At 45.9% G+C, this 144179-nt stretch overlaps 1 protein-coding gene across 4 annotated transcripts; it reads right to left on the reverse strand.

The window, feature by feature from the left end:
* Positions 1-17827: 17827 nt before the first annotated feature.
* SUSD6 (sushi domain containing 6) lies at positions 17828-119504 on the reverse strand. Of its 4 annotated transcripts, XM_087448322.1 has the most exons (6): positions 114697-114920; positions 72519-72723; positions 29559-29756; positions 28390-28528; positions 24250-24677; positions 17828-21990 (listed from the first exon to the last, which is right to left on the reverse strand). In XM_087448322.1, the coding sequence occupies exons 2-6, from the start codon at positions 72637-72639 to the stop codon at positions 21965-21967; spliced, it is 912 nt and encodes a 303-aa protein (XP_087304448.1). In that variant the 5' UTR covers positions 72640-72723; positions 114697-114920; the 3' UTR covers positions 17828-21964. The 4 variants fall into 4 exon arrangements, with proteins under 4 accessions (XP_087304448.1, XP_087304446.1, XP_087304447.1 ...); XM_087448320.1 differs by lacking the exons at positions 17828-21990; positions 114697-114920 and adding an exon at positions 119426-119504 and having other exon boundaries at positions 22019-24677; XM_087448321.1 differs by lacking the exons at positions 17828-21990; positions 114697-114920 and adding an exon at positions 114299-114374 and having other exon boundaries at positions 22019-24677.
* Between the last annotated feature and the right edge of the window lie 24675 nt (positions 119505-144179).

Here is a 144179-nt window from a genome sequence, read left to right on the forward strand (position 1 = left end):
ACCATCCTCCTCTAGACCACAAAATTATTTTCATCAAGAACCATGGAATGAAACAAATACTAAAAATGGCCAGAAAAGAAACACAGACAGTGAAGTTTTTCTTGTACTAAACTTTGTATGTCAAAATATATATATATTTTGGCTTCATTTTTTATTCCTTATCAAAATTATTATAGCAACAATGTATGGCTTATAATAGAGAAAAAAACCATACACAATTCCAGTCCTCTAAGAAAACCACATGTTTATTTCTCCATCATCCACTCCAACCTACAACCATATGTGCACAGATCTTTACAAGCCTGTAAAGACATCAAATCTTCTATTTTGTGCCTTCTTTTTGTTGCCTGCTGTAATATGAGCATTTTCAACATGGCAATAAAACCTTTATAATTATGGTGCAAAGTGGCTGCATGGAACAAATTGGAAATGTCCTAAATGAACAACAATGGGGGGACTGATAGGACAAACATGACTTGGTGTTTTTTTGTTTCAACAACTAAAGTAACACACCACATTTCTCGGCAGCAGAAAGAAAAAATCACCCCTGTTAAATTTAAAATAAAATATAAATAATACATTTCAGAAAGAAGTAACGGATTGAACACTTTTTAGTGACATTAATGTCTGGCATTTTTGGAGTGTTTTTTTTTTTTTAACAAAAGGGGGAAAAAAACACATGAAGAAATGTTTCTAAAGGAGTGGAACCCACAAGGTTCCATATGTGATGGGCAAAGAGAGAGACAGAATTAAAGCACCCAAGTTCTGTTTCTTCGTCTTTCCAACCACATGGCCATCACCATTGCTTTGGAATCTACTGTTTAAATGCGGGAACATGAACCTCAGGGGAACTGGAGACACAGGCTGCACCAACGCCAGTCCACACCATGCTGAAGCCGTACGAACTTATTCTTGATCCAAACTTGAGTGGCTGAGTCCACTCGTGTGGGGCCGGCTGCGGGACTTCCGGATTGCATACAGTGTGCATTAGAAGATAAGCAATAAAAGAGAGCAAATTTGAAGCTGACAGCTATTTTACTAAAACTCAACGGTAACTGCAGCAATGGATTAGAACTCAGACCCATGAGTCCTTACAGGCAAGAGTAGTTCATCACTGAGGCTCAGAATGGCTGGCACATGGCGATACTCAAAAGCAGAGTGGCTTTAAGTCGGTTTTGTTATTGTTTTTGAATTCCCTACAGATGGTGCACTCTCTTCCTGCTGCCCTGGCCTGTCTAGTGCTCTGTAAGTCACTGGTTGGGACACTGTTGGGACGAGGGCCGGTCTTGCAGCTTCAGGCTGGTGCGGGCTTTGCCATACACCAGCCACGGGGTTCAGGCCTAAGCAGGTCGTCCCAGATCACAACCCCACGCCCAGCAAATTGCTCTAGTTGCTTTGGCCCGGGCATCCTCGCATCCTCCGCTCCTCCCTCTTCCGCCTCCAGGCGGTGTTTGGCAGCCCTCTGCCCCTCTTCCTGCTCCTCAGGTCCTTCTGCCATTGAGGGCTGGTCCCACTCTCTCCCGACATCCCTGCCCTTCCCCTGCGCCCTTGCCCTCCCTCTCTGTTTCTTTCCCTTTCTGCACAGCTCCATGAAGAATTTCCATGTTATCCTTGGATACTTTTCTCCTCGCTTTTGTCTGTAAAACCAGAATAGTGAGTCCTAGTCTCTAGGGTTGTTGTGAGGACGGAAAGGGCTATAAAGTATTCACATAGTGCCTGCACACAGTGGGTGCTCAGGAAACGGTTGGTTACCACCCAGCAGATATTTATAGAGTGCCTACTGTATATCAAGCACTTCTCCATCCTTAGTGCTCCCTCACCCACTTCCCTGGCCCCCCTAATCTCAGGGATGGGATTCTGGGGCTTTTTCTAGGGAGCTAAGGGGGAGAGGGGTTGCCAAGGCAGTGTTGGCAGGTGGCCACAGCTCCTTCCCCAGGGGGCTGTCAGACCAGGGCTGTCCTCAAAGGAGCCCACCAGTGTAGTAGAGGGGACCAATAATTAAAGAGGCCATCATAGTTCCAGTTTTATGATCTGATGGGCAGTGAAACCCATAAGCATTTATTGAGCCAATTGATACATACCAGTTTACTGAGCATCTGCTATGGGCAAGTCACAGAGACTCCAAGATGGCTTTTTGGGACTGGCCTCTTCAGCTCCTTTCTGAAGGACCTGTCACCCCCCCACTTATCTACTCAGGACCCAAAGGGCACCATGGGAAGACCCAGACTCCAGGAAGGTGCTCTGCCTGTCAGACCTGCGCACAGGACAGGGATTGAGGCGCCATCTCTCTCTCTAACCTGCAGGCAGTGACACCCTCTGTAAAGACCCAGCACGTGGTTCTCAATCGGAGCTGTGTATTCGAATCTCTCGAAGAGCTACGCACCCCCATCCAACTCTTAGCTATAAAAAATTTCAAGTACACTGTAGAGTTGAAAGGACAGTACAAAGAACATCTGTGTTCCTTCCGCTTAGAGTCAACAATTGTTAACAATTTGCCATGTTAGCTTGATTGATTGATTGATTGATTGTGTGTGTGTGTGCATGTGTGTTTTGGCAGAACCATTTGAAAGTAAGTTGCATAATCATGACATTCACCCCTAAACACTTAAGCATGTATCTCCCAAATATAAAGACATTCTCCTACATAACCATAACGTCATTATCACACCCAAGAAAATGAACATTTTCTTGAATATTAATGCCATTATATCATCTCATATCCAGGTCATATTCAAATTTCAAATTTCCCCAGTTGTCTGAAAAATGCCTTCTAGAATTGTTTCTCCCCCCCAATCCAGGAGCCAGTGAAGGCTCACGTGGCACATTTGATGGTTTTTTTTTTTTTTTTTAAAGATTTTATTTATTCATTTTTTTTCCCCCCAAAGCCCCAGTAGATAGTTGTATGTCATAGGTTCACATCCTTCTAGTTGCTGTACGTGGGACTCAGCCTCGCGTTGGACGGAGAAGTGGTGCCTTGGGGCGTGCCTGGGATCCAAACCCGGGCCGCCAGCATCAGAGCACATGCCCTTAACCGCTAAGCCACGGAGCCGGCCCCTCATTTGATGGTTTTTATCTCTTAGGCTCCACCTGTCAGCTCTTCCTTGAAGAAGGAGCAGGGTCCAGGGGCTTCCAGCACCCCGCCCCACCACATACCGCAGTGTGCCTTCCTTATTTGTTTTAGCTGCTGTGGATTTATAAAATATTAGATATACTGATATTTAAATGAATGCCCAAGTCACTTTCCAAAAGTACACAAAGAATCTGAGAGTGTTCTCAGTTTTTCATTATCTCTCGAGAGGATCAGTTCTCAACCAAGTTCTGCTACTCACGAGCAATGTGACCTTGGCAAGTCCTTGGTGACACCCAGGAAATACTAGATGAATGAACAAATGGTTTGTTTCATTCTCTGGATTGATAATTTCCCTAAAAAAAGGAGATTCAGAGGGTCCAGGCCAGATCTCACATTCTGTTATTATAAGTTCCTAGTCCTGGTACATACATACACACACATACACACACAAATTATTGGATCTAGATCTCTTATCTTTTATTGAAAAATCCTCCATTCTTTTTACTTCTCACTGAGATCTTTTCTTCCAGGCTGAATGGGGGGGGGGTAGAAATGAGCTCCGAACTGTATGCTTAGTGCGCCACCTGGTGGACAAGATGCACTGCGCGCAGTTTCTCTCACTGGAGCTGACGTCAAGTCACAGGTGTCTGAAAGCTGTTCAAATGCTGTGAAACGGGTGATGTCCCTCATTACCAAATCCATTTTCAGCGCCTGACCACCACTTTATGAACCTAAACCTATTTCTAACCTTCATCAACGTTTTCATTTTAATTTGAAAGAGGACCGTGTGTCTGAGCAAAAAACTATCTGAGCGGAGCAAAAAACAGAGCTTGGCGTTAAAACTCAATAAACACGCTGAAAAATCACTGTGGCACATGTCTATAACATTGCAGGAGAGCATCCCGGCATAGGGCAAGCAACAACTGACAAAACTTCAGGGAGAAATGGGTAAGTCAACAATCGTAGTTCCTCTGTGGTCAAGCAATATAATTAATAAGACTGAGCTATTAGCTATATACAGCACTCGGCACCTGGGAAAAAAGGTATACACATTCTTTTTGAGATATGCAACATTTGAAACAATCTAGTAAACCATAAATGAAGCCTGTACAAATTCCCAAGGATCCTTACCATTCAGACTATATTCTTTGACAACAAAACAATAAAATTAGAAATCTATAACAAACATAGTTTTTAAAAATCTCAGGAGAGGCAGAGGACTGTGAAATATTTGGGAGGATGGAAATAATAGCTTCAAAATTTTTTTTAGGAAAAGTGTGGTGACCTCTTACAGAATGGAAATGCAATCTTATGGCTTCCCAACTAGTCAAGGGAAAAATAGAGATTATAGAAAATTGATAACATTCTCAATCCAAAAAAAGGTAGGAAAAAGTAAAAAGGAAGAATAATAAAGAGATAACACAAAATAAGACAGTATAAAGAAGTTCAAATGTATTAATAATTATAAAAAAGATAAACATAATAAACTCAGATATTAAAAGAATTTATCAGATCAGATCAAAGTCTTACAAATTCAATAAAATGCTACTTATGAGAGAGACCGACAGCAGAACCACAGAGAAAGTTTGAAAATAAAAGGATCAAAAGCTGGCTTAGCAACATAATATAGTCAAATAGAATAAAACATGGTATAAAAAAACATTAATAGGGGATGAAGAGGGAAATTACATAATAAAGGAATACTCCAACAAGAAAAGAGGACAACCATGAATCTGGGTAGATTGAATAACATAGCTGGGTCATTTTTAAATATGTTCACAAAGTCTTTAACCCTCTTCCTTTCGAAAGGTGGAGCCTAACTCCCCGCCTTGAATATGGACTGAGCTTAGCGACTCACTTCTAATGAACAGACTGTGGTGAAGTGATATGTGGCTCCCAAAGCTACATTATAAAAGACATCGCAGCTTCTGCCTTGCACACCCTTGAATCACTTGCTTTGGGAAAAGCCAGCTGCCATGTCACGTGGACACTCCAGCAGGCCAGGAGAGGTCCACATGGGGAGAAACTGATGCACCCACCTGACCGCCACGTGCCTGAGCCTGGAAGCATGTCCTGCAGCCCTGGCATGCCTTCAGAGGACAGTGGTCCCAGGTCACAACTGCAACCTCAGGAGACCCCCAACCAGAACCACTAAGCTAAGCCAATTCTGAATCCCAGACTCCTAGAAACTGTGAGACTACAAATGTTCATTGTGTTTTAAGCCATTAGTTGGGGAGGTAAACTGTTATAAAGCAATAGATAAGTAATAAAATGGCCTCAAGTTTCATGTATAAAGCAAAAACTGACATAATTATAAGAAGAAATTGACAAATCCCCAGGCCTAATGGGAGATTCTAACAGCCTCTATCATAAATGGATAGATCATGCAGAAAAAATACAAAATAGAAGATAATAATACTATTAGCTAAATGTTATTAAGAACTTATGTGCCAGGCACCATTCTAAGTATTTTGCATGAATACAGAATCTTGCACAAAAAAATAGAGAGCATACATAATTTCGAAAGTGAAAGGAACATCATGAATATTGACCCGTTATAAGATCACAAAGAAAATCTCAATGTATTTCAAATAATCTGTTATTCTAATCACTGTCTCTTCTAAACACAACGAAATGAAATAGATTTTTAATCTATATTTGAAAACTTAAGTATTTACTTCCAAATAACTCATGGTTAAAGAGGAAATTACACTTATTTAGAACTGAAAAATGGAAGTACTACTAATAAAATCTTGCAAAACGTAGCTAAAGTGGTATTTAGAGAGAAATTTGTAGCCTTAAATGCATTTATTGAAAAACAAATGAAAATAAATAAGTTGTAGTCAACTCATGGAGCCAAAGAAATATAGAATAAACCTAAAGTAAGAACAAAGAAGGAAATTTTTTAATGAGGCAATAAAAAGGGAGAGATTGACAAACCCCAAAACTAGTTATTTGAAAAAGCTAATTTAAAAAACTAATGAACTGGCCGGCCCTGTGGCTTGGTGGTTAAGTGCGTGCGCTGCAATGCTGGTGGCCCGGGTTCGGATCCCGGGTGCGCATCGAGGCACCACTTCTCCGTCCATCCTGAGGCCGAGTCCCACATACAGCAACTAGAAGGATGTGCAGCTATGACATACAACTATCTACTGGGGCTTTGGGGGGAAAAAATTAAATAAATAAAATCTTTAAAAAAAAAAAAAAACTAATGAACTTCATCTAAATTGGAAACCTCTGCTCTTTGAAAGACATTGTTGAGAAAGTAAAAACAAAAAAAACAAAACACAGGGAGCAAATATTTGCAAAATACATATCTGACAAATGACTTGTATCCAGAATAGAAAAGAACTCTCAAAACTTAATAAGAAAACAAACAATCAAAGTTTTTTTGTTGTTTTTGGTTTTCTTTTTTTGGTGCAGAAGATTGGCCCTGACTAACATCCATTGCCAATCCTCCTCTTTTTGCTGAGGAAGACTGTTGCTGAGTTAACAACTGTGCCAATCTTCCTCTATTTTGTATGTGGGATGCCGCCACAGTATGACTTGATGAGTGGTAAGTAGGTCCGCACCTGGAATTCAAACCTGCAAACCCCAGGCCACTGAAGCGGAGTGTGTGAACTTAACCACCACTCCACTGGGCTGGCCCCTAACAACCAACTTTTTCAAATGGGCAAAAGATTTGAACAGACGTTTAACCAAAGAAGACAAATGGATGGCAAATAAGCACATGAAAATATGCTCAACATCAGTAGTCAAAAATGGAAATAACCCACGTGTCCTTCAACTGGTGAATGAATAAACAAATGATACATCCATGAGATGGGATACTATTTGGTAATAAAAAGGAAAGACTTACTGATACATGTAATAACATGGATAAAATCAAATGCATTAGGCCAAGTAAAAGAAGCCAGAGTCAAAAAGCTACATAATGTATTATTCTATTTATGTGACATTCTGTAAAAAGCAAAACTATAAAGACAAAAAACAGGTCAGTGGTTGCCAGGCGCTGGGGTGGAGGAGGAGTTAGCCACAAAGGAATACGAAGGAACTTTGAGGGGTGATAGAAGTCTATATCCTGACAGTGGTGGTGGTTACATAATTGTACGTGTCAAAACTAAAAACTAAAAAGGGTGAATTTTACTGTATACAAATTATATGTTAATAAACCTGACTAAAACAAACAAAACTAACAAACTTCTGGTGAGACTGATCAAGAAAAAAGAGAAAGTCACACAAGTAAACAGTTTTGGAAATTGAGAAACATAAAAGAAGACATGATTACAAATAATATTTTAAAAATCAATACAGAATAACTTGAACCACTTTATACCAATGAATTTGGAAGATATATATTAAAATAGATAATCTTACACAAAAAAATCACCAAAATTATCTCAATAAAATGGAAAACCTAACTAAATCAGTAATCCTTCAGGAAATTGCACTGGTAATGGAAAGTGTCCCCCATCAAAAGACACCAGGCACATATGGTTTTATAGGTCAGTTTTATCCAATTGTTAAGAAACCAATAAACTCTATATCCCACACACTGTTTCAGAAAATTAAAGAGAGGGACACTACCTATGTCGTTTTCTGGGGTTAGTATAGCTATGATATATAGCAAACAAGGCCAAGAAAAGAAAATTATAGACCATTTTCACTTATGAACACAGATGCAAAAATAAGAAACAGCAGTGTATTTTAAAACACACATGCACTCACGCCTACGTGCTCTTATCATAACCAAGTAGGGTTTAGCAAAGATATAAGCATGGTTTAGAAGCAATAAAATCTATCAATATTCAATATAATACATTACATTAACAGATTAAGGGAAAACACGTTATCGTAATTAGATGCAGAAAAGGCATTTGAGAAAATTAAACACCGGTTCATTATTAACAACACCCAGCAAACTAGGAATCAAAGGGCACTTCTTTAACTACACTGATGCCCACAGCCAAACTATGAGGGACACATCCATAGTCACACAGATCGGGTTTCTTGGTACTTGTTGCCATGCAGGGGATTGCACACCTCAGCAAGAAGATGCTACCAGGGGCTTGGTTTAGAAGTCGGGCTTGTGTTAAGTATTTTGCAGGAAGTTTCAAGGCAGCAGGTTTTATTCTGGACTGGGTGCTGTCAGAAAGGGGGGGCAGTTCTACGACTGGATATTTTCCTTTCTATCTAGGAGGCCCTCTGGACTCCTTTTCATGGTCTCTGCCTGCTGCGCAGTCTCTACCCCTGGTAACCACGACACCTAGAGCATGCTTTAAAACCTCGTGGGTGCCCCTCCACCTACGGGATAATATTTAAACCCATGAGAATGGCCCTCAAAGCCTTTTATCATAGAGCCGTAGTCTCCAGGTCTGTCACATTTGGCAGCACGCCCACACCCACACACCCTCTTTTCCAACCACACCAAACTCCCCCATGCTCCCCGACATCACAGCCTCTCTCATGCATCTAGCCCACTGCTCACACTTTTAGCTCTGCCTAGGAGCCCCCTCCCCCTTGCTCGTCTCTTCTCTGCCTGGCAAACTCCCACTGCTTCGAGACCCAGCTCAAATGTCGCTTGCTTGGCAAAGCTCTGGCCAACTGTTCTGCACCCCTTTCCCCCGCGTCATCCCCCTCCTCGCCATTCCTGCAGCCCTTCTTTCCTCTCTCCTGCCCTTCCTCCGTCCTTCTTTCCTACCTCAATGAAAGACTGAGTCTCTGGACCTGCCCTGCCGGGTGCTGAGGAATCGAGGGTGAACCAGCAGGCCACACATCAGTGACCGGATACGTACAGAGCCCCACGTGAGAACCTCAAGGACAGAGCAGCGTCTACGTATTCAGCTCCACAAGCCCCGCACAGGCCTCGCACTTTGCAGATGCTCAGGGACCATCATCTGTTGGGTGAAAGGAATCTGTTGTGGGTTGAATTGTGTCCCCCCAAAAGACATGTTCAAGTCCTAACCCCTAGTACCTGTGAATGTGACCTTATTTGGAAATAGGGTCTTTGCAGATGTAATCAAGTTAAGATGAGGTCATGCTGGATTGGGCAGTGTCCTCATAAGTAGAGGGAAATTTGGACACAGACACACAGGGAAGAACGCCAGGTGACGATGCAGGCAGAGACTGAAGTGATGCATTTACAAGCCGACTAATGACAAGGCTTGCTGGCAGCCACCAGAAGCTAGAAGAGGCAAGGAAAGACTCTCCCCTAGAGCCTCCAGAGGAAGAATGGCCCTGCTGACACCTTGGTTTTGGACTTCTAGTCTCCAGAACGGTGAGACAATAAATTTCTGTTGCTTTATGCCACCCAATTAGAGGTAATTTGTTGTGGCAGTCCTAAGAAACTAACACAGAGTCCAAGATTCATTGCTCATAAACTTCTGGGTCACATCCCCTCCCCACCGCCCCAGGAGGCCGCAGCTGCCCAAAATTCGGCTGCAGGCTGGATCCCACTTTCCCGTCAATCCCCGCGGCCTGGCCCCAGCCTCAGCCTCCCCTCTCTGCAGACGGGAGAAGCAGAGGAAGCCCACCGCCTCGTCCGCCACTAGATGGCGCCAGCGGGCCGAGCCATCCTGGCTCCGTGGGCTCCACGGGCAGCTAAGGGGGCTCGGGGCAGCAGTCACCCGTGGGCTGAGATTGCAAATCCAAGACGAGGATCGGACATCCAGCTTCTTTAAGTTCTTCCCAGATAAGTGGCTTTTGTTCTGTCAGAGAGGAAATCGGATCCTCTCTTCTGCAAGCTGTCAAGTTGCTATGGGGAGAAATAGTCACATTACTGCCTCCTGGATTCTGCCGTCACAGGTGGACTGTGTTCTGGGTCCTTCAAGTTCCCCTACATCTTCCTGTGGGAGGCCAACCACTTCTGTTCTCACGCCAGGAGCAATTCTCTAAAACAGGTTTGGTCCAGCGAACTCCCCTGATGCAGTGTGATGGACCATTCCCTGGGTCCGGGTCCCTTAGTCCCATACTCCTAGACCCTCTGCAGGGCTCCCCACAAGCTCTTTCCCATCAAAGCCCTTCCTTCATTTCTCTGCCCTTCCCTTTGTCTCCTCACCATAGAGATGTGCTGTCTTCTTGACCCTTTTGTCTGTTTCTCTTACTCTTCTCCATACAGAGACCACAGAGCTCAGCTTAACCTGAAGGATCTTCCCAAACACGTGAGCAATTCTCTCATTTCTTCCGAGCTAACTCAAGCCTACCTTCTGCTCTAATCATCCGAAGGCAGCTCTTCCTCCTCTCTCACCAGGATGCTCACAGTGGTCTCCTAGTTGGGTCTCCACTCCAAACCGTTGTCCACCGAGTTCCTTTCTAATATATTAGGTTCAAGGCACATCATTTTGCTCTTCAAAATCCTTCAGTGGCTCCCACTTGCCTATGGAATCACATCCACATCCTCAGTACAGTGTTCAAAGTCCCGCTCCAGCTGGCTGCCTTTCTAGCTGCTTCCCTCACTAGCTCCCTCCACACAGGACTCCTGTCCAGCCCCTGGACATGTCATTGTTGTGGGAGAGAGCCTTGGTCATAACCCATTTTGAGACTGACTGTATTAGTTTGCTAGGGCTGCGGTAAAAACCGAGTGCCACAGACCGGGCAGCTTAAACAACAGAGATTTATATTCTCAGTTCTGGGGGCTAGAAGTCTAAGATCAATGTGTCAGCAGAGTTGGTTCCGTCTGAGGGCCCTGAGGGAAGGATCTGTTCCAGGTCTTTCTCCTTGGCTTGTGGATGACTGTCTTCTTCCTGTGTCTTCAGTCGTCTTCCCTCTGAATGTTTGTGTGCCCAAATTCCCTTTTTTTTATAAGGACACCAGTCATTTTGGATTGGGGCCCCCCAATGATCTCATTTCAATTTAATTACCTCTTTAAAGACCTAGCTCCAAATTGTCACATTCTGAGGTACTGGGGTCAGGACTTCACCATATACATTTTTGGGGGGACACAATTCAGTTCGTAACACCGAAGATTCCAAGAAATAATTATTTTCTCAGGGAAGGCAGATGGAAATAACAGGCAATGAGTACTGTTACTGCTCTTGACCAAGGCTCTGCGGGGAGCTGCGTGTCCCTTCCTAGGAGGCAGATTACTAATTTGTAACAAGAGAAAAGATCAGATAAATTTGCAGAATTCCTTGTGAATATTCCCTCTGTGTGTAGGTAGCATGCATTTTGCTTTTTTAGAAATAATTTAATTTATTGAGCAAGTAATATATTCACTTGTTTCAAAATTCAAAAATTCAAAAGGTGTAGAAGATGATTCTTCCTCCCATGTCATTCTCCCTCCCCAGAGGCACCCAGCGCTGCCTATCTGGAGTGATCCTCTGTGCATAGAAAACATGCACATTGACACATTTCTTTTTATCTCTTTTTGGTATGCAAATAATAGCATTCCAGCACCCTGTTCTGCACCTGGTTTTTTCCATACAACAATGTATTCTGCAGCTTAGTCCAGAGCTATTTTATTCTTTCTTTTTTTTCTGTATCAATTTTATGTTTCGATGTATCATATGTATTTAACCAGCCCGTTGATGATTATTTGGCTTATTTTCAAATTTTGGCTTTATTAGACAATTGCAATGAGTAGTTTGTACACATAGGATATTTTGCATACGAGCAAGGATATCTGTAGGAACAATTCCTGAAAGTAGAATTTCCAAGTCAAAGGGTCCATTGTAATATGTTTAAATTTAAGTAAATAATTTTATTTAGAAGCAATTACAAACTTACAGAAAGTTTCTTGAACCATTTGGGAGTATGTTACCCAATCCTCTCCAAATACTTTAACATGTTTTTCCTACAAACAAGGACATTCTCCTACGTAACCAACAAATCAAGAAATTAACATTGGTACATTACTACCTTCTAATCCTCACACTCCATTAAAATTTTGCCAATTGTTCCACTAACATCTTTTATAGCAAAAGAATCAGAATCATACCTTGCATTTCTCTTTGTGTGTCTTTAGTCTCCTTCAGTCTGGAGAAACTCCTGTCTTTCCTTGACTTTCATGACCTTGACATTTTTAAGATTACAGGCCAATTCTGTTGTAAAATATCATTCAATTTGGATTCGTCTTATTTTTCTCATGTTTAGATTTATTGCATTTCGGTGGGAATATTATGGAAGTGATGCTGGGTTCAGGTGATGCATGATTTTAATTTCTCCCCCTTGATTAAAGTAATGTCTACCAGGCTTCCGTTTATCTATATGGTCTCAACATCTCCTATTTCGTTGAATGGATTTTAATCCATTATCATCACTATTTATTTTGATGCTCAAATTGTTCCTGATTTGGTCAGTAGAAGCCCCTTCAAGTGGGAGTCCTTTGGGCACATATCCATCATTCTTTGAACCTTTTCTTGCTTTCTGATACAATAAAATGTTCCAGGCTCATCTTATAATCTTCCTGCCTCAGCTCTGGAAGCTGCCATTTCTCCAAGGAGCCCTGGTTCTTTTTAGAGGAAAATAGTATTTAAAAGCCAAGATCTGAACTCTAGGTGTGCTCACTGCTTCTGAGGTGTCACTGCTCCCAAACCCTCTGGGAAGAGCTAGGGAATCTCTGGGTGTGTGTGCATGCATACACAAATTACATTTATATTTATTCCTATATCTATCTGTGTAGATTGAAAACCATGAGTTCACACCAATACCTACAATTCCAATCTGCCATTGTAGACTTCATTCTGTTTGTTTTGTTTCCCTTTCTGGTTTTGTAACTCTGTCCCCACTTACTGGCTTCAGAACGGAATTGTTCAGTAAGAGAAGGGAAGAGGAAGTGCATTGTAATTTGATGGTTTTTGCCAAATTGCCCCCCATAGAGAATGTACCAGTTGACACTCCCACTAAATATTTTTAAGGTTTTTCTTTTGCCAATCTGATAGGTGAAAATATTATTTCTGATGTTTTAACATGTATTACTCTTATTATAAGATAGCTTGATTATTTTTTAAAGTTTCTAATGAAAAATAGAGAAAGTTAACAAGGAAAGAGTGTTGTTGTTGGATGTAATCACTGTCCCTTAATTTCTGCCCTAAGGAAAACAATGAAAAGGGTAAAAACTCCTCTTAACATTGGAATGGCTGCCTGGCTGTTGCTGGCGGAAACTTGGTGGCAAGCGGTGGGCATCCTTCTGTTGTCCATCCCAAAGAGCAAGTGAATTGGCCCCATACTGAAGACTGGAACTCTTCACGTGATTTCTGACGATGCCCCCTGCAGGCAGGGGACAGCAGCTGGCAGGTTGTGACCAGCAAGTCAGCTATGCTCAGTGCTCTATTTTTGTAGGGAATAGACTCTGGAACAGGAAGTCTCTGGACACTTGTCTATGGGTATCTTGAAATTTGTTTCTTTCTTGTGATTAAAATAATTAAAGTTTAGTCCACCCAGAGAAGAAAGACATTTCTAATTTCGGCAGATCTTAAAACAATTATGTATCAGGTTGAAATTGCGTATATCTGATCTTTTTCATTAACCTGCAAAAATGACAGTTTCAGATAGTTCTTAGTTTTATGTGCTGGCGCTTTTGCTCCTATAGGTCTCTATAGCCTGAAAGTCGTCTTTGCACTTTCCGCTACACAGCTCCTTGTTCACTTACTTCTCCACCTATAGTATTAAAACACAATTCATCCTTAATGATGCAAAGCAAATGGCACTTTCCCTGAGGAATCTTTGCTCAATTAGCTCCTCCCTCTTCACTCCCCAGGCACTTTGCTGGTGCGCCACTGATTTTTTCCTTCAAGTTCTGCCTTAAGCTTTAGGGAGCTGTTCAATCACTTTCTCTCCGATTAGCCTGCAGACTCTTTGAGGGCAAAGACTGAGTCTTATTCACTGTTGTGCGCCTGGAACCTAGTACCAGGCTTTGTGTAAAGTAAATCCTAGAAGAAAAAGTTTGCTGGATGAGTGAGGAAATGAATGAATGAACAAAAGATTGGAGCAGGAGTGGGAATGGCCATCGCCTGGAAAGGCTATAGCACCAAAAGTCCCTAAGTCTTTGGAGCCCAGATGCTCAAGGGCTTCAAGAGACCACCCCAGAAGCCACAGCAGCCCTCATGCTTGGTGTGTTTGTGTTGTCTTAGTCCTTCCTTCATGCACCCCAAATCACCCCAGATGTTCAGCCCCAGCCAGCAGGCTTAACCTGCCATCAGGCTGCCTTTGCTGGAGGCTGGGCTACTTGCTCCCCCAGTGAAGCTCCACTGTGGGGAAGTCCACACTTGCCAAACCCTCTGCAGTGCCCCGCCAAGTTGAGAATCATCTGCTACCCCAGGCTCAGGAACAGCTCAAGCTGCCCCAGACAGGCTGCTCAGGACATTCCTATGTTGTGAAAGTTCCTTTTCTGGGGGCACTGGGGCATCATGGGAAATCTGAAATGCCAAACAGCTGTTCACCTCTCAGCGTGGGATGGGATGTCCCCAAGCCCTGTGGTGCTCCTCCACCACCAGGGAGCTTAGAAGGGTGACCCAGGCCTGTCTTGGGAACGTGTTATGTCTTGCCCTGGGTTCAGATTAATTCCTTGCCCCAGGAATTTCAGATGAAATCCCGCCCCAGGAATTTCAGATGAAATTCCCTGTTTATCTATCTATTTATATATATTATGCACTATTTAATTAAGAGGGGGAACCACAGTTTTGACTTTTCATCTCAAACGTGGATGCCTTGGCCATCACATGTGGACAATTTTCAGTATGTCTTTGTTATGAAGAGTAAACAAACTATATTTTAAAATTTTAACTTCAGGAATAATGAAACAAATGTGAATCAAAATAATACCACTTCCTCTCAACTGGCGTATTTTTTTTAAATGATAGTTCCCAATGCTGGAGAGGTTGTGGGAAAATGAACACTGCCAATGAGAGCAGAATTTGGATAATTCTCTTGGTGGGCAGTTTGAGATATATCAAAAGCCACTAAAATGTGCATTTCTTTTGATCTAGTCGTTCCATTTCCAGTCATTTATCCCAAGGAAATAATTTTAAATGCAATCAAACCATTGGTCATAAGAATTTAAAAATTTTGGGGGGGCTGGCCTAGAGGCACAAGCAGTTAAGTGTGCACGCTCTGCTGCGGCGGCCCGGGGTTCGCAGGTTTGGATCCCGGGTGTGCACCAACGCACCACTTGTCAAGCCATGCTGTGGCAGCGTCCTATATAAAGTAGAGGAAGATGGGCACGGATGCCAGCCCAGGGCCAATCTTCCTCAGCAAAAAAGAGGAGGATTGGCATCAGACATTAGCTCAGGGCTGATCTTCCTCACAAAAAAAAAAAAATTTTTTTTGGGCAGCCTAAAAGTTCAAATTACCAATATGATAGAAACTATACAACCGTTAAAAATGAGGTAGATGAATGTTTTATGAGATTGTAAAGTTAAAAAAAAACAAAATACTATTAAAAAGTGATCTTTAAGAGGAAACTATATATAGGCATAGAAAAAAGAACATTATCAGTAGGAGGTAGTATTATGAGTGATTTTAATCTTCTTTCTAAATTTTCCGAAATGAGTATGCATTACTTTGGCATATTTAAAGAAAATTTTCAGTAGTCTGAGGAAGACCCACTGAGAGATTGTTACTACTTTTGTCGTCTAGGAGTCTCAGCTTTCCAAGCTGGGAGGTGGGGGTTCAGCAGCAGGGCAGGAAATTCCTTTTCTCTCCTCCCATTCACCTCTCCTAACCTGAGGCAACCACTTCAAAGACAGCCCTCCCAGCAGCTGTGCAGGTTTTGTGGGCTCTGTCACCTTTGTCCTCCCTCATCTGTCATGAAGAGAAAGGCAACAACCCCATGGCTGACCCCATGTTGACACATCTCCCCGCCCCAGCATTCCTTATCTGATGTGACATGTTTCTGCCCGTTTTCCAGCCACAAGGGCTTACCTATCACTGAAAGAAGCAGTCTCGCCTCTTTGTATTTTTTTCCTCTGGAGGAACAGTTCCTGTTTCTTTGTGAACTTATTTCTTGCCATATTCTGCTTAGCTTAAACACCTCTGCCCCCACACCACGCTGGGCACTTCTCATTCTTTGAGAGGAGGGTAGTTTATTATCCTGGTGAACAGCGTGCTGTTTCTCTGCCCTGCAATTAGTTGTTCTGCTACCTGAAGCTCATTGGTTAGAACAGAGACTCTGGAAGGCAGAAGATGGCGGTGTCTGATGGGGTAGGAACCGGGCAGGGCAGGGGATCACTCCAGCAGCAGATCTGGGTCTGAATTCAATCCTGGCTCCGCCTTGGGCAAGTTAACTCACCTCTTCAGGTTCATCCTATGTGCCCTGGTGCCCTGCGCAACGACGGCACCAGCCTTGTGGAGTTGCCCTGTGGATTCCATGAGGTTATACACACACACAGTGTTAGACGGCTGCCTGGGACATAGTAAGTGCTTCCTAAGTATCAGCTATCATCACCGTTACTTTTAAGAGTTGGCAAAGTGCTCTTCCCTTCACCTCCTTGCAACTAATGGCAGAGATATTTGTGTCAACTCTACTGAGGACTGGTGCTACTGAGGTCGAGACTGGGTGGTTGGGTGGTTGACACGGGTGCCCCTAAAATGTTTTCCCACCCATCACTGTGTATTAGAGAAACACATCCTGACCGTTACCCACCCCGGGGCAAGTTTAAGGGTGGCCTGATTCTTTTATCCCTCTACTCGCACCGTTCCACCTGTTGTAACTGCTCGCCTACTGTGGACCTCTCCTACCTGGCAATGACCTCTCGCCTCCATGTACCCTGGCTTTCATCTTTAGATCTCCATCATTTCCCCATCTCAGAGAATACTGGTGCTGTTCACTTAGCTGCTCAAACTGCCTTCTTTCCCCCAACACCAACAACTTCTCACATGGTCTCCAGGTACAGTATGTTCTATCCCCCTCAAGTCATTCTTCTTAAGAGATGGAAAGCGCTTCCAAAAAAATAAATAAAATAAGCAGAGTTTGGGCAAGCCCTGTGGCATAGTGGTTAAGTTTGGCGCCCTTCGCTTCGGCGGCCTGGGTTCGTGGGTTCGGATCCCGGGTGAGGACCTATACTACTCGTCAGCTATGCTGTGGTGCACCCCATATATAAAATAGAGGAAGAATGGCACAGATGTTTGCTTAGGGCGAATCTTCCTCACACACACAAAAAGCAGAGCTTACAAAGTTACTCTGTTTCGTAAAACTGTTAACGTACTTCCTGTTCCCCTTAGGATGAAGTGAAACCTCCCAGCGTGGTTCCTGCGGCCCTTCACAATCTAGCCTCTGCCCACCTCCCTCGGCTCATCCTGACTCTAGACTAGACAGCGCTAGCCTCCTTTGAGTTTCTCAAACTGCACGCGATCTCTGCTGCCTCGGCGCTCACACAGATGTAGTGTCCTGACTCTCAGCCTCGCTGTGCTGGCCTCACATCTCAGCTTACATGCCGTTCCATCCAAAAGGTGTTTGCTGCCCGTCCCCCATTGTAACTTTCTGGTCATAACCACCACTACATACTATTCTAAGTGTCCGCCTTCCCAGCACCTTAGAATTTCCACGCAGGCCCCAAACACACGGTCTTGCTCAATGCTGAATCCCCGCTTGAACAGTGGTTGGCACACTGAGAGCACTTGAGAGAGAGAAGTGACATATGCCCACTGTTTGTGGTCTCTCTTCCCTGTATCACAGTCCACCTCCCTGTCCCATCTCCTCTCACCAGGCACCCTTCTCCCCAAAGCTAGTGCTTCATCCGTTCACGAGCTCCTACCCACACAGTACACTCTTTTTTGTCTAGGGTTTTTGTAAAAACTTTCTGGAAGAATCACGTCTCCCACAACTGCCTTCATAAGAAAATTTTTATTATTATTTAGAAATGCAGTTATATACATAGAACAATTAAAATTAAATTAAACTTTGTACAAATATTAAAATACTATCTTCACACCCACTGCAATGTACAGGATACCAAAAAATATATATATAAAATAAAATAAAGCAAATCCAAACTGATTGAGTGACATCCTGCACAGAGTCAATGACGCATGTGTCGTTTTAAACCATTATATATGAGTACCATTCTGCAGAGGATTCCATAGTGGTGCAAGCAGCAGCAGCCAGGGCAGGGTATGTGGGCTGCCACACAACTCGCGTCCATCTCTCCTCCCTGCTTGGCAACCCCAGTGCTCAGCCCCTGCATCCCCTCCAGCTAGCCATGCTGCTTGGCAGAGGGCTCAACCTCGGGGTTTTCATTCAAAATTCGACTAGGTTTTCAACCGGAGATTAAGAGGAGTTGCTTCCCAGCAAAGATGAGCCTGCTGCCTTTCTGGGTAACCAGCTTCTCTACAACTCAGTCCACACATCTGCCAAGCAAAATCCTCTCTGAGCCCCTCACTGCACATCAGTAATGACTGTCCCTATGCTGAGAGCCAGGAGCCCCAGAAGGCCCCACAAGACAAGCTCCCAGCCTCACTGTCCTCAGCAAGCACATCTGGAATTAAGCTGTAAAGCCTATGTCCACGTCCCTTCTGGGCCCTTATTCTCTTTAAGGAGGGAAAAAAAGGGCAAGGATGTAGAAATGTTTGCAGCATATTCCACTCTCTATGTAAGGGTGTTCCCTGGTAATGGAAGCGACACAGTTATGTGGGAAGCAAGTGGTCTGAGAGCTCAGCTGGGTCTGGGAGGGGAAAGGCCGAGTGCTGTGAATCCCTGTGCCACTACTCATGAAGCAGGAAAAGTCTACCTTTGTCTGTCTTGCCATACAGCTTCTCCACAGGACTTTGAAGCTGGGGGGGGGGGGGGGGGCGGCGCCAAGATGCATGGGGAAGACAGTCTTAGATTAAGTTCTGTTTGTAAATGGAGTGTTAGTAGAAGGTACATTAAAATGCCTTATAAAACCAAAAGAACTCACAAAATGGCCAGGACTCAGCCCATTTCACAGGTCACACTCAATGAAATGGGAACACAGCACACAAAATTCAGAAATGGCAAAAGACAGAGTCTACTTGCTAAACTAAGGCATTGAAAGGGATGGCAATTTTAAGTGATCTTCACCATATGCTGGCCCTTGAAAGTCGCTGGAATGTGACTGCAAGTTGCCAGGACACAACACCTGCACTGAGTGAGCTCATGTGTGCAAAAAAACACTTTTAAAAGTCCTTTGGTGCTGACCATTCTCCTAGACAAGCCCTCTGCTGGACTCCCCTAGAGGTGAGCCCATGAAAGCCAGACTGGGGGCAGTTTTTCCTGCTCCAGGCTCCTCTCGCAGCCTCCTTCATGACAGCCTGCCACCTGCCCCGGCCCTTCTCTCTCAGCCAAGCCCCACCTCAAGGCGGCTGTGGAGTCCCTAATCCCTCACAAGGGACAAAGCCCAGAAGCCCTAGAAACAGCAGCACATGGCTGATGGCTAAGCAACTGCTTCAGGGAAAAGAGAACCAACCACAGGAAGCAGCCGGCAGGGATGTTAACAGCAACACGAGGCCTGGTTCCTGCACCCACCGGCCCAGGGGCCACCCGGAGGTGGGCCTCATCAAAGCCTGTGACAAGGGGGGTGGGGGAGGGGAGGTTCCCATTTATCCTGGCTTCTTTCCTACCAGGTAAGCAAGTCCGGGCTTGTGATCCTCAGGACGGTGCTAATGGTGGGCTTCAGGAGGAAGGCTTTTCATTTTTTCAAGGGCCAAGCCATCACCTATGTGGCTGAATAAACACAAACAAAAAGTGCAATCTCAGGGGAAAAAAAGACAGACTAATGACATAAGCAAGGATAAGATCTTCCATTTTTAAAACTATTCTTGAGTTCAGGTTTTAGAAGATAGGGAAATGAAAGCTACAGACTCAGCAGCGAGACTTTGGATCCCCCTCCACTCGCCCCTGCTCTCTTCCTCAGAGGAAGACCAGGGCCCCTGTGGGTGGAGAGCCTGCGCATGGTGAGGAGCTGGAGGCAGTGCAGACCCCACGCTCCAGATGCGCCCAGTGCCAGCAACTGCTGGCAGGCACGTCTCTGGAAATGGCCTCTTCTGAGGCCAAGGACAAGCCCCTGGTCAGTTTCATCTTCCTCTGCATTCTAGTTCTAAGCACCTTGGCCAACCTATTCCATATCTAACCACACTGGCCTGGGCTTCAGGCACAGCACGTGAGGGCGCCAGTGGGGCAGGGGAGAGACATGGGAGTGGCCAACAGACACAGCAGGCACTGCCCCAACCCTGAGCGGAAGGAAGACTACAAGTGGCGGCAGGAGGCCCGGGAATGAGTGGGTAGTAAAGTGCGTGTGTGAGAGCCGAGGCAGGAGGCTGAGAGAAGGCCACTCCCCTCATCTTCCAGGCCACCCACAGCTGGAGCTACCCTGTGAGGTCAGGGACTCAAAACATACTAGGCTCTTTATTATTTTTACCACCCCAAACAGAAAGGCTCGGGGGAGGAGCAGAGGCGCAACACTGGGTCAGCTTTGAAGCTTCCCAGCCTGTGCTTCAAAAACAAAACAAAAACAAGCAGTCCTTAATGCCACACCTTTTGAAGATGGCAGCAGCCTGGCTGAGCTCTGCCACCCACCCTTGTCAGCATTCAACGCATGGCGAGGGGTGAGGCCCCAGCAGAATCATCTGGAGTGCAGAGCCCACTCCTTCAACACCAGGGCCCTGGAGCCAGGCTGCTTCACAATCATTCACGCACCGCAGGCCAGCAAGGTGGGGGCGTTTGGGGACGGTCTCTCAGCCCCTCCCCCAGAGTGCAGGGTGCCAGGGAAGACCAGGGAGTCGTCGTGAGCTGAGACACGTGGAGGGGCGGCAGGGGCGGGCAGAAGTAGGAACAGCAGCAGCGCAGCAAGCAGCAGGACACTTCCTGGGCAGTTACTAAGGCACATGACTGTGGTGAGGAGGACCCTCCCGACCAGGGCTGGAGCTGCCTGCAGCTGCCTGGGAACTCGGTCTGCGCCTCTCAGGCTCCCTTCCGTCACCATGAACCCAGAATGGGGCAACTTGCCCCAACTGCCAGTGACCAGACAGGCATTCTGTGGCATCTCATCAACTCTTCCGTCCCAGGGAGGATTCGCCTCAGGCCTCTGTGGGCAGCAAGGAAGCCGGAGCTGCCCAGGATCAAACCCGAGAGGCAGCATGCAACTTCCCCTTATACTCTAGGGAAACAGAAAAAACCGAGGCCAGGAAAGCTGATGCTGGAAGTAGGAAGTGAGAACTTGCACACGAGGAAGACAATGATTAACTACCACCTTCCTTCCCTTCCTCAGGATCTTCTGGATGCCTCCTGGAAACTCAACTCAGCAGGCCCAGGAGCAGGCACCTCTGAGCTAGGGATGGGTGCTGGGATGGCTTTGGCATGATTTTCCACATCTTCTATTCTCAGCCAAGGAAGTGTGCCACCGGTGTCAACCAAGGGCAGGTGCAGGGACCCCCACTCTTACCCCACTTAGAGCCACTCTTGGATCTGCTCCTGCTAAGTAAGACAGCGGTGCCAGCCCTCAAAGGAAACAGGCCAGACCCAGGCCCAGCCCTCTGTGTGGCAGGGGCAGCAGTGCAGCCACTAAGGCTTGTAGGACAGCAACAAGCCTGTGTGGCAGGGAAAGTGGACAGGGTTGGGGAAGGCACAAGTAAACACAGCGGCTCTCAGGCCCATGAGGGCTGGTGGGGGCTGCTGCCAAAGAGCTGGCTGGAGGGGACCCAGTGGCCTCAGGGAAAGGAAGGGTTCAATCCAGCACATTCAAATATGTCCCCGACACAGATGGGAAGGCTGGGCCAGGCAAAAAGCCAGCTCCTCCAGCTGTCCAGCAGGCAGATGGCGAGAATCTTCCTTGAGTTTCCAGCGAGGTGGGCCTGCAGGCCCTCAGAGATACAGAAATACACAGATACACAGGTGGCAGCTCAGGTATCCAGGTAGGGTGGCTGGAGTACAGGGTGCTCAAACCCACAGGGACAGGGAGGAAGGGCAGAGAGGACCATCGCAGAGAGGAGAGAGGCCAGTGGCAGCCCTCATGCTTCCTTCAACAGTGGGATGTCTGCAGGAAGAGAAGGAAGGAAAGCACAGTGGTTACCCCACATGGGTCTCTCTGCGGCACACCTGATTCCATTGCAGGGGTCCCCATGCAGCCCCTGGTTTAAAGAAATAAAATGCCCTATTCATACACCTCTCAGTAGTCTAAATCCCTCGTCTCTTTTAGGCCTTCCTTGCTCATTTCTTCCTCTGCCTGTGTGATAAAATCTGAATGTTCAGTCAAGTATTCAAACCCCTTCTGGTCCCACCAACTTGAACACTCCTTTCTGCCTTAACTCTGCTGGTCTAGTTGCTTCTCTTTCTAACTTTAATCTCATCCTATGAGGCTACTGAGCTCTGCTTAAGTCCCATCTCCTCCTTTAAGACATCTGTGTGATACTGAATAAATCACTTCCCCTCTCTGGGTCTCAAGTCTCCTCCTATGTCAACAGGGTTATTAGACTGATGCCTCGAGGCCCTGACTTCCTACGGTACTGTCACCCCTGATGGCTCAGACATAGCCTGCAACAAACTTGATAACCTATGTGGTTTGTTTTCTGAACCACTCATTCTGACGTGGACCCTACAATTCTTGGTTCTGTTATTTCTCGAGTATAGGCCCCATCTTCCCAACTGACTGACAATCCATGTAGGCAGAGAGCATGCTTCATGTTTCTTTCTATCCCCCTGAAAACTAATCCAGCACCAGGCACAAGATGGGCTCTCAAAAATGCTTGTTCAATACATGGAACAAAGCCAGGTAGCAAGGAGGAAAGGGAGAGAGCAGGCACCGTCTTGACTCCTCAGGAAGGATAAGGGCTGAGATTTGTACTCAGACATGTATCAATATGTATAGACACACGATATGTACAGCTGGCTGCCCATGGGGTCACTGGCTTCCACCTTTAAACCTAGGTCAACTATTTAATGGCCCCTTCCGGCCGGCCCCGTGGCTTAGCGGTTAAGTGCGCGGGCTCCGCTACTGGCGGCCCGGGTTCGGATCCTGGGTGCACACCGACGCACCGCTTCTCTGGCCATGCTGAGGCCGCGTCCCACATACAGCAACTAGAAGGATGTGCAACTACGACATACAACTATCTACTGGGGCTTTGGGGGGAAAAAAAGGAGGACTGGCAATAGATGTTAACTCAGAGCTGGGCTTCCTCAGCAAAAAGAGGAGGATTAGCATGGATGTTAGCTCAGGGCTGATGTTCCTCACAAAAAAAAATAAAATAATGGCCCCTTCCCAGCTCTATATCCCAAGAAAAAAGAAAATATATTGTTGACAATCAGGAAACTCCTAAACATGACCTGCATTCAAGAATTTCCAGCTTCTCTGCTTTCAGATATTCTAAACCTTAGACATTAACTGTGCCCAGGACTCCCAGGAAGCATCAAGTTTTCTCAAAGGCTCGTTTAGGGGGGCTTGGTAAATGCGGAACTCCTCATTGTCAAAAGGGAAACATCTAGATTTAGTCTGCATCCTGAACCACACTGGGATTTCATGTAAAGATATTATTTAAAGTGACAGTGTCAATCCCAACGTTCAACACTCCAGGCTCTGGCAAAGGCAGAGGTGTCAGGAGGCGGCAATTTCATTGTATGGCTGGTTTGCCACAAAGGAACTGGAGCCATCTGAGATGCAGCATGGCAACGTGGGGTCATAAACACAGGCTTTGGGGCCAGATCCATCTGGCTTGAAATCCCAGCTCAGCCACTTACCAATGGGCAAGTGACTTACCCTCTTTGAGCCCCAGTTTCCTCATCTATAAAATAGGGATGGTAATAATACCTACTTCTCAGGATCACTGTTAACTGAGATAGTGCAAGAAAACCAGCCAGCACAGGACCTGGCATACTCCCATTTAAAATGAAGTAGCTGAATGCTCTGGAAGAGAGACAGGCTCCAGTTTTCTCTGTAATACGACCCCACAGCTCCTTGTCATTCCCGTCCCTTCAGGAACATAAAAATTATAAGACAGACCCCACTCCCACCTCCAACCAGCTGTCTCTTCTTTAACTCAGCACAGCCCTGTGGCGATGGAGAGTTTCAGAGACTCCAAACTAAAAAAATTCACAAACAACAGTGAAAGGTCTCCCTATACAGAGCCCAAAGCCCTACCTGGAGCTCTGAGGGTGAAATCCTATTTTGCAGGCTAATTCCCTAGGTATTATCTTTCCTTGCCCCCAAATACACCAATTATTAGAGAGGCTCACATTCCCTCCTCACTCTCAGCAAGGACCCTGAGTAGCTAATAATTCAGGATCAGTGCAGACCACCTACCATCTGTGTAGTCCTCCGACGTTAAGGATAAAAGGCTTTGTATGTCACTGTTCTCTGAATCTGGGGCTTCTTTGTGTGCCACTCGGCTGTTCCCTGAGCCGGCCACCCAGGAGGAGGTGGTTGCCTGATGCACCATCACAGTCTCTGAGCCCCGAGAGCCCCAGGCTTCACATAGTCCAGACTGGCCCGGGGCCTCCTCCTCTCCACCTGCAGAGGAGCAGGCCCCTTGGTCCTGCAGCTGCTGCTCCCTTGGCCCATTCCTCCCACTGGGCCCAGAGCCTTCTGACAGCACAATCTGCACTCTGGGGTCGGCGGGCGGCACACAGTGACCAGAACTGCCATACACAGCCTCTTCATACGATGGTAGCGCAACCTGAACTCCATCCACCACGATAGAGACCTGGTCTCCAGATACTCCCTGGTCACGCCTGCATCCAAAGGAGGAAAAGACAAAGAAGAATTAAAATACACAAATAAATACCATAATACCAACACCACCAACCATTTTTGGGCACTTACTAGAGCCAGATACAGCACTAAGTGCTTTATACATTACACCCCATTGAATCCTCCCCTGAACCCTTGCAGGTAGAGATTCACCAAGAAAGCAGATGAGGCTCAGAGAAGTTAAGTAATTTGTCCAGTCCCACAGCTGGTAAGGGAGGAAGCTGGGATGTGAATCAAGTTCCACCTGCTTCCAGAGACTGTGTTCTTAACCTCTGGGTACAAAGGCACCTAGCCCTCAGTCCTTTGCAAAAAGCTAGGAACCTAGAGACCTGAAATAAAGCCATCCATTCAGCACAGCTTGGATAAGAAAATGAGAGAATGATGGTTGCTCATATCTGTGAACACACCATTGCCTGTACACTGTAAAGGGGTACAATGTATGGTATGTGAATTAAATCTCCATAAAGCTGTTCTAAAAAAAGGAGAGGAAAAAGCAGCACTGTGGTCTTGAAATGGGACACTGGACTTGAAATCTAAAAAATTTTGTTCTTTTGACTCAGCCACTTTGCTTGCCTTTTATTTTTTTTAACTTTGTAAGAATTATATGTGAATTATAACAGAAATATTAGAAAAAACACACAGAAAAATGTACAGCTCACTGATTTATCCCAAAGGTAACACAGGTGTATAACTCTACTTAGGTCAAGAAACAGAACACTGCCGGCAGACAGCTCTTGTACCTGTCCCTATCACTTCTTATTTCCTCACCACCAAAAGTAACCACTACCCTAACTTTCATGAAAATCATTCCTTTGCTTTTTATTTTAATAGTTTTAGTGCCTAAACATGAATCCTCTAACACCACAGTTTAGTTTTGCATATTTTTTATCTTTATATAAATGGAATGTACAAGAAACGTGTGACTGTATATGTGTTTGAGTGTCTGTCTTTTTACTCAACCTTATGTTTGTGAGATTTATTCATGCAAATACCCTTTTTTTGTGTGTGAGGAAGATCAGCCCTGAACTAACATCTATGCCAATCCTCCTCTTTTTGCTGAGGAAGACTGGCCCTGGGCTAACATCCGTGCCCATCTTCCTCTACTTTATATGGGACGCCGCCACAGCATGGCCTGACAAGCGGTGCGTCGGTGCGCGCCCGGGATCCGAACCCAGGCCGCCAGCAGCAGAGCGTGCACTTAACCGCTACGCCACGGGGCCGGCCCCCTGCAAATACCTTTTTTGGGATCACTTTTGTAATACACACACACTTTTTTTTCTGAACCATTTTGAAAGTAAGTTGATCTCTTCCTAAATAAGATATTATTTAGCACACACCTCCCAGGAACTTCCTTCTCCTATATAACTACAACATTGTGACATCCTGGAAATTTAACATTGGTATAATACTGTAATACAAATTTTCCCAACTACCCAAAAATATATCCATTTCAGCTGTTGTCGTTGTTTTCGTCCAGGATCCAATTATGTATCAGACACTGCATTTAGTTGTCCTTTCTCCTTCATCTCCTTTAATCTAGAACAATCCACTATAGTTTTCCTTCATGACATTTTTTTGTAGAGTCCAGGCCAGCTGTCTCCTAGAATGTCCCACCATAATCTGGATTTGTCTAATTGTTTCCTTGGTATTAGATTCAGGTCATTTTTTGCCTAGAACACTACATTTGGCCTAGAATACCACAACCTCATATGTGATGTTGTGTCCTCCTCAGTGCATCACAACAGGAGACATGTAGGATCTATAGCTGGACCATATTATTATTGCTAGACTGTTGTGACTAGTTCCCAATTTCCTTATCTGTACTTGCAGATAAAATCTGTGCTACGCAATTCAAATGGCATACACACTGTGAGGCTGACAGAGGTGGCACTCATAAAAGCGCTCTGAGGTTTTTGGAAAGAAGCAAAACTTTGATGGCAAGGTGGCATCAAAGCTAGTGTGTATTCTGGCACGTGTTTAACTTATATTATTCAAAAATTTTTCTGTTTAAAAAGTAATACAGGGGCCGGCCTGGTGGTGCAAGCGGTTAAGTACACGTGCTCTGCTGCGGCCCGGGGTTCACCGGTTCGGATCCCAGGCGCGCACCAATGCACTGCTTGGCAAGCCATGCTGTGGCGGCGTCCCGTATAAAGTGGAGGAAGATGGCACGGATGTTAGCCCAGGGCCAGTCTTCCTCGGCAAAAAAAGAGGAGGATTGGCAGATGTTAGCACAGGGCTGATCTCCTCACAAAAAATTAAAAATTAAAAAAAAATAAAGGTACAAGCAGCATTACAGCAATCACAAAAATTAAAAAATATATATATAAAAAGTAATACACGTACATAGTACAAAATTTAAACAGGGTCTATAATGAAAACCAAATCTCCCTCCCACTCAAGTCAGGCAAAATCAGCCAGTTACTTTTAATACACTTACTAGTTAACTACAAAGTGAAAAAACTCCTTAATTTGGATGAAATGACTAACAGATTAGCTTGACTTTATGTGGAAATAGCCAATTCTTTCAAGTAAACAGTCCTCTCCAAATCCTCTTTATTTTACTAATTAATAACTTTTAAAAATAGCTGCTACCCCCTCCCCCAAACAAAACAAAATAAAAAGAAGAGCAATCACACATAGTACACAGAGGGTAAACTTAGCCTGGTAAATTCCAAACCAGGAGCATTGTATTTAATGCACTTTAGTGTGTTCCCTCATGCCTGTGAGCAAGGAGAGTGACAGATGAAGGGCTGTGAATGAATATAAACTCTCCTCCTCAGAGGGAAGGAGGAAATGCCAGGACAATCCGAGCAACTGCGGAGGCCATGACACCCGGGAGAGAAGTCCATCCTAAGGGGTCCACTCAGGGCCAGCGCCTCACTCTTCGCCACCCGCCTCCTTGGCCTCACTCACCCAGTCTGGGATGATTTGTGGCTACTGCACTCAACTGGAAAAATGAAGTGACAAAAGTGGGCAGGAAAACCACTTCCTCTGCTTCTAGTATGGTACACAGCGCACTTGCCGCCAATCCTCGCTGCACATTAGAACCACCTGGGGAGCTTTTTAAAAACTCTAATGCCAGGCTCCCACCCCAAACCAAATACATGTCTGGGAATGGAGGCCCAGGTGTTGGTATTTGTTTTCAACCCTCCACAGGTGCCTCTATGTGCAGCCAGGAGTGGGAACCAGGGGGACAGGGTAGTGACTCACAAACATGAACCTGCATCAGGATCACCTGGAAAGCTTGTGAAACTATGTTGCCGGCTTCAGCCCCAGAGTGTCTCATTCTTTTGGTCTGGGGTGGGACCTGAAAACCTGTATTCCTACTAAGTTCCCAGGTGATGTTGATGCTGCTGGAACCTCACTTTGAGAACCACTGATGCAGGGGAAATGACATGGCTCTGGAATTGGACAGATGTGGGTTTAAATCTCAGCTCTGTCATCATCTAGAGGGACGACCTTGAGTGAATGATTTAACCTCTCTGAGCCTTGGTTTCCTTATCACAATGTTCCTGTGAGGATTAAGAGAATGTACGCAAAGCAACAAGCAGAGTGCCAGGCACGTCCAGAAGTTTAACTACATGGCAGGCCCTCTCCTTTCCCTGAGCACACCCGCAGAGGCACCACCAGCACCCCTCTGGTGGGGTGCTGGCCCCCACAGTGATGCCTGCTGCCCACTGCCCCCGGGCTTACCTGCTGTGATGGAAAGACTTCAGCTTTGGCTGGAGCAGCACAAACAGCACCACGAGGAGGAGAATGAGGGCCACAGAGCTGGCAGTGGAAGCCACTATGGAGAGCGTGGGGACGCCAAGTGACGTGTGGGCATCTTTGTCTACGGAAACAAGCCATCATCAGAAGCGTTTTGTACCCAGACATATAAAACGCTAGCCCCACAGCTGATCTTATCAAAGGGCCCCCTGCAGGGTGCCAGGCAGAGACATGCTATGGCCAGGGCCATTCTAGGACGTAACAGTGCAGAGCAGCTTTCATACACAAGCAAAGGGACCATTTCCCTATCCTATTCCTGAATCTAAAACTCCATTCACTTTGGACCTTTGAGGACCATCTAACATAAATCCACTTACCTCTAGAGATCAGGTTACCTTTATAAACCACTTCTGATCCTGTCCTCAATAGCAGGTTGGTAGACATCAACCATTTAAATGGACACAGCATGCCACCATCTTAAGTCTCACCCCTGTCTGTCCCCATGTGGCAGAAAAATTTATAAGAACTGGGCTGTAATAACCCTCTGTTCCAAGCCTGTAGCTTTAGTTGTAAATCTCAGGCTGGTCCCCACCCTTCTCTGAGGTGTCACGGTCTTGAAGCCCGAGTGTGAAGCACAAAGATGAGTGTATGACACACGCTTTCCTGCAGGCAGCTGGATTTTCCTGTCATGCACCACAGGAGGAGGCAGGAGGGGGAGAGGTCTTCTGTCCAGCTGGACTGTGGCTCCATAACAAAACAGTCCATTTCCACCCAAGGAAAAATAATATGAAAGAGACACTACAGAAGGTGTTATCATTGTGCTCATGCGCTAGCAAACACGGTCAAAGATCACCAGCACTTGGCTAGGCAAACAAGAGATTCTGAGCATCAAAGGGAGTTTACATGGCAGAACAGATGCCTCAGTAAAGCGACCGAGCCCCTCGGTGATAGCTGAAATGCAGTGGGACACACACCGGCAACTCCAAACGTCTTTCACAAAGACACAAAATCTCAAAGGAAGGGAAGCTGCAGGGCATCACAGGGGCTACACTGCCCCACAGCACAGGGTGCCCCAGAGGAAACAGGCACCACTTCCTGTGAGTTCAAAGAAAGCAGAATCCCAGCAGCACCCCTTTCTCATCTGCCAAACTGACCCTCGTTGAGACGGCAGCTAATCTCCATGGCTGGTTTCCATTCGCCATTCTTACACGTCAGGTATTTGTAATCGCCCTTCAACACGTAGCCTTCAGCACAGAGGTACTCGATGACGCTGCCCGCGTTCAGGGGGTCTCTGCAGGGCCGGGGATGGCAGATATAGCCACCATTCTCTGGCTCCGGGGGCAGGGAACACACTGCAAAGACAGAGAGAGAGTAAAATAGGAGGGGCACTAAGGGAGCCCTGCTTGGAAGGGTGGGCTGGGGGAGAAGACACTGGCAGGATGGCCAGGCACTCATGAACTGCAACTTTCCAAAAGCCCTACCAATGCAAGAAAGATAAAAGTTTCCAAAGGACATTTGACTTTGCTGACAAATACCCTGCCCCATCCTGACTATCACAAGGGCATCAGTAGGAGAATAAGAACTGTTTCTTTTTCTCACTTCCTCTAACAGACCTGCAGTCTCTGACTGTCCAAGATAAGGGGCTCTCCCATTCACAGGACCGCCCACTGCTCTCTCACGCAGAGGTGCCCTTACAGCCTCTCACCAAATACCACTTCCCTTCAACCTACAAACTGCTATTCAGCAAGCTGACTGCCTGCCAGACTGGGGAGTGGACACCAAGTCAAAAGAGAGAGGACGGCTCCCTGCTCTCAAGCTGCTTATCACTGAGAAGGGGAGAAAAGACTCCATTTTTAAAGAGCTGTTAATAAAACAAAGCTGGGGTAGGTGCCACAGGGATCCAGAGGAGAGGTCTAGGCAGCTTCTCTGAAACTAGCAGACGAGCCCAAATAAGCCCCCTCAGTCCCTTCTAAGGACACGCCTTCTCCAGACTCTTCCCACACCACCCACTTCACCCAAAGTCTTGAACAGGAGGGACAGAGATGCACCACACTCTTTCTGGTGCCTTTTTAAACTTTGGCCAAGCAGTTCAAAGAGCTAACCACCTGGGGCCGGCCCTGTGGCTTGGTGGTTAAGTGCGCACGCTGCAATGCTGGTGGCCCGGGTTCGGATCCCGGGTGCGCATCGAGGCACCACTTCTCCGTCCATCCTGAGGCCGAGTCCCACATACAGCAACTAGAAGGATGTGCAGCTATGACATACAACTATCTACTGGGGTTTTGGGGGGAAAAAATAAAATAAATAAAATCTTTAAAAACAAACAAAAAAAACAACAAAAAAAAAAACAAAGAGCTAACCACCTGGATTTCCAAAGAAACCTCAGCGAACTACTTTACCCTTCACACTTCTCCTCTTTTGTTCAGGGCAACAAGCCTGCAACAGATCCCCTGGCTCTCCTTGTACTGTGTCTAATCGGTTCACTTCCTCGGCTTAATTAATGCTGAGCACCCCAGGGCAGCTCCTGAAAGCAAGCAGGAACCACTCACAGATCCAATGGGCTGGGAACAATGGTCTCAGGGGAAGAGCTGCTGATTCTAAAGCCACTCCTGCTTTGCTGGGTATTTCTGCACATAAAGCCCACATCTTCATAGAATCTTTGAACGGGACCCTGGAGGTCACCTAGTGCTCATTCCATAAGCGAAAAAAGTGAGGTCTATGGGGCCGGCCCGGCGGCGTAGCAGTTAAGTGCGCGCACTCCACTTCGGCAGCCCGGGATTCGCAGGTTCAGATCCCGGATGCACACCAATGCACCACTTGTCAAACCATGCTGTGGCAGTGTCCCATATAAAATATAGGAAGACGGGCATGGATATTAGCCCAGGGCCACTTTTCCTCAACAAAAAGAGGAGGATGGGCATCAGATGTTAGCTCAGGCCTAAGCTTCCTCACCAAAAAAAAAAAAAAAAAGTGAGGTCTACAAAGAAGTGACTTTCATTTCAATTCAACTAATATCTATTGATTACGGTGTAGGGATCACTGTGCTATGCTCTGAAAAAGGATAAAAAGATAAGCACTTCAGGAACTTATAGCCAAATAGGGATATGACAAATAAGTACACACATATGTTTTAAAAGTCATTTTCTTTATGGCTTCTGGGTTTTGTGTCTTGTTTAACAGCACTTTCTCTACTCTGAGGTTATAAACATCTCTCCACTATTTTCTTCTGCTTTATTGATTGGGTTTTTGTGATGTAAATAACACTTTTACAGAAAAAAAAATCACAGGAAATATATATACATGGTATAAAACTCCAAAAGTAAGAAGAGTGTACAGTGAAAAGTAAGCCCTTCTCCTGTCCCCTAGTCACTCAGTTCCTCTCTCCAAAGGCACTGCACCGGTTTCTTCTGTATTCTTCCAAAGATATTCTATACACAGACTTATTCTAATACAAGTCAAAGACTGTGATCAGTGCCACGAAAGAGGGAGCTCAAAACAAGGGGAGATCACATCTTGTGTGGGGGAGATCACATCTTGTGTGGGGGAGACCAGGAAAGCCTCCTGAAGGAATCAGCATTTCAAATAGGACTTCATTTCATCAGGAAAGGAGTTGGTAGTTTGGAGCAAATGCACTGAAGTAGAAAAGTGCAGGTTAAGCCCAGAGAACATCAAGTAGCTCAGGTTAGCTGGGTTGTATAATAAAGAAAATTTGCCTCCCCCTCCAAAATAATAATGTGAAGAGCAATGAAACCATCTTGTAGCTGGCCTTGACTGAAACAGGAGGTGTTTATACTACATTGAAAGGAAAAGGGGAGACTTGAAGGGTCTTGAGAAGGGCAGCATTAGAAGAGGAGCAGAATTTGATATAAGATGGACAGAGGTAGGGACAGCCTTTAGAGTATGGCAACAGTATAGCACAGTATGGTAAAATGAACTGTACAAAAGTTCTTTTATGTTTATCTATGAAGGTCACGCAATGGAAACTAGTTAGAGTACATCAAAGTTCAGCATGGCAAAGAGGCTGTCCCAGGTCCAAGGAAGGAAATAAGGAGCACTTAGAAGGAAAAGGAAAAAAAAAGGCAAAGTCATTTTAAGACACCAAGACTACAAGAAAAAAACATGGCCCTCTTGCCCAGTCAAAGAGCAGAGTGGGAGAGTCTCGGCAAAGGGCAGGTGTTCGAGTGGACCCTCTCAGTGATGCCTGGGGTTAACAAAAAAGGGAAGAACATCAGGAAGAGCAAATAAATCATCCAACAGCTTCCAGAAGCCACCGTTCTGGGCAAGAGGCTGACTTAATCTGTGCATCAGGCTCGCTCTCTGACAACCCCATGTCCACAAAGGGAATTTCAAGCTCTGTTCTTAACCCCAAGAAAACAATGAACTCATCTGACTTGGCAAAGCTGCATGATTTTAAAAAGAGAAGGAGAAAGCTAGAAGACAGAAATTTTACAGAAAAGAAAAAATCAATTAATTCTCCTTAGCTTCCTTCTCTGCTTTCCATTATCTCTCACAGCCACTTAGGCCTCCAGTGAGCACAGAAAGCAGCAAGGTAATTTTTCAGGGGACCCAGCAGAGTGCCTGGCGCACAGCAGTCACTCAGTGAAAGACCATCCAACCAGCTGGTGAGGGTGCAGACGGAAGAGAAGCAGAATGATCTGACTGAGCTGAGACTTCCTCCTCAGAGTCACCGCACCCTAAAACCCTCAGCAGAAACCAATAAGAACCCTCAATCGGCCCTTTGCTGTTTTGCTTTTGTAGTTTTGGGGACCAGTCTTTTAGGAGGAAGAAGCAAATAAAAACAAAACAGGCTTTTCTAAGATTCCATAATAAGCAAATCAAAACAGCTCCAGGAAAGGCCCAGGGCCCAAGTGTTCAGTTTAACAAGCTGAACGATACTTGAGCCCCTTCAAAACAAGGTGTCGGGAACAGGGAGTGTGATGATCAGCTTGAGAAGGGGTAAACATATTTAAATAACTTGTGCATTTTAAAAAGACTCAACAAAAGAGGTTTCTGGCTGAGGTCAGTTATCAAGAAAACACTACACTCCCGAACGCAGCAACTGAGGGCTTACAAAACTGTGTCAGTGTTCACTCACAGGTTTGAAATAATGTAAATTCAGACTAAAATCAGAGCATTAACATTGAGAACACAACTGGGCACAGAGAAACAGGTGTTTAATAAAGGTGCTGAAAGAAAAGATGGCCAGAGAAAAGCTTTCCTGGGAATTACGGGGAGAAGAAAGAGGTTCCCCCAAACCCAGCACACCAACACGGCAGCTGTATTTATCAGAGACACAGTTGAGGTAGTATCGTAAATGTCCCTATTTGGTGGTAATTCCATCAAACGATTAGAGCGCGCCTCTCCACACAAGATGCTCTAGGAGGGCCATAAAAGTAAACGTGACAGGACTACGCCCTCAAAAAGCTTAGAATCTAGAGGACACAGACATGCATACAGCCAACTCGAATGTCAATGAAAGAAGGAAGTGTTCAAAGGTGAGCTTTTCTATTTGCCTGAGGTGTCCTGGGCAGAGACATTTTATTCATGTAAGCATTGCAGGAAACCAGAGAAAGGTGAGAGCCTGGGGCAAAGAAGTGAAATGGGAGCAAAAAAATAAGGAGGGAAGGAAGGAATGGATGGAAATCACATATTTAGCACAGCACTGTCCAACAGAAATATAACACAGCCACATAGGTAATTTTAAATTGTCTAGTAGCCACATTAAAAAAGTAAAAGGAATAGGTGAAATTAATTTTAATAATATATTTTATTTAACCTAATATACGCAAAATACATTATTAACTACATCTCAACACGTAATCAATATAAAAATTTATTAATGAGATATTTTATATTCTTTTTTCATAGTAAGTCTTTACACTTACAGCACATCTCAAGTCAGACTGACCACATTTCAAGTTCTCAACAGCCACACGGGGCTAGTGGCAACTGTACTGGACAGCACAGATGCTCAGTGGAGAACTGTCATGTCTGAGAGTCAGAGGATGAGTCTGGGGATCTGAAAGAGTGGAAAGGGTTCAGAACCACACCACAGGGCACAAGAGGGAGGTTAAACAGCAGGTATGGAAGGAAGATAGCACTGAGAGTCTCTTCAGGTTGTTTACAAAAGCACTGTTTATGTGCTTGTTCTCAACAACCTTTCTTGATATATGAAGGTGTAATTTCTACTTCTAGCCCTCAATGGTTTCTTAGGAGCAGAGAGGGCCAGAGAAAAAGCTGGGTGAAAACAGAGAAAAAAGGTGTTCAAACGCACACATTTTTTTTTTGGACATAAGACAAGGAAAATAATAATTCCTGCAAACAGATAGGGTATTACATGTGCCAGGCACTCTTCTGAGTGCTCTCTTTACATGAAGCAGGTACTATATTTTCTCATTTTAAAGACAGGAACAATGAGGCTTAGCTGAGTAATTTGCCCCAAATCACACAGTTGTAAATGATGAAGTCGGATTCAACAGGCACTTACTCTGGCTCCTAAGCAGCAGGCTTGACCACTAAGCTAACCTGGGCCTGCTGAGGAGGGCAGGGCACCAGTTTCCATTCCGTGGCTCATCCCCGGATATGCTAGGCGTGGAGCTTTTGGAACATCTAGCTACTCTGTGCGAAAGGAAAAGTCGTACTAGAGTGTGAACAGGCTGGTTCAAAGGGGAGGTGATTCTCCTCAAGAAAACCTCCCAAGAAAGTTGAGACTGGGCATTCCAGACAAATGCAAAAGGATAGGGGGATGATTACATCTGACTATAGTCAAAAGGTTTCTTCTGAGGCCTACTTTAAAAATCTCAGCAATAACAGCTCATACTTACTGACCATCTACTATATGCCAAGCACTGGTCTAAGTACTTTACACGTGTAACTCATTTAAGCTTCACAAAAACCATGTAAGAAACATATTATTGTAACATTACACAGAGCAGCAAATTGAGTGAGAGAGGTTAGGAAACTTGCTCACGGTCACCCAGCAGGTAAGGGGCAGAGTCAGGATTTGAACGCAGGAAGGCTGGCTTCCCACTCCACGGCACTGGGCAGTAACAGAGGGTCTCCGAGTTTAAATTCTCCTCCTGTACCCACATCCTGGAAAGGAGCCAGCGAGAGGGGAGCCCAGCAACAAAGACAGTCTGGGCACTGTGTGTGGACAGTGGTCCCTCTAGGCCTCAGTTTCAGTATAAGAAGGCACTGAACCAAATGTTCTCTGAGGTCTCTTCCGACTGGCAAATTTGTCTAAAGTTGGGTGGGTGACTGGTGTCACCACCTACTTGAGGTTCTTTCATAAAAGTCCTACAGCCACTGTGGTTTTGAATTGAGCACAAGGTGTGGGGGGCTTGAGGAGAAGCATCCTCTCTGTGCAGAAGCTCCTGCATCGGTGGGGACAGATTCCTGGCTCAAGCACGTGGTGGGAGCAGGGAAACAGGCAGGAAGAGTTCAACTACTCAAGAGATACCCAAGGGCTGCTTCTGTCCATGGCTTTCCGCCTTCCCGACCCCCCACTCAAATAGTCACAAGTCTAAAACGGGCTGCAGCGGGAGGGAAGAGACGATTTCTCATGCCATTTGCAACCTTCCTCTCCTCTCAGACAAGCCTTCCCAGCAGTCAGACAGGAAGCCCATTGTCCAGCCAGGATCCCTTTTCTCATGAGAACTTCCCACACGGTGGGGGAGGGCCAGCCTGTGGTAGTTCAGGCCTTTCCCAGGGTGTGGCCCTGGAGCTGGGGGACGAAGAGGTGAACAGAGGGAGAAACCACTCACGGCTTAGGCTGCCCCTACCGCTCCTCTCAGGCCCCCACCGCCATGTTCCTAAGAGAGGCCCAGCCCAAGCCCTGCTCCAGGAGATTGGCAACTCACAAGTGGATCTGGCTTCAGAGCCTGTCCATCTTGTTTTAGTTCTGGGTCCCTCACTCCCTCCACCTCACAGAAGAGGAGAAATGCCAGCCAGCAGCTTCAGAACCAACAAGAAGGAGGAACATTTTCTTTATTGCACCCTGCCACAAACATGAAAACTCTTGTCACCTGGAAGCAGACACCAAAGTCCTTAGTCATTCCTAAACAAGTGCTGTTTCTCTCCTCTGCCTGGAAACTCTGACCTGAAAACACGGGAGGTCAGCTGGAACCCCACCCATCTTTCAAGATTCAGTTCCAAGGTTGCCTGTTCCAGGAAACCATCCCAAAGAGAATTGCCAGGGAGAATGAAGCAGCAGAGAGGAGAGCTTACCAGCATGGGCCTAGAATGAGAATCCCCAGGTGTGGACTGCTCTGACAGCTACCCAGTATGTGGGGTTGGGCAGATCTTCCTATTCCTCAGTTCCCTCACTGTAAAATGAGGATACTAAAGGTGTCATCCTCACAGGTTGCTGTGCAGATTAATCACAACTATACAGGTAAAGTACCTGGTATTGGGTCTGTCACACACTAAGTGATAAATCAGCAGTAGCTTTATTATTCCTCCTCTGTTCCCACAACACCGTCACTCCTCTCTACGAAGTATCACCGTATTGTTGTCTCTGCAATTACTTTCTCACAGGTCAGTCCTTCTCCTACCTTTCCACTAACTCCACCCACCCACCCAAGCTGTGGGGCAAGCATTTGTTTTGCTCATTTTTTTTTTTTTGGCTTGAGCAAGATGGTCCCTGAGCTAACATCTGTGCCAGTCTTCCTCTACTTTGTATGTGGGATGCCGCCACAGCATGGCTTGATGAGTGGTGTGTCGGTCTGCACCCGGGATCCAAACTTGCAAACCCCGGGGCCACCAAAGCAGAGAGCACGAACCTAACCACTACGCCACCAGGCCGGCCCCTGTTCTGCTCATTTTTATATCCACAGTTCTTGGCATAGAATCTGGCAGAAAGTAGACGCTTAGTATAAAACTGACTTTTGACTTGCAAAATTTTGCCCACATTTCAAGACACTGTCTTGTTCTTAAAAGGGCCACATGGTTTCTGATCTGAGTCAAGAACAGACAACAGCAAAGAGAATCCCTCCACATGGTACATCTCATGTTCTTTAAATCGGTCTCTAACTGTGAAAATATACTCCCTACCTAACAGGAACAGAGCCAGAAGGGGTCATAGCATGGTCTTGAGATCAGACAGATGAATCTGGGTTTGACTCAGGGGACCACTCTGCAACCTTGTTAACTGCCTGAACTCTTCTGAGCCTTACTCCTTAACAGCCATACCCGCCTCCATGAAGTGTTGAGAGGACTGATAAAACCGTGTACCTGCAAGTGTCTTGCATCATGCCTGGCACGTATCAGGCACTGATAAGTATTTTACATTTTCACATAGCAAACTAAACCCTGACCTCTAGTTTTCAGAATGGGGTAGGGCAAAGGCTTTGGCAAAGAAAACAGAAAGGACTGTTTCAGAAATTTCTAGATAGCTGGAGAGGACAGGCAGAGAAGAGAGCAGGATGAGTGCTTTGGGGCATCTTTCTTTGCTCTCCCCTTGCTCCAGCTTGGTAATACACCAGCCCCTTTCTCCACTTCCTTCTCAACCTTCAGCAACCTTCCTGGGCTGCTCTTGACTGACAAATGGCCTCCACATGGCCCATTACCCTTTCACCCCCTCTTGTTCTCACAGCTCAGGGACCCGGAGGGAACAGGATGCCAGCTGGGGCTGCGCCCCCCACTTTCCCACCCACCGTTATGACTGCTAAAAGAAGGGCAGGCAAGAGGACCACTCTCCTTCATCCTACTGCTCTAGGCCTGGGCCACTCAGTGTCTATAGCCCCCCACCCAGTGCAGTGACCTACAGAGTAGAGCCCACAGTTGTCCCCCGCCCAAGCCCCCCCACGGTGGTGGGATGACAGCAGAGCTAGGGAGCTAGGCCATTCCATGTGCATTAATAAATGTTACTGTATTTCCTTTGAGAGTGGTAGTTAAAGGGTTAAAGAGTTAAGAGAAAGCAGATGATGTTTATTTTTTCCTCACCAGCAATTGCTACTTCCTTGTCTCATCTCCTTCACCCTATCAACTAACTAAGCTGCACATGTGTTTGCTCTTCCCTCAGAATTCTCCAGGAGGATGCAGTCTGGTCCTCCAGAGGAAGGCCCCAGGCCGCTGCTTAAGGCACTGTCCAACCTCAAAAGGGTAATTGATGAGCGGGTGATAATTAACTTACGAGTCTGGTTTAGAGTTTAAAGCAGGGTTGGACTCTTGAGTACACAGGTCAGAGTTGTGGTTTCATTTCCAACTCTATGATGTAATGGTAACTCCTAACGCCAAGTCCAGTGCCAAGCACACACAGTAGGCCTTCAAGAAACACAAATTTAAATATAAAACAAATTTAATGATCTCTGGTGCCAAACAGGGTAGAAGAGAGGAAGACAATTAAGATTTATCACCAGGCACCGGGCACTTTTAAAGTTGTCATCCTGTTTAATTCTCCCGCCCTATGAGGAAGATGGTATAATACTCAATTTGGTCAGATGAAGAAACTGAGGCTTTGAAAAATTTAGTAATGGCCTGAGGTTACAAGGCTACTAAGTATTAAGAGTTTGGATTCAAACTCTGGTTTGCCCTTCTCCCTGTTATAGGGAAGCTCCTTGAGTACAGATGCCACTGGAAAAATTTACCCCAAGACCTACAGAAGTATAACATGGGGGTGCGGTACATCTGACAACAGTTGCAGTAATTCCTATTTGGAGAAGAATGTGGACTGGTGAGTTTACTTGTACCCAGAGGACTCAGCTCATATCTCAAGTGGGCCCACATTTTTCCAGAGAAGTAGGGGAAAAAGGCAAGACAGCTTCCTGCACTAATCTCTGAGCACTACTAACAATGGAGCTATTTAAGGATCACAGATACCAAAGCTGCAAGTGGGAGAAGGTATGGAGGCATATTCAGCTAAGAATTCGAGTCTTCCAAGAGGCATATATGAAAGGAAGGTTGTCACTAGATGCAAAATAGGGATGTGACCTAGAATTAGATAGAGGGCTGCTTTTCTGCCAGCTGCCCAGAACATACATGGTCACTGGAGCATCTCTGACAAAGCCCAAAATAAACAGCCTCTGCCAGTAACACCAGTGAGTCAGGCAGCATTTTGCTTCTCCCAGGTGCTCAACAGGCCACAGCTCCTCACCGAGGCCTACACAACTGCAAAGAATGAAAGGAAATCATCGGTAAACTCAGACAGTGGCAGAAATCAGCTGACATGATGGCCTAAAACCAGCAAAACACCATAGTTCTTTGAAAAACATTCACCAGTAATTGAGGGGTAAAGGTCTGAATGGTCTTTTCTGAAGAAAGATGTGATTGGGTCTCCTTGTGACATGCAAGGTGTAACTACCAGACCATGAGTCTAAGGCATGCCACAAAGTGAGCCCTGTACATTCTGGTGGGGGCTTGTGTCGGGCCTAACCTACCACAAGATGGGGACTAGGGAAAACAAAAGGTTTTGGGGGTTTATTTGGGGGGTGGGGGGTAAGAAGCTGCCAGGGCTACAGGTCTGCCTTTATCACCTCTGAACCATGTATAGGGAACACTGTGACAAATGAGCACGGATGAAGTCAAAAGTTACAAAGTCCACTGATCTGGATATTCTTCCTCCTCCATCTTGTGGGGGATGGGATTCTCTTCTTGAAACTTTTCATCTTAAACCACCCTGTCTCCCACAGCCACCACAGGAAAAGCAGCTTGTCACGCCTTCCTGGTTTCCTTTGCACCTCCTAGAAAGGGAACTTATCACCCTGTGCGATCATCAGCTGATCAAGGACAGTGAGGACTCAAACTCACCCAGGGTTTATTTTCATTCTTCCCTACTTTCAACATTTGGGCCTTTCTAAAGTTCTGGACCAGACGGGACCATGGAGGTCGATCAAGGGGTTATGTGCCACAGAGTACTCCTAGCAGATCCCCCTCCTCCTCCCAAGCAGCAGGGAAGACAGGGAGAGAGCCTCTCACCTCCTATGAATCCTTCCCACATGCTTTCCTCTGAGGAAGTCATATTTAAGCCTCTGTAAAGAACTTTAAAAACAATAGGAATCCACTCAAACCCACTGCAAGGTCCAAAGCAGAGCACCTGGCCCTCAAGGTGCTTTCCTACATGTCTGAGACTTGCCTGCCCTTTGATGTCAGCCTGCGCATTTATCAGCTGGCTCCACATGTTGTTGGGACTCCTTGATCATTAAACAGAGCAACCTCAAACCAGATTAGTGAAGCTTATGCCTAGACCGGGTCCGAGTCAGGGGTAGTCTCAACCATTTTTTCTTTTTTTGAGGATGATTGGCCCTGAGCTAACATCTGTTGCCAATCCTCTTCTTTTTGCTGAGGAAGACTGGCCCTGGGCTAACATCTGTGCCCATCTTCCTCTACTTTACATGGGATGCCGCCACAGCATGGCTTGATAAGCAGTGTGTAGGTCCACGCCTGGAATATGAACTTGTGAACCCCGGGCCTCAGAAGCGGAGAGCATGAACTTAACTGCTATGCCCCCGGGCCAGCCCCTCAACCATGCTTTTATCTGCCATGCTGAGGCCCACGCTCCTGTGGCCTGCCCTGGCCTCTCTTGGTCTTTGGACCTTTGACTTTGGCAAGCCACTTCGACTGACGAGCATAAGATTCCTGGTCAGAAGAAGCTGCCCACTGCAGCCTCACCCATTCTGTGTACTACTAGATAACTACACCCAAATGTCACAATGGTGAACAAAAGATATCCTTTAATCTTTTGTCTTCCAAAGAATGGGTTTGATAACTTTCACCCAGAAGAGAGCAAAAAAAATTTACCAGTGTTGAGTCTTATTCTCTCTGGGTTTCACTTTCCTAATAGGAATTCCTTCATTAATTTAACCAAAATCTATTGAGCCCCTACCAATGTGCCAGGTTGGTGCTAGAAATTCAAGAGCAAATAATACATGGTTCTGTTCCTGAGGAGACCTCAGATTCGCTGGGGATATAGATAAGGAGCCCCAACCAGGTTATAATAAGAGTAATATCTACTCTATGTATCTCCCAGAGTTCACGTAAGGATTACATTTATCCACTCATTCTTTCAACAAGTTTTTACTAAGTACCAAAGCACTGTGGCAGGCAATGGTGGAAGGAGGGTGTGATGATGAAAAAGATACAGGTCCTACTCTCTGGGGGCTTACTGTTCAATAAGTAACCATAATAGACACACGTTAGAAAATCAATATGGGGTACAATACGAGGTTATGAAGAAGGATTAATCCAATGAGGAAGATATCAGAAAGGATGGAAGAAATGGTATTAGAACTCCGACTTGAGGGGAAAGTGGGATTGTGACCATGAGATAAAAGACTGTGACCATGAGATTGTGGTTGGAATAAAGGAGAGTGGGAAGAGCATGCGAGGGGGAGATGGGGCCAAGGCAAAGGCAGAGAAGCAAGAAGTGATGGTACGTGTATGGAAAGCAGCAAATGATTCCAGGTCTAACAGCAGATAGCTGGAAAGTTAGAAAATCAGGCTGGTGCCAGAACAGGAGAGCCCTGAATACAAAGATAAGGAATGAAAAATCTTGGGTCCCTCTTCCATAAAATGAGATTTTAAAGACCCTCCCAGTCCTAAAATGCAAAATCGCGTTACTAATAATAAAAAGAAAGTCTGCTCTATAGTAATAAGCCAGCTGAAGGAGCCAGCCATATAAATCTGCCTGCCTACTCTGGAAACTGTTCTTCAATGGAGCTGGGTGTGCTGGTGTGGTGGAGTGGGGACAAGGGAAGGACAGAGGGGAAAACCATAAGAGTTTTCCAGTGCAGATTCATCATGCTTCCTAAGTCTGCCTAAGTGAGGGGGTCAGGAAAGAGCTGGAGCAGAAAAAAGGAATACAAAGATATCTTGTGGTCAATTTCTTTCCCAGGGTTCTCTCACACGACAGCAGATGGCCTATCCCTGGAGGACTGGATCTCAGAAAGCAGATGCTCCCAGGTCCTGGTTCTAACAGCTGGGGTCACAGGACCTCTTTGCACAAGCTGAATGCCAGAAATCAATGGGTTCCATTGTGCCCTCAGCATGAGCTCTCATCTCCAGACTCATGCCCTCTGCCTGCCCAGAACAGAGGACTGGGAAAAATAACACTACACACTTTGAAAGACTGCACTTGCAAATTAATGGAAAGATGAAGTATTATAAGGTCCAATTTTATTTAAATTACCTTGACTTGGCTAGGAGACTAATGAGATGTTAATTATTTGAGAGATAAAGGACTTGCCCATAAGAGGGTCAAAGAGGAGAGGGGACAGAGTGGCAGATTATAATCAGAGGAAAATCACAAACTGCCTCTGGTCCTCCTCTTCCTTCTGCCCAGTGCACGGAGTCGTCTGGCTCCACGGTACCAACCACAAAGCAGGCTAGATGTTTCATGTACTAGAAAAAGGGATAAAAATCCATAAAACGATGTGTGTGCACACAGAGGAGTATAAGTGTATGATTACATAATTAGGCACATTAAAGTATTTATACTGCTGAGACTAAAAGCCCCTACTCAAAGGCATTCCACCAAAGTTGAAAGGGGAAAAAGAAAATAGAAAATAAAGCATCTAATTGCAATCTTCCACAAAGCCAGACATCCCCAGCTGGTGCCACAGCTGAATTCTCTTAATTAACATGTTGTAATGGGAAGTATGAAAGACACTGTATGCTTGTCAACTCAATGCCGTGGCCAGCCAGGCATGGGACAAGCCTGCAATACTGCTATAATTAAAAAGACTTTTCTCTTTCTATTATAACAGTACCCTGATGTGGGATGTTGGTTATTTTTTCCTTAAAAACTTAGCTCCTTAAAGCACACACATACAATAACTCTATACACACAAAGTTAGGGAATGAGACTGAAGAATATGAAAAAGTTCACAGTCTAGAAGCTGGTTTATATTTTGGTGGTCTTCTCTTACCTCCCCAAACTTGGGGCTTTTACCAGTTAGAGAAGGCTAGCAATGTTTGAGCATTCTAGCCTTTTAAAGATTTTATTTATTTTATTTTTTCCCCCCAAAGCCCCAGCAGACAGTTGTATGTCATAGCTGCACATCCTTCTAGCTGCTGTATGTGGGACTCGGCCTCAGGATGGACGGAGAAGTGGTACCTCGATGCGCACCCGGGATCCGAACCCGGGCCACCAGCATCGCAGCGCGTGCACTTAACCACCAAGCCACAGGGCCGGCCCTTTCTAGCCTTTTAAATAGAAGCCTGACAGCTTAAAATCATAGGTTGAACGTATGTAAATGGAAAAAAGATGACAGAAATTAGCATACAAATGAGTACAATGCAGGGGCAAAGGCGTTAACACATCAAGAGAGTAGGTCAATATGGAATGTATTCCAAAGGACAGACTCACAGCTCTGGAAGGGCCTTGCACACTTAGAAAGAGGGTTTTGTTTTTATATAAGTCTTAGTCACAACAGAACCTGATTACAGGTAGTCCCCCTACTTCTCTGAAAAGGCCCCCCAAGATCAAACAATAGGTTTACATATTATAAGAAGTTGTGATCTCAGAAAGCCAAACAAGATCGTAAAATGCCTAATTATACTCTACCTTTTAGATATAATCTTGGACAATATAATTTGGGTATTTTACACATTATTCTTTAACTGTTTTTTCTGTCTTCACAACTGAGCAGGGCTGTTGACTTATAGTCAGCAAGTATTCAACCGACACTAATGATTTCTCAGTTCTCGCATGCTCGTTGAATTTCAAAATCGTTTCCTCAATTATATCAACTTTAGAAGACCTACCCCTTTTATAACTACCATCAGCAATGTCATTTTTCAATTTTCAACTCACCCTTACAAAATAAAGGCAAAAAAATTCAAGTTACTGCTCCAGCATACGTGGCCGCACAGACGGAGCCGCGACGCTGCCCAGAGTGTGCTATAGGCTGGCAGGCAGCCACACCTCACAACCGCTCAAGAGGTTCTTTCTCAGCTGCTGCAAAAAAGTCCAAATTCATTACAGAAAGGTGATTGGGGCGTCTATTTACAACATACCAGAGTACAGGTTGTTCCTGAGACAAAAGTTTAAAAGCTGACTGCTCGGCATTGCTTCAGAACCACCTCCTAGAGGCCGGCCCCGTGGCCTAGCGGTTAAGTGCGCGCGCTCCGCTGCTGGTGGCCCGGGTTCGCATCCCGGGCGCGCACCGACGCACCGCTTCTCCGGCCACGCTGAGGCCACGTCCCACATACAGCAACTAGAAGGATGTGCAGCTATGACATACAACTACCTACTGGGGCTTTAAGGGGAAAAAAATAAATAAATAAAATCTTTAAAAAAAAAAAAAAAAGAACCACCTCCTAAGTATCAGATTTGAATTCCTTGCCTCTCACTCCTCAAGCCCCAAAGGCCCAGAATCATTTTGGTGAACCCAAAGAAAACATATTCATATGTAGGCCCTGATACAAATAAGGAAGGTGTCCAGGATGAAGGATCTCTGGCACTCAGCAACAGACACACACCTGCTTTTTATAAGGAAGCCAGTACTGCACCCAGGGCTCACAGGTTTGCACTGCACCAACTCAAGCTAGTCAGCACCTGCCACAGGCCTGTTACTCAGGATGACAGCTCATCCTGGGTTTCCCCGGCCTCTGTGCCTTGTTGATGGAAAAAGGCTTGTAATACGTGCAATCAGGGATCCTTCGAGTTGCTGCAGCTGCCTCCAGCCGGACCTTGCAGTGGAATAACATTAGAACAATAGTTCCTGGGCCGGCCCTGTGGCTTGGTGGTTAAGTGCGCGCGCTGCAATGCTGGCGGCCCGGGTTCGGATCCCGGGTGCGCATCAAGGCACCACTTCTCCGTCCATCCTGAGGCCGAGTCCCACGTACAGCAACTAGAAGGATGTGCAGCTATGACATACAACTATCTACTGGGGCTTTGGGGGGAAAAAATAAAATAAATAAAATCTTTAAAAAAAAAAAAAAGAACAATAGTTCCTTCCCCAACCGGGATTAGCTTGGCCTATGGGAAACTGAATCAACGCGCCCTGCATACTCTGTGCAAGTGGGGAATGTCCTCTGGGGCTACTTCATTTGTACTCACAGGCCTTCTGCAAAACCAAAGGAAACCATGCACCCCAAAACGGCACAGAAGCTGCAGAGCAACTGATTCTGAACTCTGGGCCTGCACTTTCTTCCCCAATCCATCCCCTCCATCTTCCTAGCTAGCCTCACCTCTCAAGAGAAAAACAAACACAAAGACCCCTGGGCCTTCTGCAAATGTGGGCAGAGCCAATGAGAGTCAAGCTCTGTTTTAGAGACCCTCCTGTTACTTAACTGTAACAAAGTGATCATTCAGAATGGTTTTAGCAGTTTATCTAACAGCAATCCAGAACAGAGTGTTTGGGCGCTCACAACTTTCAAGAAAAGAGGAAGGAAGCACTGGTCTTTAAACACAGTAACATGAGGTGAAAGCTGAAGACACAAGGCTCCAAGCTAAGTGTTCCTCCCCAGCACCTCTCCTGCACAAGGGCCCCAAACCCCTCAGGGGAGAGACCCAAGGCTGGCGGCCGAGCCTCCACCTCGCCTACACCCTGGTCTGATCCCCAAAGAGGAACTGCTCGCTTCCCAGGGCTGCAAACACGACGCATACACCAGCCATTCCCTGGGTCTATGCCAGGCAGCTGGGAGTGGGTCAGCTGGGAGTGGCAGGCCGGTCCAGGCACAGCAGCTGGTATCAAAACTGTCATTTTCTGACTTAAAGGAACTGGGTAGAACCTCCCTTAGCAATCATTTACTTTTCCCTCCTTCTACTGGAATTAATAGACCTTAGATAAGCATAACATGTTTATGCTTGTTCATCCCCACTGATACAATCTCTCTCAACAAAAATTTATTTTTCCAATTTCCATTTTTCACTAAAAGCAACTATGAGATAGCACTCTATTAAGAAGAGTACTTTTTTGGGGGGGCTGGTCCTAGGGTGTAGTGGTTAGGTTCGACACACTCCACTTCAGTGGCCCAGGTTCACAGGTTCGGATCCCAGGCACGGACCTACACTACTCATCAGCCATGCTGAGACAGCCACTCACGTACAAAAAAAAAAAAAAGAAGATTGGCGCAGATGTTAGGTCAGGGCTAATCTTCCTCAAGCAAAAAAAAGAGGAAGATTAGCAACAGATGTTAGCTTGCAGCAAATCTTCCTCACCAAAAAAAAAGGGGGGGGCACCTTTTGACTGGTTCTCTTTGATTTTATTTAGAATCCAAAGTTACCCAAATTCCTTATTTAAAATTGTTAAGTCAGGGCTGGCCCGGTGGCGCAAGTGGTTAGGTGCTCGCGCTCCGCTGCAGCGGCTCGGGGTTCACTGGCTCGGCGAACTGCTTGTTGAGACATGCTGAGGCAGCATCCCATACAAAAAGAGGAGGATTGACATGGATATTAGCTCAGGGCTGATCTTCCTCAAAAAAAATAAATAAATAATAAGAGGGTGCAGGGCACAGGGGAAGGTAATAGCACTCAGCATTGGCAAGGGTTTTGGAAACAGCACTCTTGTACTACTGATTAGGCATGAGGTAACTGATGTCACCTGCCCCTGAGCAAGAATCCCTGGCCAATCACATTCTAAAATGACCAGCGGGAGGCTTGCTTGGAACCTGCTGTACATTATGCCTGGCCCCACTGGACCAACTAGGGGACATCACCTCCACTCTGAGCAGGGCCTGGTCAAAGCTTACTCAGGGTGGCACCCAACAGCTGGTCCTACTCAGCCAGCAATAACTTTATGGCCTGAGTTGCTATGCCCTGCCAGGAGATGCTGCAGAGCGCCACAGGCACTGTGGGACCATGCTCATGCAAGACAGAAGTAGTTTTCTAGCAGGCCATTCCTCCCTCCCAGTACCCAACAGCATGACTTCCTTCCAAGAACTATGGATGAAGTTGGGGCTCCCTCCTACTGCCCACCTGGAGGCATACTCCAATTTACCCTGGTAGGCTAATCTTCCCCTAAAACACATTTTTCCTAATGATGCCCTCTTCTCAGAATCTTCGAAAGGCTGCCAGTTTCTTTCTATAAGTCTAAATGCTTCCGCTGTGGGGCCGACCCCATGGCTTAGCGGTTAAGTGCATGCGCTCCGCTATTGGCGGCCGGGGTTCAGATCTGGGGCGCACACCGACGCACCGCTTCTCTGGCCATGTTGAGGCTGTGTCCCACATACAGCAACTAGAAGGATGTGCAACTATGACATACAACTATCTACTGGGGCTTTTGGGGAAAAAAAAAAAGGAGGAGGATTGGCAATAGATGTTAGCTCAGAGCCAGTCTTCCTCACCAAAAAGAGGAGGATTACCACGGATGTTAGCTCAGGGCTGATCTTCCTCACACAAAATAAATAAATAAATGCTTCCACTGGATATACAAGGCTCTCCACAATTTGGCTTGTCCCATTTCTCCAACATCAAGTCCACTAGGCTACCCCTACTGGCCACACTCATCCATGATCATGGCCTCAGATCAGCCTTCCTGCTCTTCTCAACTCTTTCTTCTTCCCCTCCCCTCAATATCCTCCACTTTTCCCTCCATCAACCCAAATCCAACCCATAGTGAAGGGCCTGATCTTAGTGCTCTCTTCTATAAGAATTTCCTTCCTCTGAACTAAAGCACCCGTGGCTACACAATCTAGCAGATAGTTACATACCATTTTGTTCACCGCTGCTACATGTGAATTGGTCCTGCCTCTCCAGGGTACCACGAGCACCTCAAACGAGCAGAGAACCCACCTTCACCAGCCTGGGCACGTTTAAGACACTGGACAAATACCTGATGGAGCCTGTGTCCACAACGGCTAATACCTCTTACAACACAGACTGATTAAATGCTTAAAAAGATCTCAGCTCTTGCTTCCCAGAGAGTCTCTCCTCCCTACACCCCACTCCTGGACCCAGTCCTGGCTAACTCGGAGACTTCTGCCTGCAGACAGACAGCATTCCAGTTCACATCAAAGCGTTGAACAAAGGATTTCACAACACCCTCACCCCCTCTTCAGACTCCAAAGCTCTTCAAGGGCACCCTGTTTAAACAAGAGGTGTGGTATATTTTTGGGAAATGATGAAGCAACTTCCCATAAGAGGAAAGAAAAAATTTCCCTAGTGCAAAAACGCTTCTTGGAAAACAAAACGGCTTCTCTGCCAGGGCAGAGAGCAAGGATTTGACATCCAGACTCTTCATCCTTGGCAAAGGAGCCTGTTGTACAGGAACAGGAGAGACGAGAGCTGTAGGGGGAAAAAAGGAAGCAAATTCTTATGGCCAGGTATAGAACTCAGCACAGTTTTCAGAGTTGGAGGCCCAACCTAATCCTTCATTTGATACGGCCCGAGGTGCCACTGGGAGCTCCCCTACTTTCTCTTTCTCTTACGTGCCTTAAACAATAGATGTGAGGGCTGGCCCCATGGCTTAGCGGTTAAGTGCGTTTGCTCTGCTGTTGGCGGTCCGGGTTCGGATCCCGAGCGCGCACCGACGCACCGCTTCTCCAGCCATGCTGAGGCCGCGGCCCACATGCAGCAACTAGAAGGATGTGCAGCTATGACATACAACTATCTACTGGGGTTTTGGGGGGGAAAAAATAAATAAATCTTTAAAAAAAAAAAAAAAACAGATGTGAGCCTAAAATGGTAGGTGCGAATGCAATCGTATTTTACATATACCAGGAACACTCGCTATTTAGAAACAATTGCATAGTGACTCCTTTGGTGGATGGTAAAATCCTTTTGCAATACACGCTCTTTTTATAAAAAAGATTTTGGGTGGTAATTTTGTATTTTTCATACATTTGGTTTGATTATAAAGATTGCTTTCTCACATAGTCCAGAGTGTTGGGGTCGGGGTTGGGGGATGGGTAAACTAGGGTAGAAGGAGAAAACAAATATCATTTTGCTTGATCTGCAAGGCTTATCTAACTACTCCTCATATTTCACTTTTAAAACTACTACTAATCAAACATTACAGCGACATTAGCAGTATTCTCCAAGCAAGAAGAAAGAAAAGCATCACCCACAAAGGAAACCTCTCAGGTCCACATCTGTATGAAGACCTAATGTTTCCACAGCTGGTAACACAGCATTTGTGAGTGTGCAGACCTCACTTCCTTGGCATAAACCCCTTCCCCTGAACTTGAGAATTCATATTCACCTAGCCTATTTGCAGGGACTAGAAGGCAATGTGCAACAGATCAAATCCTACCTTTGCCCTCACCAGCAACATGAGCAAGGACTAACTCTTCCCCTTTTGCTGTCTTACTTTCCCCACTTACCTAGTGACCATTCTCAAGAACTAATGAAAGGGCCATAAACAAGCTGCCAAAGAAAGTCAACTTGTACAGACCCAATAATAACGTGAAGAAGGTTCCTACAATCTTACAGTCTCTGACTTGAGTCCCCCCCTGCAGGGCCTTCCCCTTCTCAGGTCTCCATCCCCACCCTCCTACAGCAGGCCACTTGGGCCTGCAGGCTTTCAAGCAGAAGGAGCTCCTTTTGTCCATACCCATGTGGATTCCTGCTCTAAAGCCCTTTCAGAAAATAAAAGTTAACCTTCCTAATTTGCATGTCTAACAGATTTCCAGGATTCATGAAATTTTACTTTTTTAGGCTGCTGAAGGAGAGGCAGGAGACTGGGTATGGCTAAATGGGAAAAACAGCACCTCCAGAATTCTTTCCCCAAGCAGGGCCTTAATGCCAGCAGCATTAACGCATACATGCAATTCATGTACCACTTTTTAAATATGCCCTCAATTTAAAATAAATGTCAATTTATTATTTTTCAAAATGAGCAATAACTGATTTGGTGATGGGGAAAGTGAGGCACTAAGTGTTTCCATCCGTCTACTCAGTGCATTCACTCTCTACAGGCAAGAAATGCTAGAAGACAATTTATTAGGATGTCTACATCAGCACCTTAACCACAAAAAACAAATCCCCTTCTCTTGTAGCTACCAAAGAACTGGGCTGCAAAATGACAGGGGCCAGTCCTGTAAATAGAATTTATGAGGAAGGAACTTGTGGGGAAGGGATGGAGATGTAGCAGCTATCCCCTAACAAAGCAACAAGTGAAATTAACTCTGAGTCTTCATTTTAATTAGAAAGGCTGAGTCAGTGGGGAAACTCAGATGAAAAAGGAATCATCCTTTCAGAATTCATACTTGTTGAGTTTTGCGGGGTCTGAGAGTTAAATGGGCTCTCCCCCCAGGGACAAATGGGGAACAACATTTGAGATGGAGGGAACAGCATAAGCGAGGCACTGGGGGCACATTCCATGGTGAATTATGGAAATGATAAAATGCCTGATGAGGTTCCAGGACACAGCACAGGATAACGAAGTGACTGGAGAGAAAGCCGAAAGCAGAGATGACCGTTATGTTGCTAAGGAGTATGGACCTTAATATAAGCCTTATAGTGAGCTCTGGGTTTGTTTTCTTTTGTTTTAGGAGAGGAGTATGGTGCTATGTCTGAGATTTTGAGAGTCACTCTGGCAGCAGAGTGGAAGACAGATTTGAGAGAAGGGAGGTGGGGAAGACACTGGAGACAGAGAAGCCAACAAGAGTCTAGTGAAAGATGACGAGGCCTTGGATGTCAGCAGTGGTATTTTTTTCTCGGAGGGGGCCATCATTTATACCCCTGACTGCAGTTAACCCGCTGGCTGCGTGCCCACCCACTGCCCCCACCCACTCATCCCAGCACAGACACACCAGGGAAGAAGAGCTCTGCTGTTCTATGCTAAGAGAAACTCAAGTGTCTAGTGGAAACTGGGGGCTCTGGAGAGGGGACGTGCTTCCAGAATCCCTGTCACTGGTCCTCTGGACAGCAAGCTGTAATGAACTAATGAACCCAAGGATCCAAAATGAGAGTGTACAGCATCTCAAGGAGAGACTGCTGTATTCTGCAAAACGCTAGGAGACTCTGGAACAAAGGGGGTCTTGAGAAGGTGACTAAATCCCTATCCTTCTGCCCTCCCCTCCCCCCCAAAAGAACTCAAAAAAATTCTATTATAAGGATAGATGTGGAAAACGTTCTTTTCAGGCTATATAATTTTTTTTTTTTTTGAGGAAGACTGGCCCTGAGCTAACATCTGTTGCCAATCTTCCTCCTTTTTTTCCTTTTTTCTCCCCAAAGCCCCAGTAGATAGTGGTATGTCATAGTTGTACAACCTTCTAGTTGCTCTATGTGGGATGCCACCTCAGCATGGCTTGATGAGTGGTGCGTAGGTCCGCGCCCAGCATCCAAACTGGTGAACCCCGGGCTGCCAAAGCAGAGCATGCAAACTTAACCACTACGCTACCAGGCCGGCCCCAAAATGTTTTTGAGAAGACGTAAAATTATAAAAACCATTCCTAGTGGCTGAAGGGCCTGGAAAATGGCAGATTTCACCCACAAAAATACATTCTAAAACTTCTAGAAGAAAACGTAAGAGCCTATCTTTTTGAAATTTGGAAAGAATTTCTTAAATAAGTCAAAGAAAACACATTTCAGAAAGGAAAAAATATGAATAAAGTTGACATCATAAAGCAACAGTGGTTCCCAAACTCTTTGTTCACAGGTCCCTTTACGCTATTAAAAATTACTGAGGGCCGGCCCTGTGGCTTGGTGGTTAAGTGCGCGCGCTGCGATGCTGGTGGCCCGGGTTTGGATCCCGGGTGCGCATCGAGGCACCACTTCTCCGTTCATCCTGAGGCCGAGTCCCACATACAGCAACTAGAAGGATGTGCAGCTACGACATACAACTATCCACTGGGGCTTTGGGGGGAAAAATAAAATAAATAAAATCTTTAAAAAAAAAAAAAAAAATTACTGAGGATCCCCAAAGAGTTGTCTCTGTGTTACATCTATCAATATATACCATAGTTGAAAATAAAACTAAAAAATTTTATCATTTATAAATTCATTAAAAAAATAACAACATGGGGCCGGCTCCGTGGCTTGGCGGTTAAGTGCGCGCGCTCTGATGCTGGCGGCCCGGGTTCGGATCCCGGGCACGCCCCAAGGCACCACTTCTCCGTCCAACGCGAGGCCGAGTCCCACATACAGCAACTAGAAGGATGTGAACCTATGACATACAACTATCTACTGGGGCTTTGAGGGAAAAAAAATGAATAAATAAAATCTTAAAAAAATAAAATAAAATAACAACAATACACATCAGAGCAATCGTGTCAACATGTGTCATGTAGGCCCTGGAAAATCCACTATAAATCTATGAAAGAATGAGTGCAAAAAAGGAAAATAGCATCTTAGTATTAATACGAAAACAGTTTCAACCTTGTTAATCTGAAAGGATCTCAAGGACCCTTGAGAACCACTGCCATAGAGAAAGTTAAAATAATCTACAAATTGGGAGAAGATAATCAAGAAAATACAAAATTAAAGCCACATGGAATCCGGATTCCATTTTATATCCATCTGATTAGCAAAAATCACTATCTAACAATAACAGCTATTGCACAGCATGTGGAGAACTAAGAATTTTCTTACACATCACTAGTGGCGTAAACTGATACAACTACTTTGAAGAGATATCTGGCAATATGTAGAAAGTTGAAGTGCACTTCTAATAACCCAGCAACTCCACTGCTAGGTGTATATGCCAGAGAAATCTTGTACTCGCGCTTAGGACACATGTACAAGGATGTTCCTTGCAGTATTGTTCCTAACAGTGAAAAACTGAAGTCAGGGGCCGGCCCCATGGCTTAGCGGTTAAGTGCGCGCGCTCCGCTACTGGCGGCCCGGGTTCGGATCCTGGGCGCGCACCAATGCACCGCTTGTCCGGCCATGCTGAGGCCGTGTCCCACATACAGCAACTAGAAGGATGTGCAACTATGACATACAACTATCTACTGGGGCTTTGGGGAAGAAAAAGGAAGAGGATTGGCAATAGACGTTAGCTCAGAGCCGGCCTTCCTCAGCAAAAAGAGGAGGATTAGCACGGATGTTAGCTCAGGGCTGATCTTCCTCACAAAAAAAAAAAAGAAAGAAAAAGAAAAAGAAAAACTGAAGTCACTTAACATATGCATCAATGAGAGAATGGTTACAAATATTTTGGTATATTACCACAATGGAATGTTACACAGTAAGTAAAACAAACATGGCTAAATCAACATGGCTAAATCTCAAAAACAATGTTGAGTAAAAAAAGGCAGCTATGGAAGATCATATACATTTTGAAACATATTAAACAATATTCTATATTGCTTAGGAATCCATGTATCAGTACACAAAACGGGTACATGTAATGTATAAAATACATATGTAAGTATGTAAAAACGTAGAAACATAGTTGCAAGGATACACATTAATTTAGAATACTGGTTACCTCAGAACGAAAAGATCTGAAGAAAATACGGCAAAATAGTAAATCTGGATGGCTAGTACCCAGGGATGATATCAGTGTCTGTATTTTTTTAATGTTTGAAAATTTTCATTGAAAAACTGAAAACGGAGTACTAGATTTAAAGTGGCTATTGCCTGGAACATATTGCGCATTAAGTGTTAATTCTTTTCACTATACTATAGGTAATTTATAACACCCCAAAACTAAGGCATGTCATTTCTTAACAGGGTGTTTGGTAACTTGGTAACTTTTCTAATCTTCACAACCTCTCTAGGTCCCATTTGGTCCCAAAATACAGACAGAAATCGTTAAGATTCACCAACACTGCCAGATCCTATGGACGACATGGGATTACCTCTTCCAGGGCTCTCACAGTGTCCAACCCTGAATCGCAGACCTGTTTCTACCCACCCAGTGACTGGCCCCTCACATCCTCCCCGTAAAACACACTCATCTGAAAGCTAAGCTACCAAACAGCATCGGTAAAAATGCTTTTCGTAACCGTCAGAGGAACATGCAGTAACTCTGAGCATGGACTTTGTTTTAAGGGTACTCAGCCTCAATGGCCCCACAACCTGCCTTCAAGTCAAGGTAGCAGCCAGACTGACCCAGCTGCTATCAGAGTCAATTTACCTTACATCATTTAAAATCCACTCCTCCCACTCCTCCTTAGTTTATCCTAAACACTTAGTCCTTAGGAGTGAGACCTCTATGCTGTCAAAACCCAGGTCCCTGATCCCTAATGCTTCCTGCAAGATGGGGGGCACCAACACTCCCTTAGAGTACAGCGTTTCTCAAAGTGTGGGCCACCCTCACCACCTGCAACAGAACTACGGGGCAGCTGGTTAAACAGCTTCCACCTCTGGAAGGGAACAATTGAAACCTGTACCCTTGGTTTCTTCGCTTCAGGAAGGAGAATTGAAGGGCTGGGAGACTGTTTCATATTATTAAAAAACTTTTAGGGCCGGCCCCGTGGCTTAGCGGTTAAGTGCGTGCGCTCCAATGCAGCCGGCCCGGGTTCCGATCCCGGGCGCGCACAGACGCACTGCTTCTCCGGCCATGCTGAGGCCGTGTCCCACATACAGCAACTAGAAGAATGTGCAACTATGACATACAACTACCTACTGGGGCTTTGGGGGAAAATTAAATAAATAAAATTATAAAAAAAAAAAACTTTTAAAGAATACAGATTGCTGGGCTGCACCCACTGAATGAATGGTTCTTAGTGGGCATGAGGTGTGGGAATCTGATTTTAAAAGCACGGTCAAGTTAGAGAAGCATCACCCCAGAGGGTGTTGGTTTTCTAAGTCTGATGAAGGAGCCAAACCTCACCACCTTCTCTGTATCCCAGAGTCTCAGGCAGCAAAATACCAACCAAACTCCCCTTCCCAGATCTCCTATGGTTTGCATCCTGCCTTCCCACCAGGCCCAGCGTATGTCTCAGCTCTTCTGGAAGCCTTCCTGGATGATGTCAGGGTTAATTCTCTTCTTTCTAATAGCACTCAGTACCTGAACCACTCAAGGGGAACAAAGATGTACTCTCTTATGTTTTCCCCCCGATTAGACTGTGAGGCCCTCGGTTCCTGGCAGAGGGCCCAGTGCATACATAATCGCTTCTTAACACTTAAGTGGTTGAAATAATGCCAAAGACAATGGCATGGGTAAGTCAGTGTTAAACACACACACACACACACACACACACACATTGTAGTGCAAAAAGTATTTGATTTGCAATGGGAGGCCTTGGATTCAAATCCCAGCTTTATCCTTTACCGGCTGTGGTAAGTTTATTGTGAGGACATCAATATGACAAGACATAGAAGAAAGTGCCTTATATCTTGTCAATTGCCAGTAGTGGTAAGCCATTAAAGCTATTGCTACCCATTATTTCTCTGATCTCAAGAGGTGGTTCATATTCTTTATTCTTCTTTAGAGCCAAGAAAGGGAAAGCACTGAAATAGGCATTGCAACTATAAAAACACAGAAAAAGCAAGCCTCAGAGACTACAGTTCCCAGCGTCTGTGGGTGGCCACCACCCTGCTGGAACCTCACCCACCTAGGCCTCTGCACTTCCACCAGGGCAGGGAGGAGGTGCCAGGGAAACACTCAATAACTAGAACAGTGCCTGGCACACCCCAGGAAGTCCATAAATGTTGAGTGATGAAAAGCTTGCATAGACTGCCTGGGACAAGCGAGCCTTCTCCTGGGGACTCCTTCCCACCCACACACCAAGAACTAAGTAGAGTTTTACAGGAGCAAGGTGAGCAAGACTGAGGTCCCCGAGTGGGTATGAACCTAAGCACAACAGCCGTCTCAGCTTCTGGAAGCACTGTCAAAGCCAGTCATTAAAATCAGCTTCAAACTGCTCTTCCAGTAAATGAAAAAGCAGAGTGCGGTATCCAGCTGCCACAGATTAAAGCAGGGTAGCAGGGGGAAACAAGAAACAGAGTCAGACTTCCAATTACTGCTAACAGGAGGGTGTTCCAAAGGGAGGAAATTAATGGAATCATCAAAAGGCTGGTGATTTCACTTAAAATGAATTAAATCAACCTCAATTTTTCCATTTCAACGAATACCTCGGGCTAGTCAGTGCTTGAGTTGCCTAAAAGCTGCCCAGGCAGGATCAGAGGGGATAAGTGACAATTAAGCAAGGCTGGGAAATCTTCCTTTTGCCCCTTCAGACAGAGGCTGGAAAGACAGGGCCAGACAATAGTTTTGAGGCAGGACGTGCAAATTCTCTCCAAGCCAGGAGTCCTTTAGCCTGCCAATACAAACAGCAGCACATAAAGGCTGAAAACAGGGTCAAATTCAATCTGCAGAACAGCAAACTCCCCTAGGAGAGTGAAAACATTCTGTAACTCACAGCTAGACAACGTGGGCAGAAGAGAAAAGGCAAAAGGAAAAGACTGGGCAGCTCTGGGTGTGCCCCTCACACAGACGGCTTAAGTAGGGTCTTTTGTGATCTCTTCGGGCACACCCCAACCCCTAACACACTCAATGTACAAACATTGATGGCCAGCTCTGCCAGAGTGCAGAGGAGTTAAAATGACTACAAAGGAAGGAGAGGGAGGAAGAATGGGAAGGAGGGGAGAAGGAAGGAAGGAGGGCAAAGGAGGACAATTATACAAACTTAAGAAGAAGGAAGACAGAAACTGAAGGAAAGGAAAAGATGTACATGGATACAACCCTCTATTCCATCCACCCAGGAAATATTTACACAGACCTACCATGAGCACTGTGGCAGGCAGTGGAGAAAGTGGAAGTTAACAATCCTGAGCACCCTGGAAACTAGAACTCAGCAGACAACCCCTGAAACCTTGCAGTCAAGTGTGATGACCTAGTGTAACGGATCAGGACCCAATAAGGATGCTAAGTCATTCCTCTCTGGACACCGGTTTTATGGAAGCAGCATAACTGCAGAGGCCAGAGACTCTCTAAAAAGAAAAGTTATTCCAACTCCCAAACTTTTCTCTAGTTTCACTTTCTCTAAGCCAGTCTCTGGATGGGATTCTGATTCAGTACTGCTTATCAACTGAAGTTCTCACACACACACAAAATAAAAAACAAGTAGAAGTTCCTGACCCTGGGGGAGGAAGCTATCAGAGGAGGCATTAAAGAATCCAAGACATCAGAGCTCAAAGGGCCCTGGGGAGCTAGTCCAACCCTCACTTCACCTTTGAGCAAAGTGAGGGGCCTTCAGTTACTGCTCATTAGAGGTGGTGCTGGGGCTGATGCTCGGGAACCCTAACTCAGGGCCCTGCTCTTTATACCACAGACGTCAAGCTGTGAAAAGACTTCCCAAAATACAGACTTTCAGAGCTCACTGCTGCCTAACAAGGCAGAATAAGAAAGTGGAGGCAGGAGACGCCAGGGGCTTACCAGGTCTGGCTCCTCTCTCCGCAGGATAGTTGGCAAAGAGCAGAGCCAGTTGGGAGAAGGTAAGAGAAAGACCTGCCAGTATTCTCCCTTAACCATTTAACCTTTTCCCAGTTTTCAAATTAGACTGGTCCACCTGCAACATCAATTTCTGAACTACCTCTCCCCCAGCAGGTTCAAGACCTCTCCATCCCTCTGTTCCCACCTCACCAAAATTTGCTCCAAAAAGGGTCAGATGAGCCTGTTCACCCCAATTGTAAATCAGTGGTTCTCAAAGTGTGGTCCCCAGATCAGCAGCAGCAGCATGTAAGAAGTTAGTAGAAATGCAAATTCTCAGGCCTCGTCCTAGACCTGCTAAATCAGAAACTCCGAAGGTGGGGCCCAGTAATCTGGACCCTCCAGTGGACTGTGATGCACGCTCAGATTTGAGACCCAATAGTGCACATAACCTATAAGGTTCAGCATGTTGGTTCTCTCACAAGCATGTGACTCTGAACTAGCACATCTGAATGACCCGTAGAATTTCAAGCCTAGGAGGCCACATAGCTGCCAGTGGAGGAAGGAGGAGCTTCCTAACTCAGCATATCCTTCTCCTGTTCCAGGGTTCAAGACCTTGTGCAAGAAAGTACTCAAACTGTCCCTTAAGCCATGACCAGAAGCAGGAAAGCAAAGGCTTGGGGAGAAAGGGCCTAATGACCCTGAAGGGCTTTACCTAGTAATGTGGACAAAACAGAATCTCTCTTTACCACCGTTCAGAAGGGTCAAAGGTGGGCCAAGAGGCCTAGGCCTCTCCCCCACTGGAGGCTGACATGAGGTTGATCTGCCCAGAAGCCATCCCACCAAATGTAGGCTGCAGTACTTGCTCTGCAGGAAAACTGGCCTGGGCCAGACACTCAGGGAGGTTCCTGAACCCACCTCCATGGGGTTTCCCCATGGGACCTGCAGAATACAACAAGCTCCTGCTGTGGGTCCCCTGAGACTTTCTGGGACACATCAGGGGGGCAAGCGTTTCCACTGGTGTGTGCCAGGAAGTTGGCAGTGTGGTGCAGAATCTGGCACCTTAGATACCACCAACCATAGTCTGAACAGCACAGAATTAAGAAATCCGCCAGATCCCTCTCTGCTTCCCTGTTTTTTGCCTCAAACCTATTCTGATTAGCCTTGTGCTTCTCCAGCTTATACCAGGCCCTCACTCCCAATAGGGACTCTGTGACTTGTCAGAGGAAAATGGATGTCAGATTTCCAGGTCTCTCAAAATCCTGACTATGGCACCCTTGTCTGACATGACCAGTTGTCTGTGAAAAAACAATTTTTTTTTAAAGATCTCTCCCTCTCTCCTCTCACCTTCTTTATTCCCAGGAATGAGGCATTATCACATTCAGAGGTCCAAGCTTTAGATTTAAGACTCCATAGATTTGGGCTTCAAACTCAAGACTTGGGGTTCTGTTGGAAACTTTAGTTTGGTCTTATACATAAAGCAGACTATTAAATGCCAGCCTCCTGGCCAGGGATGGATAAAGGATTAACCAGTTAGTGTTAACTAAGTGCTTTGAGCAATTCAGAAAAGAGATGCTGACTTAAAAAAAAGAGCATTATAATAATCTCTTCCATTGGAATTGACTTTTACTGTTTACTCAGCACTCTTACATATATTATCTCACTTAATCCTATTATTCACAATCTTAATTATTCCTGCAAGGCCAGGGTCTGCTGTTACTGGTAACAGAATTTCTGAATGCCAGGGAAAGGGACCAAAAAGCCTCTAAACAGCCTAACAGGGTACTGAGAACAACAGTGCGGAGAACGGGTTCCTCTGCTGAAAATCACTCTAAAGAAACTCGAGACACATCTCTACTGAAGTCACAACACCCCCAAACACATCAAATCACAGACAGTCCTCACTCCAACATCTCCAATTACCCCAGCCTGACACAAGACGATGAGTCCTGGAATATACCTGCCTGCCTCAGATGCCAGCTTCGCCACTCTTGTCCCTTCCCAATCAATTAGGAACCTCCCACACCCTCCAGCCTCCCTGTGGAATTCCTGACGTGAGAAGACCCACCTGGGACCCGGTGCAGTGCATCAGACAGGCTGAAACAAGGAGTCCTTGTCACACACACCTCCCATGGGCTGGCTGGGCTGAGGCAGAGGATGAAGGGTCTGTCCTGAGTGACGCCCTCCCCTCAGGCAGGCTGGAAGGGCAGCCTCACTTAGCCAGTCACTTCCTGTTCCCATGGGCAAATAGGAGCCTGACTGCCATTCTTCTCATCCCAAATCTTCTCATCCCAAATCTTCTCCACAACTTGTACCAAAATCAGCATCCTCTTGTAGCCCTCCTTATTTCCCAGTTTAGACTCATCCAACCCTTAATCCATTAACTGGTGTTTGTTTTTTCTTTAACTCTTTGATCCTTAGGACACTCCAGCACCAAGCTTATTCCTCACCTCCCCCTTCCTCCTTCCTCCTTTTCCTCAACTCTGACAACAGCTAGGAAAAGGCACCTGCCTCCACCAGCATCATCTCACCCCTTTGGGTGCTTCTCCCAAACTGTGCTTTTGGTGATGTTCAGCCCAAATCTCTGAACTCTCAGGCTAAGGCTAGACTCTATTTATTTTTCTTTTCTGAAGCCCCAGCTTCCAAATATACTCCACCAAAGTAGAGGAGACCACTCATTCATCCACCAGGGAGAGAGGCAAACCAGTTTGGGGGACAGAGTGTACTGGACTTCCAAAGTTTCAACGGAAGTGACATGGCAAGTTCCAAAGAAAGAGTCAAGGTGAGCAGAGCAGACAGTATACTCTCTCCCTCTCCTCCGTCCAGACTGCCCCCAACATGCTGGCTGTACCTGCCACTGGCGAGGCGCATAATGACAACATTGATGATAACACCACAACCCTATATGTTATGTTATCATCAACCCTATAAGTATGTTATCATCCCAATTTCACACATATGAAAATTGAGGGACATGGACTCTGAGAAACTTGCTCAAAATTATGCAACATGTTAGTGGCAGAACTAGAACTCAAACCAGCCTGTCTGGCCCAAGAGACTGCATTCTTAACCTTACTGTGCCATCTTGTCCCTACTTACTAGCTCCTACTTGCCTTCAGGTCTCAGTGTAGACTTTGCTCCCTCAGAGAAGACTTCCAAGCCCATCCCAATCTGAGTCAGGAGCCCCTCCTACGTGTATTCCAATGTAGTGCAATGACTTCCCTGACCATAACATGTATCATACAGAATTGTAGCTGGCACATTCTTGGCACCCAGCAGGAGCTCAACAACTAATTGTGAATGAATCAGAGTGCTGAACCATCAGCTCTGCATTCCTCCTGGTGTAGAATACTGCTCCTGGCTGCAGCTGTCTTCCTCTCACAGGCTTCCTGTGAGGACCAAACTACATGTGATAACTCCCATCAAGATCCAGTCCAGGACCTGGTCCCAGAAAGCCTTCCACGACATTATGTATCTCCTGCTGTCCTCCCTGCCCACCTTACGTCAACACGTACTTGCTAAACGAGTTACTGCTGCTTATGAAAATACTAAACCCAATCTGTCCCACAGCAACCCTGGCAACCCTCGGAAGCCAGGGTTTGGAGCAAGTCCATAGGGTTTATGTATCATGATCTGCAGAACAAAGGATTCAAGTTTCCCAAAGTTGCAATTCCCAGAAAGCTTAACAAACTGTCCAATCCCTTCAAAGCAAAGACAGTCAAGATTCTAGGAAATGAGGGCCGACCCCGTGGCTTAGCGGTTAAGTGCGCGCGCTCCGCTACTGGCGGCCCAGGTTCAGATCCTGGACGCGCACAAACGTACCGCTTCTCTAGCCATGCTGAGGCCGCGTCCCACGTACAGCAACTAGAAGGATGTGCAACTATGACATACAACTATCTACTGGGGCTTGGGGGGGGGGGAAGGAGGAGGATTGGCAATAGATGTTAGCTCAGAGCCGGTCTTCGTCAGCAAAAAGAAGAGGATTAGCATGGATGTTAGCTCAGGGCTGATCTTCCTCACAAAAAAAAAAGATTCTACGAAATGGAATCCTGTTCATAGGAAAACCCCTCTGACATCCTCTCAAGAGAAAGGACTAAGACTAGGAGCTCCTGCTAATTCCATTCAAGAAATACACACAAAGCCTACTCTCCTTCCTTCAGACCCTAGTAATTCTAGTGGTAAGAGGATGGGTGGTATCTCACAGAGGAGGTGACTGTGAACTGGATCTTGAAGGATGAAGAGAAGTATGGGAGGGAGAACAGAAGCAGGATTACGGCCACAGGAATCTAGCCACTGGAAGAAGAGGGTGCGAATAGGCTTGAAGGTGCTAATGTTCACAGAAAAGGGAAAAAGGAATCCCCTTAGCCTTGACTTGAAGGACAGAGGTGAGGCAGATGTCAGGGAGGAAGGGAAGCCAAACCCATTCAAGCTGCCCTTCCCCAGCACCTCTCCAATGTCAGGATATGTTTTAGAGCCAGCATGGTTTTCACATGCATTCCTCCACACGACCTTCACTCCCCACAGGTAAAGAAAGCCTACCTTTCCTACCTTCTCATCACCTAAGGGGACTCACACTGAGTTCAAAGATCCTCACCCAATCTGAACCATTAGCACACAAGCGATGAACTCTTCTGGGAAGCTTCCTCGTCCCACTCCTTTCCCCTCAAAAAAGCCCCACCACCTGCACCCCCTGAGGCACGAAGACACTTTCATATGCTTCTTTTTTTTTTTTTTAAAGATTTTATTTATTTATTTTTCCCCCCAAAGCCCCAGTAGATAGTTGTATGTCATAGCTGCACATCCTTCTAGTTGCTGTATGTGGGACGCGGCCTCAGCATGGCCAGAGAAGCAGTGCGCGCCGGGATCTGAACCCGGGCCGCCAGCAGGGGAGCGCGCGCACTTAACCGCTAAGCCACAAGGCCGGCCCTTCATATGCTTCTTGACTCGCCAGAAGGCTGAGGACAGAATATTATGGGGAACCATAAATCAGTGAGGAGGCCCCATGGCTACTGTTACTCACAGGGCCATGAATTTGTCCTCCTTGTCCTCACATACAGGAAGGGCTATGATTCTGCAGAATCCTGCCGGAAGTGACCTCCCCCCAACACAGTACCTTCCCCAGGATGTGCTTGTTGGGTCTACCTGGGGTGATCACTGGCCTGGTTATAGCAAAGGAGCAACACATAAAGAACTCTGTCCCTGCCTTCAAGAGCTTATGTGCAAACCCTTACAAAACCAAGAACTAAGACTGAGAGACACATGTATAGGAGAAGACCTGTAAGAGCAAAGACTGAAGGGGTCTACTGTGTGAGGGGTATAAAGCAGAGAGCCACACAGCCTACTGAAGTCACCAGCTAACTTCATGGCCCAAGTCAGCAATTTTGAGCAACTATGCATGGTTATCAGGAGCCTCAGGAGCGCTGCACTGGCTCGAGATACTACTGGGTGCTTTGCAATTGGGCCTCCAAAGTAATTAGATCAACCGGGAAGCAGAAACATCCCAGGCTTCTCTCCTGTCTGCCCCTGCACCTCGCTGTGCCGAGACCAGTGATCAGTAAATACTGACAGGCAGCTCCTCATGCCCACTCAGTCCTCATCTGGTGTGTGACAATCTCGACGACATTCTCTTGTGCCTCCCACCATTGCCAGAGTCAACAAGGCCAAACTGTCAGAACTGAAGCCAGCGACAATAAACACAAGGGTTCCGCCTTCTCCCAAGTAGACATGTGTCTACTGCACAGGAAGAACTGATCACTAGGCCCTTTGTGTTTCAGAAAGTGTTGCTTGTTATTCTGAATAACAAAGGCTACAACAGAATTATTTTATAATCCTGCTTGTACTTGGCCGTAACTTCCTGAAACACATTTCTCCTCTTGGGTTGAAATGCCTAGAATACTCCTGTGAATTTAAAAAGACAAAAAAGCTGGGCCGGCCCCATGGCTTAGCGGTTAAGTGCGCGCGCTCTGCTGCTGGCAGCCCGGGTTCAGATCCCGGGCGCGCACCGACACACCGCTTCTCCGGCCATGCTGAGGCCGCGTCCCACATACAGCAACTAGAAGGATGTGCAGCTATGACATACAACCATCTACTGGGGCTTTGGGGAAAAAAAGGAGCAGGACTGGCAATAGATGTTAGCTCAGAGCCAGTCTTCCTCAGCAAAAAGAGGAGGATTGGCATGGATGTTAGCTCAGGGCTGATCTCCCTCACAAAAAAAAAAAAAAAAAGAAGACAAAAAAGCTTTGCAAAGAAGAAATCTTGAAGAGAATCTGTTTCTCTTCTCTGTACTATATCTCAGATGTTTTAATGATTAAACAATTATACTTTAAAAGATTTGGAGGGGCAGGCCCAGTGGCGAAGTGGTTAAGTTCGTGTGTTCTGCTTCGGCAGCCCGGGGTTCGCTGGTTTGGATCCTGGGTGCAGACCTACTCATCGCTCATCAAGCCATGCTGAGTTGGCGTCCCATATAGAAGAGCTACAGCTCTACAACTATGATACACAACTGTGTACTGGGGCTTCGGGGAGAAAAAAGAAAAAAGAGGAAGATTGGCAACAGATGTTAGCACAGGGCCAATCTTCCTCAAAAAAAAACCCACTGTATTAAAAAAAAAAAGATTTGGATACTGGCAAAGCCAACAAGTCAAAGAAGTTAAACAAGGGAAAAATCTTCCTCTCTGGGGAAGCAAATGAATCTGAGTAGGAAAAGGCTCTTACAAGAAGAAATGCTGTCAAGTAGTACAGTTAAGAAAAGTAGGAGGAAGCAAAAGGACTACCAAATAGAGACAAGATGAGAGTTTTTTTTTTTAAATATTTATTTATTTCTTGTGTGTGTGCGCGCGCGCGCGTACACACAAGGAAGATCAGCCCTGAGCTAACAACCATGCCAATCCTCCTCTTTTTGCTGAGGAAGACTGGCCCTGAGCTAACATCCGTGCCCATCTTCCTCCACTCTACATGGGATGCTGCCACAGCATGGCCTGACAAGTGGTGTGTTGGTACACACCCGGGATCCGAACCCAGGCTGCCAGCAGCAGAGTGCGCACACTTAACTGCTACGCCACGGGCTGGCCCAAGAGAGTTCTTATTTTTTTTTTTTTTTTAATTTTTTGTTTATTGCAGTAACATTGGTTTATAACATTGTAAAAATTTCAGGTGTACATCATTGTACTTCTATTTCTGCATAGATTACATCATGTTCACCACCAAAATACTAATTACAACCCATCACCACACACATGTACCCAATTATCCCTTTCACCCTCCTCCCTCCCCACTTCCCCTCTGGTAACCACCAATCTAATCTCTGTCCCTATGTGTTTGTTTATTGTTGTTATTATCTACTACTTAATGAAGGAAATCATACGGTATTTGACCTTCTCCCTCTGACTTATTTCACTTTGCATTATACCCTCAATGTCCATCCATGTTGTCACAAATGGCTGGATTTCATCGTTTCTTATGGCTGAGTACTATTCCATTGTGTATATATACCACAGCTTCTTTATCCATTCGTCCCTTGATGGGCACTTAGGTTGCTTCCAAGTCTTGGCTATTGTGAATAACGCTGCAATGAACACAGGGGTGCATGTACCTTTGCAAATTGGTGTTTTCAAGTTCTTTGGATAAATACCCAACAGTGGAATAGCTGGATCATATGGTAGTTCTATCTTTGATTTTTTGAGGAATCTCCATACTGTTTTCCATAGTGGCTGGACCAGTTTGCACTCCCGCCAGCAGTGTATGAGAGTTCCCTTCTCTCCACATCCTCTCCAACACATGTTGTTTCCTGTCTTGTTAATTGAGAGTTCTTATTTTTTAATTCTAAGGTTGTATTCTCCCAGATATGTTTAGGAATCTTTCAAAATATAATCCTTCAATCACATCACAGTGCTGATGAAATGAAATTTGTCTTTAAAAAAACAAACCCTTGCCATTCTCAAATTTGAAAAGTTTCAAAAATGACTCCAAAAGTTCCTAACAAATAGCAGCTTTGAGAAACCCTGGCTCTGAAATGCCAAGACAGCATCACCGAAAGGAATGGCTTACTGTGTGGTTACCTAGCTGATCCCCCAGCACCAACATCGCAAAGGGCTATTACTGCTTTTTTCTACTTGTCTTCGTATGGGGGATGCCAACATGCGGTACCTGAGAATTAGGGACATATGAATTATGAATAACTCATGCAGTATGTATCTAACTCTACTTAGTAAGTATTGAATTAAATCAAACAGAATCCAAGAGATAAGGAAGAAATAAGGAGCACCTTCCAACCCTGAATCTGTCTGAACTAATCAGGTGTGGCATCACAAGTGTAGGCTGTGTAGGTGCTAGAATCTGATCTTCCAACCTGGGAATTACTTCTTTGTATGGCAGGCCATGTCCTATGTGCTTTACATATACTATCTTATTTAACCCTCACAACAATCTTACAAAGTAGGCACTGTTATCATCCCCACTCTAGGGAAACATCCACAGTGAGGTCAGGAAAGTTATCCAAGGTAACACAGGTAGGTAGGGTAGGGCCAGTACTCAAACACAGGAAATCTGACTCCAGAGTCCATGCTTTTAATCAGACTACATGCTTCTCTAAAAAAACAAGGGGCAGAGTTGGAGCACAATGATAGTTACATATTATACCGAGGTGTCCTAGTAACCTCAGTGACTCCTTGAGAGCCACAGGTGGTATCTGCTATTTTAAGGTGTTTATGAATTGAATCCTATTCCACCTGACAAGAGACAGCTAAGTGAAGAAATCCTAGGGAAATCCTTTTTTTAATAGTTATAATCTCACCCTCACCTTCCAGTGAATTCAGATTTCATGCTTTAGGTTAGCTTAAGGTGAGGTAGGTGGACAGGGCTGGGAGAAGTCAGCAGCCAGTACCCCTCATTCATCCTGCACCATGGAGAGACTGTCTCTAAATGCTGCTGTTCCTCTGGGCCCCAAAGCTAAACACAAAGCGGGCCAAGGTCACTCCTGATCTGGTCACAACCCAGGCAGCCAGCCATACCAGCACCAGCCACCTGGAATGGGAGGGCTGCTCGCACCCTCTGCAGGCTCAAGCTCCTGAGTGACGAGGAGGAAAGGAATCTCCCAGTGGGGAAGAGGTGGTGAAAACAGAGTTCATCCACAAACTTACCTAGAATAATTAACGGCTTTGAGTGCTAATCCTCATTTGTTTTATTAGCACCCCGTGACCTCCTTTTGCAAAGAGAATTGTGCAGCTAAGAAGGTTAACCTCCAAGCTTGCAAGTTAGGCCAGGGTAGTGGGGCACCTCTGCTTGGCAGGTGGAATCTGTGTTTAATGAGGGCTGTAACCCAACTGAGACCCACTTAGGTGTTCATTCTGGTGGACTCCTGGTTCCTTTTGTTCAAAAGTTACAGTGCAAGGCTCATACCATGTGTTTGCAATGTTCTCAACATGACACAACAATTAGCCTGCAGAGGGTAATTTCTCAATGTCTTTCATGACTCCATGGTTCAACAAGCCCTATAACAACCCATCCAGCCTCCTACCACAATCCTCAAGTCTTTTTATAGTCACAGGTAATTATACCATAGACAGATTACATCACTTCATCAGGAGGGTTTGCAGCTGACAGGAAGATGCTCTGCGGATGTTTTGGGAACTACATCCTCATTTAGCAATTTATTGTGGTCCCTATTGTTCCTTTCCAAGAATAGAACTGCCTTGGCAAACCTTGTGCCTAAACTGAAAACTAAACAACCAAGCACCATTGTAGATGAGAACAGAAACAACCACAGAGGGAAACCTGGTAACCGAGAGATCACTCCTGCATCCTTTATCCAGGAGAGAAAACAGTGTCTTTCTTCCTCTGTCAAAATAACCCTCTGGGGACCGGCCCAGTGGCGCAAGCGGTTAAGTGCGTGCACTCCACTGCAGCGGCCTGGGGTTCGCCGGTTAGGATCCCGGGCGCGCACCGACGCACTGCTTGGCAAGCCATGCTGTGGCGGCGTCCCACATAAAGTGGGGGAAGATGGGCACGGATGTTAGCCCAGGGCCAGTTTTCCTCAGCAAAAAAAGAAGAGGATTGGCAGATGTTAGCACAGGGCTGATCTTCCTCCCCAAAAATTTAAAAAAAAAAAAAAAAAATCCTCTGAAGGTTGATCTGAGTGCTCCAATAGGGCAACACAAGAAACAGCTCTCTGAGAAGCCTGTCACTCAGCACAGGTAGTATAGTTCTCAGCAGAACATGGGCAATAGAGTCAGACAGACTGCGCACAAATCCCAACCAGCTTCACCATCTATAAATGTCTGTCTCTGAGCAAGTTATCTAACCTCTCTCTGCCTCAGTTTCTCATTTGTAAAATGGTTACATGACCACCCAGCTCACAGACATTCTGAGAGCTTTAAATGGAATGATAACAGAGCTTGACACATAAATGATGCTCTATACACATCACTTTCCTACCTGTCCTCTCCCCTCAACTCAGTGTACATTATCTCTGACTCCAGGTCCCTTCAGAGATGCTGAGGTGAGCCAGGCCCACCTGCCAACATCTCTCTGCCACAGCAATGTTAAGGGCCTAAGCCACCTCATCCCCCAGAGAACCTGGTTCTCAACATTTTCCATCTTCAATGAACACTAACTGCCTGGCTTTCTCACTCTGCTGCATAGAAATGCAGATGGCTGCTTTCCCTGCTATTTTAAAATTGCTCTAGGTACTTGTGTGATGTTTTAACATGGCCTAAAGTGTCATGGCAACATTTTAAGGGGGGAAAAAAATCGAAAACAGGTAATATACTGAGTTTTTTCATATGTTTAGGAAAGGGGAGAATAAAAATCAAAAGCTTTTTATGTGAATCAGCAAGCCAGTTGGGTTGAGACCATCAAACAATACAAAACATGGAGGGCAAAGAGGATTTCTGAAGTAATCAATCCTTCCTCAACTGGTCAAATTTGACACCTCCTCCCAATCCTTTATCCCCAACCCTTCAGTTTTATTGTTTAAAGAAAGCAAAGGATGTTATCTGCATAAAGTCTCCTGCCCAGCACGACTCAACAGCAGTTCACATACCAACTCTGTTGTTGTTATTATTTGGGAATCACACCACAGGTTTTATATGCCAAGTGCCTTCCGATCATTTTTATTAGTCTAAACAACACCAGCCTAACATCCTTAAGGATCTTCTTTCTGTTTTATAGGAGACACAAAGAGGTCAAGTGATTTGCCTAAGGTCATACAGCAAGTTTCTTAAGATCACAGGTAAAGGGAAGGAGTTGTGAGATCTGGGAGAGGGTGCTGCACAGTGGGGATCCTAATTCCTCTCCAGCACAAAAAGAAAGGCAAGTTGGATAGCAGGAGCACAGATCTTATTTTTAATTCTGGTCTTTCCCTGCATGGTGTGACCAAGTGTAGAAAGTAAGAAATGCTTCCTTTTGTCACTCCTAGAAAGGAGACTCGCAGTAATTCTCCCCATCTCTGCGAAAGGAATGACCAAGGAGGAAGCTGGACCCAATCCCTCTCTAACACCTTCTCTGTTATAACTCCAAATCCCAAGATGTAGATAAGAGAAACCAAGATGGAAAATTGAACTCTGACTATGACATAACTTTACCCCAGAACTCTCAAGTGTCTCTTCATACATGATTCTTTTCTTCTAAATCTGAGCGATTCCAACCAAGACTGTGGTGTTTATGACCAGAGACTATGCAGACAAACTGCCCCCTAGAGGATGTCCACTTACCTAGGTCCAGTGGGATTCTCACAGTCACGAATGCGCATGTACACACAAGCGTATTCAGGGTCTACCAGAGCCCACTGGGTAACAAGGCCGTGTATTTTACAAAGCATTTCATTTAAAAATGCTTCTGGAATGGGTGTTCTGGGGCAGCTACAGGAGCAGGTAAGAAATGCAGGAAGAGGAATAGGGGACCTTCCCTGAACTGAACTGCCTTTCCTCAACTTCAGAGTATCCGAAAGCTTGATTTCTTGGCAAGCTTGCCTGGCATGCTGCTCATGACAGGCAAAGGTGTGCTCTGGGTTTCAGGCCAAGGAGTGGGCACCTCCTTCCCCCAGAAGCCACTCCAGAGACAGGTAAAAAAATTGGCAGCAACTTAGTGCACTGGATCTAAGTAATGGTGAAACCCCTTCCCCTGCCTGCACCCTGCTCTGTGCCAGTACACATGTTTTATGGGGAGTAGAAAAGACTTAGGAGGTGGGCATGGCAGGAGAGGGAGGGTTCTTTGCAGACAGGCGAGGGAAAGAAAACAACAGAGACAACTTTCCCATCCTGGTCTGAGCCCACACTACAGACATACTTTTCCACACTGGAGAAGAATAATCCCTTTATCCAGCCAGTCTGGAACCATCAGTCCCTGATAATTGATTTCAGACATTGGATGGAAAAGTTGGGAAGGTGTGGGCAGTTGGAAACTGGGGTGGGGAATGGGAGGAGGCAGGGGTGATGCCCATAAAAAGGAGGGTGGGTGTAGAGGGGATGGCTTAATGAAGCTAAACAGGCTAAAGACTTCAGACACCAAAGGCAGACCCTCTGCCCTAGTACTGCCATGTAACATGCAGGGACAGCTTCCCCAGTGGAATCTTGGAAGAGGCCAGTTGTGGTAGTGCATTAGGCACTGGGCCAGGTTCTGGTCCTGGTGCTACATTAGCTGGCCCTAAGACCCCGGGCAAGTGTACAACCTCTCAGGTACATCCTAGCTCTGACCAGTCCTTCCTTCCTTCCTGCTCAGACAGTCATTCCATTCATGCGCATACTTATTGTTTGTTCTGTGGGCTGGGGGTAGGGTTGCAAACCTCTTCTACAAAGGGCCGAGTTATTTTATTTTATTTATTTATTTTTTTTTAAAGATTTTATTTATTTTATTTTTCCCCCCCAAAGCCCCAGTAGATAGTTGTATGTCATAGCTGCACATCCTTCTAGTTGCTGTACGTGGGACTCGGCCTCAGGATGGACGGAGAAGTGGTGCCTCAATGCGCACCCGGGATCCGAACCCGGGCCACCAGCATTGCAGCGCGCGCACTTAACCACCAAGCCACAGGGCCGGCCAGGGCCAAGTTATTTTAAAGTCTAAATATTTTAGGCTTTGGGGGCCACAGAGTCTATGTCACGACTACTCAGCTGTGCCAGTGTAGCATAAAAGCAGCCATGGACAATATATACACGAATGAACATTGCTATGTTCCAATAAAACTTTATTTATGGACACTGAAATGTGAGTTTTACATAATTTTTACATATCATGAAATATTATTCTTTTGATTTTTCCCCAACCATTTAAAAATATAAAAATCACTCTTAGCTCACAGGCCATACATACAAAAGCAGACAGCAGGTAGGATCTGGCCTATGGACCAGAGCTTGCCAACTTCTGCTCTAGAGATACAGTGGTGAACAAGACAAGATCTCTACATTTTATGGTTCTGTGACTACCACTTCTAGAAGTTTCCTCTGGCTTTGGAGTGGCCCTATGAATGTAGGCCCTTCATTTTGTTGCACATTGGTGTAGCCCAGCCTTCTTTTCCTTTGAAACCTCATAAAACCATGATGCCCACACTGTGGGGTACCGACCACTAGTGGCCCCCTTGGTTGTGCCAGGGGATCCTCACAGCCAAGAAGGTCTCAGGCTTATGGGAAAAGTTTGGGTTAAGTGTCAGAATGGGGTGAAGAAGATAAACTCTGTATATGGGGTGGGGAAGGCTATGAGGAAACAAAAAAAATCAGTAATTGTTTTTCCCAACAATTCAGAAGAAAAAAATAAGATTAGTTAAGATTGCACCATTATCTATATATTTTGGGTAAATAGGTAGTGGGAATTGACAGGAAGGGAATAAAAGAGATAGCACTGAGCTATGGGGACTCTAAGAGCCACACTATACCACACTGCTCCCACTCCAAGACCCCTTCCAGAATCTAGCTGAGATCCCTCTCCAGGGAACACTGTCCAAAGAAAACTGCCATATACATGTATCTACCAAAGTCTGGTAGGAGCACCATTACTGGTGATCTCAATCATAATTGACTGAGACCCCTACCAGAGCTTATAGATACAGGCATGTTCTGTAGCATCACCCAGAGGCCTACGGTACACACCCAAATGTGCCCTTTCTAACAACAACATCAGGTCTAGAACCACATGAAGAGAACCTCAAAGGGTCTTCAGAGTATTACTGAAGGCAACAAGGACAATACAAACTCAAAAAGGCTAACTGCTGCATTCTAGCCCCTGCTCACCAGCTCACCATCTTCAACCATAAAGTCCTTAGAATCACGAAAGTATAGACTGAGGGAGCTAGATGTGACCTTAAAGGTTATCCAGGTCAACCCCTTCATTTGACAGATGGAGAAACTGAGCCACAGAATGGTAAGTGGCTTGTCCAAGACGACAGAGTTCGTAATGTCAGCAACCAGATCCTGCTTTCGCTAAATTGCAATACCTCAACTCTGAACTCATTCTAAGAAAAAGCATAGAAAGACAAGAAATAAACAATAAAGAGCTAAATAACAATCATTAAGGGCTTATTGTGTTATCTTGGTCAGTCTTTACCACCACCCTATGAAGTAGGTACCATTATCATCTCATTCTACAGCTGAGGAAACTGAGACTTACAGAAGTAGAGACTTGCTCAGGGTCACAGAGCCAGCAAGTAGGACTGGGCTCTGAACACAGGCAGTCTGATTCCACAGCCTGCACCCTTACCGTACATCATGCTCTGAATCCTGCACTCTGTCCTGCCTGATGACTACGGCTTGGGGGAGAGGGATGATAATGTCATCACCAGCAGGTTCCTACACACTCCTCCTCCGGCTGGCTCATTAGGCCCCTTGGTGCCATATCCCCAGGACTGGCTCCCTGCTATACCACAGCACAAAAGCCCCCCCACCCTCTGCTCTCCCTGCAACTGCTCGCTAGACAGACAGTCCCCTAACCCAGCCTTCGGGAGAAACAACAGTATTGAGTCTTTTCCCTCCCACATGCAGAAGGTAGACTGGAACTCACCTGAGGCAAATCCGTCTCCAAGGAGGGTGCTAAGGATCACCAGTGGAAGGAACACTCCATGTCCCACGGAGGCCACGGCAAACGCTGCGGTGCTCTTTGGTGCTATCCTGCCATGGCACATCTTTTATCCGTCAAAGTTATTTTAAAAAGAAAAAATTTAAAAGCCAGAAGTAAGAAGTCTAAAGTCAGCCAGGGGAAGACTCACCTATAAAAAGCAAACAAAAAACAAGAACATAAGTAAAGTGAAAACTTTAGCCATAAGTTAGTTACAAAGAGGCACTTTGGTAAGCAAGGCATAATCACACACCAAGTTGAAAGAATTCTAGCAACTGAATTTCTGCTGCCAGAAGAGATAAGCACATAAGTGGCTTTTCAACTCCTTCCTAGGGAAATGCCAAGGTCTGCAGCAAGCTGCCATCAGCAACAGCACTGGGTAGCCAGATCCTTGCGACAGGACAAGGAGACAAGCGCTGGCTTACCTAGAGATCTGTAGGGCACAGCCGGGCTTTCAGAAACTGCCCCGGCTCTGCCCACCGCCTGCCTCGGAGGCTCTAGCAGAGAGGAGGAGAGAGGCAGCTGTTGACACAGAGCTGCTACACCGGGGTGTGGCTTTGCCTTTGCCACTTGGACTCAGAGCAAGTTCAACTAACAGAAAGGGAAAAAAAAAAAAAAAAAACACAGAGAACATGTGTCTTAAAGGGAGAAATACACCACCTAGAGAAGGAATGCAGCAGCAGGAGTCAAGGGCCCCAGCTTGGCCTGCTCAACCACCAGCGGCTGGATGAGCCCCTGAGGATCTGACTCTGACTCGACAGCCATGAATCTCAAAAATGGACTAATTAATCAAGGCTAACATGGCACACCTGTAATCCCAGAGGCCACACTTGGCTGTACCTGACAATGATTGGGGAGAGGACGGGTTATAATTGTTAATTAGCCTCACCACCCACTCTAGTTCAGACAAAGACTTTAGAAGAGTAGGAACCAGTATCTTAAAAAAAAAATCAGGGGTCAAGACTTTTAAGGATTTTTTTCTACATGCCTTCAGGGAAGCAGCCGGGTTGATGATACATTATGATATGGGCCTATAATATTTTAGTTAACTCACTTGACTTCATTTATCCTAGTTTATAACAAGTATTTCAAATTATAAGATTATATTTCCTTTTTTATTTTAATTCTATACACACCTCCTTCTCCATTAATAAGGCTTTATGTAAATAGATAAGGGAGCCTGCCATCTACAACTCTCATGAAGGATGCCCCAGAGACTCTGTCAGGGATAATAACCAGACCTGACTTTAATTACGTCTGAAGCCTTGACTCAGGCCTATGCCCCCCTTCTAAAGAGAGTTACTGCAAACAGCAACATGAGTTGTCTCAGTCCAAAAGAAAAGCAGCTATGAGGGTCTTCAGAGAGCATGAGCCAGGGGTTCAGGAAAAGAGCCAGCCACTGGGTCCTTACCCACTACCCCCAAATAGCTGTGACTGTAGCAGTCTTCTGTCCCCAGCTTTCACCTAGACTCCAACTTGAGCCTCTAAAGCTGTAGCATAGAGGGGCCGGCCCCGTGGCTTAGCGGTTAAGTGCGTGCACTCCGCTGCTGGTGGCCCGGGTTCGGATCCCGGGCGCGCACCAACGCACCGCTTCTCCGGCCATGCTGAGGCCACGTCCCACGTACAGCAACTAGAAGGATGTGCAGCTATGACATACAACTATCTACTGGGGCTTTGGGGGCAACATAAATAAATAAATAAAATCTTAAAAAATAAATAAATAAATAAAGCTGTAGAATAGAGACAGTTCATGGAGAGGTCTAAGGGCGAATGACCTAATACAATACACAAAATTGTGTGTGTGTAAATGTGTGGAATGTGTATACATTTATGTGGCTAAGAACAGTAGACTCATAATGCTAGGATTTAAATCTGTTTCCTCTATTACGACCTTGTGGCCAAATTACTCTCTTTGCCTCAGTTTCTCCATCTGTAAAATAGGACAGTAACCATACTGTCTTCATAGGGTTGATGTAAGGATTAGGATCATCAGAAAAAGTGGTTGGCACAGTGCCTGGCACTTCGTAAGCCCTCAGTAAACACTGGCTGCTGTTGCCATTGCAATTATTAATAAGACCTGAGCTGTGGGGACCTTGGAGGTCATCGAGCTTCACCTCCTCATTTGACATATGCCAAAACCAAGGTCCAAAGAGGTTAAAGGATATGCCCAGGGCCACCAGCCAGTTAGGAATAGGCCCTTTGGTGCTGCCATTTTAGATGCAGCCACAGCAGGAAACCCTACCAGGCAGTCATCATCCCCTCAAGGTAACAACCAATGGACCATTGAGAATAACACCTGCTTGTGCCACATCATAGCACGTGCACAACAAATACTTCTGTAGTGAATGAATGAGGCTGGATCAGGGTGATGCTCACCCTGAATCAGGGTGTTCTGTGCGTGAGTGCAGGTAATCAGGAAAGACTAAGAGGAGATGATGCTAAGCTGACTGCTAGTGGATGTGTCTAGTGAAAAAGAAGGAAAAGAAGGAGGTACCAAATACAAGGGGATCAGAGCAATCAGAGCATAGCACTCCCGGCAGAGGCTAGAGGCAGGGGCTGGGCTGAGGAGCTTAAACTTTATCCTAAAAACCAGATGGAGCTTGCAGGATTATACACAGGGAGATTATAGAACCAAATTCATGAGGAAAGTTCACTCTGGCAGGGATTTTAGAGGATGGGGGCAGCAGGGGGGGACCCGAGTGCTAAAGAATCTTAAATTTAGTATTTTATAATTAATGTGGAGCTCTCAGGAGGGTGATCTGACAATATCTGTCAAAAAAAATCCATATATTCTCTGATCTATCAATTCTACTTCTAGAATCTGTCCTCAGAAATCACATGTGCAATGACACATGCAGGATATTCAATGCATTATTTGTACTGGCAAAAGATTGAAGAGGGACTAAAGTCATCATACACCCATATAATAGAATACTATGCAGTGGTTTAAAAAAAAAACTAGGCAGTTCAGTCTGTACTAATGAATGACTTCCAAAATTAGTATGTGAAGAAAATCATTCGTGTGTATTTGTGTGTGTGTGTGTGTGTGTGTGTGTGTGTGTGTGTGAGGAAGACTGGCTCTAAGCTAACAACCATTGCCAATCCTCCTCTTTTTGCTGAGGAAGATTAGCCCTGAGCTAACCTCTGTGCCCATCTTCCTCTATTTTGTATGTGGGACGCCTGCCATGGCATGGCTTGATAAGCGGTGTGCAGATCCACGCCCGGAATCTGAACCTGCAAACCCTCGGCCACCAAAGTGGAGCACGTGAACTTAACCACTACGCCACCGGGCCAGCCCCCATTTGTGTATATTTTTAAAGGACACACACACACACAAACACCTGCATGCACTGAAAATCTCTATCTGGAATGATGCACAAGACACTGGTAGCTAGCAATTGCCTTCAGGGAGGGGAACTGAGTGGTTAACTGGAAAGGAAACTCATTTTTCACTGTAGGTATTCCCTTTTAATCTCCTTGAGTGTTGTACCTTGTACATGCGTTACCTATTCAAACAGATAAAATATAAAATAAAATTAATGTAGCAAGGCCTTCCTGTAGACTGCCTGTCTCCTCCCTCAACAAACTGACATTCAAATAAACCTGACTGCTCCCTCTGCCAGGAAGAGCCACTTTCAAGGCTCAGCACAAAGGGTCATCTCCTGAAGGAATTCTTTTCTGACACTTCACACCATGTCCACTTCCAGTAGAACTAACCCCCTTAATGCCCCAAAGAGCCTTGAACACCCTGCTATGACAGCAACTCTAGCAAGTTATTACATCTACTTGTTTATCTGTCTCACCTCGCTAGGCTCCAAGTTCCTTGAAGGCAGGGACTATGAATTACTCAACTTGGAATCTTCAACAGCCAGCACAGGGTCTGGCACCTGACAGGCAGGCAGCAAATGTTTGCCAAACTCATGAATGCTGTGGGGAGGAGCTAGTATGGAACTGGGGAGAAGCGCACATATATGAGCTCCTGTTTTGTTTTGTTTTCAAGACTCCTGGCTCCTCGCCTTACTGCTTAAGCTGCTACCTGGGCCAAGGGACCAATTCCACCAGGAAGCCTAACACTTGATCAAGTGCACAACAGATGGGATGATGGAAATGGGGGCTTTGCAAAGAAAAGAGAACAGGTGAATGGAGGGTAGTCAATGGAGCGTTTACATGCAAGATTGGGCCAAGGGTTAGTGCTTCAGAAATAATACAGAGAAAAGCAAATCCCCACAATCCCAGAGTTATCGTCCACAACAGAACCTAGCTACTGTGGAGAAAGGGTGGCACTATACATCTAATCATTTTAAGAAAGGATCTGCTTTAAACACAATTAAAAAAACAAAATAAAACCTATTCTTGAATTGTGGCTTTAGACCAAGTGAAAAGAAAAACACTTCAGAACAAATTAACTAGGTATTCATTACCTCTAGAGAAACACATTAAGTAAAAACTTAAAAAAATAAAAAAATAAAAAAACAGAACCATTTCACTTCAGTATTCCTTTAGTATGTTAGTGACTACTTCCCCCAATTAAAAAAAATTATGATTAAGTAGAGACAGAAAGTAGAATGGTAGTTGTCAGGGGCTAGGAGAAGAAGGGATGGGGAGTTAGTGTTTAATGGGTATAGAGTTTCAGTTCTGTGAGATGAAAAGAGCTATGGAGATGGATGGTGGTGATGGTTGCACAACATTATGAATGTACTTAATACCACTGAACTGTACACTTAAAATTGGTTAAAATGGTAAATTTATTTTATGTGTATTTTACCACAATAAAAAACAATTTGGGAAAAAAGTATCATTGAAGAGAAACCTGGAGTCAAGCCCCATTTTCAAAGCCAGCACTCATCCATCCTCACAAGGCATAGATTTAAACTTAGAGGTAAGAAGAGAGGAGAGGGCCTGGGGCTATGAGTTAGTCCCACCTCTGCCACCAACTAGCTGGTGGGTCATGGAGCCCTCTGACTTCAGTTTCCACATCTAAAAAAGGTTCTAAGGTCTCTCTCAGCCACAGAATTCTCTACAGCCCTCAAGCTTCTCTTCATAAAACCCATCTCTTCCTCCAGCAGCCAGCTTTCCCCTCCAAAACATAGGGTGAGGAAGAGTCATGGAAAATTTGCATTCATTCTTCTGATTTTTTCTTGGGACAAGTGCTGCTGCCCCAGTAGCATGTGGTAAAGGGAGACCCCATGTCAGTGCCTCAAGGTCTGGATCTGTCCTTTCCCACTTCTGTGAACCCAGAACATCAACAGCTGGGTGACTCTGCTCTGCTGAATGTGATGTTATGAACACTCATTTCCTGTCCAGAATGATCCTCCAAGAGGAAGAACACTGCCCTTAAGCCATGGCTCTGATCTTGGGGAAGCTACTTACCTCATCTCTACTTTTGTTTCCTCATCTGTAAAATGGAGCTGTTGCTCACTTTGAATATCTCACTAGTCTCTAGTGAGGCTCAAAAGGGACAAAATACAAGATCAGACCTTAAAGGTTCCCACTCTTCCTCCCAAAATGATGAAATGAAGTTACTTTTAGATGTCTTGAGTTTACCCCCTCACTCCACCCTCGTGGATAAATGGCTCCTTCCTATCTTGCTAACCTCTGTATCTTCCCCTTTCTTTTATGCCACTAAAATGTGAGTGCTTCAATAGGCCAAATTCTTCTATTGGACTTGGAGATGCTTGAGAGTCAGAATGTTACCTTATCCATTTCCTTTTAATCTCCAGCTCCAAAGCCCAAAAGACACAAACATCAAACTCTTGTTAAAATTCACCTCCCACAAATCAGAGAAATAACCCTCAGCTTTTCTCATAAGCCACCTAAGCTAGAGTAGGACATGTTAGAAAATTTTTTGAATTGCTTTGATATTCCTTGTATCCTTGTCTTGCTCCCCTAGAACTGCTCACCACATCCTCTTGTTATCACTTTCCCCCTACCCTGTCCTCAGGCTTCAGACAGCAGGAACAACAGCAGACACACTACCACCTCATCCCTAAGCCTTCTCTTTAACAGTCTCCAACATCTCTCTTCTAGAACCTAACAGCAGGATGACTGCAGCATGGACCTAAAATGTAGGAGACAGCCCTAAATTCCAGCTCCACCAACCAACCGTGGTTTAGCCTCAGGCAAGTCGATCATTCTTCCTGGTCCTCAGGAGGTGAGCCTGGATGATCCCCAAATGCCCTTTCAGTTCTAAGGAGTCTGGAATGTCTTCTAGGGAACAGGAGGGGCCCACAAGTATTTCCTCTGAAAACATAAGCCAACAAAAGTTCTGACTGGAAGGAAGAAATGTTAAATCCATCCTCATTGTTCTGCATGAGCAGTCCTTTCCCCCTACATCTCCCAAGACCTATCCTAGCATCCATCTCCCTCTGCACTGCAGCAAACTCAGGAGACTCCATTTCCCCATTTAGAGCTTAATCAATCCATCAGCACATTTGTATAGGCCATCCGTACATAGTGTTCCTAAAGTGCTTTCCAAAAATAACAAATGTCTAACAAAAAAACCCCAGCCTCCACACACACAAGGATCACTGCAGAGCTGTAGGGGCCTAGAGAGAAAGAGAAAAGATGCAAGAGAGGATAAAAGAGAACAAACAAGACAGATACAGACTGGACAGAAAAAAAGGAGAAGGCAGAGTGCCTGTGAGCAGGAACTTGGCTCAGGGTGTAAATTTCTGAACCTGAAGGCAGGAAACCACTTCTTCTCTAGTCCCAGCTTCACCAATGACTGATGGGCTGAACCAGGACAAATCACTTTGCCTCCCTATGCCTCTGTTTCCTCATCAGTAAAATGAAAGAGTTCAACTAAATATCTCTCAGGGAGGCTAGGATCGCGGAAAGGTTCTGGCAGACTGGGCCAGAACCTCTCATCTGCTTGGATATTATTAGTTGGGTGGTCTAGGGCAAGTTATTTTCAGTTCTCATCTATAAAATGGATAAACAATACCCCCCTCATTGGGTTGCTGTGAGATGGAAATGAGATAAACGTGAAGGACGCAGGACAGTGTCTGGAACAGTGGGCACTCAAATCATTGTTGGCTATGGCCCCTTCCTGCTCTAACAAGCTGTGACTGAGCACCTGCTAGACTCCAAAAGGCCCTGTTCAGCTGGGCTGGAAACACATGCCCTGAGACTAGGCTCAAAACACAAAGTTAGTGTAGACGAAAGAATAGCCAATAGGTTAAATGAGTGAACCTTCAAGGTTCTCTCCCATGAAGTTCTAAAAATACTTGAGGAACTTGGCATTCTCTCACCTAAAATTAAATAATTATAGGGGCTGGCCTGGTGGCGCAAGTGGTTAAGTGCGCACCCTCCACTTCGGCGGCCCAGGGTTCGCAGGTTCAGATCCCAGGCGTGCACCGACGCACTGCTTATTAAGCCATGCTGTGAGGCTGTGGCGCCATCCCATACAAAAAGTGGAGGAAGATGGGCACGGATGTCAGCTCAGAGCCAATCTTCCTCGAGAAAAAAGGGGAGGATTGGCATCAGATGTTAGCTCAGGGCTAGTCCTCCTCAAAAAAAAAAATAAATAAATAATTATATATGTGACTATACTAAAATAATGCTGTGTCTCGGGGTACCTAGGAGGTTTTCTAGCCTGAATATGTTGTAGGGAAGGCTCGGAGCTGACCTGTATTATATATATTTTCATTGTTAGTGCCATCAAGTCGATCTGACTCCTAGTGACCCTGTGCACAGCAGAGTAGAACCTGTACAGTCTTTTTGCACCTTCCTCTAACCTTCTGGTGCTGTATCAGACAATGCTCCACTGCCATTCATAGGGTTTTCATGGCTAATTTTTCCAGAAGTGGGTGGCCAAGTCCTTCTTCCTAGTCTATCTTAGTCTGGAAGCTCCACTGAAACCTGCCCACCATGGGTGACCCTGCTGGTATTTGAAATACTAGTGGTATAGCTTTTAGCATCACAGCAACACGCAGCCACCACAGTATGACAACCGACAGATGGGTGGGGAGGTTCCTTGACTGGGCAACAAACTCAGACCACGGCAGTGAGAGTGCCAGAGTTTAACCACTAGACTACCAGGGCTGGCTGTGTTATATATAAACACACATAGAATATATATGTATATATACACGCGCAGACTCATTACCTCATTAACTAGGTGCCATTAGCCCCCTTTCACAAATAAATGGAATCCCAGGGGGCCTAGAAGTCTTTCCTTCTCCTGCTTTCCTACTGCAAAGGGCTCCCAGCTCTTTTGTTTTCCAAATATCAGATCAAGCTTAGTTGTATTTCCTCTGGAAAAATTCATCAATTCATCCCACAAGCATGGAAGGATCTTCTGAACCCACAGCATCACTACCTGGACCACAATTAGAACAACCAATTATATCCCTCCCCAAGGCCACACTCATAGTTACTTAACTGCTGTGTGCTGCATTTACTGCAGGTATTAAATTCCTGCAGGGACCACCAACTCTGCCTCTTTCTGTGCCCCAGAGTGTTCAATATTTACTTATTCACTGAAGGCGAAAAAAAGACAAACCTACAAGACATAACTTGTGTAGGAAATACAAGATGGCAAAGTAGCAGCAGGTATAAAACAGGTGGGGAAAAGGGTATAAATCCTCAAGTTTTGGCCAGGTAGCAAAACAGATGCTTGGCAGAAGCGGCTGTAATTGGTTCCTATACCTCAGAGATACATCTATGTATCATCACATCCCTCTGCTTGGTTCCCATTAGAGCTGAGTAGAGCAGGCTTCAATACCCACTTGGCAAATAAAGTCTGGGAAGCTGATTTGCTAAATCAGCTTCTTAGGGTTCCGTGTTTGCAGTGACTATATAGCAATTCAATAAATATTTACTGGCCGTCTTAAGCGCAAGGCTTGCGTGATCACAGAGATGAAGTGGGGCATAGCTCCTACTCTCAAGGAATTCACGTGAGAGGAATTATACGTTTATTTATATAACACTGTGAAATTATTACTAGGGCCTAATAAAAAGGTTTTTAAAAAAAAGTGCTATGAGAACGTAGTGGAGACAGGAACAAAAGACTTCTGATTGGGAGTAGGGGGGAAGTGAAAGAGAAAGCTTTGAGCTTGGACCTTCAAGATCATGCACATATTTAATCACTTTTCAGGACAGTTTTGCATGCACAGCGCTAATTATAAAGAAAGAAAAAGAAATGGAAGAACAATGCACCAAAAGGAAGGCAGAGAGAAAGAAAAAAAATAGTGATAATTTCATTTGCCAAGACTCACTGAATGCTACTGTCTGGTAACAAGAAATAAATATCCATCTATAAAACTTCATTCAAGGGAATGTTTAGGTGCTAGATTTTGGTTTTCAAAGTACTCATAGCGGGGCCAGCCCCGTGGCGTAGCGGTTAAGTGCACACTCCGCTGCCGGTGGCCCGGGTTCGGACCCAGGGTGCGCACCGACTCACCGCTCATCAGGCCATGCTGTGGCGGCGTCCCATATAAAGTGGAGGAAGATGGGCACGGATGTTAGCCCAGGGCCAGTCTTCCTCAGCAAAAAGAGGAGGATTGCCAAGGATGTTAGCTCAGGGCTGATCTTCCTCATAAAAAAAAAAAAAAAAAAACAAAAACAAAGCACTCATAGCTGTGCAGGAAACACCTCCTCCAGGTCAAAAATAGCAAACCCAAGAGAAGTGGCTGAGGCAGTTATGTTTACTTTTTACCATCATCTCTGTGAACAGCTTTCCAAAGGCACCCAAGTGGGATGGTATAAACAGGTCTGTGTCACTTCCTGGTTCTCAGGCCTTCTGCTACATTCCCAGTCAGTCTGGGAAGGCTGCCTATTTAAAAATAAACTTAAAAAACTCACCAAAAACCCCAACTCTAAACCACCCTTTCCTTTACTTCATTCATTTCACTGAAGTTAAAAGGGGTTGAGCAAGAAATGAGACAAAAATGACCACAGAGAATGAATTCTCAGGTCAGAACAAAACTATATGCTCACTGAGTTCAAGGTCAGAGATGTGAATTCCACTCATGTTCTGCCTCAAACTGGAAAATTTGACCTTGAGCAAACAAAATGCTTCATTTATGCACAATAGCTGCTTCAGCATACTCTTACTTCCAATGCAATTATCCAATCTTTCTGGACCTCAGTTTCCTTATCTATAAAATAGCACTAATAATAGCTACCTCAGAGGATTACTGTAAGTATTATATGGGGAAATGCATGTAAAGCACTTAGCATAGTTCCTGGTACTTAGTGAGTTGTCAAAAATGGTAGGTAGTATAGTTATCACCATCTATCATTACTATTATCATCATCATCATCTGAAAATGTAAGAGTTGAGCTAGATGACTGCTCCCTGAAGAGCTTCTCTGGCTCCAAATCCAGTGATTCTTTAAGGCACTTTTTGGAGTGTCTTGCATGGGCTCTGCTTTCTCCTTTTCTTTTTACTTTTTTTTTAGGGGGCCAGATGGAAAAGAAGGGAGATAAACTTGACAAAGCAAGACAGTCACAAACACATCCTCAGTGCTTATGTTAGAAACACTAGGGTACAATTAGGAAATCCATCAGTGAGTAAAAAGGGCCATATTACCCTCCCCAGTGGAAAAGTCTTACTTATTACTTGCATTAAACCCACAGCATGTGGCAAGTTCACCCAAACACACTGCCTCTACCCCCCTGAGCACCAAGCACAACCCCCTCCTGGGCCAGCACAATCTTACTTCACCCACCTCATCTTTAACTGTCAGCAGCTCCTGAGAGCAGCTCTAACAAATAAGCACAATGTTTTAAACAAAAAAGTGCCTTCTCCTTAATATAATTTGAATGTGGCCAAAAACTGAATCCCCTTCCCAAAAGTTAGAGTGTAACCAGAGGTGTTCAGCTTTATCAAAGACAAAGTGCTAACCTGTAATTAAATTCAGATGAAATTAATAAATGTTTTATTTTATTCAATGTCCATGATGTGCCAAATGCTGTAGAAGGTGCCAAAAACTAATAGGATGGGAGAAGTGAGAACAACAAAGAATGACACCTAGGTTTTTGGCCTAAGTGACTGAGTGAATGGCAGAAGCTACCACAGGAGGAAAAACACAGGTGGACAAGCAGATTTTGGTAAACGATGGAATGAATTTAGTTCAGGTTACTCTTGGACATGTTGAATTGTAGGTACTTGAAGGATACTCAGGTAGAAAGGTCTAGCAAGCAAATGACAAATAAGTATTAAACTGCAGAGTGCTGTGAGCTTAGGATACAGCCCTGGACTTAACCAGCCTGGAAGTGATCGTTCAAACCATGCAAAATAGATGAGCTCACCAAGGAAAGAGAGTTGAGTGAGAAGAACGTCAAGGACAGAATCCTGGGGAGAACACTAACTTTTTAAAAGGGCATAGCGAGGAAGCAGAGCCCATGCAAGACACTCCAAAAAGTGCAAGGAAACCAGAAGCCTGTGTATCACAGATGTCAAGGCAGGGACAGAGAGATTCAAGGAGGATATAGGAGGAGTCAGAGATGCAGCAAAGGTCCAGTAAGATGAAGACTAAAAAAACACCCATTGGATCCGGCCACTAGGAGATCATTCGTGACCTCATCAAGAGCAGTTTCATTAGAGTGGTGAGGGCAGATCACATTAACTTTAACATGAATTCAAAGTGAGAAAGTAGACACAATAAGGGCAAAACTATTGGGGGGCGGTGTTGGAAAAGAAGGGAGAAGACAGACTGGATGATGGCTAGAGGGAATTTGTATCTTATAAATTGTACCTTCTCAGTTAACCCAAGTATTTCAGTTAAGGCTTCCTGAACTGTCCAGATAGCTCACAGAGCCCAGCACAGAGAGTCCCTTTGAACTGATACTCCCACACACTATGATTGGCCAAAGCCAGGGAGAAGCTGGGGATGAATACTAAAGAGTTGCCTGTTTCCTTAGTGTTCAACAACAACAAAAAAGCCTCTCTACCCCTTCACCCCTCCCCTGAAACTGCTATCTTTTCCATAAGATTCATGAGTGGGAAGAAACAGTCAACCTAGTGGCAGGGCTAGAGAAGGGACCTTTCCTAGTGTCCCTCAGGCCTCAAGATTCTCCATAAATACGGTCCCAGTTTCTGCCATTTCCCTCCTTTCTACTCAAATGTCATCTGAGTACTTTCCCGAGGTTTCTAGGAGCACGTTCTCCACCTCCATCTACTGAAGCTTAACAGCCCCAAGGAAGCAAGACACTGTCTTCTGGCTCCAAATGTTCTCCACCTTGTGTAAGTTCCAAGAAGCCTCCTAATGTATAACCAAACCATGACTCTTCTTGTCCTCTTCCTCACAAATTACCCAAACTTCCTGTAAGCTGTTAAGGTTGGACTGTGAGGCAAGAAGCAAAATCGAGAAGCAGGAACTTGCCCGCTGTTCCTTCCCCTTTGATTAGTCCCACACCCCTGCCCCCACCTATGCCCTTACATGACCCTCTAATTGTACAGAGTCCCTATAGAGTCCATCAAGGCCTACATGCTCCAGTTCTAACTCCAATCATACTTCCAATTCTCTCCAAGTGGGGCTCTAAATCAGGACTCAAGAAGAAAAGAATCTGATTAAAATTCACAACAAGGGATCTTTCCTTAAATCTCCAAATAGAGACTCCAAAAGTAATCTCAAATTAGTCAAAGTTCAGGCAGAGGTACCAAATGAAGAATTTCATAAAATCCAGGTAACATCCTAGATGTTAAAAGGGATTATGATAAACACAGTAGATGAGAAAGAAACATCATAAATTAATGGGGGAATCTGATATTTCCCTCCAGAGAAAGCATCTGGACTCATTCCTAATACGTATCTTTCTTAAGTAACTCACTGACTTCATTCAACACATATACTGGGCACCTATATATGCCATATTCTACAAAAGGTACAAAGATGAGGGAAAGCACATGCCTTTAAGGAGTTTATACTACTGAGGGAGATAAGATACACACACAAATAACTACAACATGAGGTAGAAAGGGAAAGCACATAGGAGATATACAGCCAAAGTGTCAAAGACACAACAGGGAAGTAAACTGGAACCCAGAAGAGGGAAATGAAACAGTTAATTACAGAATCAATCAAGGCGGGTTGTAGAGTCACACAAAGAGGAATTCAAATCCTGATTCTGCCTCTTGCTTTTTACAGGCCCTAGGTATACTGCTTTACTGCTGTGAGCCTGTTTTGTCACATATAAAACTGGGGTAACAATACCTATTTCACAGAATTGCAGAGAGTCCATGATTCATACATTATTGAAGTGTTTAATATAGTATCTGGCACAGAGTAGGACTACGTAAGATGGAAGGGCCACAGCACATAGAGATTTAATGTTCCTCGTCTCCCCTCACAGGCCTGTCTGGACCTAACTCGTGGATAGGCAGCTGAGCACCTGCTATTTGCTCATCACTTGTGCCTATTAGTTCAATTAGTTATCCAGGTTAAATGGGACCATGGTCAGGAGGTATAGGAAGGAGGCTCAAAGTGTGTATATATGTGCATGTTCTTACCAGGATAACACCTGGAAACAGACACGCAGCCTTATGCTAGAAGGCACAGCATTAAAATACAGGCAAAGTTACAGAGTATACCACGTACAGCATGATACTGAATCATGCTATTCTTCCGGACATTAGCAGGTGTTCAATAAATACTTGGCAAATTGACATGGCCTGAACTCGGTTAAATTATCATCAATATAATCTGTTTCAATGGATCCATTTTTCAACAAGTGAACACAGGAGGAAAAAGACATCCAGGGTTAAAAATTGGTCTGAGGTGATGGTCTGAGGAACTTCTACCTCCAGTCATGATGGAATAACAGGAACTAGATTTACTCTCTCTCCTTAAACAACCAGAAAACCAGACATATGAAATAATGGTTTTCAGACATTCAACAATAGGCAACACAGGGCAGTGATCTTTGAGAAAAGGGAAAGAAATGCAGTGAGCCTCACTAGTGCCCCAGCTAACTTCCTAAGGAGGTTAGAATAGGGAGAAATAACATGAACGAGTTCAACAATCTCACTGAGTTGGAGAGACAGAGTTGGGAATTTGCGGAGGCCAAGGTACCTAGAATTTGCAGGGCAAAGTAGTCAAAAGGAGGGAGATGCAAAGAGAAAAAGCTTCAGAGATCTGCAGAGCGATCCTCTTGAGTCTTTGGCTGAGTACCCATCTGTGCACATGTGTGAAGAAACTAGCAAGGCTGGGGAAGGAACCAATGGAAAGAAGTAGGCGGCATAACCCCCAGAGCTCACACAGAGCCAGAAATAGTTCATGTTCCCACCAGTCAAAGTGGAAAAATCTCCTAATACACAGGGCATCTGATGGAAAGTTCAGAAGGGTTTGGCCTCAGCAGTGGGACCATCCTAGCCCAAAGGCTGTTCTGGACCCATCTTAACAGAGCTGAAAAGCAACCCTTGAAAGGATCAAACCAATTCCAAGTAACTGAACTGCTTCTGAGAACAAAACCCAAAAGTATTTAAGGGAATACAAAAAATTCCAGCACCCAGCAACATAAAACTCGCTATGTCTAGCTTCAAGTCAAAAATTAACAGGCACACAAAGAGACAGAAAAACATGATTATAACTAGGAGAATAATCAATCAATAGAAACAAACCTAAAAATAACACAGATGATAGAATTAGTGGACAAGGATGTTAAAATCTCTATTACAAATATACTCCTCCATGTGTTCAAGAGAGAAGAGGAAGGCATGAGCATAATGAGGAGAGAAATGGAAGACATAAAGAAGACCCAAACTGAACTTCTAGAGACCAACAGACACTCAAAAAAATCCCAGTATCCCAGTGTATATGCCCAAGAGGGACCCTCCTCCCCAAAATACTGGTTGCCTGAACCAGTGGTTCTCAGCTGGGGGCAATTTTACACCCCACCCCACCCCACCCCTGCCAGGATATCTGGCAACCTCTGGAGGCATTTTTGGTGGTCATAACCTGGGGGGTGCTACTGGGATCTAGTGGGCAGAGTCCAGGGATGCCGCTAAACATCCCACAACGCACAGGACAACTCCCTATAACAAACAATTATTTGGTCCAAAATGTCAACAGTGCTGCAGTTAAGAACCCTGGCCTAAGTGAATCAATGCTGAGCTGCAGCAGATGCCAGTAGATCTACCTTAGTTGTGCATGTAGTGCAAAATTCCCTCACACCCCTGGAAAGCCTCTTGTCCCCAAAACAACTTTTTGATCCTCTTGTTGTCCCTAACCCAGGCTTACCAGTTCAGACACCTAGGTTTTTACCCCAGCTCTGCCACTAGCTGTATGATTCTGGACATGACACAAAATTTTTTCTGGGCCCATTTCCCCCTCAGTAAAACAGAGAGATTGGAAAAGATGATTTACGAGTTCTTCCAGGGCCGGCTCCGTGGCTTAGCAGTTAAGTGCACGCGCTCCGCTACTGGTGGCCTTGGTTCGGATCCCAGGCACGCACCAACGCACCGCTTCTCCAGCCATGCTGAGGCCGTGTCCCACATACAGCAACTAGAAGGATGTGCAACTATGACATACAACTATCTACTGAGGCTTTGCGGGGGGGGGGGGGGGATTGGCAATAGATGTTAGCTCAGAGCCAGTCTTCCTCAGCAAAAAGAGGAGGATTAGCATGGATGTTAGTTCAGGGCTGATCTTCCTCACAAAAATAAATAAATAAATAAAACTGTTAAAAAAAAAAAAAAAAAGGGTTCTTCCAGCTCTAAAATTCCATTTGAAATGCTTGGTTTAGCTGTATCTATTTACAATGAGCCAAAGAGAAAGGGGAAAGATCCAGTCTAGTTGTGAGTATGCACACCCACTCTCTGAAGGACAGAGGTTCTTACATTGTGGAAACCCAAATGGGCCAAGGGAAGCTCCAGAGTAGCCAGGGGCTCAGGCACGACGCACCCAGGAAAGGGCTCTGTAAACACTGGCTTAAAAGCCAGCCTAGGCCCTAAGGTTTAAAATATGGAAGTCCTTACTAGCCACTCTCCTGCCTTCCCCAGGTCAATCTTTTTAATTAGTATTAAGTGGAGGAGGGAAGCTAAGACTTTGCTATTCAAAGTATGGGGCATCGAACAGCAGCAATGGCATCACCTGGGAGCTTATTAGAAATGCTGACCCTCAGCCTTCATCCTTGATCTACTGAATCAGAATCTGCACTGAAATGACTCCCCAGGTTATTCACATGCTCCTTAACGTTTGACAACTCCTAGTTTAGAGTATGCTGCCCTTCTATTCCCTGCTTTGCCACCTCCTCACTTGGTAAAAATGACTTTTAAGACGCTGTCCACATTCTCCCTTAATCCCACCTCCTTGCACAGCTTGTGCACATGTACACACACTACCAGTTCAGAACCTCCAAACCCAGAGTCACCAAGACTGATGGGAACAGGTTGCTTTCTCCTTGCCTCTTTCCTATGTCCACACAAGGCCAGAAAGAGGCAAGGCTTGATGCACAAGCAAAATTAGAGCTTTTCCAAGTAAGTGATTCAGCCCACCCCTGCAGTTCAAAGGTTCCCCTGGAGGAGAGATGGAAAAAGGGGTGGTAACCCAAAGGTACAAACTCTGAGAAGAGACTTATTTGCATCTGAACAGAAACCAACAGGGGTACAAAGTTTCATTTCTAAAGATTTTTTTTTTGCTGCTGCTGCTATCTTACATTACATAAAGATGCTTGGGGGCATGGGCTAAAGGGCAAAGCACACACACAGAGTAAACAAAAACACAGTAAGGGTTCTCCTAGCAGAGTGGTAGGGGCCAGCAGCTGCAACAAAGCGAGACCTCGATGAAGGGAACGCTGAACAGAGGACAGAATGTGGGCAGAAGGGAGGCTGGACTCCGCCGAACCGTCAGTGCCATGAAGGAGATTAGGCTGCTGCGCACCCCTCACCCCACCCACTGCCACAAGCAGCAGATGGCCTAGCCCCAGGCAGCTGGCAGAGACAGCAATCTGCACGTGCCTGCCTCCCCTCCCCCAGGGCTGGAGATGGGGAGGAGCAGGGCAAAGTTCAGCCCATCCCAGGTGGTAGCAACACTTCAAAGAGCACCCTGGGGGCCGGGTGGCAACACTACCCAAAGCTTTGTCACAATGAGACCAACCTCGAGAATAACTCTCAGCATTATCCAAGGTCCTCCTGTACCAGCAAGAATGCCTAGGTGAGATGGGGGTGGGAGGAAACCCAGAATAGCTCCCAGAGTGCACTGGGGCATGTTGGCCTAGGAGGGGTCATTTAATCATTCATTTGTTCTGTATATATACCACATTCCAGGGACCGCACCAGCCAACTGGGGATACAGTGGTGACAGCAGACACTCTGGCCTAAGGAAGCTCACAGTAGGGTCAGTAAGAATAAGGAAACAGACAGTAACAGAGTGGGGTAAGTGCTGAGCCCAGTCGCCAGGGCAGCACGGAGGAGGGACGCACCCACCCAGCATGGGGCAAACAGCAGTTTAAGCTGACACTGACTTTAGGAAGGTGTTAGCCACGCACGCAGAGCAGAAAGAGGTGGGTAAAGCGAGGGTGGGGCATTCCAAGGACAGGGAACAGCATGTACAAAAGCCTGGAGGCAAAACAGAACAGGCAACTGTAAGTAGTTCTGTCCCAGCCTTTGCTGCCCCTGGTCACCTTCACCAGGAGCAGACTTGTGAGTTTGTCTTGGGATCCTAACACACCACCACCTAAAGGAACTTTGAGTCATCTTGTCAAGTCCAATCTGTCCATTTTAAGAGGGAGAAACTGAGGCTTAGAGAGGGATCATGACTTGCCCAGGGACACAGGGCTTGTTAGAGGCTGAACCAGAACTCAGTTCTGCTACCTCTTCACTAAGCCAAATTCCCTCAAATCTCTCCCAATCAGAATCATATCCCTGAGCCCTCTCAGTGTGCCAGCCCCAGCACTGTTCTCCACTGTGTTCTGTCCATGCTAGGCACCCGGGGAATGGCTCATGGCCAGGCCTCTGCCAGATTAGGAAGTCCTGCAGCATTAGTCTCTAGGAACTCCAACGTGGCAGGAGCAGCTCATGAAAAAACAGGAGTGGCTACCTGCCTCTTTCAGAAAGGAGGCAGAAGGCACACACAGCAATACTCAAGGGAGGCTGTAGTTTTGGGGGGGTGTTTTTTAGCAAAAATGTGTCCCCCGTGAAAATGAAGAAGGCTTATTCTGAGAGCAGAAGGGAATTATCAGCCAACACAGAAACAGGAGGCAAGTCTGAGCTGCTGCCAAACCAGGCAGGCTTAATTAAGTCTCTCCCACCCTCTTCCCCAGGAAGCCCACCCCCTCCTCTGGCTGGTCACACTAACCTAGCTGAAGGCCTCCCTGTAGGCCTAGCCTTGGGGGATGGGCCAATCAGCCAGGAGGCCAAGTCATTAGAGTTTCAGAGCACAACTGCCCTTACTGTCACCTCAATATTCCACCTTTAATAGCACACTATGAAGAACACCACCCCCCAGCCTCCAGCCTGCCACCCACTCAGGATCAGAGTGTGTGCAGAGTGGAAGAAAGCACTCATTAGCTTTTTGAGTGTAACCCTCTAAGGATCTAAACAGAAGGCACAGTTATTCAACTGCAAAGCAGAATTCCTCTTCTCATAACAAAACAAAAATATATGTCAACAACCAGCTAGCTGGTTAAAACTGTGCAGAAAGAAGCTAAGGGGCACTAGGGTTAAGCCCATTTACTAACCTCACCTAGATGCCTGGTGAACCTGAGCTCCAAGGCCTTAAAGCATCAGTATAATGAAAACATCCTAATGATCAGAAATCTGTCCTGTACAAAATGCCCTCAGATGCTGTCTCTGACCCCACACTCAAGTGCAATCACCATAGGCTGGTCCTGGCCTTCAGGGCCAACACCAGCCCAGGACCCTAGACATGGCTATTCAGGGCAAGAAAGTGGCCTACTAGAAAAACTGACCTACTCAGGGGCTGAAAAGCAAAAACGGGGCCATAATGGGCACCTTGTGCCCTAAACTCCTTCACATTTGCCATAAGAAAACCTCTGGGTGGAGTTGGTGTGTGTGTGTATGTGGTGTGCATTGAAAGCGGGGGACACTGTAGCCAGACTTCCTTCTCTTCCACCCAAACAACCACCCTTTAGAACTTGCCCTCCTTAAAGGCAAACGCAGTTCTGATTTCCAAACCTCACTGTTTGAGAGAACTTCTTGTTTTCTCTCTCTGCTTTTTAAAACAGATGAATGTTCCCCTAGGGGAAAAGCAGCTGTAAAGACAGCAGAGGGTGGAAAAAGAATCCTGCTATGAGTTCCAGAGGAACCATTATACTATTGTAAAAGCCTTCTCAAAAGCCCCACACCCCATTCCAAATGGAAAACACACAACTTCCTTCAAAGTACTTCTCGAGAGTGTAACCTCGGGGGCAGATGATTTCTCTACACTCCACGGCTGCTTCCTCCGCTACTTAACACTAAGACCTTCACGTCTAAAGTGAGGTAGTGACTTTCTTCCTGGGAGCCTTAGAAAGAACTAGCTCACAACCCAATCAGTGTACCTGCTGCTGAGTGTCTGTTACCATCATCATCAATATCACCATCATCAAAGGGCTAAACTTCAGTACCAAACTGCTGCAGACATTTAAACAAATCGAAGCCATTATGTTTTCAGGCAGACTGAGGCCACAGTATTTACTAGTTGAGAACAGAAGGGGAAGAGGGTACAAATCTGAGACAGGCAGCCTGACTTCTGTACTTACTATTTCCCAAAAGGAATAGCATTTTTCAAAGGCTCAAGATTCTGGGAAATCACTCACTGGCTTGGTATACCCCTCCACACAATAGTAATGAGGTTACCACCCCAAAACCCATTTGCCAAAAATAAAAGATTTAAGAGATGTTTCAGAGAAAGTTTGCGAGAAGAAAATTCAAGCTGGTTTTATTTTCATATAAGCTACATTTAAATGGCTTTGCCTTTACAACCACACTTCCTACCTAGAATTCCAGTAAGTTTAGATGAGCCCCACAGATTTAAACTGGATTACAGGGAATTTAACTGGCTGAAACTGGTCCCAGCCCACAGATGTTACTAACCTGTTTCCCAGTCCTCGGTGGGTCTGAGAAACAAAAGGGGAATGTGGGAAAAGTCAGCAAGATGCTTAAAATTTTGCCCAAGTCAGAAGAGGAAGACACTGCTTTTAATTTCATGCAAGATTCTATTATTAGAAGGAAAAATGCAACATAAGCCTGTAAACCAGATCAGTGACAAAGCAAAGAAAGAAAATGTTTGTATTTGCAGAAAACATTCAAATCCCCAAACATCTCAAAGGAATCAATACAAATGCCCCTAATACAAATAAACCAAACCCTCAGTCCAACGGGTCTGCTCACTGTTGCCTCTATTCCCTTATGCTATAAGCTTCCCTATGGCCAGGCACCCTTCACACCCTCCTTTTGGGAAGACTCATCACACAGGCTTCTGGCCTCACTACAATTCCCCAAGAACCCTGGTTAACATCTAGGATGAACACATTTTCCACCTGAACCAAAGTTTCAAGAGAATCTCAGAATGGGACAAACTCTTGGGGGACAAGCCTGGCCCTTCCTGCCCCTTCCATTTTCTCTCAGGTCTTGCTTTCGAGTCCTAAATCTCCTGGATGGTCGTCTGGCCTCTAGCCCCCCGCTCTGCTCAGGCCATCTAAAATCCTGTTAGGAACCACAGTCTCAAAGCACTGTCGATCACCTTTCTCCTCCAGTGGTTCACCTTTGTCCACCCCATGTATCATCATTTCCTGACAGCTGTCTATATATAGCTTGCAAAATGCACACAAGGCACAGGCCCCAGCCCACTAGAAACTTTCGACGGAGTTGGGGAGGCTGCACACCCGGATAGCAAACAATCAAGGCACATAATAAGGCAGGAATATCTATTTCAGTATTCTATGTGGGGGCAATAAAATGCAGGAGCGTGAGGTACGAATAACTAGAAAATAAGGAAGAACAAGCAGCAGCTACTTGTGAGTTATGGACAAAATAATGAAAAAAAGAGACAGAAATGAATCTGAACTAAGACAAAGAGGGCCTTAGAAAGAAAGGGAGATCTGACCTGAAAGCCTCAAGGCCTGAATAAGTACGGAGAGGGAAACAGGAAATTTCTGGGGCTGAAAGGCTGAAGCAAGCAGGATAAATTGGAGGAGGGGGAGTGGGGAAAGGAGGAGGAGAGAGGCCAAGAATCAGGGAAGAACAGAAAAAAGAATTCCATTTGAGATCCTTCAGGGTAAGGGACAATTTTTATGGTTTCCCCAGTATCTACCACATAGCAGACTCTGGTTATTCCACAAAGTATTAAGTATTCAACTGAATACTTACAGAAGGCTAGTTTGTACAGGCAGAAAAATTCAGCTTTGGATCAGCAGGTAGTGGGGAGCCAATAAACGTCCTTGAGCAGGAAACACGACCTAATCCAATTCAACAAGCGTTTACTAAAGGCCTACTATGTGAGAGGCACTGGCACACGCTGTCCTCACCCTCAAGGAGTACTGCCACCACGGGAGGGCATGGCAATACTACCTCCCGCACACACAGGGCTTCACTCTTACCTAGTCTCACTTGAGATAAGAACAATGTTCATGGAGATGAATCTAGCAAGAGAGACTAAAGCAACCTAGGAGTCCAGACAGAATGATGAGATCTGGCCAGGGTGGTGGTGACAGAAACCTACAGAAGTAAAACTGGTAAACAGCCACTGATGATCAAGTAGCTAGTAACTAAAGTTTTTCTTTTTCTTTTTTGCAATTACTGATTATAGCTTTTCATTGTTCACCCACCCATTGCTAACTGTGCTGCTCAGGCAGTATGCTATCTGACTCCCACTAGGTTCCTACAGATAACATCTCCCTAGTGCCTGGGTCACCATCACGATCGTAATGGGTGTTTGAGCTGTTTTTCAGGAATTAAGACCCCCTTGTCCAGTTCAGGCGGGTTGAGACCACCAACCTATCAACTGGGCCCACACAGATGCCTGATAAGTGACACTTTGATGTCAAGAGGTTAAAAACTCCACCTTCAGATCATGCTAACGCCACCATTTTGTGAACATGTGTACTATGAAGAGGCATGAAGTTTGACTACGCTTGCACAGATCATCAATTACCTCACTTCTCACCTCCAATCATCTGTCTCCACACCTTGCCCCCTACCCCATAAATATCGCTGAGTCCCCATTTTCAGGGAGGTGGATTTGAGACTCATTCCCCTGCTTCCTCACTTGGCTGCCTTGTGATTGAAACCCTATCTCGGCTACAATCTCGTCGTCTCAGTGTTTGGCTTTCCAGGTGATGGGCAAAAATGAACCTGGTTTGGTAACAGAAGAAAGAAATGGCAGGGGCTTGTTACTAACTAGAAGGAAGGGGCTCAGAAGAGAGGCGTCATGATGACACACAAGTCAGAGAGCAGGAAGACTCAGGTTTCAATTCCCAGATGGTGACATTATCTTCAGGCCATGCTTTGGCTCACTGAACACCAAATGCTAAGGTCAGTCAGCTCGGCCATTCTGCCTGTTTCCGGGAATGGAGGTTACACATTCCATCCTTCCCATCTACCCACGGTTTTTTATGCTAGTTGTAATTTCCTGTAATTCCCATTTGCAAGGGGGTGAAGGGGATCGATGAGAAGATAAGGAGAAGGGGAGCTGACAATTCCTTTGTCCATCACTACTGTGATAAATACATCTCAACAGTCTTGTACTAAAGTTTTACTGGCAGCTCTTATTCTGGGAAGAGGAGAAAAGGGGGAGGAAGCATTACATTAAGAAAGCCTTGAGGCAGTATTCTCCTTTGTGATGAGTTTTCCTCCTAGGCAGAGCCTCCCCAGCTGCATCTGTGAGGGAGGAGAGATGAGCCAGAGTGTATCACCCTAAGAGCCAGTACCAGTTCCTACAGAAAAAAAGAGGCCCAAGATCCCTCACCACCAGGCTCACCTGAAAAATGAGCAAAAAACCAGGAGACCAGAATCAACGTGAATCAGGCCAAAAATGCTTGGGTATGCAGCATCACTGGAAACAAGAAGTCGGCCTTCCTCAGTAACTGCTCTGAAGGGGAGAGGTCACTTGGGGGACAAGGGTGTTGTCAAGTGCTTGTCCCAAAATAGGGCTACCTGGTATAAGGCTATGAGCCACAGGAGGGCCAGCCTTGGTCCCAGAAATGCGGCCCCTCTCTCTGAACTTTGACCCCCCGCCAGCCACTCTGCCATCTCTGACCATCCTAGACTAGACAGAAGCAACACAATAACAGGTGAACAGTGGTGAGCTCTGGAAGGGAAATCACAGGTGATTTCTCCCTCCATGACTGTGAGTAACCTTTCTCCAAGAAACAAGCATAACTTGTGATTTCTTAAATTTTTTTTAAAACAAGTTAGTTAATGGGGAAACAAATTTGAGATATGCACTTTTACAAAGGAAAAGTGCAACTTAGCCCTTTTTCCTAATCATTAAATAAGAATAAGGGGGAAAAAAGAGCCCAGATTGAACAGAGAACCAACAGTTGTTGGTTAAAAGAACCTGGTGGATTCTCTGACATTTTCTAAACAAGTACTTCCCTCCCACCTGTGACAGATTCTGACTTCCTGAGAACAATCACCCTATATCCTCCACACAGGGGCCTCACAGAACTAAAACTAACATATGACCTAAGAATATCTGTTATCGTAAAGCATTTTCCCGGTGCTCTGTTGAGGATTCCTATGGATGGTAAAGGTCTTGTATAAGCCTGTGGCCTGGCTGTGTCAATGGGGAGAGGGATGTTTTGTCATCCTGCAGGATTCTGTAACTGGGGTGGTCATACTCCCAGTAAGATGAAACCTCAGGATAACAATAACAGCATCATTATTAATAAACGGCACTTGAGACTGCTTATTCACGGTGCATGGATCTAAGCATTTTCCATCTAATATCTGATTTAATCCTCACAACAACCTTAAAAGGTAGGTACTATTACCATCTCATTTTTAGACAAGGCACAGAGAGGTTAACTTGCCCAAGGTCACACCAATAGCAATTCATGAGGCCAAGATTACAAACTAAGCAGTCTGACCCCAAAGCACACAATCTTGGTAGAGGTTCAATTTTATTCCATGTTAGATAATGTAATTCATTTTAAATATTAAAATTATCCTGGATGTATTATAGAATAGGAGGCAAAACTCCCATTCATTATAAAAAGAAAACAGGAAGCTTTGAAGATTGTTCACGCTGCTGCCTGCAGCTCCACACCATCTTGAGGTGGGCTTATACTTGGCTTCCCAGTTCTACTTCAGAACCCGAGCAGAGGGAAGCTTATTTAACATGCGGGTGCCAGGGCCCCATCCATAAGAGAATTGATTCCCAAGGTATAGGGTGGGTAAGGTAATTCTAAAGCACACTTTGGGAAACACTGGTTTGGGGAATTTTAGGAAATTTTTTAAGCCGATGCAAGATTTGGGAACTAGGTCATTAGATGTTGATGGCTAATTCCCCTGAACTGCTAACGAGACATAATCACGTTTAGTCATAAGCACCGCATGTTAAAAAAGTTGTTGACCCAACACAAAGCACATTGCCTGGGTCTTTGCACTCATTTGTAAACTGAATAAAGATGCACTCCCTTTTAAGATTTTTGCCAGTGTTTTAGTCAGAGTCAATAAGTGTTCATCCGTATATATGAGCTCACCAATTTTGTCCTTCCTCCTTGGCTTAAATTTTCTATTTCAATCATATTACTATCCAAGAAAGATGGCTCCAAGTTCAGAAACGGTTTCAGTAACTTAATTAAGTTGTACAGAAATGCTGATGCTTTCTTGGCACCAGCCTGACCTTTCTCTGCTCCTTTCTGGTCTCTGAGGGTAAATCCTGGCTGCTGCCTCCCCTTGAGGTGGGACCCCCTCTGTTCCCTGACTTCTGCAGGGTCTTGGCAGAGGCCACACAACGTGTGGCCAAGATTCAGACTGCCTGGCTCTGCTACTTACCAGCTGTGCCATCCTAGGCATGTGTTTTTTAGCCTCTTGTGGCATCGATCCTCACAACTGTAAAACAGGTATAATATAAGCAACCTACTTCAAAGTCGTTGTGAAGATTAAATAAGCTAACACACAGAAAGCTCTCAGAACAGTGCCTGGCATATAGAAAGCACTCAGTAAGTGTTATCTTTTATTATGATTCCACCTAGTAATATTAAGAAAGTTTTGCATGAATCTCAAGCCTTATACTTTTCGAAGCAGTCTCAATTCATTATTACCACACTCAGTCCTCACAATAACCATTTAAATTAGACAAGACTGGAAATTTATGGACACTTCCTGCTATAAGGAAAGGAATTAGCCCATCGGAGCTGTTTACTCATCAGTCTCCCTCATTAGGTCTGAGACCTGTCTCAGTCATCTCTGTATACCACCCCACACACTCATACTAGCAGGTATCAATAAATCAATGTTGAATTGGACTGAATGTAAGGTTGGCCATGCCGTAACAGAGCAACCCCAGCCTTGTGGCGAGGAGCTGGGGAACAAATCAATCATCATTCTAGGGAATTCCTAGCTACCCTGAACACAGAAACAAGAGGGCTACCTTTCCCAGTCCCGACTCCAACTCATCCCTGAAAGGAAAAGGAGCATCTGTGGGACAGGGAGCAGCCAGAGGTCACTTAGAGAGAAATGGCAGAACTGTCCCTACACAACCTCTGAGGCAGCAGGGAATCAGGATAATATAACAGAGCATTACCCAGTCCCTCCCGCTGGGCTAAATGGGGATCTATAAATGCGGTGTTTCAAAGGCAGATAATGCTGCCTTTGCTAACTGAAAGGAGTTGCTTTTCAGTAGAGTACAGGCCAGTCTATAAATACTAGGGATTAAAAGGCTTCCTGCGGGGCCAACTGCCACCTGCCTAAATACAGAGGCTATCTGGTCCTCTGGGCCCCAAACAAAGCCCACTGAACTTCCTTCAGGGAAGAGCTGCCACCATCCAATGGTGTTTGCCCCTCCAAACAATACCCCAACCTTTTATTCTCTTTTTTTCCACTTCAGTTTATTTTTGCTAACTGATCTCTCCTTTCCACACCCTTCACCCAGGACCATTCACTCCCAAGAGCCCCTCCAATGCAGCTCCCACCTGGCACTGCCCTCCTCTCTCCAGGCATTTGTTCTCTGTCTTCTCACCACCTTGGCCTCCACCTCAGCTTCCTAATCCATATATTCTGTATCTGCCATGAAAAAAACACAGGCTTTGGAATCACTCCAACCTTGATTCTAGCTCCAACACAGTAAATTACAGCACCTAACTTTTTAGAGCTTGGTTTTCTGATCTATAAAGTGAAGATAAGCCCACCTAGGTACAGCACCTGGCACACAGCACGCATTCAATACTTCCTGCCTTGTCCCACACCCCATGGGATTTTTCCTCTTCTTTCTTTTCTGGGCTTTGTGACTCAGATACAGTCTCTTTCTAGGTACCAAACCTGCTACATCCAAATGTTTAACCCAAAGGAGCAACTCGAATGACGAACATTTTAGTCACCAATGTTATCTGTATAGCAGGCACATTTTGGGCACATAGTGCCATCAGCATCCTTCAATTTACACTAGAGAGAGGACTGGTCACCTTATACCTCCCCACCACAAATGACCCACTTGGTAAGAGACAGTAACCAGAGGGGATGGGAAGACATAGAGCTGAGAGTCACTTCTGGCCAGAAGCAAGGGATAAATAAAGGCCTCTGTAAGGTAAGGGTAGCACTTCCACATGCGACTAGAACTCCAAAAGGAAGATTCCCATAATTCCACACTTACATGTAAAAATTTCTAATTAATTCTGACAGCAAGAACATCTGCCAGTTTTACTAGAAACACCATCTGGTTCATTTCTGATAAGGGCTAGGCACGACTTCACATAGGCCAGGGACTGCCTACAACATGGTTCCCAAAAGGTGGCATCCTAGATGACAGCTCCAAGGCAGCATGCCATTCCTCTCTCCCTGGCACCCTGAAGCTGCTCCTGCAAATTCATGATTAGGCCTGAAATAAACCCAGAGCTTGGTTCTTCTATAAGTATCTCCTCCAAAACTTCCAGTCATCACCCTTAAAACTAGAATTAATTTAAGCCAAGTCTATCTTCAAAAACCATATAAACACTACAGAAACATGATAAACAGCCTGAACAACTTGTGTTTTAGACGGGCTTTCATAAAGCAGGTAGGAGGGTGGCTTCTGCGATGAAGAGTCTTATTTTGCAATTAGCTAAGGGTAAGAAGGCCCTTTCCACAGGATCGTTAAGATCCTCTGAGGAGGGCCGGCCCCGTGGCTTACCGGTTAAGTGCACGCGCTCCGCTACTGGCGGCCCAGGTTCAGCCGGGTTCGGGCGCGCACCGACGCACCGCTTCTCCGGCCATGCTGAGGCCGCGTCCCACATACAGCAACTAGAAGGATGTGCAACTATGACATACAACTACCTACTGGGGCTTTGGAGGAAAAAAAAAAAAAAGGAGGATTGGCAATAGATGTTAGCTCAGAGTCAGCCTTCCTCAGCAAAAAAGAGGAGGATTCAGCATGGATGTTAGCTCAGGGCTGATCTTCCTCACAAAAAAAAAAAAAATCCTCTGAGGATCCTTTTGCAAAGCCAACAAGAAGCACTTTGATGCACTTCACTGGAGGCCTTCAGATTGCCATAAATAAGGAAAAGAAATCAGGCTGGGAGTGAGAGCAGACTTGTCTAGACGTGCAGTGACTTGGTATTTAGCGACTTGGTATTTAATACTGAGAAGTGAGTGCCTCAAAAGCAGGCCCTTCATACTCTTCAGATCCTAATGCAGAATTATAAAATGTGAACCCAATACCTATAGCAAGGATATATTCCAAAGAAAAACAAACTACAAGGTTTGGCAACCACCACTAAATGCAAATTTGGAAAAGGGTGTATTTGAAAACACTACAAAAACTATCAAGTGCAAGAGTCTGTACAAATATGCATACTCCTTCCAGTCCACTAGACAAACTTAAATTGGTATAACTTCTGATATCGCATTGCCTGTATTTTTCACCAATTGGTAAGTATTTCACGTCCCCTGTGAAGAAGGGAGCAGGCAAATGCGGTCAAGTCTGGTAAAAAGAGACCCGAAAGGGCAAGGGTGAGGAGTGCACTGTACAAACCCAAGGGGAGAAGCAGGGGCATTACCAGCTCTGGCCCCAGGACTGAGTTTGAGGACAAGAATCTCTCACTCTCTGGAAACAATCCTGGGCAGAAATCACTCAGTTTTTTTCCTCTCAAAATGTGAATATACAGAACAAGGAGCCCACAGTGAAGCTCAAAACCTATTTCCCACCAAGTCTGGCTTTAATTCAAGCATTCAGTCCCACAAACAGGCAGATAGTTCTGGAGCAGGTGGGAAGTCATGGGCAGTACCTAAGTCGTGTGGAGAGAGGCCTTCCCCTAGAGAAGCTGAGGCCGTCCTTGCGCAGGCCTTCCAGGATGAAAGAGGGAAAGATGAGCAGACTCGGGGCTGTGAGGCTGTCAGCGTGGACTCCAGCAGCAGGGCAGTTTAACGGAGAAAGCAAGACCTGAATTTTCTGGACCTGAAGGAGTTCAGAGAACTGCACCCACAACAAGGGTAGTGGTAATGAGCCAACCATGCGCCAAGCCAGGAGGACGTGGAACAAAAAAGAGAGAGAAAACAAGCCCCACCCTTTTGTCGTTCTGAATGCAGTCCACCTGCCTCAGAAAGTGGAGAAAGAACAGGGTCCTAAGCTGGTCTCTCCCCCTTGCTCAGCCCCACCAAAATGACCATAGATGATTCCGTCCGTCCAGACCGGTGGTGCATTTCACATCTGCAGCCCTGGCCAGTGCTTCGTGACTGCCCACCTGTAAGCCCCTCCATGATTTGCTACCCGGGCTGACAGGGCAAGAGCTGAAATACCAGGGAGACCAGACAGGCATCAGCCCTATTTCTGATGCTAACTCAACATCTGGCCTCAAGACAAGTCACCAAATTACTCTGTGTCTCACTTCCTATAACTCTGAAGTGGGCATAACTCCCACCTTGCTTCCAGCATAGTTGTGAGGCTAACAGCTGGTAACAGTTAATATTTACTGACCACTTACTATCCACCAGATACCAGGACAATGACTTCACATGTCAGCCCCAAACCCCCTCAATGTAGCAACACTACTGTAAACCTCCATTTACAGTTGAAGAAGCTGGGGTTTAATAGACTCACCCAAAGCCACACACACCAGATAGCAAACCTAACGCTACAAAAGCAAGGGTCAACTACTAATTTATATCACTTCTTCCCCAAATAAACTACCATTTGAGTATCTTTTAGTTGTCAGACACTGTACCTAGTGTTTTAAATATCCCATTTTATTTTATTTTCATAACAATCCAATGAAGGGGTACTTTTAAAACATAATTTTAATTATTGAAGTTATACATGCCAAGAGCAAAAAATTCAAATGACACAAAACTTTTAAGCTATCATTTCCTGTTACCTTTCATCACCCCAGAATTCCCCACTCCAGTTCCCCACCCCAATATTTTGGTAGCTATTTTTCTAGAGATAGGTAGTGTTAAAATCATCATCTCCATTTTACAAATGATAAAACAAGATCAGAGAGGTTAAATTTGCTCAAGGTCACACACCTGGTAAGTGGCTGAGCTGAGACGGAAAGCAGGGTCAGTCTGATTCCAAGGCCGCTATCCTCCACTGCCTCCCACAAAGTAACCACTTCTTCAAACAATTGTCCATTCTCATTCACCATAGGAAAGGGGGAAACTACACCTGGCCCACAGCCAGTCCTACTCCTCCACTTTCCTAACTAAATGGAAAAAAGAGGGCTGTCCAAGCACACCCTGCCCCAGTACCATTAGCACTGCTTTATGTTTTTTCAAACCTAAGCTGTCATGGGTGAGGCATGACCTTCACCTCTAACCTCCTCACTGGCCACACAGCTCATCTTCTGCCTCTGAAAACAAGGGCAGGACAAGGGGGGAGAGGAGGTGGAGCCTCGTCTACAGGAAATGCTGGGCTCTCGTTTCAGCAGGAAAAGGAAGGACGCTCCTTTGGGAGCCCTCATGAGTTCTGAGGCATAGACAGCGCCCCTTTGGAAACAGCGTGGGGGCATCTCAGGGAGGCCCTGGACACGCCGAGGCTGCCCAGACTGAGAACACACACCTGCAGTGAGACAGAATGAAGACTACAACAACGCCTAACATAGGGTAAGTTTGCAAAGCTGCTCCAAATTCCCATCACAGAGCCCTTAGAACCCGAAGAACTCAGAATCTGCTCTGGCTTATCCCCAACTGGACCTTGTTTCTTTTTTTGTTTTGTTTTTGTTTTTTTTTGTGAGGAGGATCGGCCCTGAGCTAACATCTGCCAATCCTCCTCTTTTTGCTGAGGAAGACTGGCCCTGGGCTAACATCCATGCCCATCTTCCTCCACTTTATGTGGGATGCCGCCACAGCATGGCTTGCCAAGTGGTGCGTTGGGATCCGAACCGGCGAACCCCGGGCCGCTGCAGCGGAGCACGCGCACTTAACCGCTTGCGCCACTGGACAGGCCCCTGGACCTTGTAATACCTGAAAACCGTATGGATTTCTAGATACCAGGGTTTTGTCTCTGTGGCCTCCACCTTACTCCAAAAAATAAATAAAAGCCCCTCAAACTATATGGGAACGCTTTTTCCTTAGGAGATGAAAGTTGCCCTTTCAAATTATGTATACTTGCACATTTTTGTCCCATTCAATACACAAAAATATATTGACCTTGATGGTACCGGTGCTGAGACGGGGCTGGCAGACAAGGCAAGGGGTTGTTTTTGTGTGTGTGTGTGTAAGGATGATCAGCCCTGAGCTAACATCCATGCCCATCTTCCTCTACTTTATATGGGACGCCGCCACAGCATGGCTTGACAAGCAGAGAGTCGTTGCGCGCCCGGGATCCGAACCGGCGAACCACCGGCCTCCAAAGCAGAGCACGCGCACTTAACCGCTTGCGACACCGGGCCGGCCCCTAAGGGGTTGTTTCATTGCTTTTCATGAGCAGGTCAAAATTTATCAAGTCTGCAATTCCAGTAGGTTTCCTATTTCCCAACATCAGGTACCAATGTTTGATTCAGCTTTGAGCCCCAGCTGACTCAGCATCACTATTTACAAGTACAGTCACTGCTAAATGTCTACTAGTTATCAAAGGTCTTGGTTTTCCCATTTGTAAAATGGGACTAAAACCTTCCTCATAGTATTATATGATGTCCTATGTGAAAGCACTTTGTAAAATGAAAAAATCTTTATTGCTATTAAGATGGATGGCCAGCCTACATAGTAAATACAGAGGAAACTTAAACCAGCCCTTCCATCCTCAAGGAGCTTGAAATCTATGAGGGGAAAAGACTAACCAAAATGCTGGAGAACAACTCAAAAAATTAGTTAGACCGTGTGCTGCAAAGAAGCCCTGTGGGGAGATGATTATATGGGAAAGAGCATTCAATAAACACTTGTTCAATTAATAAATGACTTCAGATGTGTTGCTTGAAAAGTATCTACCTTGTTGCTATTCACAGAAAGTTTTACCAACACCAAAGGCTCTGAAATCTGTTCATTCTACTGTTGCTCACATATATCCCAAGAAAAGCAGTCAACATTTGTAGAGAGTAGCCCTTCTTTCAAAGATGTGATTTTTCAAAAGCGTACACAGACCTTCAAAGGAGATGACCCACACAATTATATTCTATAATTCCAGAAGTAACAGAACCCCTCAAGGAGCTCAATTGTGGAGAACAAAGAGAAACAAGCCATCCTGTGTTAACTACTTGCCTACAACCGGATTCACAGTGGATGCTAAATATATATAGAGAGAGAGAAGTAAAGAAGGCTGAACTGTAGATGCACATGTGCAAGTTGGGTTTAGGGCATGACTGATGCCTCCTGAGGCTTTTGAAAGAATGACAGAGTTCTAGAAACAAAGACCTGCGCCTGAAAATTAGCAGGGGTGACTCTCTGGTCTCGGATCATAATTCTTAAGGGGCCCTGTAGGTTTTTTGGACTGGCTCTGCTAAAACATTTTGGACCACCTCCAATATCCTCTCTTCACATCCTTCCACCTTGCCTTCTCACCCTTTTTATTTTAATTCTCTACACCTGGTCAATCACTTATCAACCAACCAATTATCTAGGGCTGACTACGAAGAAGTAGAGGAGACAGTCACTGACCTCAAGAGACTTCCAATCTCAGCCTGGAACCTGGGCCTACACAGAGATGGCTACCCACAGAGGCAAAATATACGTGGATGTACATTTATTGGGAGCCTTATTTGTGCCAGTATTGTACTAGGTCCTTACTGCCCCCAGTAGGTTATAACGCCACAGATATATCAGGAAAAGAGATATCACAATCAACACATATCTAAAATTGAGGCTTGGAGGAGATGGGTGAAAAAAGATTCCCTATGGAATTCATGTCACTGATCCTGTCTATTTCCTTTCTTCCAGTTTCTCACTGTTGAACCCAGATGCACTTTTCTCTATTAAAAAAAAAAAAGATATTTTAGGGTCAGAAAACATTCCCACATTAAAAACTGATTAGTTAAAGCGGAAAACAGGAATCTTCACACTAGACCAAACTCCGAGACCTAACTCACTCTGCAGAGAAAGGCAATTCGCTGTCTTGCTAGGAACAGCAGGGGAATTCTCCAAGGATATTTTTCAAGCCCTTCTCCCTTCCACAATGATTGGAGGTTTGGAGGACAAGTGTCACTGAAAAAGCCAGAGCCACTCCTTCAGAGTAGTCAAGCCGAAAGCCTACTTTACACAACCAATTCCTCCAAAACTACTCTCAAATTAAATAACCCATGGGTATTCCCCCAGACTGTTAACTCCATGAGGGCAAGTACTGTGTCCATTTTGTTCTTTGTTCACAACTGCATACCTAGCACCAACCACAGGCATTCACTAAATACTTGCCAAACAAATGACTAGATTTACTTCCTTTTGGTTTCTGCAGCAACCATCTACCTACCTTCCACCAGCCTGACGTCACAGCCCAACCAGATTATCAGCTCACAAATTATTATGACTTGAAGGTGCATGTAAAGAGAAAACAAGATGGACCAATGAACTCTTATGAAACTCAATGAAATCCAGACCCTGTTTTCTTGCCATCCTACTGTGTAACAAGCAAAATCCCCATAGAACTGAAATGAAGAGATAGATGGCCTTCCCATGGCAGAGTTTCTACCTAGAGGCAGATGGGAATCATGGATTGATAAAGGTGTGGACCAGTCAACATACCACTCATTAATTCTCTAGAAATGTCTTGAGCATGCCAACTGAAAGAGCAGCACCCACTGAACATAAAACTGCTTGCTCACTCTCTGGGATGGGGAAAGGGAGCACATATGACCTCAGCCCAGGATGCTTATTTCCTTCGTGGCTAGTTAGAGATGTGTGTTCACACTGCATTTGGATGCATTTGGGATCCCACATAAAATAAACCTGAGGAAATCAGAACCACAGCTGTGAAGGGTTCTGGTCTGCTAATGGGATGGGAGGGAGGGAGCATTAGCCCTCCCAGACAGCATGTTCCCAATTATCAAGCAGTCCTACTATAGCTGGGATGCTGCCAGCACCTGCCACTGTCCACCTGGGCGAGGGGGACTCAAAGGAGAAAAAGACTCAGAGAACACATCCCATTGGCCTAGAGTCAAGTGGTATTTTTTGAATTGCAAAAAAAAGCACAGTACAAAGATAAAATAGTTAAGTAAGCTCAGCCTGAAAACAATGGCACCCATTTTAAGAACGGGTCTTCCCTTAAAGACTCACTCTCCTCTGTAATTTCACTATTAGACTCAAAACCACAATTACAGAAGGGGTATGAATTTCTCCTAACAATATAAACCACACACCCTGCTGGGGTCCAGATCCCCTTTCCTGGGACAGGCCCAGAGGAGAAGTTGATCACACCGGGGTAGAAAAAGCACTAGCCTAGGAATCAAGAGCCCTGGCTTCTCCCCTGGCCCTGTCACCATTCAAGGAAGTCAGCTCTAAGCATCCAGTTCCCATTTTTCCTTTCTGTAAAGTGAGTAGGTAGAATGAGATGATCCTCAAAGTCCCATTCTTCCGACTCTAGCATTTCATGAGCCTACAGAGTCTCTCTCGTCACATACTTGGTTTGCCATGCAAGGAGTTTTGGTAACATCTGGACACTCCAGTCAGGAATTCGATCTCCAGATAAGAATCATCTCAGCTCACTCAGCCTTTTGAGACTCCTAGGACTTGGGAATAGAATTTGCATTAACAGGTGGGGCCCACTCCAAATCCAAACTTTTGGCAATGAATTGTGGCAGGGATGTTATGGCTGCATTCACACACATTTACACACACACGAGGGAACTTTCTGGAAAGACTGATCCTTGGGTTTGGTTCCAGGTACAGGAACCTAATACAGGGATAGGAAAAGATAATTCAGGTTCCTGGTTTTTGTCCAGCTTGCTGGACAAAGGGCATGTGCCCTATGTCCCACATGTTTCTCTGGGGTGGAACCATCTTGACCCTCTGATAAAAAAATTAGGTGGCCTGCACATGCATACTTTCAAGAGATTTTGGTAGGGATCTAGAAGCAGGAAAAGCAAGACCAGCTACTGATCACAAATGCTAGTAGTTCCAATTAGGACAAGGGCAAAAGGAAGCATTGCATTATTTCAGTAATACGGCCGGTATAATGTAAAACCACCCAGGGGCAGATCCTGTAGAGGAAATGACACTCCCAGCAGCACCATCTGTTCCTCTTTGTGTCTGGCATGATGTATATTTTTAACCTCGGGTGCAACTGAGGTCCACCAGCAAGAGCCCTGTGAGAGCTGTCCTCAAGAGCATTCTTTCTCAGACCTACATTTTAACCACACTCACAGCCCTCTCCCTCCCTCTACCTCGCTGGTGGGCTCTCGATTCAGTAAGCATTCCACTCCCCAGCCTAGCAGAAGCCTCCAAGCAGGTGCACAGAACCCTGGCATGGAATTTTTCACAAGGAAAGAAAAAGATTCTGAGAACTATAAATTACATTTGATAAAGAAGGCTCTACGGGGTTCATGGTCAAGTTCTCTCCATAAAACACAATGGCACGATTTAGAACTGAGGCTTCACACTGAAAATCCTCTTTTTTTTTTTTTTTAAAGGAGCACTACATGTGCACTGAATTTAGGCACTACTGCATCTGTCAACTCTCACTACAGTTTAAAGTTCTGCGCCAAAGATTTGGAAATAATCCTACTGGAGAGTTCAAACTTCATCAACACATGATTCTTTTTTTTTTTTTTTGGTAACATCTTTTCTTAATTCAGGGCAATATTCTCAACACTACAGGACCAAGAGATTTTGCTATAACACTGTTCTTCCCCAAACTGCATAACCAAGTAGAATGTTAATTCCAAAGTAGAAATATGGATGCAGCTTTTAACTTTATTTATTTATTTTTTCCCCCAAAGCCCCAGTAGACAGTTGTGTGCCATAGCTGCACATCCCTCCAGTTGCTGCATATGGGACACGGCCTCAGCATGGCCGGAGAAGCGGCGCGTCGGTGCGCGCCCGGGATCCGAACCCCTGGGCCGCCAGCAGCAGAGTGCGCGCTCAACCGCTAAGCCAAAGGGCCGGCCCTGGATGCAGCTTTTAAATTCTCTCCCTGAGAAATGAAAATATATGTCCACGTTCATAGCAACATTATTCATAATAACCAAAAAACAGAAACAACCCAAAGGTCCATCAGGTGATGAATGAATAAACAAAATGTGGTATGTCTATACAACAGATTATTCAGCAATAAAGTGGAGTGAAGCAGATACATGCTACAACATGGATAAACCTCAGCAACATTACGCTAAGTGAAAGAAGTCAACTGCTAAAGACCATATATCGTATGATTCTGTTTATATGAAATGTCCAAATAGGTTAACTACATAGAGAGAGTAGATTAGTGGTGGCCGTGGGCTGGGGGCATTGTAGAGGAATAGAGAGTGACTACTAACAGGGTTTCTTTTTGGGGTGATGAAAATATTCTAAAATCAGATTACAGTGATGGTTATACAACTCTGTAAACATACTAAAATCCACTGAACTGTACACTTTAAAGGGGTGAATTTTATAATATATAAATTGTCTTAATAAAGCTGCTTTAAAAATATATCTATATAGGGCCGGCCCTGTGGCTTAGCGGTTAAGTGCGTGCTCTCTGATGCTGGCGGCCCGGGTTCGGATCCCGGGCGCACACCGACGCACCGCTTCTCCGGCGACGCTGAGGCCGCGTCCCACATACGGCAACTAGAAAGCTCTGCAACTATGACATACAACTAACTACTGGGGCTTTGGGGTGAAAATAAATAAATAAATCTTTAAAAAAAAAAAAAAAAATATCTATATATATGACAAAATAAAATCACCCCTCCAAAAAAATCCCCTTGAGCAAACTTACAAAAAATCTACATGTATAGGGCCGGCCCCATGGCTTAGCGGTTAAGTGCGTGCACTTCACTACTGGCGGCCCGGGTTGGGATCCCGGGCACACACTGATGCACCGCTTCTCCGGCCATGCTCAGGCCGCGTCCCACATACAGCAACTGGAAGGATGTGCAACTATGACATACAACTATCTACTGCAGCTTTGGGGAAAAAAAGGAGGAGGACTGGCAATAGATGTTAGCTCAGAGCCGGTCTTCCTCAGCAAAAAGCAGAGGATTAGCATGGATGTTAGTTCAGGGCTGATCTTCCTCACAAAAAAAAAAAAAAAAAAAACTACATGTATAAAGAGAGTACTTAAATCATAGGTGATTTGATGGAATATTATAAAGCCATTAAAAATAATTATAAAGGCTATGTGCTGCGATCAGGAAAATGTTTATGGTATAATGCTAAATGAAAAAAATAGAATACAAAATTAAATGCACAGGGATTACCAACTAAAAGATAGAAAAAATAGAATACATGGAAATGATGTTTGTGTTAGGATGGCAGAATCATGGTGATTTTCTCCCCCTTTATTTTCCAAGCTTTCTATAATCTTGTCCCAGTGTATTGACAATTTAAAAAAATTTAAAAATCCCCCTCAGTCTTTCCTCAGAGAGTTTGCCTTGACTCAATTTAAAATGCAAAATAAGTAAAACCACTTTGTTCTCTTGTGCAAGTTCCCTTTTTTAAACTTCCACCCCCTTAGTTTATTGAGATCAACTGAGAACAACCCAAAGAAGGAAAAATGGGATAAACAGATCCTATACCATTCCCAGAAGCCAGTTTCATTTTACTGGCTCTGTCAGAAGCCGAAGGCTAGTCTAGCCAAAATTTCAGCAAGGAGAGTCTACACACAGGGCAATTCCACGGTCTAATCTTAAACTTCTGTGGGTGAAGGCAAGTCACTGCTGGCAGGAGGCTGGATTTGGAAAGATTAGAAGTTCCCCCTCCTTAGGAAAGAACGGTAAGAAAGAAAGAGAGCTGGGAAACAGCACCTATTCATGTCTCTTTTCTGAGGTTTTGTGTCCAATCGCCAACCACAGGAGAAAAGAATCCCAAATCATGTAACTTCTCACCACAGAAGATCCTTTTCTGAGTAATAAAGAATTGTAAGTCACCACCTCTGCAATCTGCAAACCCACTGAGAACCTATTACTGTCATCAGGAATCCTAGGCTAACTTCCCCCAAATCAAGCAATGGGGCCCTGCCCAAAAGTATAACACTTGTGTGTGGGGGAGGAGGGGAGTACATTTAAGAGCACGCTGCTATCAGGTAATTTTAAGGATCTACTAACACTGGCGACAGTAACAGGGAACGACATCTGTTTCTGCTTGAGAAAAATGCTTCAATAATATCCTGTTTCTGATTCTTGGCAAGCAGCCTTCAGATGTTTCAAGGGTGGCTATTTTCCTTTTTTAAGACGTAAGAGCCAGGGAGGCAGAATATATCACAGCAACACCAGAGTTTGTAGTTCTCACTACAGCTGCATTTTCTGCTGTTGCTATACCAGTACCTTCACACACACTCAACTGTCCCCCAGCCCTAACAGCACAGGTGGCCTTTCACGGCTGAAGTGACCCAGCTCGATGCCACTGCAAGGTCTACCAGCAGAGCGGAGACTTCCACACTCAGGTAAGAACCAGAGGATGAGAGAGCATAGAGGAACCCTGCTGGTTTCTAGGCCAAAGGACTAAAATGGAAGAAAAAGGACACCGTCACAGACACACGTGAGCATAAAGAAAAGGAAACATCCACAGGCACCTGACAGGCTCTGCCGCTAAAACCTAAGACTTGTAAGAGGCACTCTGTCCCCCGAACCTCTACTTTTACAGATAAAGGTCTTGACACAGGCACGCTCACGAACTTGCAATCATCCAAGAGAACAACGGCTGTTGCCTTTAATCCTAGCCAGGGTGGGAGTGAACAGATCTTGATGCTCAAGGACGGTCACCCCAACACTGTCCTGAAATTGCTTCACTGGTCTCAGATCCACAGCTGTTAGCAGCATCAAATACCATCACAAAACCCCCAGCCCCAAACTCACACTGCATCCTTCACTCCCACCAATATGGAACGACCCCTTCCCACATTACAGGCACTGTTTCTCACTGCTCTAGTTTCCAAGTTTCCTGCAATGTGGCAACATAACTTAAGAATATTAATTTTTATTCATTTATTTTTTGTGTGTGTGAGGAAGATCAGCCCTGAACTAACATCCATGCCAATCCTCCTCTTTTTTTGCTGGGGAAGACTGGCCCTGAGCTAACATCCGTGCCCATCTTCCTCCACTTTATGTGGCATGCTGCCACAGCACGGCCTGACAAGCGGTGCATCGGTGCGCACCCGGGATCCGAACCCGGGCTGCCAGCAGCGGAGCACGCGCACTTAACTACTACGCACGGGGCTGGCCCCAAGAATATTAATTTTTAAAAAACCATTCCACTACATGAAGTCTCACTATGGTGGGATATGTGCGTGGCCCCTAAACTGAAGCCATCTTGGGGAGAAACCAAAGGAATGCATCTCTATTATCATATACGCATTTGTTCCAAAGTTTACCCTTAACCCAAGTGTCCTAACCCTCAACGCTCATGTCTGCACTGGAGCAATATGTGCTTTCAAAGTTTAAAAAAAGCAGCGGGGGGCAGGCACTGGGCTTGTTCCTCTCTTTATTCCTTCTCATCTTTCTCCTATTGCTTGAAGTAGTGCCCCCTAAACAAGACTTCCCTACTGTCAAGGCAGATAGAAGAGGAAAAAATGAACCCTGCTTGTCAGCTTCAACTAGGAGATCACACGTCAATTCAGGAGCTCAGTAAAATGCTTCATGCATGGCCATTACAACAACCGGGCCCAGTGGATCTGCTGACATTCATGCCTATAAGGGGGGATTTCAGGCCTATAAGGGGGCATTACAGCCCTGCTGCTGCCTCTCCATGAACTGTCCTTGGTAAATGGGGAACTAGAGGGGAACGACAAGCACATGTGTTACCTGGCCTTCCTTCTCTGCAGGCAAGCGGCTCTGCTAAAGACATTCTCCCCAGTTCACTTGTTTTGGTATGCAAACCAGAAAGATTATGTGACTCACTAATTTTTTCAAAGATACTGTAATTCTCCAAGCCCACAGACAGATACCATTAGTATCCTGGTTGTCAGAAGAGCTAAAGATATGGAAAAAGAACACAAGGAAAGATTCGAAACAAAAGGCAAGTTTTTATCTGGCGGATGAGAAAGCATGGAGGGAGTGAAACAATGCTTAGTAGCAATAAACTTGAAAGAAGTTCTTACTTTCAAGAAGCCAGGTGAATTATTACCTTTGGAGGGTGCATGGGTATCTGTATGGAGGGGCAGGGCAGCTGTAGGAATTGCTGCCCTAGCAACAGCAAAGGAGAAAATCCCCTGCCAGGAGATGCACCATTACATAAGAGCACATGTTCAATCGCCACACAATGCAGACCTGCCAGGAAATCAGACAAAGTGCTGAGGTCTCTTCATCTGACAGCCTGCATCTGTAACACCTAATTCCACCTTTCTTTCTTTTCTTTCTATCCGCCCAAATTCTGAGCTTTGAGAAGGCAGGCCTCAGCAAACAAGTAGAACTCTGCCATTTGACAGTGGTTTTGCTCTCAGGGTTTAAACACTGCAGGGCAGAGGGTAGGCAGCCCTACTCTGAGTACCCAGGGACTGGTCCCCTTTTAGCTGTAAGGTGAGGATTTGTTTCACATGCCATTTCTACTACAGTATTCAAAAATTCACTCTGTGGACAGGAAGTCCTATATATCAGGCCTCATACCAGTACTGTCCTCTGTTTTAACTCAATGGGCAGAAGTTACTTAAGCAGCAAATGGCCACCAATGAAAATGAACAACATAAACCAAAATAAATTGACTTAAAGACTGTGAAGTACATGATGGCATGGCTGAGTTCTGTCTTACTCACTACAGTATCCCCAATACCTAGCACAGTATCTGGCATACATTCTGTATCACATAAATACTTGTGAGTACTGAATGAATGAACAAATGAATGCTATGCATACATACCATAAATGAGTACCTTGGAGAAAGAGTTAAAGATGCTCCTGATCTGAGAAAGAGTCTGAAGAAGTGCTCTGAAAAGGTTCTGGAAAGCCTCCAGATTCAATTTTGCCAAAAAGCAAGCAAACTAGAAACTAACAGTACACTCTAGTAGTTAAGAGTGTGGTCTCCACCACAAGCCACCTTTGTGACCTTGGGCAAGTTAACTGAATTTGTTTGGCTTTGGTCTTGACTGGAAAAATGGGAATAATAACAGTATCTACCTCAAAACTTTGTTGTTTATTAAATGAGATCAAGAAAGTAAAGTTCTTAGTACAAAGCTTGGTAAACAGTAAATCCTCAATAACTTTTCCCTATTATTGCTAATACTGTTGCATTATTAAATACCTTTATTGAGGGGGAGATAGACATACCTTGCCCCTCACCGACTTGAATATGCATCTAGCTAAAAACCAAAGCCCTGAAAATTCAGAACTGAATGCCAAGCACATGTCTCTACTAGCCTCCACTAAATAGTGACAATTTGGGTGTGGAATTCCCAAAACAGAAAAGGTGTGGGTATGCACCATGCATACATCTATCTTCAACCAGAGGAATTTAAAGAGCAACAAATGAATTAACCACTGTGAAGAATTAACCACTGTGAAGGATAGAAAGACACACTTCCCATCTCTGTAAATCTGGAAAGGGAGTAAATGCCTATGATTTAACTGAACTGGGTCGTTTCACTGCATCTCTGCACAGAGCACACAGGAGCCCAGTGAGCAAGAGCAACGAAGCCCAGCATGCCGCCCTCCACTGAGAGAACCTTCTGTGGGAACAGCAGCATTAGGCCTTTTTGCCAAGACGCGAACTTCCCTGGAACCAGCCGAAGACTTCCCTTTGACGCCTCTTTCCTCCTGGGTCTTACGGTCCCCAAAACCACCTCCTCCTCCTAATTTCGTTATAGGTAACTTTTTCCACTGCTGCAGCCCCACGGCCACAACCCTGCGGGAGGGTCGGCCCTACACTAATATCTGGAGTCTCTAAAACCCAGAAGTAAAAAAGAAAGTCTACATATATAAACAGGAAGTGGTTTCGGTGAGTCTCAGCCCGGATAACAAGAAAAGTTTTCGAGATTAAAGAGCAGACGAGGCGCGGGGGCTCCAGAAAGCTCCAGTGCTCGCCCACTCGGGCTCCAAGGCTTCCTCAGGAAATCCACTGTCGCCAAGCCTCCCTGCCCGGCGCAGGACCCGCAGCTTTAGTCGGTTGGAAAGAGCAATGACAACAGTAATAAAGAAAGAGGGCCTCCGCCTACCTCCTCTCCAGCGACCCGCAAAGTGTGGTCTCCACCCTGAACCCCCGGGCGGGGAGCGCACCCGCACGCCCGGCGAGGCCCGGACGGCGCGCCCCGATCCCGGCCACCAAGCCCCAGCCGCAAACCGGCCGTCCGGTCCTCCTCCCGCCCTCGCACAACCCCCGCGCGCCCGCACGCCCGCCTCCCCCGGCCGCCCTCCCGGCACCGCGCCCGGCCGGCCCACGCCAGCGCGGAGCTCGCGGCCGGGTGACAGCGGGGCCAGCGCGGAGGGCAGCCGACGCCGGGCTCCCCCGCGTCCCCCCGGGCGGTGCGCGCCGGCCCCGCGCCCTGACAGCCGGCCGGGCGCGCCAGGGACACAATGCCCGCCCCCGCCGCCCCCGGCCGCGGTGACAACTCACCCGGGGAACGGGGCGGCGACCTCCGGGAGGGGGGCGCTCGCAGCCTCCGCGGCGCCGGGATCCGCTCCGCCGCCCGCGCGCGCCCGCAGCCCTCTGGGTTCTAAGCGAGGCCCGGCGTGCCCGTCTGGCTGGCGCTGCGAGAGGAAGAAGCGGGAGGCAGGAGGCGAAGCTGTCGCCGGCTGAGGAGAATGGAACGCGGCGGCGGTAGCAGCGGCGGCGCCCGCGTCACTAGCCCAGCTGTACCGTGCGGGCGGGGGAGGCCCGCGGAAGGGGGAGGGGAAGGGGCGGGCAGGGGGCGGGGCCAGGCGCGCACGCAACAAGCGCCGGCGTCGCGCCGCCGCGACCGCCCCGCTGGGAGGCCCCGCCGGTCGACGGCTGCCAGCACGCACGCGCCGCCGGCCGGGCCGCGCGCCCCGCGGGAAGCGAGACTGGGTTGCGGAGGGGGCGGGGGGAGCCTTAAAGAGACAGTCGCGCCGCCTGCCATGGAGTGGACTGGGTCGTGGTACCGACTGCGAGTGCGCCGCATTTGCAGTGTGCTCTCCAGTTCTTTTACTATTATTATTATTTGGATTTGGGGGATATTATTTGGATTGTTGGATTACTATTATGTGCAAAGAATTGGTTTGCTCTCAGGTTTACAAGGCGCTTTCACGCGCGTCGCCTTATTAGCTCTTGAATGGCTTGCCTGACCTGTGGCTGAGGCTGAGGCAGGTCATTATCTCCCTATTAAGCAGTACTTCTGCAACTCTGGTGCGTAGCCTACCAGCCTCAGAATTGTCCTGGGGGGTGGGGTGGGTGTAAAAATGCAGATCCAGAGTCCCATCTTCAGCCCATCTGATTCAGTAAAGTCGGACTCTGGAATCTCTATTTTAACAAGCACTCCGAAGTGATTCCTCAGCGCACTAAAGCACACAACGAGTCTCAAGGTTGAGAACACTGAGGTTCAGAGCCAGGACTGGCAGTGTCGGGGCTAGAACTCCGCCACACCCCTAACTTTATGTCCTATCCTGAGCCTTGCCTCCTGGGCTGTTTTCCAGCATAGACTATGGAGCAGTTTGTGCGCTGTATGGCCACATCTTTTATTGGTGATGTCTCACTGCGGCCCTGGGAGCTAAGTCCTCCGTTTACGTGTTTACAGGGCTTGTGGCCCCTTGATGGCGATGACTGTGACTTTTTATCGTTGTGCCCCAAGGCGTTGGACAGTGCGTGTCTCAGAGGTGCTCAATAAATGCTGAGGCGCTCCTACTGAGAATCAGTGCCATAGTCTGCGCTTGGACCCATGGACTTCGGCCTTTGCTGCAGCTAGGTCAAGCACGCCGCTATTCTCAAATGCTCTTTGGACAAAGATACTCGCCTCAGGGCCTCTCACCAAGCCTAGTTCTAGTAGATTCTCTGGGAAAGGGCTATGAATTAACAGAGCTTGTCCTTGAGATAGCGCCAACAAGGCAAGCAGAGCGCCCCCCCCCATGCACACACACCCATACCCAAGAGAACCCTCCCCTCTCGGCCCCACAGAACCTGTGGCTGTTCCTACCTTTTCCAAGAGCCTGTCCTTGCTCTGCCTTCTTTCTTCCTTGCCTTCCTAGGTCCAGACTTACCGGAGAGATGGACACCTCCCCTTCCTACTCATTTCCCCCCTCTACTGGGGCTGCATTGCCCGGACCACTAGGGGGTTGAAAAGCAAACATTAGGTCGACCTTGCCTGGGTCTGCAACAGAGCTCAACGACCCTGCCTCCAACTTCAGGAACACCCCAACAGACCCAAAGTCCAGAAAGGGGACAAGGAGGAAGAAAGCAAGGAAAAGGGGCAGGGCACTGTGGGGTGGGGGGTGGGATTAGAGAAGACAGATGAAAAGAAGAGAGGACAGATCATCCTCGAAGGCAGCTTGGTGTAGTCGAAGATGGGTAAGGCTGGGCATCGGAGCCTCTGACTTTGCACAGCGGTTTGGCCACTAACCCACTCCGTGACCTCTCACATTGTAAAATGGCTTCTGAGACCCTCTGCAGGTCTGTTACTCACTACCTAAAAATCCTCCACTGGACCCCCTAGTGTCCACAGAACGAAATCAAAGTCAGAGCAAGGACTGTGTCCTGTGCTCTCCACAATCTGGCACAAATCCTCCCCATACCTCCACACACCCCACACTCCAGCCTCCCCACACCACCTGTGCACCTCTGACCTGCTTTCACATCTCAGAGCTCATGACCACATTGTTCCCTCTGCCTGCAATGCCCTCCCCGCCTACCCTTTGCAAGCTTTCCAGAGCTGCTCCTCTGGCCTTCTGTGGCATTTTGGATGAGCCTTGGGTTAGTGTGCATTCCTTCTGCTTTATATTGCCAGGATCAGAGGTGAGTGTCTTTCCTCCCTTTGTAAATGTTGGCTCCTCGGCCTCTCCTCCCCCTGCTTTCCCCACCCGCCTGAGGTTCCACTGGCCTCCTCTACAGAACTGAGCAAAAGCCCCTGTTAGATTCTGCATATGGGCCTTGCTTGTCTCATCTGCAAAATGGAAATGGTATTCCCTGGCCTAGGTTAAATATTTTTATGCCATTAAAGAGATAACTCTCAAGATGAGGGTTAAGAATAATTTAGATTTAGAGATTTTCAAATGGGAGGAACCATTGGTTCTTTTTTATTAAAAAATTGTGTAAAATTTTTTAAAATATTTTTTTAAATTTAACAGCTCTATTGAGGTACAATTCACATACCATACTATTCAGTTTAAATGTATAATTGTATATAAAGTGTACAATTCATTGGTTTTTAGTATATTTACATAGTTGTGCAACCATTACTACAATCAATTTTAGAACATTTTCATGATCCTAAAAAGAAACTCTATGCCCATTTGCTGTCACTTCCCATTTCTTCCCCACCCCATGCCCTAGGCAACGGATAATCTGCTTTCTGTCTCCATAGATTTGCCTATTCTGGACATTTCCTATAAATGGAATCATATAATATGTGATCTTCACAAATTATTTTTTTTGTCTTACACCTAACATAATGAATTTTAAGACCAGAGCTAATTTTTTGTTTTCACTTATTTAGACTCTGCTTGCTTCTAAAAGGACTTAAGCTGGCTCTTTGAGCTAATATTCCTGGATCCTTCCAAATTTTCAGTATAAATCTTCATACTCTAAGTCTAGGCACTGGAAAATGGCTTGAGGGTTAGACCTAGGTTGGTGGTGAGCAGAGGAGTCAATCATCGCAGTTTGCCTGGGGCTAAGGGAGTTCCAGGGACTTGGGACTTCCTGGTGCTAAAACTAGGACAATCTTGGGCAAACTGGGATGAGTCAGTCACTCAGTGGTATGGGTCAGACAGCCTGGTTCTCCTTCTCCCTCTCCCAGGAATCTAACTCGGAGCCTGTGCCTCTGCCACTTACAGAGCAGGAAAGAGGAGCTTGGCTCCCTGAAAGTAAAGAGTAAAGGTTCAGAATTACTCCATGGTATCTCTGCTGCTACCGCTATTATGTATAACAGCAGGAATGACAGCTATTTATTGAGCACCTACTGTGTGCCAGGTACTTAATAGGCACTTTATACATGTAACCACTAATTTTGACAACAATCCTCCAAGTTAAGTATCATCAACACCATTTTACACGTGAAGAAACAGGCTCAGAGAGATTTTTGTGACATCAAAAACCATACAGCATGTATGTTGCAAACCCAGAATTCATTCTTGTCTGTTCCAAAGTCACACTTTTTCAAATAAATCATGCAGCTCTTCCTACCCCCAATAAAAATAGCAAATAATAACCAAATTGTCCTTACATATCTCTTGATCATTTTAAAAGTGCTTTCTTGCACACCAGCTCATTTTATCTTTACAACACCCTCATAAAATGAGACATTCTGATCCCTCAGTTTTACCTATAAGGAAATTGAGGCAGATTACTGGCTTGTCTGACCTCAGATGGGAATTAGCATGAGTTTTTTGGTTTCAATTCAAGACTCCTTGGGCAGCTTTCGAAGCCCTGTAAAAGTAAAGAAGTAAACTCGCTTGACTCCAGGGGAGGTGGAAGTCTTCAAGCCACCATCACCTCAGAAAGTCAAAGTCCAAGATGGGTGGGCCAGGCCTGAGCTCAGGTTGTCTGAATATGTGGGCCTGCACCGTCACCCAGTGCACCCCGCCTCAGAGTGTGTCAGGAGCCTGTGAGAGCCAGGCTTGGTGGCCCAATCCCTGTTGGCCACTGATCAGAGGGGGCTTTGCAGAGGTCAGGGCTCAGAACAGCAACTATGATCCCCTGCCAACCCCAACTCTGACGCCAGCCCTGGAAAATGTGCACCCAAGGCGGTGTGCATCTGACACTGCCCAGTCAGCAGGTGTGTGGAAGAGGGCCACCCAGCCCCTCCTGCTTTTCTGAAGCACTGACAACTCTTTGATGACAATTTTTTTGTGTGTGTGAGGAAGATCAGCCCTGAGCTAACATCCATGCCAATCCTCCTCTTTTTGCTGAGGAAGACTGGCCCTGGGCTAACATCTGTGCTCATCTTCCTCCACTTTATATGGGACACCACCACAGCATGGCCTGACAAGTGGTGCATCGGTGCGCGCCCGGGATCCGAACCCTGGCCGCCAGCAGCGGAGCGCGCACTTAACCGCTACACCACGGGCCGGCCCCTTTGATGACATTTTTTATCCCTGACGCAGACCAGGTGGGCTGGGTAAAAGTATTAGCCCCATTTTACACTCAAAGAAAAGTCAAGGTAGCAGAGAGTGTCTACCTGCTGTGTCTTCAGATGTTACTGCCCAGATCCTCCCTCCACAGGTGCCAGCCAGCCTGGTCAGCTGCTTCTCCTCCCTACCCTTTGCCCAAGGGCTGGGCAGTGACTCTGGGAGGCAGCCATCGGGGAAGAAGCAAGGCACTGGGGGCAGCCATGGCCTGAGGCCCTTCCAGACAGAATCAGCCCACAAACCCCACCCACACTGCTCTGGGTCATTTGACACCACATTTTCTTGCTGACTTTCTTCCTCAAGGCTGCCCTGACTGTTCATGTTCACGTGACTTAGCAGTGGAGGCAGAGGCGGGGCTGTGAAACTCTGGCAGCCACTGCCTCTCTGAAGAGCCTGTTGGCTGGCCCATTAGCGTCAGTCCCCTTTTGGCTGGTCAGGGGCCAGACACTCTGGCTATACTCAGAGTATTTTGAGGATGCTGATGACAGAACCCAAGGTGCAGCTTTACCCCTGAGGCATGTTAATTAACCCTCAAGAAGCTCCAATTTATTAAGTACCTCATACTGTCTGCCAGGCACTGTGCTAATAGCTTTACCTAGGTGATCTCATTTAATCTTTGCAGTAGCCTAAAAATAGGTATGAATACTATTATCTCCATTTTGCAGATGAGGAAACGGAGGTACAGAGAGGTTAAAGATAAGACCAAGGCCACAGTTACTAAGTAGCAGGGACAGGCCTGCCTACCTCTTACGGAATACCACTGCAATTTACACTGCAAAAGACAAACGTGATTTTTTTTTTATTTTATTTATTTATTTTTTCCCCCAAAGCCCCAGCAGATAGTTGTAGGTCATAGCTGTACACCCTTCTAGTTGCTGTATGTGGGACACGGCCTCAGCATGGCGGGAGAAGCGGTGCGTTGGTGCGCCCCCAGGATCCGAACCCGGGCCGCCAGCCGCGGAGCACGTGCACTTAACCGCTAAGCCATGGGGCCGGCCCCAAACGTGATTTTTTTTTTTTTTTTTATAATTTTATTTATTTATTTTCCCCCCAAAGCCTCAGTAGATAGTTGTATGTCATTGTTGCACATCCTTCTAGTTGCTGTATGTGGGACGCGGCCTCAGCATGGCCGGAGAAGCGGTGCGCCGGTGGGCGCCTGGGATCCGAACCCCGGGCCGCCAGCAGCAGAGCGCGTGCACTTAACCACTAAGCCACGGGGCTGGCCCCCAAACGTGATTTTTAAAGGTGGACCAGAGCCGGTTACCTGCAGTGGTGGGTGGGAGTCTACCTCTACTGTCTCCCAAGAACCAACTGTAAAGTTTCCAAGATTTTTGTGATCTGGTTATTAAACACGGGCTTTATTAAAAATTAAATTATATATGTAAAATTAAATAAATTATCATTTTAAAGTGATAAGTATCCCAAACTTATCACTTCCTAATTATTTTACTACATTGCACTCTTATCTACTCTTTCAAGTTTATTTACATCGATTACATCTGTATGGTGGAAATACTATGTAATATTATGTTACTTAGCACCTCTTCCCAACTCTGCGTTCAATGAAATCTCATCGAACGCTTGAAATCAGACGTGGTAGAAGTACGGAAACACCACGGAAATGAGCAAACACTGCAAATCAGCCTGCACTCCCAGAACAAGTTGTTAAACATTTACTAGGACGTGTGTCTGCAGAAGCCACCGTGTAGGAACACTGAACCCAGCACCAGTCGCCCAGCTAGGTAAGCTCACCAGCGAAGCCAGTAGAGTGAGTGAGGGCAGGGAGCACTGGGGTACCCCTAGGAGGCAGCCAGACCCTAGAGATTCTGCATTTAACAGGGAAGATGGGTGAAAAATATTTGATGCCCAAAAGTGCATCAGTTCCATCTGCCTCCACTGAGGTGTGCTACAAAGATTTCTTTTTTTTAATTCCCCCGGGGAGAGTGGGATTCCCCAGTTACCAAGGGAGAAGAAGGGGCAGGAACCTGAGAGGAAGCCTGCCTGAAACAATGGGTCCCCAGTCTCTTGTGAATGCCTGACCTCTAGTGGTGGGATTGAGAATGCAGGCCTCTGCCCTCTAGCCTTAGGGCCGGATTCTCAAATCACTCCCCAGCACCAAGCACAGGACAGCAGGGACAATCCTTTGGAACAGACAAATGGACTATGGACAGAAGCACCTGCTTCAAACCAGAGGGTCTCAACTATTTTCTCAGAACCTATGCCTCCTTTGGATAGCAAGTATTTTGTAATATCCCCTTACTTACCTTGAAATGAAAATCACAGATAAAATAATCTGCTTATACATGTAATTACAAAACAATTAAATAAATTCATACATATGTTCACCAAGAGACATCTATCAAAAGAATGTTCACAGCACCATATTCCCAATAGCCAAAAACTGAAACAACCCAAAAGTCCACCTACAGTAGAATGGATAAATACCTTGTGGTATGTCCATATGCTGGAATACTATGCAGCAATGAGAAGGAACAAACTTCCAATTTCACACAACATCATGGATGAATCTCACAAATATGATTTTGACTGAAAGCAGCCAGACACAAAAATGTATACACTATATGATTCCATTTATATAAAGGTCAAAGATAGGCAAAATTAATGTAAGATGTTAGAAGTTAGGATGATAGTTACCTTCAGGAGGAATTTTGACTAGAAAGGAGTATGAGGGGACTTCCAAGGTGCTGAGAATGTTCTGTCTCTTGATCTGCATGCTGGTTACACAGGTGTGTTCATTTTGCAAAAGTTCATAACAGTATATACTTATGATTTGTTCACTTTTTTGAAGTACATAGTTATTCAATGAGAAGTTTACTAAAAAAAAAAATCAACCGATCAATCAATCCAATGCTCGCACCTAGAATCACCATGACTCTGGCAATTATCAGTGCAGACAGACATAGCTGTGTGGTTTTAGTGACTCAGACGCCTTGAGCAATGTTGCTGGCTGCCGTGTGATTTTTCTGAAATGGTGAGCTCTTGGCAAAGTGCTAAAAAATGAAGCACACTCTTCCCACAATTTATATGATAGTCGTATTTCTGATCATTATGAATAGGTTTTCTTTTTTTTTTTCTACATAAACATTCAGGGGGGCATACAAGAGTCTGTGGAACACAGGATGTTGCCTCACTGTGCGGGGCTGCCCTGTCCATTGCAGACCCACTAGCATCCCCACCCCACCCACTATCTGTGAAACGAGGATGATGGCAGTATCCACCTTGTAAGGCTGTTGTAAAGATTAAATGAGTTCATTTCAATAAAGTGTTTGGAACAGTGTCTGGCACACAGTGAGCACAAAAGAAGTGCACGATATTATTTTTATCACCCTGACTCTCCACTCACTAAATGCCAATGGTGTCGTCAATGATCATAACAACCAAACCACCCCCACAGGTGTCCAAACAACCCCTAGGGGGTGACACTGCCGGTTAAGAACCATGGCTTTAATCCCACGGGATGTCCAGAGCCTACAACACATAGCAGCAGCCTTCACTCACTCATTCATTCACTCACTCACTGAGTATGTGCTGAGGACTGCTTTGTTCCAGATCTTGTTCTCAAGCTGCCGCTAGGCTGAGTGGGGAGACAAAGATGTCCACAGATAATCACAACACAACGTGATAAGTGTTCACATAGCCCAGCGACAGCAAATCGTCCATCTCAGGCCCTAGCCTCCTGCAGAGGGGTTTGGTCTGCCTTGTGGTTTGTTTTAATTTTTTATTTAGTTGCCAGCATTTGAAAATCAGAAGATTTCACATAAAAAATCCAGACTTCTTGCTTCTCTTGAGAAATTCAGAGCTTTGTAACCACTGGGCCTGCATTTGTTTGTCCGGGCAGGAGCCCTGACCACAGCCACGGAGCCTCCACCTGCCCTTCACTTACTTTCCCTCCCTTGAAGACCCTGGGCCACGGTCACAGGCCTGTCTCTGGTAGCTATGCAGACCCTGAGGAAAACTGAAAGCCTCCAGGAGGGGCAGATGAGTGAGTCTTGAAGGCTCAGGGCGAGGCAGTTAAAGGGGAAAAGGGCATTGCTGAGGAAGCAGCGTGTTCAAAGGCTGTGCTCTGAAAGCAGGGGCATGCCCGAGGACCAGTCCCTAGTAGGTGGAGGCATGTGGCAGAGTCCTCAGGCCCACTGCCGCAGAGGGAGGCCTGGGACCAGCTGGAGCCAGGCCAGAGCTCTGAAGTTGTCAGGTCTGAGACCAGCTTGCTGTCTTGCTCTGCATACTTGCTTGACAGAGGTACAAGTTCAACATCAGAGTGCCAGGGCTGAGGTGCTGCCAGACACCGCCCACAGTGTCCTTGCACCTGGGCCTGCCTGTCACTGCCTGGGGGGCCCTGGGGAGATGAGCAAGAAGCATGAGGAAAGTGGCAGGAACAGGGTGGTCTTGGGGTGTCCCTAACATGGCACCACTGAAGGGTCAGAGAAGGGCTCCCTCCCACATGTCTGAAATATACCATTAGAGATTCACATCCCTACCTCAGTGCCTCCCAAACTTTTGTGTGCACACCGATCACCTGGGAATCTTATTAAAATGCAGATTCTTTTTTTTTTTAAAGATTATATTTATTTTTTTCCCCCCAAAGCCCCAGTAGATAGTTGTATGTTATAGCTGCACATCCTTCTAGTTGCTGTATGTGGGACACGGCCTCAGCATGGCCGGAGAAGCGGTGCGTCGGTGCACGCCTGGGATCTGAACCCAGGTCGCCAGCAGTGGAGCACGCGCACTTAACCGCTAAGCCACGGGGCTGGCCCATAAAATGCAGATTCTGATTTGGTGGGTCCGGGGTAGAGACTGAGTCTGCCTTTCAATCAACCCACCAAGGATGCTCTGCTAGTCCAGAGACCACACTTGGAGACTCTAGATCAGAGTTTTCTCTGCAGCACTACTGATATTTTGGACCGGATAATTTCTTGTTGTGGGGGCTGTCCTGCACATTGTAGGATGTTTAGCAGCATCCCTGGCCTCCACCCACTAGAAGCCAGTAGCAGCCCCCTAGTTGTGACAACAAAAAATGCCTCCAGATATTGCCACATGTCCCCTGGGGGAGGGACAAAATCGCCTCCAGTTTAGAACCACTGCTCTGGAGTCTGGAAGAACTCAAAAAATAAGAGTTTATATGTCTATGGGCTTCGCTGGAATCTAGGGAGCCTTCAAGACACTGAGACAGGGCAGACCACATAATTTGTGGGGCCCAGTGCAAAATAAAAATGGAGGAGACCTTTATTCAAATTGCAGGGAAGAAGTGCCATTAAAGGTACTAGAATATAAAGCTTTTGCCTTTATTTATTTATTTATTTTTAAAGATTTTATTTATTTATTTTTTGCCCCCAAAGCCCCAGTAGATAGTTGTATGTCACAGCTGCACACCCTTCTAGTTGCTGTATGTGGGACTTGGCCTCAGGATGGACAGAGAAGTGGTGCCTCGATGCGCACCCGGGATCCGAACCCGGGCTGCCAGCATCGCAGCGCGCGCACTTAACCACCAAGCCACAGGGTCGGCCAGCTTTTGCCTTTAGAAATGTTTTATTACCTATAAAACGTAATAGGGGTAACAGTGATACATGAGTAACAACATAAACTCACAAATTGTAAAAAAGTATTTTTGGTGTCATATTTTATATAATGCAATAAATAATACTTTATTAATGTTAGATCTTGATTGATTGTAAGAGTTTTCTGGCTTGCTTTTCTGCAAATTCATTTATTAGGCCATCAAAATTTATAATTCTAGCAACTTTATTTTCAATAAATATAATTGAGAGTGATGTTAGTTGCTCTTGGCAAATGCAAGATTGTAAATAATTTTTAATTTCTTTTTTTTTTTGTTTGTGAGGAGATTAGCCCTGTGCTAACATCTGCCAATCCTCCTCTTTTTTTGCTGAGGAAGACTGGCCCTGGGCTAACGTCCGTGCCCATATTCCTCCATTTTATATGGAATGCCACCGCAGCATGGCTTTCCAAGCAGTGCATCAGTGCGCGCCCGGGATCTGAACCAGCGAACCCTGGGCCGCCGCAGCGGAACGCGCGCACTTAACTGCTTGCACCATTGGGCCGGCTCCAATATAATTTTTAATTTCGAGAAGGAGTTTTCTGCTGATGCAATTCTGACTGAAGCTGTTAGGAGTATTTTATGGGCTGTGACAACATTGGAATACGTTTCTGATAAATGATTTCAAAATATAAATTTTAGTGCATTTAGAGCTGATGATTTTTTTTTAATTTTTATTTATTTATTTTTTTCCCCCAAAGCCCCAGTAGGTAGTTGTACAGCCTTCTAGTTGCTGTATGTGGGACGCCGCCTCAGCGTGGCCTGAGAAGCGGTGCGTCGGTGTGTGCCCGGGGTCCGAACCCGGGCCGCCAGCAGTGGAGCGCGGGCACTTAACCGCTAAGCCACGGGGCCGACCCAAGAGCTGATGATTCTCATGGAACAATTTTTCTGAGCAAATTTACTTCTTCATACAAATCAGTTTCACACAAATCTGAATTTCATTTTAAGTGTAAAATTACACAATGGCCTGTTAATGTTTCCTCTGACATTTTCTGTAACTTGTGGAGTTACAAGAAACTGAGAGTGGCTTCCTTTTTTGTATATAATTTAAAACACCTATTTATGCATTCTTTTGCTGATTCTTCACTTACAAGAAAAAAATTAATTTTGATATCGTCTTGCTTGTTAATAATTGGTTTATCCAAAGCGTCATATGAAAATAGTGTTCCTTTCCATTGTCTACAACGATCTTTAAATCTAATTTCTCTTTCTAAGCCTGTTGAATATTTGCTTTGCAATTTTGCAGAAATTTTCAAAACTAAAGATTCTAAATTCCTTGAAGAATCTTAATAATTCCCTGATATGCCTTATTGTATATAAATGCTTTTATTTTGTAACAATTTACTGACAAAGTTTACTGCCTAAGGGCCAGCAATCCCTGTCTGGGAGCTCAGACCCAAGAGTCATTATTGTCCAGACACTGCAAAGCTGGGCTCCAGGGCCACAGGCAGGGCTCCTGCCAGGGTCCCAGCACTGCCTTCCTGTAGATCCCTTCCTCTCTCCTGTGGTTGCTGCTGCTGCCGCTGCCACTGTCACTGCCACCAATCTGGACCCAGGTCTGGCTCAGCCACCTTGGGGCCCAGTGGTGCCCCATACTGTCCCAGGCACACGTGTGCATGCGGGGCCACCAGGCCCACTGCTGTTTTCCTGATGCCTTCCCTGCTGTGTGCTGTCACCAGGCGTCTTATCTCGTGCATGCTCTTGATCCATTAGATTTCACTTATAAAACGCTTACCTATTTCAAAGTTAAAATTATTAAGTATTTCAAGATGGAGACAGAAGAAGAGCATCAAACCAAGGCAGGGTCCTTCTGAGCACCGGGCTTTGTACAACTACACAGGTGGCTCGCCCGGGAAGCCTGCCCTGCACTGGGTAGTGATAGGCAGTGTGTGAGATGGGGCTTAGTGACAGCAGTTACCGTGAGAAATCCATGGGCCTCTAGAGGCAGCAGGGGGGCATATGGAAAGGGCAGCTAGAAGACTCTGAGGGCAAACGTGACATTAATTTAGAGTCAACATAGGCATCCCCTGCCCAGCTCCATGGGGCAGGCTGCTCTGCACCCTGGCAGGGACAGGAGTCGCTGGGAGAAAGCACGTCCACAGGGACTGCTGGTTCCCGCAGTTACTCAGGGAGTGACCCTCCAGTTTCAAGGCCCCCTTCCAATCACCTCTGACTCCCTGCACTTTATTTGGGGCTCTCACAGCGATTCCTCTTCCTGACTTCACGCCAACCTTTTCCCTCTTCTTTTTCCCTTCTCTGTCCTGCCCCGCTTTGCAAATTTGTCTGGGGGCAGGCCCCGATCTTCCTCGGTGGTAAGAAATACTTCCAGAGAAAGATTAATTTCAGAGGAGTTAGAAAGATGAAAACCTTCTCCCAAAGGCCAAGAATAAATGGAAAAAACATGACAAAGGAAAACTGGCCTCAAAATGCAAGTACCTTTTGAAGCCTTCAGTGAAATCCAAGCCTCCAGCCTCTCAACAGCTTGCAGGAATGTCCCCACAGCTTCTGAAGAACCGCCCAAGAACAAGCTGGGGTCTTGGGCTGAGACGAACAACGAAAGCGGAGAGAATTTGCTTGGCTAACACGCATTGTCAGGGATGACACCGCGGCTGCGGCTTCTAATAGATTACATGTGTGCACGACGTCTCAGTCAAAAAGCATGTTCACATTCACAACAACCCTGTGAGGCAGGAATCGTTAGCCTGCCTTCGTGATGGGAAATGGGGGCTCAGAAAAGTCAAGTAACCAGCTCAAAGTCACCCAGCCAGTGTCAGAGCCAGGATTCAAAGCTGGGTCTGCCTGACTCCAAATCCAGTGTTCTTTTCTCAACACTGTGAGATAATGTGTCTTTGTCCCAAAGTTGCCCTTAAGCAGATCAGTGCAGTCAGCAAAGTGTATCTTTTACCACATCTCTTCAGGCCTCCTGGCCTGTCGCTTTTCTGTCTTCTTCTTTGCCCTTTCTCAGCTACCCAGTGTTTTTGAACCAGCAGTGGCAGGACTTCAAGCATCGTAACATGCCAGTGGACAGAGATGTCCTCCAGCTGGCATCCGGTAAGATGAGCTGTGTCTCAGAAGCCGGGCTTTGTGTGCGGAATCGTGGTTTATGGATACGGTGCCTACCTTATTTCTACCATTTCTCAAAGCCTGACTCCTCTGCAAATTTCAGGCATTAAGTGATTCCCATTTTCAAAATAGGGAGGCTGAGTGTAAAGCGGGAAGGGGGAGGAATATCCATGGAGTACTGTGTGGGCGAGGTGTGGGGGAGGTGTCCACAGGACACTTGCTCTGTGCCCTTTCTTTCCGTCTGAAATGGCTCACTGCAGTTCCGGTGTCTGGGGGTACTGAGCAGGCTCCCCCAGGGACTCCTGACCACTGACCCCTCCGCGGCCTCTCCATCGGCACAGGCTCTATCCGTCTTTGTTGGACAGTTTTGTGAGCTATCCAAATCACAGTCCCCGCCTGCCGCCCGCCCAGCTCTCTGAATGCTGGCAGTCCACAGGCAGCATCTGCTCCAGAAGCTTAATCCCGCATTTGGAAGGTTTCCCTTCCGAAATCTCTGACCTGGCACCACTCCCAGCCCCAGTCAGCAAAGAGCTGCAGCGTGTCTGTGGCTTTTCCAGCAATGGCTTTGTATGGTCTAGGGAGCGGTTTGATCTCCATGGAGCTGGGAAGGGCTAGGAATGGAGGAAGGAGTCACAAAGATGAGAAGAAAGGAAGACCTGCACACACTTGCTCAGGCTCCAGACCCAGCACCTGAAGGCTCTATACAACCCGGAGGAGTTGACAGATGTGACTTACACATTTACAGTTCAACTTTGATACTCACCCTCAGGCAGAAATAGTTGTCAGTTCTAGCAGGATGTTGTGGAATTTGGACTTAAGAGAGGTGTCTCTGAATGTACCTTTTCATCTATTTATGGGGCATTTAAATATTTTGTGATTGTATTAACAAAGACACTTTCTACAGTACTGCTCTCTGGTTTTCCCAGCTTCACAGATTATCCTAAAATATTGCTCTATAATATGCCTTGGAAGAGGACAAGTCTTTTGTGACAAGTGATGACATAGATATTCCAACAAGAAGTAATTTGATGGAAGTCACAGCAATTTTGCAGAGAAAACCACATAATTAACAATCCAATGACTTCTAGGCCCCAGAAAACAATTTAAGTAACTCAGGGACCCAAGATCTCCATGGTCTCTCTGGCCTCAGAGCCCTGCAACAGGTCCTCTAGACCCCTCTACCCAGTCCTAGCCCCCAAGACCCTTCCTGCTCTTTCCCAGTGGGCCCCTCTGTAGCCTTTCTAGGAGCAGTGAGTGTTCACTTTGTGAATCCATCGAAGGCTCTTTCAGGCTTCCCTCCACCACGCACTGTCCCATAGCCTGCCGTGGGCTCAGTCCTGTGACTCCAGCCCTCCAGATGTCTAGTCCTCCCCAGATCCCCTCAGAGCCAAGGCTCTCAACAACCCCCCACCCCCACCCCATTCCAACCTTATAGGATTGGCTCTCTCAGCACCTGCTGGGTTCAGGAACAAGGTTAGGTGAAAGCCCATCACCCTGACTGGTCATTTTCTGCACATCCTCCAGGAGGACAAGGTCCCTCCTAGGCTCCTATACCCACACCCTAGAGGCCTCATCCTTCTCTCCCTGAAACTGGCATCATTGGTTGGAAAACTGAGCACTAATAAGACTCCTGAGTGCTTCTTTCCCAGGGCAAGGACTCAGGCTGTAATGGAATCTGAGGGGTTGCCAGCTCATTCCTTCCTGTTGGGCATGTCCTTGAAGAACATCTCCGTGAGTACTATATCTTTTTGTGTGTGTTCTTACGGACTTTTACAACACTTATAAGTCTTCAGGCATTTTACTAGGCCATTGCTTCAGTTAGTATTACCTTTAACAGAGACCTAACTACTGTGGCTTAAACACACTCAAGATAGCTGCTATAGCTCCAGCCATCACATCCACATTCAGGCAGTAAGAAAAAGGGCCAGGAGAAAAGTCACTTCCAATTACCTCTTTTTGGCCACTCCTATTTGCAAGGAAGCCTGGAAAGTGGAATATTTTGGCCGAACACATTTCTAGTCCCAATAAAGTCAGAGTTCTGTAGTAAGCAAGATGGTAAGAATGGATATGAGGTGAGCAATTAGCAATCTTCTTTGCTCTACTACTTTTTTTTTTAAATTGAGGTCATATTGCCTTTTAACATTGTGTAAATTTCAAGTGTAGATTATTATATTTCAGTTTTTGTATAGCTGCATCGTGTTCACCACCAATAGTCTAGTTTTTATCAGTCACCATACACACGTGCCCCTTTATCCCTTTTGCCCTACCCCTACCCCCTTTTCCTCTGGTAACCACTAATCTGTTCTCCTTATCTATGTGTTTGTTTGTTTATCTTCCACATATGAGTGAAATCACACAGCGTTTGTCTTTCTCTGTCTGACTTATTTCGCTTAACATAAAACCCTCAAGGTCCATCCATGTTGTCACCAATGGGACGATTTTGTCTTTTTTATGGCTGAGTAGTATTCCATTGTGTATGTATATCACATCTTATTTATCTGTTCATCTGTTGATGGGCATTTGGGTGGCTTCCATGTCTTGGCTATTGTGAAGAATGCTGCGTGCTTTACTACTTTTTATACCTTATCTTTCTTGTTACTCTTGGGCTAGATGTGTTTTGGAAGTCAGAATTCCTTGGACTCTGTAAAGATGCTATGGAGTTCATACACATGTGATGTAATACCCCCACTGGGGTCCGGTAGCACCATGTAGACCACACGGTCACTTCTCTGTAGTGAATGTTTGAACAGTCACATTAAGTGATATAATACCCCCACTGGGGTCCGGTAGCACCATGTAGACCACACGGTCACTTCTCTGTAGCGAATGTTTGAACAGTCACATTAAGTGATATAATACCCCCACTGGGGTCCGGTAGCACCATGTAGACCACACGGTCACTTCTCTGTAGCGAATGTTTGAACAGTCACATTAAGTGATATAATACCCCCACTGGGGTCCGGTAGCACCATGTAGACCACACGGTCACTTCTCTGTAGCGAATGTTTGAACAGTCACATTAAGTGATATAATACCCCCACTGGGGTCCGGTAGCACCATGTAGACCACACGGTCACTTCTCTGTAGTGAATGTTTGAACAGTCACATTAAGTGCAATAAATGAAACTATAAATGACCTCACATCAGTTCAGGTCAGATTTCATCACCTAACCAGTTTTTATGCCAAACTTAGGGAAAAAACACTTTTTAGAACTTTTGGGATTTTGCAGTAATGAACAAGGAATTGTGTATCCTTACTTGACTTAGGAAGACAGCCAGGCTCTTCTTCTTTGAAGAAGTTAAGTAACTCACTCAGGGTCATAGAACTAGAAGTGGTAGAGACAAAACTAGAATATGGGGTTTTCTAACTCCAAAGTGAGTGCATAGGGACAAGGGGCCTGTGGGAAGCTGACTTCTATGATGATTCCCAGGGCTGCATTGAACAACACAGGAGAATGGAGGCTTGCTTCAGGGAAGGTAGAGTTAAAGCAACGTTTTATAAATACATTTTAAATGACTATGGATCAGCTTAATTTGTTAAGAAATCATGTTATATACTCCAAACAGTCCAAATGACTAGAGTCCTAATTTATTTCTTATATAGTCCAAACAGCCTACTCTTTACTATTATTTACATAAAATAATACATTTTTATATTACATGTACATGGCACAAAATTCAAAACGTACCAAAAGGAGAAGTGAAACCAGTCTCCACCACTTCTTCCCAGAGATAAATGCTGTGACTTTTTTGTGCATCTTTCCAGAGATGGCTCCCAATGTAGAAATTACTGAATGTGATCAGTGGTTACCTCTAAATAATGGAATTAAAAGTGATTCCTTTTCCTTCTTTGTTATACTTCTAGATTGTTGTGATTTTGTGGCAATTATTTAACCCCATGTTTCACCCTTGGTAAGATGGAAATGTAATATTGTCTGTATAGCACATGTATATAATGTGCTTATCCCAGAGTCCAGCCCAGAGCAGGCACCCAGTCCCTTCACCTTCAAGTTTGGGGTCAGGCCACAACACAGGGGGGCCTGGGCTCTAAGTGCATCAGTGTGTGCTGGCTGCTGACTGCATTTTTCCTCTGGGGATCTCATCCTTGTGTAGTGGGGAAATAAGTTGGTGAGATGTCAGGGCAGGAAGGCCTCACCTCTCCAGAGTTCTTTTCCACCTCCTTCTGTCTTTTCCCCCTTCTTCTCCAGGCAACGCACTCTTGAGCCACATCTCTGCTTCAACACTAGAGGTCCAGGTTTCCAGGCAGATGCAGGGTCTTGCCTTTGTAGGGTTAACGCAGCAAAAGATCACGTCACAACTCTACTGTAATCTATAGGGACAGGCTTGGCTATACAATTTGTAGGACCCAATGCAAAATGAAAATATGGTGCCCCTTGTTGAAAAATTATTAAGAATTTCAAGATGAAAACAGCAGAGCATTAAAGGAAGCACAGGGTTCTACTAAATGCACAGCCCCATGAGACTGGGCAGGTCTCATGCCCATGAAACTGGCCCTGGATAGGATCAAGACATCCTCTGTCCCCAAGGGAAGGCCCTCTGTGGGCCACCCTCTCCCTCTCTGCCACTTTGGTAAGGCGTTCACCAGTGTTGCTTCCTCTCCAATCCACCCCTGAGAGGATTTGCAAGAATCAGGCCTTGGAAGAGACACTTGGGGCTCAGATGGAGGCGTGTCCAGCTACATGCATGCACAGAGTTTACTCTTTCAACGATCGCTTTGCTATCTTGGAGGTCTCAATCTGACGTTTACCCAGGACGGTGGATAAATGTGTTTGAACATGAGTGTCTTTAGGTAGAGCATGCTCGTTCTCATGCAGCCGCAGTCCCTCCACTCCACGTTGCAAGATCCTAGAGGATGCAATTGTCTGGCTGATGTCCAAACATTTCAAAAACCAAGGGCCTTTCACCTCACGAGCCAGCCCAGCTCATTTTCAGTCAGATCTTCTCTGGGAGGTGGGAGGAGGGATTAGCTCCAGCAACTGGTTCCCCTCTCCAGGGACCACCACTGTTAACTGGTCTTTGTATGTCTTTGCAGAGAGAGCACGGCTTTGAGCTTATCTGGATTTTAATCCTGGGTTCACTAATTACCTGGGGTTACAGGGGTTATCTGATGTAAACCAGAGCTCTCTTCTGCTAAATGACTCACTGATATGCATCAAACATCTTTAAGATGCCCATATCCCTAGTTAAATTATTGTCTATCCATAATGAGAAATACTATGCAGCTATTAAAATGAATGAGGAAGCTCTTAATGCAATGATGGGAAACGTCTCTAAGACATATCAGGTGAAAAGGGCAAGATGTGCTTGTAGTATACCAATATTTGATATACTTTTTTAAAAAAATGCAGGTTATACATACATATATCTGCTGTTTACACTGATAATCTCCAGAAGCATAAACAAGAAACCAACCTTAGTGCCACTGAGGGGGAGCCTGGGAGACACGAGATGCAGGAAGACATCCTTCTCACTGTACTCTCATGGGTACTGGTTGAATTTTTTACCACTTGTATGTTTCCTATCTAAAATTAAATTAAAAAAAAAAAAACAAAGTTCACATCCTTTAACCCACTAGTTCCACCTCTGTGACTCTATCCAAAGGAACCAACTGGAAAGGTCGACCAAATGTTGGCACAAGATGATCACCATTCGTAAACAATGAAACATTAGAAATAAACAACGTCTAACATTAGGGGAGCATTTTTTTTTTTTAAAGATTTTATTTATTTATTTTTTCCCCCAAAGCCCCAGTAGATAGTCGTATGTCATAGCTGCACATCCTTCTAGTTGCTGTATGTGGGACTCAGCCTCAGGATGGACGGAGAAGTGGTGCCTCGTTGCGCGCCCGGGATCCGAACCCGGGCCGCCAGCATCGGAGCGCGCGCACTTAACCACCAAGCCACGGGGCCGGCCCAAGGGGGAGCATTTTTTTTTTAATGATTTTATTTATTTATTTCCCCCAAAGCCCCAGTAGATAGTTGTACATCATAGTTTCACATCCTTCTAGTTGCTGTATGTGGGACGCGGCCTCAGCATGGCCGGAGAAGCGGTGCGTCAGTGCGCGCCCGGGTCGGAACCGGGCCGCCAGCAGCGGAGCGCGCGCACTTAACCGCTAAGCCACGGGGCCGGGCCAGGGGAGCATTTGAATAAACTAAAAGTACGTGATGGAATTTTATTCAGACAATAGATGCTTACATAAAACATCTTCATGTCACCGCGAAATGATTATGAGACAACGTTAAACAAAAGAAGGGTGGTATTTATTTATCAAACATTACGTGACTTAGGTATGTACCGGCACCATTTTTAGTGTTTATAAACATTAGCTCGTTTACACCTCAAACAACTCTATGTGGTAGATACCAATGCTATTCTCATTTTACAGACAAGGTAACAGGGGTAAGAGGTGGCATGCCTGGCTCAGAGTCAGACAGCTAATAAGGTCAAGCCCAGGACAGCGGGTCCAGAGTCCTCCCTCTGACTGCTCTGCTCCTCTGCTCCTCTAGACATTTATACACACTCACAGGCATCAACAAAATTGTGTATATGCACAGTATGATTTAGCCATAATTTTTAAAGCCTAGAAAAAGTACTAGAAAGAATTATACCAAGTATTTTGTGTGTGTGTGTGAGGAAGATCAGCCCTGAGCTAACATCCGTGCTAATCCTCCTCTTTTTGCTGAGGAAGACTGACTCTGAGCTAACATCTATTGCCAATCCTCCTCCTATTTTTTCCCCCAAAGCCCCAGCAGATAGTTGTATGTCATAGTTGCACATCCTTCTAGTTGCTGTATGTGGGACGTGGCCTCAGCACGGCCGGAGAAGCGGTGCGTCAGTGCGCGCCCGGGATCCGAAACCCGGCCACCAGTGGTGTGTGTGCACTTAACCGCTAAGCCACGGGGCCAGCCCAATGCCAAGTATTATGGTGACTGCCTCTGGATAGCAAGATTAAAAGTGCTTTCTTTTCCTTCTTCTTTATACTTTTTTTCTACTTTAGGAAATGTCTGCACTTATTCATTTTATCAGCACAAAAAAGTAAAAGAAACCTGATTCCTCATAACTCCTTCCCACTGATCCTAGATTTTTCTGGAGGCAGTTCTCATGCCTCCCCAGATCATCTCTACTGGGAAAAATGGTTCTTCGGACCCGTCGTGCTCACCCCCTGGTGTGGTGGTCCTCTGGGAAATGATCTGCTTTGTCTGTTGGTGTCTTAAAGTGCAGGGCACAGAGCACGAACAGATCCCCAGGTGGGGCCTGACCCGCTGGGAGAGGGGAGGGTCCGCCCCCTACTCCAAGCCAGAACCTACTTTTATCAGAGCAACACAAGGCTACCTTAACTCTGCCAGACCAACCGAATCTCCAGCTTCTTTCAGTCAAGCCCTGTTGAGGCAAGTCCACCATGTCCTGTGTTTAGGCGGTTGCTGTTCTGAGCCCAAGTTCAAGACTTTACATTCATCCTAATCAATTTCTTGGAACTCAGTGTAGAATCACAGCTCACTTAGAACCCATGAAATTCTGGTACCCTGTTTACCAAAAGCACCAAACCCACTCCGGCCTGAGGGCCTTCCCCCATCCTCCCCACTGGGGGTCCGTTTGCACAGAGACTCCTTCCCGGACCATTCAGTCTAAAGTGGTCCTATCCTTTATCCTACTTTATTTTTTACAGCACTTCTGTGGAATTATCTTTCGAATTTGTCCACTTCTTTGTTTCCACCCTCCTTACTAGGATGTAAGCTCCATGAGAGCAGATCTGGTCTGCTTTACCTCAAACGCTGCCTGGCACGTGGAAGGAGCTCAATAAATATCTGTTGAATGAATGAATGAATGAACAAATGGAGTCTGTCTGTGCTGGCGAAGAGCTTTAGATGGTTTTCCACATCTATCTCACCACTTGCTAGCTGTGTGACCTTAGGCATTTTGCTTAACTCCTCTAAATCTGTTTCCTCATCTGATAGCTGGGGACTGTAATAATTGCCACTTCTTAGGGCCACTGTGAGCATTAAGTAAAAAGTATGTGGGAAATGGAAAAGTGTCTGGCATATAAATGCTAGCTACAATTATTTTTATTATCTCTCTGCCCAGGTTAGTGTCATCTTTGATCACCCTGCCTACATCCAAGTTGTGGATTAAACCCTTGAACGGGACAGCACTGCACTAGAGGTGACACCACATGGCTGTAGTCTAACCGGGAACACGCTTCCCCATCCCGCCCACAGAGCGTTTCCAGGATCTTGCCTTTGATTGCCAGCATTGCCCTGATCTGCCAGCCTCGACAAGAAAAGAAAATGAAAGCAGCCTGGCTCCATTCTTGGTGATCCTTTTCCGTTTGAGGCTCACAGATCATCTGCTGGCTGATCTCACCCTAGGCTGACGTCAAGTTCGCTTTTTGCCCTGGGCTGGCTCCCAGTGCCTGGCAACAGAACACCTGTGTGGCCTCACCTGGTCCCCTGGGCTGCCCCGGGCCCTGGCCTCTGGCTGTACCAAACCAGGAAGGACAGGCTCCTGTGTTGCCGGGTTGCTCTGGTGGGTGCAGTGATGGAGGGAGAGAAGAAGGACTGCCCTCAGGGCCAGAAGGTTGTGCTCAGGATAGAGCAGCAGCCATTTGTGATCCCTTCAAACACTGGCCAGAAATGCTGAGATTCTCAGTATTTGGAATCTTTTCTTTAAAGACAGTCCTCTGCCTCCTTGAGTAGAAGGCAAGTGTCCTTGAAGGGGCCACATTGCTCAGCTATCATCTTTGTGTGACTTCCTTGGTGAGAAAGAGACTCAAGTTCCCTGGCAGTTGAGAAGAGGGCCAGAGGGGCTGGACTATGAGGTTAGGGACACGAGGCCCAGGCCGAGCTTTGTGACGCCCAGGGAGCTCTGTGTTGGGCACCCAGGCGGGGCACTGCACGAGTTGATGGGGAGAGGGTGAGCCCAGGGTGGAAGGATGGAAGGGTTCTTGTCTCCACGCACTCGGCCTGGCTTACTGCCATTTGTCCTCTACGTCTTGGCTTCTATGTCACCTCCTCAAGGAAGCCCTCTCATCTCCCAGACTAGGTTAGATCCCCGCATTATTCCCTCTCATAGCCCACTCTTTTTATTCATAGCCCTTATCCCTTGTTGCAAACTGCACCTGTCTCTCCCTCGACCCCATCCACAAACACCACAGGCTCTGTGAGGGCAGTGGTCAAGTCTGTCTGCTCACCACTGAGCCCAGCACCTAGCCTGGTGCCTGCACAGAGAAGGCACTCAAGAATACAGAGCAGCGGATGAAGGAGTAAAGGAGTGGAAGAATGGACAAACAGAACCAGGAGGGCACCGTGCAGGGGCGCTGCTGCCCTCTCGCCCACCTTGGCTGGTCTGGCCTCCTGCGTCAGATACAGAGGGCCTGGGTGTGCAGGGAGGCTGGTGTTCCACTTCCTATGCCCGGGCAGGGGAAGCCAGTGTTTCCCAAAGACCCATGTTGTCATTGTTCCAGCTGCACAATGAATAACAGCCATTCTTCCCCGAGGATGAAGTCATTTCCCCGGAATCAACATAAAACCCAGAGGAAAGGAAACTAGCATTTATTGCACACCTACTGTGTGCCAAGAGTGGGGTATCTTATTTGAGTCTCAGAACAGCTCTGCAAAGCAAACAATTTCCATTTTCACAGATAATGCAACTGAGGCTCAGAGACATTAAATAATTTGTCATGCACATAAAAATAAAGAGCTGAGGGGCCAGCCTGGTAGCACAGCAGTTAAGTTCATGTGCTCCACTTCGGCAGCCCAGGGTTCGCAGGTTCGAATCCCAGGCACAGACATACACACTGCTTGTCAAGCCATGCTGTGGTGGCGTCCCATATAAAGTAGAGGAAGATGGGCATGGATGTCAGCCCAGGGCCAATCTTCCTCAGCAAAAAAGAAGAGGATTGGCAACAGATGGTAGCTCAGGGCTGATCTTCCTCACAAAAAAAAAAAAAAAAAGAGCTGAAGTTTGGGCCATGTGTGTGGTCCCAAAGCCCATACAAGCTTTGGTAGAGGGGGTGTTGTGGTGAGCCACGCTTAGTCCTGAGTGCTGCTGGGGTGCCCATGGCTGCCTCCCCGCCTGCCTCTCAAAGACCGGAGGCATAGTCGGGGAGCACTTCCTGAGAAAGGAGGAGGGAGGGGGAAGAGCATGAATAGAGAAATGGATCAAGGGTGCTTCCATTTATTCCTCAAAACTTTACTGAGTATCTATGTCAGTCAGCCACAGGGGCTGGGGACAAAAAGGTCATAAAATATAGGTTACTCCTCATGGAGGTCACTATCTAGTGGGTGAACTGAATAAGAAAATCAGAAAGTACAGTTCAGTAAGATTGATGTTATTAGATTATTTATTCTATTTTATGTTTGAAGTCCTCTAAAATAAAATGTTTAAAATATATGTATATAGTAGCTCCATCCAAACGCAGTGCTCAGGGTGCAGTGAAAGCACAGTGGAGAGGGACCCAACCCAGACTGAGGGCCAATCAGGGAAGGCTTCACTGAGGAGGTGACATCTGCACTGAGTTTTGCTAGACGAGAAGGAGTTAGTGAGATAAAGTAGCATAGAACAAGTATTGCCAGCAAATGGCACGAGCAGAGACACAGAAGCACGAAACAGCATGGCCTGCTGAGAGAATTGTAGGCACAGGTCAATTCCTATGGCCAAAATGAGGAAGACATTTTCTTCAAGTTCCCTTGTGAAATCGTCCCTCAGGTGCTTTCGACACTCTTCTGGGTTTTAGGGATTTGGGTGGGTGATTTCAGGCCTGGCTTCTCTCCTTAGAGGATGAGCACCAGAACCAGGAGCAGATGCGCAGAGGAGGGGCGCCACCTGGCGGCGAGAATGTGGAGTGGCATCGAGTTCCCTTCTCAGAATCTACCTTCGGTAAACAAAAATAATCGTGCCTCCTGCCCAGCTCTGTCACAGAAACCCTCTGATCTCCAGGAAGGAAAGGCAAAATAAGCAGAGGGCGATGTTTCCAAGTGGAGCAGAGGAACTGACAACCGAGTTAGAGACACGATCTATAGGCTCAAAAGAAATCAACCAAAAGAAAGCTGGGATTTGCTCATCATTTCATCCAAATTTAGTAACCATAAAAACGACCTTCCATTTATCGAGTGCTTACTATGCACCAGGTACACAGGTACACTGTGCTAGGTGCTAAACATATTTCACCTCATTTAATTCTCACCAATGACCTTATAAGGGAGCTATCACTATACCCATTTTATAGTGAACAAATGGCAGTTCAGAGAGGTTGAGTAACTATCTCAGAATCACACAGCCAGGACATGGACAAGCTGGGATTTGAACACAGGTTTGTGGATTCAGAAGCTTATGCTCTTAACCATTGGGTTAGACACCTGATGGATATGGCCATTAAACAAGTCCAAAGAGGAACTCATCATCTTTGTCCAAAACTTGTTCCTCTTCCTCCTCCATTCCCCATCTCAGCAATGGCAGTACCCTCCCCCCATCCAGTTGCCCAAGCCAGAATCCTGAGTTTTGACCCGACACTTAATCACTCACCAATTTTGTTGATTCTCTCTCATAAATATCTTTAACATTTTTCTATTCTCTCGGTCCTCATTACTGGTCCTTAGTTCAGGCCATGCCATCTCATGCCTGATTAGATGCTCTCTCAGCAGTCCCTCTCCTTCCCAGCACTTGTGTGACTGATTTATAATCGTCTCCCCCGTCATAGACTCCATGACAATAGGGCTCCACCAGTATAATCCCACATCTTGGCTCACAGTAGGCACTCAATCAATATTCGAATGACTGAAGATAGCCAGGAATCATTATTTCCATTTCATCAATGTTATGGGCTGAATTGTGTCCCCTTGAAACTCATATGTTGCAGTCCTAACCCCCCATACCTCAGAATGTGACTGGAGATAGGGCCTTTAAAGAGGTAATTATGTTAAAGTGGAGTTGTTGAGATGGGCCCTAATCCAATATGACTGGTGTCCTATAAGAAGAGGAGATTAGGACACAGAAAACACAGAGGGATGACCACGTGAGGACTCAGCAAGAAGGCGGCCCTCTGCACGCCAGAGAGAGAGACCACAGAAGAAACCAAACCTGCTGACACCATGATCATGGACTTCTAGCCTCCGGGACCGTGAGAAAATAAATCTCTGTGGTTTAAGCCCCCTAGTCTGCAGTATTTTGTTACGGCAGCCCTAGCAGACTAATGCAATCAAGAAAGGAAATCAGACTCAGAGAGGCTGAAGGACTTATCCAACACTGGATAGTAATCACTAATTAGTAATAATTAATTAGTAATGCACTGATTAGTAATGTATTAATCACATTCTGTCTTGTGACCACTCTTTTATCTTGTTTGCTAACTCTTGTAACTGATTTAACTCTTTTGTTATTTACCTTTGTGAATGTTTGGGTCTTGTTACTCCAACTGGCACGCAGGGCGAGGACCCTGTCTTACTCTTCTCAGTATTCCCAGACTTCCTAGCTAAGCTTGGTGCTTTTTTTTTTTTTCTTTTTTTGTGAGGAAGGTTGCTCTGAGCTAACATCTGTGCCCATCTTGTATATGGGACGCCGCCACAGCATCGCTTGATGAGTGGTGCATCTGTCCGTGCCTGGGATTCGAACCTGTGAACCCTGGGCTGCCAAAGTGGAGCGCACAAACTTAACCGCTATGCCACCGGGCCAGCCCTAAGCTTGGTGCTTTTTATTTTATTTTTTGAAATTTTTATTTATGTATTTTTTCCGCCAAAGCCCCAGTAGATAGTTGTATGTCATAGCTGCACATCCTTCCAGTTGCTGTATGTGGGACGCAGCCTCAGCATGGCCGGAGAAGCGGTGCGTCGGCGCGCGCCCGGGATCTGAACCCGGGCTGCCAGCATCGGAGCGCGCGCACCCAACCACTAAGCCACAGGGCCGGCCCGGTGCTTTTTAATAATAAGTTTTCAATGCATTTTTTGTTGTTCTTGTGTGATTGGTTGACATATTTGATGGGTAAAAAGGAGCCTGATGACAGATTCCTGATTCCCCAGAGAAACATGCAAAAAAGGGGCCACCATCTCCAGATATGGAATATGACTCATCTCTGAATCTCCAAACATAAACATCTTGACCGGTCTAAAACATTGCGGAGGGCAATGGTGCACAATGTTTGAAGTTAGGATTATCCAGTAAATAAAAACAGGAATATGTAAGTGTGTGTGCATGTGCATGTGCGTGTGTGTGTGTTGTGTGTTGGTGGATAGCGGGGTAAGAGGCCTATGGGGAACAGGAGCTGTAACTTCAGAGTAGCCCCTTTGAAAACAGAAGGGCCCTAAAGCACCGAGCAGGCAGGTGACTTCATGCCAGAGGCAGACAAACCATCAAGAAAGGCAGAAAGACTGGAAACAAGCCTGGCTCCTGAGTGACAGCCCACTCTTTCGAGCAGACCCATAAATGCTTCATAGACAAAATGCTCATAGGACAGCACCCCTGGTACATGGTCACACTCAGGAACAAGGAAAGTTATCCAGTATCATACAAAAGGGCAGTGAATGGAACAAGGTGATGGCCCTCCTCAAAGTGAGACAAAACTCCATCAGATTAGCTGTAAGTTTCCCTCTGGATTTCCTCGCTGACGCACCTCCACGGTTTAGTGCAGGCTGGCCTCTCCTGTCCCACAGGACAGTTGTCAAACATGAGCATCACCTGCTTAAGACACTTAACTCTGAAGATTCATCAAAGTGGCTTAATGGCTCAAAAATTTTGACAAGGCCAGTTTCATGGTACAGATGGTGGGCAAAGTTGCACTAATTAGACCCCATTCCCTCTCGTTGATGCATTCAGCAGGAGGGCCTACTACGTACCAGGCCCTAAGCAATTGTGAGCAGAAACAGACACGGACCTGTCCTCTCACAGCTTACACCCACGCTGTAGCCTAGCCAAGCGGGTGGTTTTGCGTGATTATTTTTCTTTGGGTGACTTTTTTTCTTTCCTTTTTTTCTGTATTTTCTAATTTCCCACTCTGATGAACATATACGATTTGAAATAATATGAAATATTATGACCTATGAATGATGACTATGAAATAGTATGAAATAAAACACTTTATTTTTAACAAATATTACCTTTACCTGCTGGTTTGTGTCCTAAATTTCTTCTTAAGGCTTTAGTCTCAAGAATTGGGAATGGTTACACTTTACACTGTGTATTACTCTGGGTCTAATCAGGAGGCAGAAAACATGCAGTAATTTAAACAGACGGTATTCAACTAACAAAGGAGAGTAACTATAAAGATACAAAGAGAACTCTCAAGGGTTCCCTAAAGCTGAAGGAGAGTACTCAAGGAAGGACTATGGGGAGCCCCCTCCTCAAGGTTGGGGTTCAGACCTCATTGGAGAAGGTGTGATTGCAGCCTACTGGGTGGCAGAGTTTGTCTGGGACAGAGCTGCTCCACAACTTCCTGGTGAGCAGGAAACAATCTTCAAGGGAACAGGGGAACTGAGGCTGGTGAGAGGGAGTCTGAACGCCGTTACGGGCACAAGGCTTCGAGTACATGGCGGCTGCCGCAGGAAGGCATGGGAAGGTGCCCACCAGGCCTGGGCCAGGGCTACAAGGTCCCCAAGGGAGCAGGATGCCAGAGGATGTTCCCACATACCAGCATGCAGCTGGAGCAGAGAGCCACGGGATGTTCCCACACACGTGCACCACTCATCATGCATCAGGAGCGAGAAAAAGCAAAAACACAGCATACCAACTAGGAAGAGAAGCCCCTTCCTCCTGCAGCGTCCCTCCAGCTCCCCCTGCTGGCAGACCTTAACATCGTGCTCCCTGTCAAGCAGAAAATGCTTGAGTCCCTTATCCGAGAGCAAGTACTGTACCGTGAATCTGGAGGTGCAAGGCAATAAATTGGTAACTGGCACGAACTGTTATCAGTCATTAGAACAGGGGTTGGCAAACTTTTTAGGTAAAGTACCCAATAGTAAACATTTTAAGCTTTGTGAGTCACACAATCTCTGTCAAAACTATTCCATTCCGCCATCGTTGCACCAACAGCAGTATAGACGAAAGTAACAAATAAGCACGCCTGTGTCCCAGTAAAACTGCATTTACAAGAACAGCCGGTGGATCTGGCCCCCAGACCACAGTTGACCAACTCTTGATGTGGGACTTGAGAGTGAATAATCTCTGTTCTGTGAATAGGATTACACTGAGAAGAAGGGAACGAGCCCAAGCGCACAGAGCTGAGGTGGGAGGTGGGGGCTAAGAGAAAAGAATTTAAATGGAGACAATAATGTCTACATTGTATCTTTTTCCAAATTAAGTGCTAGAGACTGAATGTTTATGTCCCCCCACAAATTCATATGTTGAAACTCCAAATCCCTATTCGGGGGCCGGCCCGGCCCCGTGGCTTAGCGGTGAAGTGCGCGCGCTCTGCTACTGGCTGCCCGGGGTTCGGATCCCGGGCGCACACAGACGCACCGCTTCTCCGGCCATGCTGAGGCCGTGTCCCACATACAGCAACTAGAAGGATGTGCAACTGTGACACACAACTATCTACTGAGGCCTTGGGGAGAAAAAGGGAAAAAAAGGAGGAGGATTGGCACTAGATGTTAGCCCGGGGCCAGTCTTCCTCAGCAAGGATGTTAGCTCAGGGCTGATCTTCCTCACAAATAAATAAATAAATAAATAAAACCCTATGTGATGGTGTTTGGAGATGAGGCCTTTGGGAGCTAACTGGGTCATGAGGATGGAGCCTTCATGATGATATTATAAGAAGTCCTTATAAGAAGGGACAGGAGAGAGCTTCCCCTCCACCATGTGAAGATACAACGAGATGCCCATCTGCAAACCGGGAAGTGGGTCCTTACCAGACACTAGATCTGCCAGCACCTTGCTCTTGGACTTCCCAGTCTCCAGAACTGTGAGAAATAAATACTTGTTGTTTAAGCCACCCAGTCTATGGTAATTTATTATAGCAGCCTAAACTGACTAAGATAGCAAGCCATTATATTAAAGGATCTAAAGGGTACTTAATAAATTATTGTTATCTCTAAGGGTCTGTGCAAGGCAAAATAACAGTCCATATTGTGCCTCTCTCTTTTGAGGAAGTTGAGGCTCAGAGGGGCTAAGAAACTTGCCTCAGATCACACAGCCGGGCTGAGCTGGAGTTTGAACGATTAGTCTGTCTG

This window comes from Ceratotherium simum, chromosome 24 (assembly GCF_057802395.1).
Source record: "Ceratotherium simum simum isolate JZ-2026a chromosome 24, ASM5780239v1, whole genome shotgun sequence".
Classification (NCBI taxonomy): Eukaryota; Metazoa; Chordata; class Mammalia; order Perissodactyla; family Rhinocerotidae; genus Ceratotherium; species Ceratotherium simum.

Bases quoted from the DNA above. Each gene is read 5' to 3' on its own strand.
- SUSD6 (XM_087448320.1), bottom strand. From the start codon at position 72,639: ATGTGCCATGGCAGGATAGCACCAAAGAGCACCGCAGCGTTTGCCGTG. The intron at 29,757-72,518 runs GTGAGTTCCAGT...CTGTCTTTGCAG, and splicing joins TGGAGACGGATTTGCCTCAG to TGTGTTCCCTGCCCCCGGAG. The intron at 28,529-29,558 runs GTCAGTTTGGCA...TTGTTTCCGTAG, and splicing joins TAGCTGCCGTCTCAACGAGG to ACAAAGATGCCCACACGTCA.